The sequence below is a fragment of the Cajanus cajan genome, chromosome 10 (assembly GCF_000230855.2).
Source record: "Cajanus cajan strain Asha chromosome 10, NIPB_CcT2T_4, whole genome shotgun sequence".
Taxonomy (NCBI): Eukaryota; Viridiplantae; Streptophyta; class Magnoliopsida; order Fabales; family Fabaceae; genus Cajanus; species Cajanus cajan.
This window is the reverse complement of record NC_138526.1, coordinates 34,742,415-34,871,520: the sequence shown is the minus strand read 5'-3', so window position 1 is coordinate 34,871,520 and position 129,106 is coordinate 34,742,415. Positions and strand designations below refer to the sequence as shown.

Below are 129,106 nucleotides of genomic sequence, written 5' to 3'. Positions count from 1 at the left end.
GTAAATTAGTACTAAAAAGTCACAAAAGTTACCAAAAAAGACTCGCTTAAAGTGAATAACAACTGACACTTAAGCAAGCCAAAATGAAAAAGTTATAAAAAGGATTTCGACACACTGAAGAGCCATACTTCGCATATTATATATTTTTATAGATATTTGAGAGAATAAGGTAAGAAGCATTAGTCCTCATGGAGTTCTTGAAAGTCTCTCTTTGTTTCTTGGTGCAATATTCTCATTAACAATGAGTGGCTAATTTACCTGTTGTTAGGGTTTGATGCAGTTAACTCTACTCCATATAATTCTTTCTATTTTTATGCAATTAATTATTGTCCTTCTTCTTTTAATGCGTGTTTTGACTTGATCACCCTTTAGATTAAACTTAATCGAGGTTGAGAAACCTTTTTAAAACAATGATCTAGATAATAACATTAATAACACTTATTTTACTAAAAATAGAATGAGAATTATTAGTCGATATTTTTTAAACCTTTGATCTTATAGTTGTTTACTTGATTAAATTCACCAATGAATTGAGATTTTACACCACAAGAAAATCGCATATTAGTAAGAGAAGGTTCCCTCTCTAATCTCTCACTAACCACACTACAAGAAAAAAGATTATTATCTACGGAATTTTTTCCGTAGATAATGCTTAGTTATCTACGGAAAATTATCTACGGAATTTTTTCCGTAGATAATTTTTAGTTATCTACGGAATATTACCTACGGAATTATTTCCGTAGGTAATATTTAGTTATCTACGGAAATTTCCATAGATAACTTATCTACGGATTTTTCCGTAGATAATTTATCTACAAAAATTTCCGTAGAAAACTTCACCCATAAATAAAATTCGTAGGTAAAACATTTTATTTGAAATCAATTAACATATTTTATTATCGTTTCATTTTAATTTATTGTAAAATAATTAAAATATTTAATTTAGCATCATTAAAAAATAATCATTATAAGATTTATTTTTTTAAAAAATTTAATTATTTATTATAATACTTTTAGTCACCGTATCGACCAAAAAATATATTTTTGATTAAAATATATTTTAAAATTTAGTTAATTCATTATAGTATTTTAAATAAATATTTTTAAAATTGTTATTAGATAAGTTATCTACGGAAAAATCCGTAGATAAGTTATCTACGGATTTTTCCGTAGATAAGTTATCTACGGATTTTTCCGTAGATAAGTTATCTACGGAAAAATCCGTAGATAACTTATCTACGGATTTTTCCGTAGCTAACTTATCTACGGATTTTTCCGTAGATAATTTAGTAAATAAATTTCGTAGATATAATATTTTATTTGAAATATCAATTAACATATTTTATTATCGTTTCATTTTAATTTATTGTAAAATAATTAAAATATTTACTTTAGCATCATTAAAAAAATAATCATTATAAGATTTAATTTTTTTTTAAATTTAATTATTTATTATAATACTTTTAGTCACCGTATTGACCAAAAAATATATTTTTGATTAAAATATATTTTAAAATTTAGTTAATTCATTATAGTATTTTAAAATAAATATTTTTAAATTGTTATTAGATAAGTTATCTACGGAAAAATCCGTAGGTAACTTATCTACGGAAATTTCCGTAGATAAGTTATCTACGGAAATTTCCGTAGATAACTTATCTATGGAAAAATCCGTAGATAACTTATCTACGAATTTTTCCGTAGATAACTTATCTACGGATTTTTCCGTAGATAATTTAGTAAATAAATTTCGTAGATATAATATTTTATTTGAAATATCAATTAACATATTTTATTATCGTTTCATTTTAATTTATTGTAAAATAATTAAAATATTTACTTTAGCATCATTAAAAAAATAATCATTATAAGATTTAATATTTTTTTCAATTTAATTATTTATTATAATACTTTTAGTCACCGTATCGACCAAAAAATATATTTTTCATTAAAATATATTTTAAAATTTAGTTAATTCATTATAGTATTTTAAAATAAATATTTTTAATATTGTTATTAGATAAGTTATCTACGGAAAAATCCGTAGGTAACTTATCTACGGAAATTTCCATAGATAAGTAGATTGTTAATTATACAAGTATGTATATTTATAAGTAAATATTAATTAAATATAATATAATTATTATTATTATTGGTAATATAATTATTATATATATTTTTATATTTTTATAGCGGTCAGAACATACCAAAATGAGAGGGATCCAAAAATAGTATAAGTATGAGATTGTACTTAAATGAATTAATTTGTACTACTTATACTGATAACATGCATTAGCTCTTCTGTAGCCTATCTCATAAGAACTCCACAGTTAAGCGTGCTTGACCTGGAGTAGTATAGGGATGGGTGACCTTCTGGGAAGTTTCCCAGAAAATGTGCAATAAGAACAAAACATGTTGAAAAGTGAAGTGTAATGAAATAGCATCCTTGAGAGGCCAAATATGAGAGTTATTACATTAATAAATTTATTAAAATTAAATAAAAATTTCCTGAAATGAGTTATCTACGGAAAATTCCGTAGATAACATTATCTACGGAAAAATCCGTAGATAACATTATCTACGGAAAATTCCGTAGATAATGTTCCGTAGATAACGTTATCTACGGAAAATTCCGTAGATAACGTTATCTACGACCATTTTATCTACGGATTTTTTTCCGTAGATAATCCGTAGATAATTGACATTTATCTACGGAATTTTATGTTTATCTACGGATTTTTCCGTAGATAATCTTGATTTTTCTTGTAGTGCCAGAATTGTGAAGGAATAACAATAGAATCTTCCCTCGCTAAATATAGGTAGCTAATTAGCAAGGAACTTTACCCCTCACTAGTCTATAGCAAACCTTGTCACCAATTCCTCACTAAGTTCCTTGCTAATTATATTAAAGATGCATAATGTGTACATCACTAATTAGTGACCATGCTTTCTTGTTATTCTTCACTAGTGGCTCGCAAAATACCCCTTGCTAGTCCATAACTATCCCTTTCCAAATCCCACTCTACATTTCTCTAGTTATTCTCTAGTGATTCTCTCACTTAAGATCCTTCACAAACTTGTTGCTATGCATTCACTATTAGCTGAGCATGTCCATTACTATTCGTCTGCTACGTCCTAGCAAAATTTATCGCTAATTCTTTGAAAGTACGTCACTAATTTTTGGACACATGCTTTCGCTATTTGATCGTTATTCCCTCGCTATGAATTCCTAATGAACTACTCATATCCTTGCAAATCCTTCGCTACTTTCTTGCAACTTGTCCATCATTAATCCATAGCAAATATTTTCCAAAATATCCCTTTATATTTCCTAGCAAATTCCTCGTTGTGATGTTTTTCTTATCATCCCTAATCCCTCGCTATTTTGTCACAATTTTACTTTTTTTATATTCAATTATTCTACAATACTTGTATTTTGCACAATAAAACTTGTTAACTATTTAATTGTGATATTACAATTGTAGTACTTGGATTTTTCATATCAAATATATAGTTTGTGTCATTATCTTACAAAAAATAAGATAAAAAAATATAAGGTCAAATCCTACTAAAAATTGATTAAAGCAATTCAAAATTTTGAACATAATTAAATACTTAAATGTAACAACAAAACTAAAATACTCAATGTCATCTAACATAATAAAAAAATTCTTTCAATGAGTTAATAATGTTAATCTAATTAACAAAAACAAGGTTTAATGGAACTAGAAAGCAATATTTTCATTATTGATTCTTTCCATGTTTTTTGACTAATGATGGTGATGGTATCTTTAAGGTAGGCAATATCTCTTTTGTAACACTCCAGTTTTCATACCATTTATTGAGGGTAATTGAGTAATTTTCATAAACTTACAGGGGTGGTTTAGTAGCCCAGAACGGGCCGTTCCCAAATTGGAATGGGTTTTTCCAGTCTACTAAAACAAGGGTAATTTATTAGTCTAGAATGGGCCGTTCCAAACTACTAAAAAGGCTTGTAATCCTAATTCAGAACAGGGCGTTCCAAATATTGCCCTTATGGGTTAAATGCAACCCCAAAACGGGTCTTTCTGGTTTGAGAACAAGTCATTCTGGATGTGAATTTTACACATAACGTAAGAGTCCAGAATGGGCTGTTCTGGCGACGCCTGATGCCTATAAATAGATAGCTTTGGCACTCCCAAAAAGCACACTTTTCAGTTCTGACTTCTTTCAGTTCTGACTACTTTTCTTCTTTACTCTCTTCTCTTCTTCTGCACTCTTTGAAGACCGAGGAGAACCTAGCGGAGGAGACCAACCAGATCCTGGTTAGTTTCAGCTACTATTTATCAAGGTATGGGGGAAAGGAAAATTATTTGTATGCAGAGTTACATGAGGGAATTAGGTAGAGGAAGAATCCCTTAGGATTATAGCTAATTTTATAATTATTTCTGTTTGAGGAATTGATGATCCCATTAGATTTTACATGTATTGAGGATTAGAAATATATATTTAATTTATGAAAATGATGATTTGGGAGAGAGAACAAAATTGTAGAAAAGTGCTTGTGAGTTAGGTTTTGGAAGGTAATTTTATAATTATTTCTGTTTGAGGAATTGATGATCCCATTAGATTTTACATGTATTGAGGATTAGAAATACATATTTAATTTGTGAAAATGATGATTTGGGAGAGAGAACGAAATTGTAGAAAAGTGTTAGTGAGTTAGGTTTTGGAAAAATTGGGAGCTTTACTATTTGATTTAATATTGTATTAAATTGGTGAATTAATTGAGTTTTATATTAATTTATAAATATTATTGTTATAGATGTGTATTCATGGTGAATTGCGTGAAGGGTATGTGAATCATTGTATTGTGTAGACTTATCTGTATGTGATATGGAATTTGAGTTATGAGATGGGATGTTGTATTGAATGTGAATATGATGTGATTGTGGTTCCTCACACTAATGACCAGGGATGGCACGACCCTTGAGTAAGTGATGCTACAAGGACAGCGTGACCTTGGCATAGTGTGGGATGAGTGAGGTAATTAACACGTATCACTTCTGTCAGTTGTGGCGTAGCCTTGGCATAGGGTTAATTGTAAGATTTGTGTGGATTGTGAATGTGATTGTGGTTCCTCACACATATGACCAGGGATGAGACGACCCTTGGGTAAGTGATGCTACAAGGACGGCGTGCCCTTAGCATAGTGTGGGATGAGTGAGGCAATTAACCCGTATCACTTATGTCAGATGTGGCGTGACCTTGGCATAGTGTTAATTCTAAGATTTGTGTGGATTATGAATGTGAAAATGATAGTGTTAATAGTGTTAATGTGAAAATGATGATTTGGGAGAAAGAACGAAATTGTAGAAAAGTACCTGTGAGTTAGGTTTTGGAAGGTAATTTTATTATTATTTCTGTTTGAGCAATTGATAATCCCATTAGATTTTACATGTATTGAGGATTAGAAATATATATTTAATTTGTGAAAATGATGATTTGGGAGAGAGAACGAAATTGTAGAAAAGTTTCTGTGAGTTTGGTTTTGAAAAAATTGGGAGCTTTACTATTTGATTTAATATTGTATTAAATTGGTGAATAAATTGAGTTTTATATTAATTTATAAATATTATTGTTATAAATGTGTATTCATGGTGAATTGCTTGAAGGGTATGTGAATCATTGTATTGTGTAGACTTATCTGTATGTGATATGGAATTTAAGTTATGAGATGGGATGTTGTATTGAATGTGAATATGATGTGATTGTGGTTCCTCACACTAATGACCAGGGATGGCACAACCCTTGAGTAAGTGATGCTACAAGGACGACATGACCTTGGCATAGTGTGGGATGAGTGAGGAAATTAACACGTATCACTTATGTCAGTTGTGGCGTGGCCTTAGCATAGGGTTAATTGTAAGATTTGTGTGGATTGTGAATGTGATTGTGGTTCCTCACACATATGACCATGGATGAGACGACCCTTGGGTAAGTGATGCTACAAGGACGGCGTGCCCTTGGCATAGTGTGGGATGAGTGAGGCAATTAACCCGTATCAGTTATGTCAGATGTGGCGTGGCCTTGGCATAGTGTTAATTCTAAGATTTGTGTGGATTATGAATGTGAAAATGATAGTGTTAATTGCAAGATTTGTGATGGATTGGTGTGATTGTGAAATTGTGATGTGAAGTTGATGCATGATTGATAGAATTATGATATGTAGAAATGATTGTAAATATTTTATTATGTAATGAGTTATGAAGAGATTACATTGTGGTGTGTTTGTATGTGCTTTACATATAGTTGTTTTCTTTTCTCATCATATAATTTGTGGATGTTTTAGGTGAGGAAGATCCGGCTTTGAGTGGCATCTAGAATGCTAACAATTGAATTGTGGGTGTGTTCTGGTATTGTGACATCGGGGCAGAGAATTCTAGGATATAAATTTTTATATGTATTTGGAGTTGTGCCTTTTCTTTTGAAAACAATTTGTAAACTCTTAAGTTTAACTTTCCAAGTTTATTTTCAATTATTTTGGATATTGAAGAACAATTATGAAGGTTTTATGTGAACCCTTTTACCAACGTTTAAAAATTTATTCTTTAATTTATTTACATTGTTGCAATATATATGTGTTGGGATAGTAAGGGTGTCACATCTTTCCTAAAAATTTCATTTTAGCCTTGGTCCTGTATTTGTTGCTACAAAAGGTCCTACATTTTTGTTTGTGCCTTAATTTGTGTTTGCATATGTGTTTGCACTAATTAAGGAACTTAGAATTTCTCGCCAAAGGAATTAAGGTTAAAATACTTGTGTTGGTTGTAGAATTAACATAATAATAATTGAAACTAAATAATAATTAGGAAAGTTACAAGTGTGAGAAAGGTTAGTAAAATCAATTTTTGACATCTTTTATTATTAATTTACAACCTTCTTTTTAATCTATTTTATGATATTAAAATCCTAAAAATACGCCCTTTTCTTTTATGTGTTATTTTAAACATAAATTTCATATACTTTCCAAATTAGCTTTTAATTAGATTAATTAATTGTAGTAAGTTTCAATGGATGCAACCTTGGACTTTTGTCTATTTTACTACTTGCAATAATTGATATATTTTTCAAAAGTTTATCAATATAATTATATGGTTATATGATGATATATGTTGTTTGATGTTGTTTGTTGTGTTTTTAGTTGTCTAGTGGAGCTCTAAGAGTTAAGGAATCCTTAAGAATTGAGTTGTAGAGTATATTTTAAGTTGAGGTCAAGTTTTACCAAAAAGAAGGAGAGGTATATAAGGATTTTTCGAAACTAGAGCTTCATAAGTTTCATTTCCAAAGTTTCTAAAGAGAAGTTAGAGAGAAGAACTTTGAGCAGATAGACCTTTTCTTCATAGGATCCTCCCAAAAGCATGAAGACCCTTTCCTGAAGCTAAGATCAAGTCTTAGGAGCCAATCCAACATCTATGAAACAAGGATTTGAGGAGAGAAGTCGACCCTTGAGAGTTTTGTTGTTCTTCCTTTATTCCCTTGATTCTAGCTTTTGAAAAGTTATTTGAGGTAATAGAAGTTTGTTGTTTGATTAATTAATAATGATTGATGTTGTGTGTTGCATAGAAACACCAATTTGATAGCTAAGTTGTGAGGATTGATGATTTCAAAATGTTGGGATTTTGGGTATTTTGGACCTAACCTTTTTGTGGGTGATTTCTTGAATTTTGTTGGTTGTATGTAGGATCTAAGTTTGAATTTTCTTTCTTGAGGTAGTTTTGAGTGTTTTGGATGGATTGCATGTGGAAATCATCATTTACTTCAATGCATGTGTCATTTATTTTTTTGTTTAATACATCGTTTGTTCCATGAACTTTTTCAAAAATTTTAATTAGGTCCTTAAGTTAAAAAAAATTGTAATATGATCCTTCATCTTTTTATATTTTTGAATTTAGTCCCCATAGTTAGAAATTAATTTCCAATATGTAAAATTTCACAAAATATTTTTAATATCCGCATACTTGGACAATCATATTAGATTTATATTGTGTCATCATTTATATATATGTCTCTAGAATACTTTGTGAAAGTTCATGGATTGTAAATGAATTTCTAATTCCCCATGGTGGGACTATATTACAAAATTATTATATAAAAAAATAAAGGTACTTACGATTTAGTTTAAAGACCTAATTGAAAATTACCAAAAAGTTCAAGGATCAAATAATATATTAACCATTTATTTTTTTCATTAAAATCATTTGTGTTGTGATGACGTGACAAATACCACTTTGAAGTGTGACATTTTTTACATGGATTTTTTTATTTGGTGAATATACCTTATATTGGCTTTCATCATATAATTAGGATAAAGTTGTGTTTAGTTTTAAAAGTCAAAATCATGGTGATCATTGTTGAGCTTTGGTTGTTCATTCCGTACAATGAAGGGCAAGTTCGAAGTCAAAGGTGCTAACAACTTGAGTTTGTAGAAGGTTTAGATTATGAATAACATAAACATGAGTCATTTTTCTTAAAGGGAGGAGGAAGGAAGTTTAATAAGCAATAGTAGAATGTTGTCTTCAAGGATCACTGATTTTGCATGTAAATGGAAGGTGGGACCGTAATGTAATTTTGAGTTTTGGTTGATTTTAGTTTTTGTTGCAAGTATTTTTCAATTTTTTTTATTTGGATTCTTGATGCAAGAAGTATGAAGTTGTGGGTACTTCAAATGGGTGTATGGGTGATATTTGAACATACCTTTTGTATGTCATATGAACAATTATGATGACAAACATTAACCACAACTATTTAGATGACATACAAGAGGTATATTTAGAACGAGAGATGTTTTTCATCGATCAACAAACCACATCTAAATAGTAACCACAATTTTTCATGACATGTTGAAAATATGTTCAGATATCATCCCATCTACCTATTAGAAGTATCCATAACTTCAAACCTCGTACATCAAGAACTCAAATGAAAAGCAGTAACCAACAATTGAAAAACAACTATAATAGAACATGAAATTAACTAGAAATCAAAACTACAATACCCTTTATAATAAGGATATGTTAGTAGTTTTTGCCCAAAATTTCTAAGTCCTTGATGTATCCAGTTTTACCTCTTTCTACATGCACCATAAGTAACCCTTAAAGAAGATTTTTTAATGTTGATCATTGAACTTTCTTCCTCCTCTCTTGAAGAAAAATGACTTATGCTTATGTTAACCACAACCCAAATCTTCTATAAACTCAAACTCTTCGACACTGACAATGCCTCTCATTGCGGGAAAAAAATAATCAAAAAGTTCAGCAATGGTCGTCATAGTCTCGAGTTTAAAACCAAACACAAAATCATTATAATTGGACAATAAAACCAGAGGTGGAGCTTAATAGTGACATGACCCCCTCCCCAAACTTTTTGAAAATTATAAATATAAATATATACATAAATAATATATATTGTATAATAAATTATTATAACTAATAAAAATTATAATTATATTTTTTATTCTCTTATCATCAAAAGTGACAATTTCAAAAAACAACTTTCATATTTTTGCAATATATCTTAAAAAACATAAGTGATTTCATTTTCTTTATATATATATATATATATATATATATATATATATATATATATATATATATATATAAACACATATACACACTAGTATATAAAGAAGATACTCCTTATGATAACTATTTTTTATTTCCATTTTTATCATTTGTTCCCTTATTTTTTTTCTATAACTTCCAAAAACTACCTTTTCCAACAACTAACTTCTCATTTTATTTTATTTTATTTTGAAAGTACAATAATTAGTCATAAAAATAACTATTTATCTTTTTTAACACAACTAGGCACAAAATGTCTTTTTCTTGCTAATTAATATATACATACAAGGGACCCATTAACTCAAAGAGCGAGTCTTGATACAAGGGACCCATTAACTCAATAATCTATGTTCTATATCAAACTTCAATAATTCAACCATTAAATTCAAAATTATTAATGCATAGATCAAATTTACAAATTTTTTTAAAATTTAAAAATTACTTGATACTTCATTTTGTTAATTCAAGTTGACAAATAATCATGAAAATATTTTATACATTGATTTTAATCTATATAACTAAGTATCATATGGTTTTCAACTCTTTTTTTTTTAAATTTGTAAAATTGATATATACATTAAGAATTTTTAGTTCAAAGGTTGGATCATTAAAATTTGATGTAGAAAATGAGTTATAGTCTACTAAAACTTACTTTGGAGTAAGTGATAATTTCTCCTCATATATATGTTGGTTCCGGGTAGAACACAAATTTAGAAGGAGGGTTGAATAGATTTTTCGCTTAGATAACTTCTAATGGTCTTTCTTGCTCTCTTGCTAATTGCTTTCTTTCTTATACAACTTTTTACTAGTCACATTCAGATTACAAGCTAAACAAAATACAAAGTATATAAGATTTATTACATAGTTGAATAGAAGTTGTAATCAAAATTGATTTTAGTAATTATCTTCTTTCACTTTATTACCAGATTGCATATATCATATTAGATTTTACAAATCAACAATATATAATATTCAAGAAAACATTTCTTTTGCTTTCTTGAAATTCTTTTTATCAATTCAATATGAATTATAACAAGATATGAATGTAAAAAGAGAGAAATTGCAAAGTGATCTACTAATTCAACCATACAAAAGCCTACATCTAGTTTCAGACTTAGCTCCCTACTAAATCTAGACTTTCTACTATAATATTCTTTACAAACACCATGTACAAGCAATATTATAATCAAAAAACACAATCACCTAATCTTGATCCCACAAGATTATACAATCATTAGAATTCTTGCACCTCAAGAATTCACTTGAGAAAACCTATCTCAAGATTTCTCTTTCACTCTTTCTTGAGATACCTTTATCTCAAAGAGTCACATACCATAGCATATCCGGCTATACAAAACAAAAGGTTAAAGATCAGAATTGATACACCTGATGTGTAGATTGATCTTCCACAAAGAATTGTCCAACAATCTTGACTTTCTTGAACTTCTTTTAAAATAACATCTTTTTTAAATTTTCTTTGCTCTTTGATTGTTCTGAAAAATATTTGATCTTTGTTGGATCGAGCGCTTACCACTAGGCCAAAAGCTATAGCTGATAGTCAGGGCGCAACTCTTTTTACTTAAGAGCGTAGGAGCCCAAGCGCCATGATTTGACAGTGACTTGGCCCACCTAGCCTCCGCCACGAGACAATTGATGCAACCCGCAACAATCTCCCCCTCAGCAATTGCCCCGATGGGTATCGAACTCATGACCTTGGCTCTGATACCAACTGTTGGATCGAGCGCTTACCACTAGGCCAAAAGCTATAGCTGATAGTCAGGATGCAACTCTTTTTACTTAAGAGCGTAGGAGCCCAAGCGCCATGATTCGACAGTGACTTGGCCCACCTAGCCTCCGCCACGAGACAATTGATGCAACCCGCAACAATTGAAATGTAATCCATTACCAGAACAGGAAATTTCAAAGTTCAAATTCTGAATACAAAATGTGTTCTGGTAATCGATTACCAGACCCTTGTAATCGATTACCAGAAGATAAAACTTCAAAATTTGAATTTAAATTATACAACGTTTCAATCTTTTTGAACTTTAACCATTGTAATCGATTACCAAGTCTTGTAATCGATTACCAGAGCCTATTTTTTGAAAAATTATAGAAAGTTACAACTCTTCATGAAAAGACATAACTTAAGAAACAATTGTCTATAAATACATATAATTTTTCAGAGAAAGGTGACGAAATTTATTGTGAAAATAATCTTTACAAATCACTTGGCCAAAATCATTTGCAAAATCTCTAAAGAGTTCATCAAAGATCATGAAAGTGTAATATCCTGTAACGACCCACCATGGTCTCTACACTTAGTGGAATCGCACTACTACTAGTGAACTAAGGAAAATATTAAATTGGATAACTCATACATACAAGTATAGATAAGAATAAAAATAACCAAATTCTTTAAATACAAAATAAAATGCCATATATGTACAGTCATCCCAAAAATAATATTCTCTAGTGTCGGTCAAACAGACAAAAATCGCTACCCAAAATGGTAACCCTAACACGAGGATCAAACTCCCCGTCTCGCAGCGGTCACCTCGACTCCAAGCTAGCCCTGACCTGCTCCCATACCAAGTATGATCATCGCAGTTCCACCACATGGAAACATAAGGATAAGCTAGAATTCACAAATGAATCATAATAATCTATACTACACAATCGTATTCATAGAGTCACACCATACACTCTATCCAATACTACTCATGCATAAAATACAATCCACCAATCATGAAGTCAAACACCACACTTCATCATATTAATAATCATGCAATAAATGCATCTCATGACAGATATCAATGCATATCAATCATCTAATGCGTCGTCACGCATACACCTAGGAGATCTCCACAACAATAGAGCTGTATAAGTGACATTCCATCCTACCGAAACCACCCCAACCGTTTTCACGCCCAATGCGCCCGCTCGGTCACAGCTAAACAGGATATATAATCCTCCCTCGGGTTTACTCGGATGATGTCACTTACACAATTGGAAGTCCAGATCCATCGAGGTATAGCACAGCTGGGTACGGGCTTACCACGACCTTGGCATGCATTAACCAAGTCAATTGTGGAGTTCGCCCACCGACTATCCGCAAGGATCCACGCACCTTCCCGAGTACTTGGTTAAGGGAATAACCCTCGACCTCATACCCCGCTCCAACACTAGCTAAGGACTTAGAGGAGACTCACCCAACCCAGTGGCCTCCCAGAGCACCACTCTCATATATCAGTGGCCTATCCAAGCACCACTCTCAAGAGACTCTATGTGAGCTCTTCCAGTCCGAAAACATTTTTCCTCTCCTCAAGTCCTAGGCTAGACTCATGCCATAAGGCATCACATGCAATAATGCATCATACATCATAATGGTCTGCCCACCATCATGATCAACAATCATACACATGTCATAAGACGTCACATGCAATAATGCATCATACATCATATATGGTCTACCCACCATTATGATCAACAGTCATACTCATATTCAAACATTCATACGTATCATCACAAAGCATACATATGAATCACACCGCACCATACATCATATATCACACATATATGATCTAACATTTTAACTTTTAACATATTTACGCTCGGCGAAGCCTGAGCTCGCCCAGCCTAATCCCAACCTGAGAGCCCTAAGCTCTTCCATGCCTGGCGCACTCAACCTGCGCCTAGCCTAATCCCAGTCAGAGAGTTCAGAAACTCTCATCCAAACCAACAAATCCAGTCACATGCAAACACAAAACACAATACATAGGCTCCATACAACTTAAATAAACCTAGAATCAACATGCACCCATCTGATGCATCAAATTCACCAGAAACCCCATTTTTTCCAAGACTTTGAACAATTAGCGAATTCTCCGATCCAGCCATGGATCCTCAACTTTCATGCATCAATTGAGTTTCTAAACTCACATGCAACTTAAATAACAAACATTCTAGCTTCCCTTACCTGAAGATTGGCTCAGATAGCCAAAGACTGAACAAAAGTAGAATTTCCCCTCGAGGCTCAACTCGGAACTTCAGTCCTCCCAAAACAAGCTTTCTAATCTGAATTTCAAGAAAAGACAGAAGGAGTTATTGATCTAGAGGAGAAAAGGAGTCAAACAGAGAAATTTGGGAGAGAAAGGAGCTCACTGACCCAGAGACCTTCTCTCTAAAACTTCTCTCTAAAAACTCCAAAACTCCTGAAGGCCCCCAACCCCCTATTTATAGACTTTCGGATTAGCCCAGAACGGCCCGTACCGAGTTCGGAACGGCCCGTTCCGAACTCCCAAATCACGCACAAAATTCACGCCCAGAACGGCCGGTTCTGAAATCAGAACGGCCCGTTCCGGGACTCATCCGGAACGACCCGTTCTCCCTCCAGAACGACCCGTTCTCCCTCCAGAACGGTCCGTTCTCCTTCCCAGAACGGCCCGTTCTCAACTACAATATGTAGTTCAATTCAGTAGCTTGGAACGGCCCGTTCCAGTTTGGGAACGGCCCGTTCTGGGCTACTGAATCAGCCTGTTTTTTTTTTTTTTTTTAACAATGTTACATATCCACTCTTCAAGAGAGTCATTCTGTAATACTTAATAGATAATTGGATCTGTAAAGGAGAAAGGGTTTTTCTCCTTGTTGGTGTTTGAATCTCAACACAAGGAAAGGGAGTTCCGAGGTGTTGGAGGATTCATTTTCTTGTAAGGTTTACAAGAGTAGTGGAAATCTCAAGTGGGAGACTTGAGGACTGGATGTAGGCAGGATTGGCCGAACCAATATAAAATCAAGTTTGCAATTCTTCTTTCCCTACACTTTTAATTTCTTGTTATTAATTATAATTGTGTAGTTTGCATCATCATTCATTCTTTACATACAAATTTGTCTAAGGAATTATATTTGATAAAGAAGTAATTGGAAAAGTTTTTATAAGAGGAAATTTAAGAAAACTTAATTCACCCCCCCCCCCCTCTTAAGTTAATTGAGGCTAAGGGACTAACAATCTTCACTAGAAAAATGATTTTTAGATTCTTGAAAATGTTTTTCTTTTCCACTTTTTGATCTTTCTAATCAAATATGTTATCCTTCTTTTAAGTTTTTTGAAAAGAATTATATTTATAGAGCAAATAAGATTTCATCATTAAAAAAATCTATTACCAATATTAGGTAATCTATTACCAATTTTTAATGAAACTAAAATCTATTGGAACAAGAACAGAGGTAATCGATTACTAATCCTGGTAATCGATTATCTCATGTTCCATGAATCATAAAACTCATTTTTCAGTAGAGGTAATCGATTACTGAAGTTGATAATCGATTATCTCGATGCTTTTCCAACTTATTTCACTTGTTTTCACTCAAAAGTCACCATGGTAATCAACTACATCAATAGGTAATCAATTATCACATAGAGGATTTTGAATTCCTCCTCAAAACTAAGTTTCAGTAATCTATTACCTCAAATGGTAATCTATTACCTGACTTAATCATGAATTCTTTTGAATGAACCAAGTTCCATTTTATGTCAAAACACATTTTAATCTCTTAATTATGTTTTCATATGAAATGAGAAACATTAAGTTGAAATATGAGTTTTATGCTTTCTAAAACAAAATGTAATTTTGAAATTAATTCATCATAATAAGCAAACACATCCAAGCCTAAGTCTAATAACGAGCAATACAATATCATTTTCAACATAGGCCATGAAATACAAAAATGAATGAAGCAAACTAAATAAATCTATACAAATCTAATGCTAACATCATTAAAACTAAAGCTTCTTCGGTCTTCATAAAGATCTTCATGAGGGGCTTCAATAATTGTCTTAGTAATTGACTCAGCAATTACCATAACTTCAACAATCTCAATAATAAATTCAACAATATATAATATAATATAATATAATATAAGTGTCGCAACCGAAATCATGATGAGAATGATTCAAAAATATTTTTTATGAAGTTGCCACTAATATTTTATTTTGAGGAAAAAAATTGGAAAACCCTTTTAAAAAAAATGGTCTTTGAGAATAGAGTTGGACTCAAAAGTCAATTATGTGTAGGGAAAATATTAACACTCTACAACGTCTGTTAAAAATAGTACCTTTAATTAATTGTGTAAAATTTTATAAGTTTACAAATATTTATTTTAACCTTCAAAAATATTTTTTATCCTTTAATTTTTATTATTTTTAATGAAAAGACTTCTTTTTATATTTTTATTTAAAAAAAGCTTGCATGATGATTTAAGTTAGCAAATGACTATTCATTAAAGTTTCACAATAACGTTAAAGATGGAAGTGTTACCCAATTAATGTTATTGGTTGCAATATATATTTATTTTTAATATATCAAAAGATGATAACTTTTAAATTTTATTTAAATTTTTTGCATAAGAGTTTAAGCTAGCAAATAACTAGTATTTAAACCCTTACAATAATATGAAAGATAGAATAACTATTCAGTTAATGTTATTAATTAATGTATATTTTCTTTATTTATTAGTGTTTTATCTTAAAATATATATATCTTTACACAAGAATCTAAGCTAGCAAATGACTAGTCATTAAACTCTCAATCAAATAATGTCAAAGATAAAAATGTTATTCAATTAACATTATTAATTGTTGCATCTTGGAAGAATTTTTAATGAAAATTATTTGAATTTATGAGTTATAAGTGCTATGATTTCACTAAGTTTACGGTCCAATGTGAAGCGCTTATATCAATTTTCGATGGCTTGAGGTCTTACTTTGAACTCAAAAAGCATCTCAATTGGTAGAAGATTAATTTTAGTCTTTAAATCATGTTTTTAGGTAACTTACAAGCATTTGGTTGCTATTTTGTAGCTTAGGAGAGAATTGGGAAACATGGAAGGGACAAAGGACAAATTGGTGAAGTTTCAAAATAGAAGGATTTTTTGGCTAAGTCTTCACACTAAGTCTCAAATCCACGCTCAGCCTCAGCTTGACAAAGAGTCAATGAAACAAACTCTAACCTTCAGGCTAAGTGTGGAAACTGGGGCTAAGCATCACAGTTCCAGAAACTAATCCCTTTCCAACTCCAAATCTCACGCTCAGCACGACATCTCATGCTTACTGTGAAAAGTGATAACATGTCATTATTCAAATAGGACAAAAGTTTTTATGACCTAGGGGAGGAAGCATCGAAGACAATCATTAAGGAACCTTTCTTAAGTCTATGTGGCGGCTGGAGAGCTCTAGAACCTTCAAGATCAAGCTTATTCTTTTCTTCATCATTTTGTAGTGTGTCCTACATGTCTATGTGTAGCTAAACTCTCCCTTGTTAGGGTTTGATCAATCTTAGTTGTTTTTCAGTTTTATTACTCTGTCTTCTTTGCTTAATGTTTGTTATGATTTGATCTCCCTAACTTGAACTTGAGGTTTTTAAGAGATTGGAAGATATTTATGAACCTTTGAACGGAAATAGAGCAACTAATGGTGCTTATATTTAGGAATAGAGTAAATGTCATCAGTCTTTCTTAAGCTCTTATTTTTGAAAGTTGGTTTCGTGGTTAAACTATTCAAGAATTGATATATTAATCTAGAAAACTTATATTCCAACTTGTAAGGAATTTAGGGGTGGTTATATTTGTGAGTGATTGATAAATTCTGAATTATAACTAGGTTGAGCTTGTTTATAAACATGAGAGGAAGGTTTGGTGAAGTTAAACCCCAACATTTATCAATATTGGTTTGAAAATCAAGTTTTGCACTCTAAGTGTTTGTAAAAATTCCAAAAAGATTTCTCATAACATCCACATTGTTTGCATACATTCTTTATTGCAACAAATCAAAATCTTCCTTTTTAGTAACTCAATTTAGGATAACAAGTGATTGTGTCAAGTGTTGCATAAGTCACTTAAGAGATGATACTCATACTTATCATTGAACTACTTGTACAATTTGGTACACTTGTCAAGGGGATAACAATGAGCGAGGTTCACGATATCAAAAGATCATTCTACAAACTTCTATCATTTAAGTACATATTAGAGGTAGAATGGCCACTCAATTAATATTATAAATTATTACATGAGTTATAAAATTCTTTTTTATTTAAAATCCTAAAAACCCAAAATGATCTTATTACACTACTAGAATTTTTTCTATTACCTAAGGATTTTCCTAGGAATTTTTCATTAAAATTTGTAGGAAATAAGTTTTCTACGAATTTTTCTACAAATTTATTTTCGCAGCTAATACCTTCGTAGATAATTGTTTCTTGCCAATTTTAAAATTCATAAAAAAAATTCTTATGATTTTTGCTATAAAAAAATCTATAGAAAACTTTCTTGCAAAAAAAAATGGCAGCAAACTTTCTTGTAGAAAAAAAATTCTTAGAAAATTTGCAAAAATTATTCTACAAATTTTAAAATCCACAAAATTTTTGCAAGAAATTTTCCACGAAATTTAAAATTTTCAAGTAAATTTCTTGCAAAATTAAAATTTCCCAAGTAAATTTTCTGCAAAATTTCAAATTCGCAAGTAAATTTCCTAGGAAAAATCGCAGGTAATTTTTTATAATTTTTTTTAATATTATGATGCCCTGCAAATTCACAATTCTTATAACTTTCACGTATGATACTGTAAAGGAGAAGTCGGCCTATGTAACAATGAACGTTCCATATCTTGATTTTCACAATTTTGACTTGGATAGAACTGAAAATTCCTTTGCAGAGGACCAGGTCTGGGCTACTTACGATGATGATGATGGAATGCCCCGCTATTATGCTAGAATTCACAAGGTGGTTTCAACAAAGCCATTTAGAATGCGGATCAGTTGGCTTAACTCTCGAAGCATATCTGGCATGCATAACAGATCACTTTAGAAGGAAAATATATGAATCCATTTATAACAAAAATAGAATGCAAAAAATATTACATTCATTTCCATTCATGCACAGGAAAACAATGAACAAGACATCAAAGGCATTCAAGATATGAGAATAATGATCAAGATTCAAGATGAATATATCAATTACTGAATTACCATTTGTGCAATTCTCTTGTAACACCAGTGTCCATGGACTACCAGAAGCCGCTCCAAAAATCGGAATTGGGCAATAGCAAAGTCACTAGCCATTACTGCCTAAAAAGAACTTGCAAGCTTGAGTTCCACAAATGTTACAGGCTTCCAAACAGAAAAAAAAAACACACGTTTTTTTTTCCTGATCTTAACAATTATAGTAACGACTGTTCTAGGCCAATTGTAGATTTTAACTAAATTATTCTTCACAATTGATAATGTAAACATGAACTGGAATCAACAAGTTTGTCATTTTACATTTCACATGAATGGGAAGCATACAAATTTGTTGATCAAAATATTGATCAGCTGACATTTTCTATATAGCCCATTAGCCCATATTCATAGTAGAAAACCATAAATTCATTCCAAACTCCAAAGAAGCTAGCAGACATTTTATTTGACCAATAATAATCACCGTAAAAAAATTAATAACATTAACTAGCATGAATTCTTAACGCTCAGGGAATGAACAGCAGATAGTTTGGAAAACAGTGGTGGACACAGAAATTTTAGCTTTTCAATATCATCAAAAATAAGTAAATTCAGACTGTGTTCCTCATCTGGTCCTGTCTATTATCAATAAAAGAATTTAAGAAAATACAAGGAAGCTAGATAAGTTCCATGCAAAGCAAGAAGCTTCGCCCTTGGTCAGCTCTGACAACTATGAAGTTACCAAAAAGGCTTGACAAGAAATCTGCTCCAGAGTTCAACTTGAAAGAACAATGTCTAAACACAAACAAACATGACAGGTTCCCCCTTATCCCTAGCCCCAGTCATTTCTTAAAGGTATACAAAAATTTTATTTGTATTTTAAAAATAAAGCATATAGTGTTGCAACTAGCAAAAATATATTTTATAGAATACATCATATGCAGATATAATTATGTATTACATCATTATGCAGAAAAGAGCTATACACTGACCTGCATACCTTCAACCCCACTGATTCCAACACCAATGTCAGCTTCTTGAATCATGCCAACATCATTTGCACCATCACCTATGGCTAAAGTGGTCTTCCCAGTTCCTTCCTTCACTAACCTTGTTACCCGATTCCAATAAAGCAACAAAGCAGTACACATTTTATATATGCTCATACACTTGACAATTGATATAGAGACAGAGACTAAATTAGGAAATTCTACCGATAGAAGCCTTTAAATAATTACAATGCACAACAGAACTCTTGGATCCATACTTAATCTTTCCCATATAACATCAACATAAAGCTATGAGTGTAATTGTCTACGTTTTTCACTCCAATAATTGTGAGTAGCATCATTTATAGTGAATTAGTGATCAGTTATTGAAATGCAGTATAGAGGGAAAAATGTCCTACCAATGCTTTTTGCTTTGGAGACACACGACAGCAAATAACAGATGCACAATCAAAACAGCCAATCCCAAAAATTGGTGCTTGACATCATCTTCTAAGGCATATGTTAGAGTTTTCCCATCAATAATTAGTGCAAACGCTGCATGTGGATCTTTTTCCAGCTTTATCATTTGTGTGGCATTGGTGATTTGATTCAAGATGCTGCCTTTAATGACCTGAGGGGTTACAAGAGCTAGGCCTAATATCAGATGAAAGTCATGTCTATTAGTAAATTAATCTACTCTATCTCAATGAAAAAAATACCTCTTTCCCATCATTAATTGCTGGATCATTAACCAATGATCTTTAATTGAGTTGAGTAAACATCTGCTTTTACATTTTTCAGATTACAAGCATTGTCTTCTATCTCATTGAGTTGGTACTTCAAATCTACATTCAAAAGCACACAAAAAATAAAGTGTTGTGCGGTGAGAAAAATTAGGAAAAGAAGAGAAAACAAAAACCCTAACAGATGTTATGTGGAACGAGAAAAGAAAATGTTCTGCAAGTGGGACTCCAATAAGCTTCCAATGTAATAGAACTGGTTAAGATCGTATTTCCTCAGAACGCGAATCAGGTTCTCCGTCACGAAAACGGTTTCGTCGTCGCCCATCACGAACCACCGCATGTCCTTCAGCCCCAGCAGCAGCGTCTCCGACACGATCCGCGAGATCCTGATCGCCGACCGGTGCCCCTGCCGGTTCGTGTACTTGAACCTGGCGGTGTCGCCAGAGATTCTCACCGGCGGAGAGAGTCCTCGTCGGGCTCCGGCGTCATGTTCTGGTCGAGCCAGACGACGCCGCGCATCTCCCTAGGTCTGTACCAGAGTTTGATGTAGTTCTTGCGCTGGTTCCAGAGCTTGGCGGAGGCGGCGATGCCGAAGACGACGTGGCGGAGGGCGGTGCGGTCGTCGGGGTTGGTTTGGCGGGACTGGCGGCAGAGGAGGGCGGAGGCGGAGGCGGAGGCATTGACGGAGAAGGTGTGAGTGGCGAAGGGAAGGTGGTTGCAGGCGCGTGAGGTGGAGACGAGCTTGAGCGTGTAGACTACGTAGGTGACGGAAACGAAGAGGATGAGAAAAATAGTGTTGCGGTGGTGAATGCAGTCAGTACAGTGAAGGAAGACGGAAATGTGTTTACGTTTACGAGGAGTCAAAAATATTTTCAATTTTTAAATTAATAAAAATAATCATAAATAAGAAAATTGGCAGCTACTCACCAAAAAAAACAAATTACTTGCAAATTTATATTTAAAACAAAATTTGTAGGAAAATAAAAAAATTCTTGCAATTTTATTTAGAAATTTTTATTTGCAACAAAAAATTATATAATTAATATTTTTGTAGTAAAATTTGCAAGAATTTTCTGCGATTTTAAAATTATAAAAACATTTGCAATAATTTATTGCAAATTTATATTTGTAAGAATTTTTATAATAATTTCCTATAAATATTTTTTCGCATGAAAATTCATGGGTAAATGACATATTTCTAGTAGTGTTAATTAAGAAAAAAATTGGTACACAAACGTAAATCTCATACTATTGTTTTTAACATATATTTTTAATATAAAACTAAATGAAACAAAATTAAATAATTGAAAACGATTGAATTCAAACTATCCAATTACTAATCTAATTAACATATGAAAATAAAATAAGAAAAAGATTTGGTCACTTTCGGAACAATTTTTTAATATTTTCTAGAACCTAGAAGACTCGAATGTTATACCCCTTAACACCAATCCAAGGTAAAAAAAATAAATAAATACACCACAAATTTACTATATATAAACAAGGCATACGGTATATATAAAATGAAAGGCGAAAAACATAATATAAAAAAAAAAAAGAGTTAAATAAAGAATTAAATACCACAACATGAAACTAAAAATTTATTTAACTTGTGATTTAAACTGATGTTCAACAAATGATGATGTGTGCTTTGGGCTTCTAACCAATAGTATCATAATTTTTAAATGCAGTGTAAAACCATTTTTTCTTTTCTTTCTAATCTCTAACTCTCTTGTCAGTGTTTTCTTTTTTCTGTCAATATCTTTTCCTCTTTCTTTTCTGATGTTGGTCGAGATATTTCATTATTTTTTATTTTTATATCATCATTTAATCAATTTTTCTCTTTAATTACAATTGAATATTTGATAATATCAATCCCTTATTCTCTTATCCTCTCACATATTTTATTTCTATTTTTTTCATTTTTAATTTTAAATTCAAAATACTCTCAGATAAAAATTTATTATTCACAATAAGGAGTGTATTATTGTCTTACTCTTCTCTTTTGATATAGATCTGAATGTTTTTAGTTAAATTAGATTTGCAGTTTCTCTAATTATTTTTAGAATTTAATTTAATTTTTATTATTAAATGATTTAATTTAATCTTTTAATTTTTTTAAAATATTCAATACCGTCATTCTTTTTAAATTAACACTTAATATTAATGAAATTAGACAAAAAAGATAGAATGGAACATTTTTTGAAAATTAAATGATTAAATTGCATTATTTAAAAATAATGGAAACAAATTGAATACTTAAAAATAAATATAAAGACCAAATTGAATAATGATGAAAAAGATTACCTATATGTAATATTAAAATAAATATTTTAATTATCTTAAAATTGTTTTAGACTAAACTAAGACCGTAAGTAAATAAAAATATATATTCTTTTAAAATTTCCTAGTTTCTTTTATCATTTTTATATTAGTTTGACAAATCTTACACTGATACGAGGCAATTTTATTTTAATTTGATTGGTTCTCTATTAGACGAATTGAATCAGATGGTTGAATCAAAAATTTTAAAACAATAATCGAATAGGATTCATGAAAAAAAAAATTAATTTGTTTAACAAGATTACACAGAACAACAAATTGAGTATTTTGAACAAAAAATTGATTGACAAAACGGTTATCTAATAAAAGAAAATTTAAATTTATTTAAATAATAAAATAATATTTTTATTAAATAAGTTATTATTTAATTTAATCCTTCAATTTTCTAATATTTAATTTATTCTCATTAATTTTAATTGTTCCAATTTGATTTTTTAATTTTTAAAAAATATTCAATATTATTCATCTGTTTGATTTTATTAATGTTGTTAATCTCAATTTAAAAGGAAGAAAAATATTTTTTTTAATTAGAGGATTAAACTAAACCATTAAAAACTAGTAAGACCAACTTTAATTTTAAAAACATAATTTAATCATTTTTAATACATTATTTTTTGTTCTCGTTTTCCAGCTTTGACCATATCGTTGGGCAACCTACGCTTGTCCGTACCTGGTATTTTCCGAATTTGGATTAATCTTTTCTCTCTAGCCTATTTCTAGCAATAATAATAATCATTAAATATATTTAATGGCTTAAATTTAACCTTAAAAATCATTTAAGAAATTACATTAATTATATTACAAAAATTTGAACCATTAAATATATCTAATAATTATTAATGTTGTTGGAGAGAGGCTGGAGAGAGAAGATTGTAGGAAAGGATCCAAATTCGTATTTTCTACCTTATGCTCAAAATTTTAAGCAATATAATTTTAAAAATATTAAACTCTCAAATGTAATTACTTAAAAATTGATGGAGTTATTTATGGTATTTGTCTGAGGGGATATTTTATTAATGTTATTTTTATAAGATTATTACACAAGCATACTCCACAATGATGAGATATTGTTCACTTTGGAACTAAGCCCAAATTCCACGATTTTGTTTTTAGTCATCATCTAAAAGGCATCTCAATTATTGAAGTATGTTTATGTTATATAAATTGTTATTTCTTGTTTTATTTTATCGATTTGGGGAACTTGTTTTTATTCCAACAAAAATATATATACTTATATATATAAAAAAATATTAATTGTAATTATGTTTATGCTCTAAAATTTCTTGAGGTGAGACTATTTAGATACATCATGCATTGGATATAAAAACCACGGTTTACATGCATTCTCAAGTAGATGATTATAGATTTTCTCTTTTTATTTGTGATAATTATGTTGATTTTTTTTGTGTATTTAATATTTTTTCCTAATTTTTATCAACTTTAAATTTATGTCGCAATGTCGAAAAAAAAAAGATATATCACGTCGAAATGTCGTTTAGAAGTGGTCTGTCATGTTCACAATACAAATTACGTTAATGAAAAATAAATGACGTGAATTAAAAGGAAGTTAATGAAAAATAAAATAAAAAATAAAAAACGTGGACTAAAAGGAAAAAAAATTAAGTAAATAAAATACAAACGGGAAAGGCATTTAAAAAAATGTCTTGTCAAAGTAATCTTCACAACATTATCACATAAGTAAATCACATTAGTGAAAAATAGATGACAATGACTAAAAGAGAAAGAAAAAAGTATATATAAAAAGTAAAAATAAAGAGACATTATTTTTAATAAAGATATAAAATAATATTTTAAATTGCAACTTCTTATACAAATGAGAATCAAAGTTTAATTCATGATTAAAGAATACAAGTGATGAGTCGTTTGAGCTAACGATTTTTTGATTAAAAAAAAAAGTAAAGGGACATTTTAAATTATAAGGACCATAAGAAAAAGTAAACGACACAATGGAAGCCAAAAAAAAAAATATATTTAAATTTCAAGAATTTTTATGTATAGATATTCTCTTTTATTTTGGTAACAATCATATTGGTACAAAGTATCTATCAATTTTATCGATGACTAATTTTAAAGAATTTGACTTGTCACTTTTAGTGGCACATTTTTTTTCATACTCGAACATGAGATCTTATTTAAGGAAATCAAATCGAACACAACTTAGATCTACGAGTTGTGTATATATTAGAATAGCTTATTTATAGATATTTAAATATATACACAAATTTTAAACATCAATTTTTTTTTAAATAATCATTTTATTACATAAAAAATATTTCTTCTACAAATAATTAAATATATATAGATACAAAATATTAGAGCTGTCAAAGTGGGCCGGGACCCGTGGGCCAACCCGGGCCACCTTGAAAACGGGCCGGGCCGGGCCAAAAAAATTGAAGTTTTATAGTAGGTGGGTATATCTCAACTCGGCCCACTTTGACCCGGCCCACCCGGGCTAAACCCGTGGTGGGCCGGGTAGCCCACCAACCCACCATTTTTTTTTTGCAATAAAAATTTAAGTATGATTTGTATTTAATTTTGTATGATGGTATATTGAAAATTTTTATTTTAGACTTTTATCATGATTTGTATTTAATTTTGTATGATGAATTATGACTTATGACTATTAATGATGTTAATTTTATGACTATTATGTTAATTTATAATTAATTTAAAATTTTGAATTTTGTTATTTTTTTTTTTAATTTTTGGTGGCTGCTGGCCCGTATAACCCACCAACCCGTAGTGGGCCGGGCCGGGCCAAATTTTTTTTGAGAAAATCACAAGTGGGCCGGGTTGGGTTGACTCGTTTTTAAAGTGGGTCAAGGTGGGCCAGTTGGCCCGTTTTGACAGCTCTACAAAATATGCTTAAATATGTTTTTAGTCCCTCAAATTTAAGATAAATTTGTTTTTAGTCCCTCAAATTTAAAACGGTTGTTTTTAGTCTTTGTAATTTTCAAAATTTTTGTTTTAATCCTTACATTCAAATTTTGTTAAGAAATTTATCAAATATTATTACATAAAATATACCTATTAATGTCCTTGTTAGTGAAAACATCACATTAAATCTAGTTGATATTGCATAAGTGTATTAATTTATCAGTTTTAGATATGTTATTGATGATCTGAGGGACTAAAATAAATCTTTTTAAAATTACAGGAACTAAAATAAGATTATTTAAAATTACAGGAACTAAAAATAATAATTTTAAATTTAAGAGATTAAAAACAAATTTATTCTAAATTTAAGAGACTAAAAACATATTTAAACCTACAATTCGTGCATACCAGAAATTGGAGGTGAGAACAATAACATCTTTTTGGGATGAATTTGATTCCAATATTGAAACCGTCCAAATGGAAGCTTACGCCTTGCCGCCTTTAAGGGAAAGATCCATAGATCCAAACATAGTATTCCATTGTGAAACAATGTAGACATCTCTATGCTTTAGATAAAGAATAAACAATTTAAAACTATGCACATAGAAGCTTGAGCTATCACTTAAAAAATAGGAATTTGAGCAGTAAAGCTGTGTTTCAATTATGGCTATATCCTATAGATTTAGAGGATAGTTTTATCAACACCAAGCAAATGCTCATACACCTAGTGATTCATCATCCACCACACAGATTTGAATGGCTAATAGAGAAATTGAAGCCTCCCCACTCTACCATCCAGGTTACTTTTTTATTATATCATCTTCAATTTTTCTTTCAATTCACAATCTTTGCAAATTCTCAGAAAGCAAGAGCTGATAAGGTTTTACTTGTTTAAACATGTGTTTTCTTTAACAAATATAAAGAGTGACTATCAGATTAATTGTGTGTGACAACTCAGAAACAATGTTCAATAATTGGATATTACAGGACATAACCTTGTAGCAGATAATGCTCTCAAAGAAGAATCAATTGCAGTAACTGTTTCAACCACAACTAATGAAGATGATGAACAACCACTCTTCAAGCATGGACGTTGGAAGTGGTGGATTTTAGTAGTGATCAACGTAGCCTTACTCTTGATTGGCCAATCTGGTGCAGTTTTGTTGGGGAGATACTACTTTGACCAAGGTGGAAAAAGTATATGGATGGTAACACTAGTACAAACTGTGGCATTCCCTATCCTTTTCTTACCAATTTTCCTCTTTCCTCACCCCAAAAACCTTTCTGACACCCCCATGCACTCTTCTTCCATTCACACTCTCATCATGGTTTACTTCCTATTGGGAATCCTATTAGCTGGGGATAACTTGATGTACACAATAGGGCTTCTATATCTTCCTGTGTCCACTTACTCTCTCATTTGTGCATCCCAGCTTGCTTATAATGCCATCTTTTCCTTCTTCATCAACTCTCAGAAACTCACCTTGTTAATACTCAACTCAGTGATTCTCCTCACAGTGTCAGCTGCACTTATAGCAGTTCATTCTGACTCATCAGAGGACAAAGCCAGGAATGTTACAAGGAACAAACACATGGTGGGCATTTGGTGCACTCTTGGTGCATCAGCAGGGTATGCCCTTTTGCTGTGTCTGATGCAGCTATCATTTCAAAGGGTGTTGAAGAGGGAAACATTTTCTGTTGTCCTAGAAATGCAACTTTGGACATCTTTTGTTGCTTCTTGTGTTTGCATAGTGGGGCTTTTTGCCAGTGGAGAAGGGCAAGGCTTGAAGGATGAGATTAGGAGGTTCAAGGCAGGGAGAGAGGTTTATATGTTGACATTGATTGGAACAGCTTTGGCTTGGCAAATTTGTTCTGTTGGGGTTATAGGGCTAATCTATTTGGTGTCTTCACTATTCTCTAATGTTATGAGCATGATGAGCTTGCCACTTGTTCCTGTTGCTGGAATCATTTTTTACCATGAACAAATGGGTGCACTAAAGATTGTGGCCATGTTGTTGGCCATCTTGGGTTTCAGTTCTTATATCTACCAAAATTATTTGGATGAAAACAAGTCCAAAGCAACAGCAATTTGTCCTAAAGCCACCCCAGAAACCTCTATACCCGGATAAATATAGAGCATGAAAATTGGATAAACTTCTGTATAAATATTTAAGAAAAATAAATAAGTTTCTTAGTTTAGACATAAATTAAAAATAATTTTTTTGACAAAATATATGTGAGAACTTTTATAAATTAACTTGAAGATTTATTTTTTTTAAAAAAATATTTGTAGAGAAAGTTATCTACACAGGTTTTATATCTAGTTTTTCTCTACAGATTGGGGCAAGATATGAAATTTTGTCATGCACCTTGGATGTAAGGACAACATAAGTGAAAATTGTTAAATATTTTTGTTATTACTTTTTTTATATATATATAAATTAGAGATTTATCTTAGTAATTATCGGTCATGTTTAATGGGTACGTTATTAAAAAAAAAAAAAAAAAAAAAAAAAAAAAAAAAAAACTCAAACTTTGATTGATCCACTGTGTGTCAGTCTAACAATGATTTGTTTTGTCCTTGAGCTAAGTATTTGCACGTATGTTTTGTCCATCATGTAAATGAAATGGTGTGTTATTGCTAGGGACAGATCTATTCACAAGGGAGTGAGTCGTTGTCTCCACTAATTTTTTTAATATTTGTAAATATAATACATACTTAGAATTACAATTGTTTTCATGATTTAAAATGTAGTAAAAGAATTAATTTATATTATGAATATTCTACCCACTAATTTATTTTAATTTATTATTTTCATTATACAATTAGATTCGTTTTTAATCATGATATTATTACGAAATATTTATTCACTGTCAAAAGCAGTAATTAATTTAAGTTAGAAACTATAAGTACACATAAATCACATAAATCGAGTATTCTTCTCTTAACATACTTTATTTCATATTCAATATCAAAATTCAAATCTTAAATAACTTAGTTAAGGATGTTGCGAACAAAAAAAAACTCTTCTTTTACGTGCAATAATGATAAAACACATTAAAAATAACATCATAAATTGATAGAAAATCACACAATTTATTTAATGTGGTTTGACTCTTCATGACAATGTCTATTAAAATGTTCATTATCTCAAAATGTATTATATGTATATTCCTAAAAAGCTTCCCTTCAAGTTTTGTAGGTAAAACTTAAAAACTCCTCCTCACAAGTTTCATGGGAAACTTGAAACCCTTCCCTACAAGTTTGATGAAGAAACTTGAAAATCCTCGTTTATATGACCTCCTCTCTGATTAAGGTGGTGATCCCCTCGCGAGATTGAGTGATTCTTTTCATATCAAAAGTCTTTGTTTATTAACCTAACATTCTAATCTTAAGAAAGAAAATAAATATTTAAAATAAACACAATATATTTCAATTCTAAATAATATCCTAATAAAAAAAATATATCTTAGATATTTGAATATTGAAATTTGAATTATTTTTCTAACAATTTTTTCCTCAATTTATTTACTAATTTATTCTATATTATAAATATTACTCACACTAATTTATTTTAGTTTATTATTTTCGTTCTCTTAATTATTATTTTTTAATTATGATATTAGGTGAAATATTTACCATCAGAATCCGTTTTGAACATAAATCTTCACAATTTTATTTTTTAATTATTATTTAAAATACTTCTCAATTTTTAAAATATGTATATATTTTATAATTTTTTTTATCGATATAAGATGTTGTTTATACTCCGATAGTTGTTTAACTCATCGGCAATTTACGTACAAGTTTACAACAATGTGTTGTAAAATGTAAGTTCATCGTGACTGTAAAGGCTGAAGAGGCAAAACCCTTCTTAAATGGCTTATTTTGATCATTCATTTGATGACTTCTTGCCAATGTTAATAGTCCATTTTTAGAATTATGATGTTATGTACCACGTGTAAATAGAATAATCACTTTCAGTCAAAAACTGTCTCTAGTCTACGTACTACATTAAGGCAATGATTACTCCCTAAGGTTTATCTTTCCTAGCTGATTTGGCTTAAAAAAATTCTTCTATATATATTAACAATTCATGATGTAAAAAAAAAAAAAAAAAAAAAAAACAATTTACGATAAATCTGTTATTATTATTACTTAATATTTGTTTACATTTAATTGATTGCCAATGAAATAGTTTTATTTTATTATTGAATAAACTTTCACTATAGTCCTTAATCTAAGGAATATCATGGCAGAAAAAGATACATGGTTAAATAATAATATCATTACTTGTTTTTCACTCGTGTGAATTCAGAAAGGGTGTTCTATGAAATTTTTGTTCAGACTACCGACAGGAATCTTGTGTGACCTTAGCTACAAAATATAGTTTTTATTATACAATTGAAACACGCAAGAAAACTGCCTAACCAAAGTAACAATATAAGCATATCATTTTCACAAGTGCTTGTTTCTTCCTTTTCCGATGATGTTTATCTCGTCGGTATAAAGAATTCCCACCCTCCAAAATTAATGGAACAAGAACAGGTGGTGAAGAAAATAGGGTGACAGCATACACATTCACATGATCATTGAATGTTACAAAACTTTTACCTGTTCTTTAGTACACCCACCATGCCTACTTTTCATTTTCTGTCCTTTTCAGCATACTCTAATAGCTGGGAACATTCCCAATTTCCAATATTATAATGGAAGTAGGATGGTAAGGATGTGACAAAATCCATTCACATTGGTGAATGGTGTGGAAAAAATTTCACTGCCAGCTTGAAAAAATGTGTGGACTTTGATTGATGATGCTACAAAAGTTTTGAATATTTTACCCACGAACACATGAATCATCTGATAAGAAGTTGTTTTAGTTTAACTAATGATCTTAATTCAAGTTTTAGTCTTGAGTATGAAATTTTATTAAATATCACTTAAAAAAAAGTTCAATCGATGACTTGAACAAGATTGTTTTTATTAGAGGATATTAAAAAAAAAAAAAAAAAAAGGGTCCCAAGTGTTTTCACACATAAAGTCATATCAACATTTTTGACAAGTTTTATCCACTTGAGAACCCATGCTTTCAATTAAAAACATGCTAAATGGGTAGCATGTCACAACCTTCAAATCCACAATAGTTTGTTTGGACACAGAGGAGCAGATAATGATGGACAGACAAAAAACGTGGGCCTTCTTCATGTCAAACTTTATTATCAGAAATACCTTGTTTTCAAAAAGCTGCTTGTACAGCTGCTATTTTTCCTTCTATCACCATCATCTTTGCTCTTAAATTTAAGCAGCATCATCTAGGATGAAATATGCCTAGTGCATAGAAAATATATCTGAACCTTCCATGCTGGTTTGTATCCATTGACACTAGTTACAGATTTTATAATTAGATTATTTACCTAAAATGAGTTCACGAGACAAATGTTGAAAGTTAAGTTCGGAACTGTTACAGTGAACAAGTGTGCAAAACTTTTTCCAATCCACTGTGTGAAGATGGAAGCTATTTTCATCTTCAGAAGCATTCATGGATACAAGAAATCGAAGATTTTGAAGTGATTTGTCTAAGATATCAGAATACTACAAAATACTGCACAGAAATGCCGTGAGATTTCCAACTTTCTTCATTTGAGTTTTGTTTTATTTAAGATAAAAAAAAAAAAATATATATATATATATATATGCTAGTTCTGTATATTTCATGCAGTAATTTTTCAACATGTCCTCGTATTCCAGATTCTGCATGTTTAGACAATGTGATTTCCGGAGCTAATCCATGACTTTTCATTGGTTATTTTAATTTACTGTGTCTTCAGGTTCTTAAAATTTCAGCTTTAGTTTATAACACCAAATGAAGAATTCCTTGGTTATAGCCTTTTCCATAACCATATGCTTCATCGCTTTTGTGATATCCAAGATTGTTATCTCAGTCCTCCTCTACAAAAGATGGAGAAGAAAACATATGATCCATGAAGAAGGTATGGAGGCAAAAAGGGGTGTCTTCTACTTTTATTCTTGCAGAGAAAAAAAAAATTAATATACATTGATTGGTTAATACAGGAGGGAAGATGGTAATATTTAGATCCTTATTGTCTAAATCTCTCACATCTGATGTGATCTTAAAGAAGACACAGAAACTGAACAACAAGGACATCATTGGATCAGGTGGTTATGGTGTGGTTTATGAACTAAAACTAGATGACTCCACAGCCTTGGCAGTAAAAAGACTAAACCGTGGAACTTCAGAGAGAGATAGAGGTTTTGAGAGAGAGTTGGAAGCAATGGCAGACATAAAGCACCGCAACATTGTGACTCTTCATGGATATTACACTGCACCACACTACAATCTTCTCCTATATGAGCTAATGGCTAATGGAAGTTTGGATTCCTTTTTGTATGGTATGCATGTTAGTTTCTGACATTACATTTTGAGACTTTTTGGTAGTAGTCAAAACTCAAAAGGAGAGGAAATGGAAGGAATCCATGAACATTTTGATGCATTATAGATTTTAGTATCGACTCTCTTATCACATTTTTACTTTAACCAAGTATACCTGGTGAAAAATTTATGACTAGGATGAAATGGTGAAATTCTTTTGTTATTCAGCAGCACATCACCATTCTTGCAACATGTGATCCATTGATGGAAATGCAAGTTTCTTCTGTTATATTTTATGCTTTTGGAATTTGATCAAATGATAATTGAACTGAGCTTTCTAATCGCAAAGTTGAAAGTGATGCAGGGAGATCAAAGGACAAGAAGGTTTTGGATTGGCCAACCAGATATAGAATAGCTGTAGGTGCAGCTAGAGGAATATCATATCTTCACCATGATTGCATCCCTCACATCATCCACAGAGACATCAAGTCAAGTAATATATTGTTGGATCAAAATATGGATGCCCGAGTTTCTGATTTTGGATTAGCCACGTTGATGCAACCAAATAAAACTCATGTCTCAACAATTGTGGCTGGAACTTTTGGATACTTGGCACCTGGTATAGACACAGCCCATATAAACATAGTTATGTTTACATTTCACACTACTTGTATTTCAAATTGATGACTGTTTGCATGCAGAATATTTTGATACAGGAAGAGCAACACTCAAAGGGGATGTTTACAGCTTTGGAGTTGTTTTGCTAGAGCTTTTAACAGGGAAAAAACCCAGTGATGAAGCATTTATGGAAGAGGGAACCATGCTGGTCACATGGGTAAGACATGAATTATTGGAGATTGCCTTCTATTATTAAACTCATCAAACAATATTGAAATCAATAACGGAATAACCTATATATATATAACAAATTTTACTCAAGTACCATAGTACTTTGAGCTATATCATTGCTAGTAAAATAAATTTAAAATGAAAAAATTAAAGCATTGACCTCAAATATGAATTGTATTCATCTGTTGTACATGTAGAAAGCATAAATCTATAGAGCTGAAAGCATTATCTATTGTGCAGTTAGAAACACAATATGACTATCATATAATCCACTTTAATTGTTTTTACTCGTACCTTCATTCCCATGGAATTATGAAACACATCCCATTGAATATCAAAATGGAATGTGTTTTTGATGCTAGCTACTGGGGAGAACAACATTTTCAAGCTCCTATTCAAATTACTTAAATTCTGGACCCAACCTTGGGATGAGTACTACTTAATTTCTAGAAAATCATTTTGTTATTATTCCTCAGGTGAAGGCTGTTGTTCGAGACAAGAAGGAGGAGTTAGTTCTTGATAACAGCTTAGGGTCTTGTTCAATGCAAGAGGTCAACAAGGTGTTCAACATGGCAATGATGTGTCTTGAACCAGATCCCTTGAAGAGGCCAACCATGGCTGAAGTTGTCAGTTTGCTTGAGCAAACAGAACCAGACAAACTTGTTATTAATATTTCATCCTGATGTTCCTATCAAAACCATCACTCTGAAGTTTCTGGAAAACCATCCTACCAGCAGCGGTGGAGCTAGACTCCAAGTCATGTAGTTTGGAAATTCCATGCTCAAGAGGGGTTAAAATTATGAAGATGTGAAGAACTACAAAATGTATGGTAAAATATTGAAATTTGGAGGGGGCTTGAGATATTAAGAGACTCAGCCACTACCTAGTGCTTATCAGCTTCAACAAAATTTGTGTAATTATACAGGAACTGAGAGATTTTAATATACACCATGACATGATTAAATTCCAATCCACCAAGTTGAATGTATCAGGACTAGGACCAACAAGAAGTAGCTTTGGTCAGAGAAGCACAGGTATGAAGTGATTCTAATAATGTTTTTCCTTCTAGGAGAAATAGTATATCAGAAATGGTCAAAGTATAGTGACCAAATCAAATATTTTATATCACTAGAAATAAACACTGGAACTAAATAACAGCTTCCAATTGTAGCATGCTTACATAGACATCAAGAGAATATAGGCCACAGCAAAACATTTAAAGACTGAACCATTACATCAACAGACACTAAACCTTTTTATTTGAGTACTTTTGACAAACCTTCAGCCACTGAACCTTTCAAGGAAGGAGAAACAGGACTATCACCAAGGAATACATTGAAAAGAGCAGAAGCCACATTTGCAGATTCAATTGTAGCATCCACAGTAGATGGAAGCCCTTGTGAGGAGACAGAAACCTGAAATGTCAATGAATTTAGTTAGAACATTTTAGATAGCAAAGGTTAAAAGGAGGCAAAATAGATATCAAATATGTCAATTGTCTGAAGAAAAAATCACAAAAAAAATATGAAAGTAGACTTACAAGCAATCTTGCAGGGTTCAACCAAGTCAAGATTATTAAAGTTCCTTTCTTAAGAGGGCGATCTTGAAAGACACTACGGAAAGTGCTCAAAGCAGTTTCATCTGCAGTTGTAGGTTCTGGAATTCTTGGTGATATGGCTTCACTTAAGGCATCCCAAAAGGTTTTACCATCAACATCTCTGACAAGGATAATTTGTAATGATTTCTCAAAGGAAGCTGCAATCATATAAAAAAAGCATGTGTTTATCAATTTATTAACTGTTAGTATGACTCTTTGAGAGCATTGTAAAAGAAATAAATGAATATAAAGTTGTTACATTGGAAAATGGTCTTGAACAAGGAAGAATTCCCTTGAATAGCTTCTTTTGATTGCCCTTTCCAAGTATTCAACTCACTGGTGATAGATTGATCTAGATACAAACCTGCAGCGTAGACCTTGACACCAATAATCGCAAAAACTTTCTCTCTGTATCCTGCAATAAGTTTATTATTATTATTATTATTCATCAAAGCTTATAACATTGAAAAAGAAATCATGACTACTTCATTATAACTTTCTAAATTCTATTGGTCTTCAGGATGGCAATAATCACTGTCCGGAAAAAGAATTGCAATACAATACAAACGGAAAATGATTGCAATCAAAAGTTTTCAAGTTTATAGTTGTACTAAGTTTGGTTGCCCAACGCAACTATTTGCAAAATTGATAATATATTTATTTTCTCTTATCAAAGAATTAGTGCCTCGTAGTTAACCTCAATTGTTCACTATATATTTTCTCATATGCATGTGAAATTGCTATAATATATTCAATATCAACAGATCATATATATTTAATATCTTCTCACATCCTCAGAGCATTTTTATTTTTCTATATTCCAAAAGTCATGTGATACTATAACATGACTTTTGCTATAATATAGCTTTTCACATTGACAGATCTAGTTATGGCTGTAATCATATTTTCACGCGTTCAGAGAAATTTCATGTACCCTCTTCCAAAAGTCATGGGGTATTATAACAACTAACCAGTTCCAAACAAAGTTAATGAATTTGAGCAACCCGGAACACTCAAACATGTCTGGAATTTCACATTTGTTGCTGGTTCCTCCACGTATTCAGCACTTGCAGCTACAGTGATCAATTACAACCAAATTAGACATCAATTTTAATCATCAGATAGCAAGACAAAAAACTTTATACTTTCCATCCTCATCTTACTGAAAAAAGCTGTCAATAGTATGGCAGGCAACACCTTAATTAATTGTGACTGATCTTGATAATTTGAATCAACTCTTATGTAACAGTAATTGCAAACAGACTTCAAACTCCTAATGGAAATTTAAACACTTGACAAGCACCCTGAAAGTGAAGCATAGTATTGTTGTTAACCCCTCTTTGTCTAAGTTTAAGAGGAAACCTTCATGCCAAATGACTTAAAAATAATCCGTTTAATTTGTTTCCAGCATCAGTATCATCAAAGACATATACAAACCTTAATTATCAATTATAACTTTTGGTATGTTGCTCATATTTAATTTTATTTGAGTTCTCTCTGTTTCCATGTCTCTGGCTCTCTGTGTCCTACATTTTCGACATTAAAATTCTTAAAGTTTTATTATTTTTATCAGCAGGAAAAATTACAATGACAGCAATGAGGATTGAATCTAAGCTCTTATGTATCTATCTCAATCTCCCGCCCGTCAGAGCTTGTGTTCAATAGCAAGATAATCCTACTACCTAACTTTTTCTACATGTTTTTTGATCAACAAACTAGTGATGCAATATAAAATGATAAATATAAATGCTTAATTTAGGGACTCTGAAAAAGCTTCTAGATTCAACAAAAAGAAAAAACTAGCAATGCAGCATCCATTGAAGAAATTTCTTATTTTATAACATGGCTTTTTAACTTGCTCGATCTGTTCAACAATTGGCCATTGCTTGTTATTGCCTCACACAACTTTCCACTATAAGTAATAGGTATTATTTTGAATCTAGAGTTCAGAAAAGCAAATGCAACAGCCTTGTCCATGTTCACATTTATTCCTAGTTTAGTTTTGCAAAAGCAACTAAAGGGTACAATTCACCCGACTTTAAGAACTGTTACAACTATTGAAGATACAGTTCTGTGAAAGTCAGCAACTAGCCCCAAAAAAAGTATAAAAATAACAATAAAAACAATAACACCGGAATCTCCCCCACTATTTCCTTTCTCTTTTTTCTCCGTGGCCTTCCTAAAGGAGAATATTTGTTGTACAGGTACAAAGAAGCAAGTTAAAAAGATTGTAGCGCATCTCAAAAATAAGTTCCACTATTACTATCTCACCCTCCAATAAAATATACAAAACGCATTATTCTCTATGAAACAAGTTACTCGACAGAATTCAAAATTTACCAAGAAACAAAACCAAAACGTGAGAAACATAGGTAAAAAAAATTCTCTAGGAATATTATATTTTAATTAGTAAACCAAACTTAGAAAACTAACTAAAACTAACTTTTCCAATTTCAGATTCCTAAAAGAGAAAGTAATTGTACCAAAAGCCTCGTTGGTTTAACACTAAAAACAAAAGAAGAAAGATATATTATTATTAATTCTATAGCAACATGAATCTAACATTGAGTGGTATATAATAATAATAATAATAATAATGTTCACAAATGCAGCACTGCCCTTAAAGTTTATTCCCGAGCCTGCATTGTTCATTTTCCAAGAAGAAGTAGAAGAAATAAACCAACTAACAAAGCATAAAAATGGGAACAAAAAAGTGAGGGTTGAAGAGAAAGCAAAAAATAAAGCTGAAAATAGATTATGGTGACCACAGAATCTAACCAGAAGATGAAGCAGCTTGTGGAAGAAAATGGGGTTGTCTTCTAGTGATCTTGTGAGAAGAGAAATGCAGATGGGTAGGTGATGGGAGTGAGAAAGAGTGGCCATGGCTCAATGGCAGTGTTGAATTTGAGATTCTTTTGAGAAGAACAATTTTTGTGGATTGTGAAAAGCATAGTGTTGTGGAAGCTGCTACAGCTCCAAGCATTTTAAGGTAGGATTGTGTATGCTCAGCAATGATCCTTGGTAATAAAATATTGAAGTAGATTAATATATGAATATCATAAGATTTGAACAATCTGAATTCTGAACTGAACTACTCTTACTTCGGTCTTTCCGCCCGTGTTATTAGCATAATTTAACCGTCATATCTTGTTGAAGTGAGTTTCTTTTACGGTTGGATTTTTTTTAGGTGTTAAAATGTTTTTTTTTTAGTTTAATTTTTATAATTTAAAATAGATATTTTTAATTTTTATATTTATATTTTTTAAATTATTTTTAGTCTTTATTTTTAATTTTTTATAGCATAATTTCCATGTGAGTGACATAACTTATTAAATTTACATGTTGGTGATATATTTAATTTTTGGATGGTCATATTTTAGAGTTTTTAAAAATTAGTTGAGTTGAATTCAACTTAGATTGAAAATAAAAATTACACTCAAAAACTTTTTCTTTTTTATTGGAATGCATATTTTTTTTTGTTGAACGTGATTTTAGATTAATATCAAAATTTATATCTATCGGTTTTTTTTTTTTTATTCGTCCCTGGAGTATCCACTCCCGACAGCAATGACTAATCTCCTCGCTACATACATAAGGCAGGATTCGAACCCCTGACCTTGCTTAAGCGTGGATCAACCCCTACCAGTTTACTGCACACTCATCTGAATCACATTTAATCATAATAAATATTAAAGGTTCACAAAATCATCTTGAATCTTCACTTTTTTTTCTTCCAAACCATTAAATAACACATAATCATCTACAAAACCAAATAAATTATCATCACCTAAATTTAATAAGTTTCACTCTTATGAAAACAACATTACAAAATTTAAGATTGGCCCAAGAGTGAGACTAACCAAACCCTCACTTTAGGCCCTCTTCAAAAGAATATTCTGTTAAATACTTTTTATAATTTTTTTTTCAAAGTTCCATAATCTAAAAATCATTTTTAATATTTTTAAAAATTCACTTTAAAAGGTCTATTTTTAAAAGATATACTAATATAATTATTTTTTCAAGACTCATCTCTAAAATATTTTTATTTTTTATTAAAAGATATTATTAATTTTAAAAAATTTCACTTTAAAACCTGTTTTATAATAATATATTAGTCAACTCTGACAAAAATTAATGACAGGAACTAAAAAAATTAAATATATATATATATATATAAATAAATAATTTTAAAAAATTATTTTAAATTATTAAGAATAAAAGGTAAATTCAGCTAAATCATAGAATCTAAAAATGTATTTTAACCTTTTTCTTTTTAACTTGAAAGTTACTCTTATTAGTTTATATATAGCCATAAAAAAATAAAAATAAAAAGTTACTTGTATTCAATCTCTTTTTCTGAAAAGTTACTTTTATCTAGTTATACGAATCCTGGTCCCATGTTGTCTAGTATAAAGAGAATATGTTTGCTGGTCCTCACATTTTTTGCTTTTGTTTTGTTGGGGAGATCTGTGTTAAAGTAATCTGAAATTATATTTCGTTTACACACACAACAGTAATTCGAATCTAATACCTCAAATAAATTACCAAAATTTCTCATCCCTAACCCCGATCTTGTGGCTGAGGAAGTTTTTTTTTTTTTTTTTTTTAAATATTTTTAGATTTGATAAAAATTGATAGAATTGAATGAAATTAATTAACATAAAGGAATATATTATTTTATTTATGCTATTTACATAAGTACCCTTATATATTCAATAACTCAATCCAACTTAATCTTTGATTTACTGTAAAATGATTTGAGTTAAATTGGACTCAATTGTTTGTTGAGTTAAAAATCTCAATTCAATTTAATTTGTGATAAATTACATATTAGGTTAGATTGATTTGTTACTATTTTAAAAAAATATATAATATTTTTATTTTATTTATCTAAGTTTTCTTTAAAAAAATTTAAATAAATATATCATATAAAAATAATAATGAATCAAATGTTCAATGGAGCATGTATTTAATAAGCTTATCAACAACATTAAAATAAATTTGCAATATAACACAAATAAGTTCATTAACAACGATAAAATAAATACATAATTAAATTAAAAATAAATCTCAATAAACAAATGAGTTATAAATAAAAAATATCATAAGTTAATATCAATAAATAAAAAATCAAAGAAAAATATGCTAATTCAATGAACCAATCCAACCTAACCTATCATTTGACCTATTGAATTTGTGAGTTGTACGAATTGAATTATGTGTGTTAATGGATTGAAAAGTGTAACCAAATTCAATTTATTAGATAAGTTATGCAGATGATTTGTTAAGTTAAATCCATTTTAACCATCTTAAATAAAATAGTGAAATTTAAAACAACTTTCCTCAAAATTATTGAAACTCAAATATAATAGAAAAATATGTTTTAAGTCATCAAAACTTGGCCAACTTGAAATGAATGTTTTCAACGCTCAGAAAAATTCTCTCTTGTATAAATTAAATTATTGATGAGGTTAATAATTATATTTTTGACATATAATTGAAGAGTTAATAAAATTGTATAAAAACTTAAACGACGTTGATTAAAAAAAACAATTCATAACATTACGTGTATTATCAACAATTAATTATATGTTGCGTTATAAAAATGACACCATTTAAAGAATTGAAAATAACTATTATTAAGAAAATGAAAAATATATAATATGTTAAATGTCCGATGTTACTCTAAACTAACTTCAACCAAAATAAATTACAGTTCATATTTATGATTTTAATACTATATATAAAAATATTATTTATAATAAAATATAAATTAACAAACAAATTAATGCTTTAACTATTTTATATTTTAAATAATATTATATTTTCTGGGAGAAGAATTAAATTACACTTGTATAATTTTTATCAACTATTATATTCTCAATAACTTTCAATTAAATGATTAATTTTCAAAATTTATTGTTAGATTAAAAATTTACATTTCCTAGATCATATATAAAAAATGTTATATTAATCCATAATTATTTGATATTATATTTATATAAATCAAAATTAATATAATATATTTTTTAAAATATAAACAATTTGATTGTCTTTCTATTCTTGTTTAATTTTAATAAAATTTAACTTAAAGTAATATAATATGAGTTAATCATCTATACACTGCCGGTGTAAAAATTCTTTACACTAACAATTAATTAGATCTTTTAATTGTGTCATGTCATGTTAAAAGTAAATGTGCTTATAGTGACATGACACAATTAAAAGATTTAATTAGTTACCAGTGTAAAAAAACTTTACACTGACAATGTATATGTGATTAACTTATATAATATACTAATTTAATAGTTGGATCAACAAAATTCACTTTTTATATAAAATTATCAAACAATATATATAAATATAAAAGTTATACTGATATAATTTGATTTTTTCTTTATTTTTTGATATAATATTTATATTTACACAAACTTCTGCAAAAATGAACAGATATTATAGTACTCCAATACAAATCAAACTCATCAATGAGTTCACAACAATTTGTAACTGAACTAAACTCTTTGTTCATAATTTCTGATAATAAAAAAAATGCAAACTAACATTTAGTCATTAAAAATGATGATTTACTCACATAATATGTGACAGTCTAGTTATATATTTTTAAGAATTGAAATCTTGATTTACTCCTTAAAAAATATTTATTACACATAATATAATAAATACAAAGAAAAATGATTTGACTAAAAAAATTAAAAGTGAATTTTTTTAAGTGGACTTTTTTTTATTGAGAAGGTGTATTTATTACACTATTCATTAAATTCTTTTTTAAAACTTTGAAGACACTTGTAAGCATTTTTTTCAAAAAACAATATGCTATGTTTGTTTACTCAATTATAAGTTATTTCCTTTAGTATTTATTATTATTTCCTTTAGTAGTTATACAAATTAATATAGGTATTTTAAATTATAAAGTACAAATTTTATTATTCTTATTTATCATTAGATTTTCATGTGTGAGAAGTAAATACTACTTCATGTTAAAGTTTATGCATCAATATCTATAAAATTGATAAATATGATAATTAAATGATAAAGTAAAAGAAATAAGAAAGAGAATATTTATTCAACAACAATAAATATATATTCTCACAATCTTTAATATGAGAAAAAGATGAAAAATAAAATTAATATTTTTTAAAGACTACGAGATGTCTTATAAAAAAATGATCATTGATTTCTTTTTAAATTATGGCATATAATAAGAACGGGAAAGAGAGAGTATTGATTAAATGAAGTATATTTTGAAAAAATAATATTAAATAAGATAAAATTATTTTTTTGGCACATAAGTAAGATAAAATTAATTAAAATAAATAAATACATTATTTTTTTTAATCTTATCTTATATTCTCTCAATCACATAATAAATATTATCCTAAGTTGTTATTTTACAGTTTACACAAACGAAGAAAAGCATAAATAGATGAGAGAGAATAATAATTTTACAAAATTAACCTTTTCAATAATTTTTTTTTTGTTAAAAATGATATAATACAATAACTACTTTCAAAAAAAATATTATGATAAAATTAAATAAAAATCATTAATGTTATATTGAAAAATTAACATTACACTTATTTTGACCTTATAAGATAAAAAGATTATTTAAAGGTTAAAATAATTTTAAAATAGATTTTTTAGTCTTCATATTTATCTTTTTCAACTTTAGTTCTTAAACTTGTATTTTTTTTAATCCTTTTAATACATGATGTTATTGTTTTTAACGTTGTCTCTTTTATGTTGACCGTTGACATAACATAGGTATTAATTCAATTATGTATTTATCGAATTTATTCTACTGAATATACTCAAAATTAGGTTTCTCGACATTTCATATCTTTTTTATACTCTAACCTGTGACTCTCATTATTAAGACACACATTTTTCTACTCTCACTAAATTGAAGACATCTTCCATGTCAATAGAAAGCAAATAATGTTAAAAAAGAAATTAAGGTTAAAATATTTTTTTTCTCATATAATTTCATTTATTTTACCTTTTAATCCTTATAGTTCAAAATAATTTTTTAGTTTGTATATTTATTTTTTCAATTTTTTTTGTCCATATAGTTTAAGTTAAAGGAACTAAAAAATTTAACGATAGAAACTAGAATGATTACAAAACTGTAAGTATAAGGAGTAAAAAAAACATACCTTAAACTATAAAAATTAAAAAAGACTAAAAAAGTTAAATATATGAACTAAAAAAATTTATTTTAAATTATAAGGATTAAAAAATAATATAAAAAAATTATAGAGACAAAAAATATTTTAGTCAAAAATTAATGATAGGAACTAAAAGGTTAAAAATTATATGCATAAAATTTTTTAAAAAATTATATCACAGTCTAAGAACTAAAATAATGAGAAAAAAAACCTATTTTAAAATATAAAAATTAAAATGTAAGGCAAATAAAACTACAAAAAGCAGATTACATAATGGTAAGAGATTGGCAGCTCCGATCTGCAAAAACAAATAAATGAGACCCCACTCTCCATAAATGGATAAAAATAGTGGGCTCATTAACGGCTCTTTCTTCAATAATGTACCAATGAAATGAGAAAGTTAGAAGGCAAAAGACACTGTCATTAGAATCCCTCACAAACTCACACCACGTGCATCTTCACCCTTTTCCAATGTGAGTCCCCACCCCACCAATCCCCAACGTCTTTCTAATTTCCATTTCTTGTTAAATGTAGCCGTTATACCTTGTTTTCACACACCATCTTTTCCTTTTAATAAACAACACTTCCTCATCCTATGTTCCTTCCTACCCCTTAACTCTCTCTCTTTCTCTCACTTCATCATTGTGCTCTAATCACACTAGCACTAGCTCAGACAGTACTTGTACTCACAACAACCATGGCTAATGCTCCTCTTCTCCTTTTCCTCCTCTTCTTGTCTCTCTCATCAGGTGTGTGAGTGTGTGTGTCAGATGTTTATTTACTTTTGCTCCAATGTTAGTTAATTATAATGAGGAGAACTCACTCATTATCATTGGTTTGGTCTCTTTATTATTGGTTGTTTTAGTTTGGTTTGTCACAAAAAAACATGGGTTAATTTGAAGGCTTTTCCCACTTTACCTTTCAGATCTGTAATGGGTTTTGTTAATTCTGATGTTTTCAGTTGTCAAAATTGAAATTTTTCTAGTTTATATCATTACATGTCATGTGCAGCATTAGCCAAATGCTTTGAGTTGCTCACTTGATCACAGATCTCAAAGAATCATCACTTAAGAATAGGTTATTAAGTCGCAATTGTGGTTCCAGTGTAATCCTATGTTGTATGCAGCTGCAACTGCAGTCACATGAATTGAAAAACTTTTACGGACCCCAATTTAAAACCATGGTTTCAGCACATTGATGTAATGTGATGTATGCAATTTGGTGATATTATCAAGTCTCTACCTAGATTTTCCCCAAGAGAAAATGAGCTATCATTATTCAAGTGTAGACATTATTACAAACTAACAAACAACACTCTTATTTTCTTTTCTTTTTCCTTCTTTTGGCCAATGCAGGAGGGAATCTGATCATGGCTAATGGACAGGTAACTTACTACAACCATTTTCCTCAAATGTCTTCATAAGAGATTATGATTAAGTAATCTTGTTACTGAACTTAATTTATGGAATCACAGAAAACTTGGTGTGTGGCAAAGCCTTCAACAGACCAGGCTACCCTTTTGGCGAACCTCAATTATGCCTGCTCTCAAGTTGATTGCAGGATTCTGCAGAGAGGCTGCCCCTGCTCCTCCCCTGACAGCCTCATGAACCATGCCTCCATAGCCATGAACCTCTATTACCAATCTAGGGGAAGAAACCACTGGAATTGTGATTTCAGGGCCTCTGGCCTTATTGTTGTCACTGATCCAAGTATGTCACATTCTCATTATCTGGTTTAAAGTTCTAAATTGCTCTCATGAATGAAATTTTGGCTTGATTACTATGAAGTATAAGCCAAGAGTTTAATTTTTAAGAAGGATCCACTAGTCATAAATCGAATTCATGGTAACTACTTTTTAAGATGCCATAAAAGTCAATAAAGTTAGAGAAATGAGTTTTGTCCCCTCTATTTAAAATAGATTTATATTGTCATTTAATCACAAATAAACATATATACTTATGCATGATAAACTTGTTAATTCTTATCATAACTATCTTAAAAGTTATATCAGAGGTGATTTTTGATTGTTTGTCGGTGTAAAAGTTTGAACACTAATAATATATGATCATTAAACATATAAACTTGTCTTACCAGCCATGTCAATTTGTGAGTGATTCATGTCCACTTATTTACTTGTAAACTAATGTACATGTTGCTATGCTTTTTGCGGTGCTAACCCTTTTTTGTGTCATTATAAATTGCAGGTTATGGTAACTGCATTTACGCACAGTAGACTAGTGGAGTATATAAATTGAAGTATATGTGCTCCCATGTAGGCAAATTTTGGTGGTGAATTTTATGTGTTGCTGTAATCTTGTGTTTAGTAAGGTTGCCATTGACAACCAGTAAATATATATGTATGCCGCATTACAAGAAATCAAAATTTGCCCTTTCTTCTTATCTTAGAAATTTCACTAAGCTAATTTCTCAAGGGAATGCTATATGTGATTAAAAAGAACAGTTTGTTAGGGGTGTTCAAAAAATTAAAAAAAAACTGAACTGAATTTAAAATTAGACTGAACCATTTTAAAAAAACTAGAACCAATTATAATAAAACTGAACTAGATTTAATTTTTTAAAATAAAACGAAAAAACTGAACCTATTTTTTTAAAGGTTTGATTTACTAATATATTTGGATTATAGCAATATGGCTCGCTCGCTCGGACTTGGAGACGGAACTCTCACACTCACTCTATCTCTCGCTGCTCAGAGGATGTCCTAGGAGGAGTTTCTTACATTTTGTTGCTTTGGGAATGTTCTTTTGTTCATTAAGATCTTCTGGCAGACCCATATATTTCTTTGGTCCCATATATTTTTTTAAAACATATTAACAATTTATTTAAAACTGGTTTATTTCTTAAAATTGGTTCAAAAACTGGTTTGATTATGAAACTGGTTTTAAATCGATTATAAACCTGTATATTAAAGTAATTCAGTTTTAAATTGATTTGTTAAAGTGGTTCACATAATTTATAAATCAGTTTATTTTATTAAAATAGTGTGGTGCAATTTGGTGCGGTTTTTTTAAAAAACCAAACTATGCACACCCCTACAGTTTATTACTTCATTGGAGATTTAGGGTTTGTAGTGCTCAGAAACATAAAAATAAATCGGTGATGCAATAGCTACCTTGATCATCCCGTAATATACTGTAATACCTTGTTATTTAGATAGCAACATGCATGGATAATTTACTTGTTAGTACGAAACGAATGAATACAATTATGCATGAAACACAGTTTCTATTTATAATCTAAATCTCATTATTCCGGTTTGTAACCATTTGATTTAGGTCATATTTTCTTTCTCACTTGTCTTGCAATGGTTATAATTAAGTAGATTTAGACATATCATAAAATAATGTTTAATTTTTAATTTAATTTAATCTAAAAATAATTAAAGTAAGGTTTGAATGACTTATTTTTTTTTTCTCTTTTCACTTTTACGAGTTTTGCAATTCATTAAACATAATTTCTACATTTGATTGACTTACAATGATCACTCATTTTGCTAAACTTCATTCAATAATTTAAGGTTCACAATTTCTTCCTTGAAATCTTTCACAATGATCACTCATTTTGTTAACCTTAAATTCAATAATTTAGGAATTATAATCTTAAATTTATAGGTAGAACAGACTAAGAAATGAAGGTTTTCTGAGAAAGAAAAATTCAATTGCAAACACCCTACAAAACCCAACAACCTTCTATTTTAATTAGAGCATCCATGACCACAATATTTAAACATGACAAAGTCTTTTATTATGATCCATATTAAGTGATTAGGAAAGAGAAAAACCAATTGAGAGAGATGATAAGTGTCAACTTGATATTCAACGGTTGACTGTTTGAGAAACTAATAGAGTTAGTAACTTAATATAATGAAAGGGCTAACTTGTATAACAAAATTAATTTTTAGGGACCTAGGTGCAACAAAAAAAAATTCAAGATCTATCAGCCATCCCCACCGTCTTTTGAAACCAAATTGTGTGTTTACTCAATTCAAATATATTTCAAATTTTCAAACATAGCTATAATATTTTCATGGACAAAATAAATATTACAAACAATAATAATTAATAATAATAAGTTTTAATATACAAACTCAAATAATCTATCAATATCCAATAAAATAGTAATCACAAAATCACTAATTTAAAAAAATAAATAAATAACATCCAACCGTTTCAATTTTTAAGTACCTCAATAGTCACTATATTTAGTTTACCACACTACAAAATACCATTTCAAATTATAAAATTTCTACATTGGCTAATCAAATGATTTTTTGTCCCAGGAGAGAAATGGAGATTAGCTTTAATGTTTGTATAAGTGATAAAATTTTAACTGGTTAAAAGAATAAAAGTAGTAAACATCATTTTAATTATAGGTGATAATTTAATTTTAATATTAGGTTAGTAGATGTATATATTTGATTATAAGAAAGTGTTTGATATGATTTTGATTGGATAGGATTGGATTGGATTTTTCATTGGAATTGAAAACTAATCCAATTATATTAAAAAAAATTAATTTTTTCAATTTCTGAATTTTTTATTTTTGATTTGCGATTTCTATTGAACTGGATCAATTATGAACAATCCCATTTGGAATAAACAAAAATTTTAAGAGGATTTATCTCCACTAATGAACATTGGGAGTTAGATATTTTGTCGAGGTGTTGCTGGTGGAGAGAAATGAGAGTTGAGATTCTAAGTCTTCTTTACTATTAGAAGTGTTATTTGGGAAGCTTGGATTAGTGGTGGTGTTGAGTTTGTTTAGGTGCAAAGCTTTGAAGCTCAGATTCTCCTTCTTCATCTCCTTCCTCTTCTGTAGTTTTAAGAGTTCAGACTTGAGGTAAGAGAAGTTAGGACAAATTGATTGGTTAATTTGATGAATTGTGTTATTGTTTTCATCAAATGTGGGTATGAATATGAATAAAATCATATTGAATGGTGAAGGGTTTTGGTGCTTTTGGGTGTCAAGGTGAATTTTGGTGATTTTAGTTTATATGGTGTTGCATGTTGAACTTGATCTTGGTTTTGAGTTGTATATGGTTGGTATATGGATTTGGATGCATTGCATGTTTGAGCTAGTTGTGTTTCAAGTGACATTTAGGGTAAATTCTTATCTTAAAAAAAATCACTTTGAAATTTTTGTAAAAAGAGGTGAAAGGTTTCAAGAGTTTTCAAGTCGGAATTCAAACCAAAGAAACTCACTTAACTTGCTCACAAGGACGACAATAATAATGATGAAGGAATAAACTAAAAGTGGATTTGACATGAGTAAATTTTCAAAGACTCCAAAAGGTTTGCATAGCAACCCAACTATTCGGGTGAAGTTGAGTGGAGGCAACATTAAGAACCCTAAGGACACTAGTAAAAAAAGGATTAAAAGGGATAGTGATGTTAAGGTCTCAAAAAAGAGAATTATATATATTAAGGAAATGTTTAGGCTCCTGAAGAGGCATTTGAGCAAAAATATAGCTAGGATTAAGAAATACATCAATTTTACATTTAAATGGGGAAGGGTTTTTCCTCAACAAAAAAGGTAGAAATTTCCAAGATTTACAAAGTTTTCAAGGGTTTTTGAATCATTAAATCAGGAATTTTAGGTAACTACTTCCTCGTTAACCCATTCAAACCTAGATGTTATTTTAGATTTACTATTATACTCCAAAATTGAGTCTTCGACATAAGCCAAGGCCTTGGCTGAGACCTCAACTAGGTCTCGATCACAGTACAAGAAGGTGTATTATGGGATGAAGATGAAGAAAAAGAACTACAAGATGAAGAAAAGGATGAATTTTCAAAATTAGAAGAAGAGTTGCTCATGTTTATCTTGTTAGATAAAAATACTAGATATAGAAGAAGAGTTCTCAACTTCAAAGTAAGAACAAAGAAGTATTCAATCTTAGAATAAGAAATATGGTAAAAATTACTCCTATTTATAGTGAGGTAAAAAAAGGTGAAATGAAAGATCATAGTCATTGGATAAAAAATGAATCAACAAGTGTTATCAAAAGACTCTTTATATGTTCAAAAATTGAAACTCTTCATTTTACGAAGGGATATGAAGTTGTGCTAATTCATAAAAAGGTGTTATTGAAACCATGTTGTCAAAAAAAAAATTTAGTTGCAACATCAAATACTAGGTGAAATGACAAATCTTTTAAGTTTTCTTTGATTTTTAATTAAAAATCTTGAAAGCTTGGGAGACATGTATACTGGAGGGGTTTGACTAAGGGATAAAGTCAAATGCTCCTTGGATCTTATCAAGAACTATATAAGTCTACGAATAACTTAAAAATATTATTAAAGGTAATTAAGTAGATAATGAGTATATCATCAAGGCTCAAACTCAATAAGATTAGTATAAATAGTAACATATTAAAAGAGATAAGGTACCTTTTGCATTTATTACAACATTAATAGCGTTGACTTATTTGAGATCAAGAACTGGCTTAAACATTGAAGTATCTTTTGCAAGTACATATGCTTGAGGATTACTCATCTTAATATTAAAGGTGAAAATAAAGTTTGTATGAGACCCTTCAAATAAATAAAACCAAAGATTATAAAGATATGAAGGATGAAGACTATGAAGCTAAAGACTTATTGGATGAAGACTTGAAGTGATAAAATTACATGTTTACTCATGTGTAGGTACATTTATTATTTTATGATTTGATTTAGAAACAAATAACGGTTATTGTAATTTAGAATAATATTATAAACAAATCATGAAAAATAAAAATTAAGAAAATGAAACCAACACTAAAATTATACTAAATTTAATTAAAGTATTATTTAAATATTTTTTATAATTTTTTTAACCATAGTATTTATATGATGTATTTATTATCAAAATTAGTGACTAATCTCTGTTAGAAATTGTGAAAATATTGTTGGTAATTTTTTTTATATATTATATCATGATGATATGAATTTTTTTACTCAAATAATACATTTTAAAAAAAAATTACCCAAATAGCAACTTTGCAAATTTATTTCCCCAACTAGCACCATTTACTGTTCATTTTTTATTTATTTATTTTTTTCGCGCTTTGGAACGGCCCGTTCTACTTGAACATGCGTTAATTTTGCATCTGAAACGACCCGTTCCAAAGTTAGAACGGGCCGTTCTGACACCTAGAATGGACAATTCTAAAACCAGAACGGGCCGTTCTAAACTAGGATTTTAGGCCTTTTTAGAAGTTTGGAACGGGCCGTTCTGGTTTTGGAACGACCCGTTCTAGGTGTCAGAACTTTCCATTATAAATACCTTCACTTTCACCACAAGTTTCACCTTCACTTTCACCAACCAAATTTATCAAAGTTATCAAAACACTAACCCACTCTTCTTATGATATTTCTTCCAACCATGACGTTGAGTCATACACACAGCTTTTAACTGGTCCATTCATGAACCTTAATCAAATACCTTCTCAACCATTTGACCAAGCTACAGCTTTTGCCTCTCAACCCAATATTCAAACAAATATTGAAGATCATCTTTTTGTTGGTCTTCCAACAGAAAATGTCTTTGATCCTTTTAGCGAGGACGAAGACGAAATCCTCTTTGAACATCAAGATGATGATGATGAAGAAATCCTTCTAGTTCCAAATAATCCACCACTAGAACCAGTAGCCATATACAACCCACCTCTACACTTTTTAGACTTTCTCAATGAAATCCAACAACAAGACACTGAGTATAGCCATCTTTTGGAACGTGAAATAATTGTGTATCCGCCTGGAACACTCTTTGTTGGCCAACACTTTTAAACAAAAGAACAAGTGCAAGATGCCATTAACAGATTTCACATTGTCAACCATTGCACTTACAAGTTTAAGCACTCAAACACTACTAGGCTTCTCATGGAATGCATTCACCACGATTATTCCTGGAGATGTCGTGCTATATTGCACACTAGACAACAACATTGGGAAATCATGATCCTTGAAGTCCCTCACACATGTATTTCTTCACTCATCTCCCAAGATCATAATAAATTGGGATCACAAATGATTTCTCAAACAATTCGTGAAATTATTGAGGCTAATCCATCTACACCCATTTCAACCATCATAGCCCACATCAAGTTGACCATGGGTTATACAATTAGTTACAAAAAGGGATGGTTGGCCAAGCAACATGCCATTGAAAACATCTTTGGAAATTGGGAAGAGTCGTACAACAAGTTACCAGGTATGTTGCAAGTAATGCAAATGTATGTTCCAGGCTTTATTTGGAAATTTAATACGCAACCGACTTACCAAGGTGGCTTATTGGAAGAGGGGGATGTTATATTCAAAAGGTTATTTTGGACCTTTAAACCATGCATTGATGGTTTTGCCTTCTGCAAACCAATTGTTCAAGTTGATGGAACCTTTTTATACGGAAAATACAAAGGTACGTTATTGGTCGCAGTTGCGCAAGATGGTCGCAACAACATAATTCCTATTGCATTTGCTATTGTTGAAGGTGAAACTAGCGATGCATGGTTTTTTTTCTTAAGAACTTAAGGCGGTATGTAACACCGCAAGACAGATTGTGCCTAATTTCTGATCGTCATGAGGCTGCATACTCAAGAAATGGAAGTGGTTGGACAGAAAATAATTTTGTCCATGTCTATTGTATTCGACACATTGCACAAAACTTCATGCGACGATTCAAAAATGCAACACTGAAGAAGGTTTTCGTCAACATGGATAATTCTATCATTACTTTTTTTAAAACATTTAATAATTAGTTTTTATTATTTAATTTTTTTTTTTAGCCTATGCGATGACTGAACCTAGATTCTTTTACTATTACAACATAGTAAGAGATACTAATGTTGAAGCAGCCCAATGGTTAGACAACATTTCTAGGGAAAAATGGACACTAGCATGAGACAATGGATGACGTTGGGAACACATGAAAACAAACCTAGCTGAGTCTATTAATTCTGTATTGAAGAAAACACGAAATCTGCCAATTTGTTCCATGGTAATGGCCACATACACTCGTTGCAACAAGTTTTTCATTCAAAGAGGCAGGGAAGTGGGTGCAATGATTAATGCTAGACATGTCTACTAAGAAATTGCAAGTAAAACTATTCAAGATGCACAGCCCAAGGCAAATACTCATAGAGTTATCACCTTTGACAGATCAAGCACTAAATTTCTAGTGGAAGAAATGCAACATTCGAGAGAAGTTCGACCCGCTGGGAGATTTACAATAAGGCTAGATGAAATGTGGTGTGATTGTGACAAGTTCCAGAAAGTTTATATCCCTTGCTCACATGTACTCGCTTCATGCTTACATGCACATCACAACTATCAAATCTACATATCTCCCATATATACCTTACAACAAGTTGCAAAGGTATACAAAGGACAGTTTGGAGAGCTCCGACATGAAGATTATTGGCGTACTTATATTGGTTCAACTATGTGGCTAAATCTAGAACTCAAGAGGACTTCCAAGGGTCGGCCAAAGTCCAACAAGATTAGAACAGAGATGAATATTAGAGAACAACATAATCGTGTAAAAAATTATTCCTATTATCACACCTCTAGTCACACTAGGAAGACATGTCCAAATATTGGTCATGGATTTAGTTCACGTCACCATTGATTATATTGTTGTAATGAGTTTCAATAAATTTATTTAGTTATATTTATAATGTTAATATTTAATAAATTTAATTACTTGATGTTACTCTTTGAGACTACATTGTGTTTGTGTTGAAAGGGTAAATTGTGTTCGCTGCAATGCTAAGTTTGAAGCTAGATTTAAAGGAAACACCTTTGAAGTACGAAACTATAGTGTCTTAAACTTAAAAACACAAGATGATAATAATGGGACCTTGTCTTAATAGATTCGAAACTTGTACGAGTCAAACTGTGGCTAATAATGAAAAATCTGGATAACCTGCACATCACACTAAGAAAACATGTCCAAATAATGTATAATTATAATAGTTTATAAGCTAAACATTAAAATTCATATTACATTGATAAAAAAAAGGCATAGTGCATAGAATTGGCCAGAACGGTCCGTTCCAAAAGCAGAACGGCCCGTTCCAAATTACTAAAAAGGGCTAAAATCTCTAGTTTAGAACGGGTCGTTCCAACATTGAGGTTATGTGAAAAACTCAACTCTAGAACGGTCCATTCTGATTTAAGAACAGGTCATTCCAGATGCAAAAAAAAAAAAAAACACGCCAAGAATGCATGCATAACGGGTCATTCTGGTTGTAAAACGGGCCGTTTTAGATGCAAAATTCCCAGATAACCTGGACCTAAAACGAAAAAAATAAAATAAAAAATATATAAACAGTAAATGGTGCTAGTTGGAGAAATAAATTTGCACAGTTATTATTTGGGTAATTTTTTTTTAAAAATATATTATTTGAGTAAAAAACTATGATGATATGGCCATAATTAATTAATAATAAACTCTTATATATTGAATACAAATTTCAATCTAATACAATAGTATTTTTAAGAGTTTTTTTTAAGAGTTTTTTTTTTTTGCAACAAGCAGGTTTGTAGGAATTATTTAAATTTGTTATCTAATTTGATTTTTATTTATTATAATTATTCATGAATTAAATATTAATGTTTTTAAATAAATTCTTGATAAATAAAATAATTTATATAAATTATTTAGCATAATTATAAAATATAATTTATATATTTAAAAATATATAAATATAAAATTTTAAATATAATTTATATATTCAAGTATAGTATTTATTTATATATAATTTATTATAAATTTTAATTATATTTAATAAACATATATGTATATTGTATAATTAAAATACTAGTTTCATTTAATATATGTGGGATAAAATATTTAAGTGTAAAAGAAATATTTTCCTAAAATTAAGGTGTGATTTTTTATAATTATTTTAATAAATTATTTAAAAATAGAAGAGAGAAAAGAATATGTAAAACAATGTAAGAAAAATGTGATTAATATGAAATTTAAAGTAGAAAACTAAAATAACTTTAAAATATCTCGTTTTTATTAAAAACTTAATATATATTAGAATAATTTTATAAAAAAAAATACTTTTATCTAACAATTTTTATTTTTAAAACAAAAAAAAAACACAAAATAACAAACAAACAAACCCTGATCGATTCTCTCTTGTCTATTTTTGTCCATATTCTGCTCTGGATTTTGACAAGCCATGAACTTTTTCATGTAACAAGTGAGATTAGTTTGACACATAAAGACAAAAGTCTCTCTATATTGCCATAAGACCCTTCTGTCATTGGCAATGACACCTATTGCCACACAATGCCATTTCTATTTTTATTTTTTTTGAAAGCCACACAATGGCATTTTGAACATAGCATATTCTTGAATTATATCATGTTCAACTGAAACGCAACGTGGCTGAATCCTCAAACTCAAATTCTGTGGTTTTCATGGCTACTTTAATTCTTATGTTGATGTTTTCCTCTGGCTCTTGTTTGAGCACATCAAACAAGACAACGTACATCAATGTTAGAGATGCGTATTCTAAATAACTTTCTCCAAAGAGATACTTTTATCGAACACATCCAAAGATACCTGTACCATATATTAAGTCATGCTTAAGATGATTTTCAATTAATTGAAAGTTCAAAAAAAATATATCAATTTAGTGTATGTCTATTAAACTTAATTTTTAAATATTAAAAATTGTTAGTTCAAATGATTTAATATTTGTATTTTTTAAATAAAGGTTAGAGTTCACTCCCCATCTTGAGTATAAATTCCTAATTAGAATATCAATTTACTTTTATAAGAATAGACTTAGTAAAAAAGTTATACCTTCTTATTAAAAAAACAAAACTCATCACTTTCAAAATATACACTTTCTATTTCAAATTGATTGACATTTTAGCGTATAAAAAAATTATAATGATGTTTTTAATGAAATACTAAAACTTTCGCCCTATTATTGCTCCTAATTATTATCTTAAAACACTTAATAATATATTTATAGGAATTAGGAAATGGAGTAAATATAATTTGTAAAATTAGTCTCTAATAAATATTGTTATTTTGGAATAATTGTTTTTCTTAATATATATATATATATATAGGAAACATATCAAGTGAGAAAAAATTTATTATAAGAGATGAGAGGGTTAAAATATAACCCTTAGATTAATTTCCTCTCACTTGATTGAATCCCAAATTTTCTCTCACTTGATTAATCTAAGGGTTATATTTTAACCCTCTCATCTCTCATAATAAATTCTCTCACATTTTATATGCTCCTTATATATATATATATATATATATATATATATATATATATAAAGTTAAATCAATTTAAAATGGAGAGAGTATATTTTAAAAAAATTAAGTATGATGTCACAAATTTTTGAAGATTACTTTTATTTTTTTATTTGTACCATTAAGGACATTAGGATGAAAAAATTCTTCATCAAATTTTTTAGACAATTGCATGTGTGTATTTGGTTTCTGGTTAGAAATCCACAAAATTATGTTCAGCAAAAAAGATAGAGAAAACATTATGAATTTAAAAGACAATTAATGCATATTGAAAATATGATGAGTATACTTTACATCGTTCAGAAGCACTTTGGAATAGATCTAATAGAGTTGGAATAGTATTCATAAGTAGCCTTGATAATTCTATAGTGCTTGGACTTGGAGATTAATTTGAATGGTTCAATGTCTTTAATCTTCTGATCGGTTGGAGTAGCTGTCTTTGGAGGCTGAAAGAATGGTCCTAGATATTAATTTTTATTAATTATACTTGTATTTATTTGCTCTTTCATTTTATTTATAATACACGGAAGAAACACGAGAGATGACGTTTATTTGCGTTTTAAATGAAATTTTACAAATACTTTTTAAAAATATTGTGTGTTGTGTTCTGTCACACAATTCTAACAAGTTTTTGTAGCGATTCATCTAGTTACTGTATTTAATATAGCATATAATGGAATTAAAACTACACATTTATACTAAGATTATCACGCGATAGTCAATCGAACATTCATGCAACATATATAAGTAAAGGGTACAAAATTTGAAAATAAAAAAGTGTCCCTTAAAGGAGTTATATACAATATCGTGCACATATAAATCATTCACATGAACTACATCATTGTATATAAAATAATCCTAATTGTCGATCAAACGTTTATACAAAATAATTGCTAACACTAAAACAAGCCCACCACTAGTGTGATCCTTCACTAGCTAACCAAGTCATCCTATTAATCTTGTCTTGTGTTCATACCAAGTATGATCATAATAATTCTAACCACAAGAAAAAACATAAGGTAAACTTGTAAATGAAATCAATAGGCTAGTCGACAATAATAAGTAGCATCTTAGGAACAACATTCATCAACCATGCAACTTCACTTATCATCAATTACTATACGTAAACAACTTATTCACATAATACAACTTATCAACTTCCACTCAACAACATATTCAACATAAGCAACAATAAACAACAAATGCATTGCCACACATATCAACTATGAAGATCTCCTACAATAGAAGTGAGCAATTTAAGTGGCTAAACCTATCGAACCACAATATTTGATCTATTACAACTAGGTCAAGTATAGACAATTTCAAGCCTCTTAAAAAACTTATTTAACAACTTATTTTAATTTTGCAGGTTTCACCACTTAAACTAAGAAGTCTAGTATTATTATTAGAGTAGAACAATTTGGATATGAGTTTATCACAACATTAGCTTGCAACACTAAGCCTCATATAGAATTAATCTATCGACTACCCTCCAAATACTATACTCTTCTAATATTCGATTAAGGACTAAGTCTCTTCAGCCTTGTACTTTACTCGATTGATCATCTTATACATGTACATCTCGACCTTGCTCATATACGGATACTACATAAAATCTAGAGGAGACAACTTAAAAATAACTATCCATTCAAAATTCAACTTACTTACTAATAGGTTTCAACTTGGGCTCTCAAAGCATTAGAACTTATATCTACATAATGGAATATTTTAATTTTTAAAACAAATTTTACTCTTCTCTAGTTTTTATGTATCTCAACAAAGACATATATTTACACCACATGCCTAACAACTTATCAACTTAAACAACTATGTCATAAAACAATTGTACAACATCATCATTATCTATCAACTTATAACTTAACAACATAAGCATCATCACATAGCACATTAACTTAAAACATAATGAACTATCATCATATCATCTTCATCATACAACTTAATCATCATATATCAATTACAAAACAACTTAAACATCACATTAGAATCATCATGCAACTTGTTCTTGAGATCGTCCCCTGGGCGCCCAATGCCATTAAAGCAAGGGCTTCCTGTCTTGCCATGCTTAGTGCCAAACTACTAGCACTCGATGTGATTGAGGTAGAGAGTCTACCACTTTATTGCACCTGAAGTGTCAAAATCCACGCCTAACCTTAATCGGGTAAAGGGCCTCAACTTGATCCACGCTTGATGCCACTCCTTTAACACCCAACGTGATTTCAACTTGAGATGATTCTCTCTCCTCACGTTCGACACCATTCAAATTATGCCTCATGTGGCCAAGTTAGAGACGATTCTCTCTATTCACATATAATGCCACCAATCCTGCACCCAACATCAAGAGAATGAGAACCCTTGACATCAAACCATGCCCAACTCCATGAAGGTGTGCCCAATTGTTAAGTCTCAATTTTACTTCTTTTTGGATGAGACTTATTGAACAATTCCACTCATCCTCTGAACCATTGCAATATAATTGTTCTCCTTTTGGTTCATTTTGTGTACAGATATAACTAACCCGAATTCATCTAACAATACCTTAATCCACCTCATTTTTTGTGCAGGTATTGAGTGAAGAGTGGAAAGTTGAAGATCCCTTGGATTGGAAATCTAAGAAGCTAAGGAGCAGAGAAGAGTGAATGCGCCGGGCGCCACATGACCTGCGCCGGGCGTGATCAAAACAGAGTCTCACCTCTGCAAAGCCACATCTACGCCGGGCGTAAAATGAATTATGTCGGGCGTATCCTAAGGCAGAGAGTATTTGGAAGACCCTGCACCGGGCGCGAAGACTTACGCGTCGGGCACGAAACCCTAATCTGATCTCCCCAAGCTCGTATTTGAAGCCATTTTCGAGGGTTTCTCCCTCATTCACGTAGGGGCGCCTCCTTGGAGCTGTAGAAGGAATTCTCATAGCTTGGGAACGTTCGTGTGTGGATCTTTCCTTCGGTTCTTCACTTCTCCTTTCATCTCTATTTTTTATTTACCCTCATTGTTGAGTGGTTCCACCCATTTTTGTGGGGTTAGATGTAACCAACGTACTCTATTGTAATCCTTACGTTTTTAATGATATATATATATGTATTGTTTCATTCTTTGTTGTGTACGTTTCTACGCTTAATGTTTGCTTTGGATTGATCATCCTTTGCATGATTTAAGGTTGCATTGAGTATTGGAAAATACCATTGAAACTAGTTCTGGAACATATGCCTAGTGGAGATTGTATCTAGGGATAGAGCATGACCCATTAGTAGTCTTAAACCCTAGCCCGTAATGCGGGTGTAGATATTGGGTACTCAAGGGATTGATATTCAATGTCTGCACCTAGGCTCGTTCTTTAAGGGATTAGGTTTGAGTAAACTTATGGGTTGACTAAGCAATGTATGTAACAAGAGATTAAGGATTCATTAGTCTGACGTTTGGTGAAATCTAACCCCCACAACCTCACAAAACCATTATACCATTTCTATCCTTTTCCACTCACAAACCAATATTTATTTATAGCTTTCATTCCAATAGTCACAACTTTGAATTCACATGACAAACTATGAAATTGGAATTATTCTTTAGTCACGAAAAGTCAATAAATGCTTATCTTACCTTCTAATCCATGTGGATATGATATTTTTACTACTTGAACGGCCGGTATACTTGCCGTGTTTGAGACCGTTGATAGAATTAAACTGATTTACAATTATAACAAAAGTACTTCAACGGAAATCTCAACAAGTTTTTGGCGCTGTTGCCGGGGATTAGCAAGGCAATTTAGTATTTATAGCTATTTGTGATTTAATCCTTTATTGCTTTTGTTATTTTTATGTTAGCAATGAATTGTTGGAGCTAACCTGTGTACTCTAGTCTTCAGCTTTCTCTTGTATGCAAGGTACTCTTCAAATTAGACTGACCAATCCTTCTGAGCCGTTGTTGAGCAATCATGAGGTTGCACACGGGGCAAAGGGTAACAAGAGCAACAAGAGGAGAAGGAGAATCAGAGCACTTCAAGTTGGTCACTGTCAGGCTCGGGACAGTAAACAAGCACTTCCTGGGAGGCAACCCAGAGATCTGAACTCTAGTGCATATGTTTTTCAGTTGCTTTAGTGTTTTAACTTTTATTGTGATTGTGTTATAATTGTATGCTATACTTGTTTTTGGGACTTGTTTTGTGATTGTTTATGTTTTGTGATATGTATGTTGTATTGTATTATATTTGTTTTGTGTTAGGTATTAATTATGTGAATCTTGCTTGAGTGGGTTAATATAGATTAGAATATGCTAGGAGTGTGAGGAGTGGAAAAATCTAGGTGGAAGCTTCACAGAGTTAACCACGCCGGGCGCGACTTAGCCATGCCCAGCGCACCTAGAGTAAATGGGCCTCTGTCAAGACCCACGCCGAGCGCAATTTCTAATTGCGCCCGGCCCAGCCTTCATTAAAGCCCCTGGAACGACCAAGCCCGGCGCATTTATTAGGGCGCCATGCGCATTAACTACTGGAAGGTCTGAGCCTTAAATACGTCGGGCGCTCTGCCAAGCCCGGCGCCACATCAGATGAGGGTAACTTTTGAAATTCTACTGATATGGCGCCCGGCATGGAGAATTGCACGCCCGACGTGACCCTTCAGATGCCCCTTAACCTCCCATTCTCCCACTTCACACGTTTTCACTCTTCACTTTCAAACCTCTCAACTTCCCTCTCACAACTCTCTTCCACTCCCTGCAACCCTCTCATCTCCCTCCTTCTCCCTCACTCTCATCTCTCTCAAATCACTCACCATCTCAACTCCCTCTATTCCCTCTCTTGTTGCCATCCTCTGCTCACGTTTTCTATCTCAAGGGCGCGCCTGCGTTTGTTTTTTCTTTAACCTCCAAGCACTCCATCTCAAGTAGGTTCTTTTATTTTGTTTTTCTCTTTTTCCCCGTTTTGTTTTGTTCATAGCCATTTCGGGTTTCCATGGGTTCTTGTCACCCACATTGGGGTGCAGTCACGCCAGGCGTGAAGCTTCGGAACGACCCGTTTCAACTCCAGAACGGCCCATTTCGGAGCTTGGAACGGCTGTTCCAATTCCAGAACGGCCCGTTTCGAATTTAAGAACGGCCCGTTCTGATCTTGGAACAGCCCGTTCTGGACCATTTTTTAAATAAAAAAAATGTTTACTTGCGCCCGGCGCAATTCATTTTTACGCCCGGCGCAGTTGGTTCCAGAGAGTCCTCTCTACTCTCTGCGCCCGGCGCAATTATGTTTTGCGCCCGGCGCATTTACTTCCAGAGAGAGCTATATGCTCTTTGCGCCCGGCGTACAAGTTTCAAGCCCGGCGCAAACACCTCTGAACCCTTGTTTTTGTTGTTTTTAGTTTCTTTTTAGGTTTCAGTTTCAGAGTAAGGTTAGCTTTCATTGTGCTTTACCTAAACTGGTCATCCTGGTCTATCTTATTGTGCTCATCTATCTGCTTGGTACTTCTTGTATTAATTTTTTTTGCAGATGGCCTCCTGAAGCAAGCGCCCCCGTGCTGGCAAATCGGGTCAACCTCCCCAAAAGCCAAGTCAGCCCTATTCCAACCTCTTCCTCACCGAGCGGAATGAGACTCATTTTGAGTCTATCAGTACCAGGAAGTTTATTTTAGAGCGGAGAGTTGATTTAGAAGAAAATGAGGCCCCGGAGTTTCAGAATGAATTACACAGGCACCGGTGGGACAAGCTTGGATCCTACCCACTCCCAGCCAACATAGCAGTGGTTAAGGAGTTCTATGCCAATGCTCTGAGACTGGAGGAGGGCATTGCGCCATTTACTAGCTATGTTAGGGGTGTGCGAGTCCCCTATGACGCCAGGACGATTAATCAGTTTCTGGGGACTGCGCTGCGGGCTGATGAGGAGAATGAGTATGGCAACTACTCCACTGCCACGATGGACCCTGCAAACGTAGAGGCTGCCATCTGCATGCCGGGACTGGGGTTCCACAGGAACCGATCTCAGCAGCCTCTACATTTGAAACGCCGAGATCTTCTGCCAGTGGTCAGGATTTGGTCAGCATTGGTGCATGCCAACATCCTCCCGTGCTCACACGTCTCCGACCTGCACTGGACCCGGTCCATACTCATGTACTGCATTATGACACAGAGGACCGTGGACCTGGGCGGCATCATCTGTATGGAGATCTCTGGCTGCGCCAACTCTGCACCTGGCTCCGCCCTTGGACATCCCTCGCTCATCACGCAGTTATGCCAGCTTGCAGGCGTGGATGTCCACTCGCCGCCTTTTGAGGGTCCTGGCAGGGCCATTGACAGCAGATACATCTCTGCTTATTGCCAGGACCACGCACCACCGGCAGCACCAGAGCCTATTCATGCCGCTGCGCCTCAAGAGGACATACCCATGGAGGATGCTGCTGCTCTAGGCCCTCCACTCACTCTCCATCAGCGTTTTGACGCACTGGAGGGCTGCCTGGAGACTTTTATGCAGAGGCAGGAGGACCGGATGGAGTCCCTGCACGCCGCTCCTGCCTACCGTGGTTAACTCTGTGAAGCTTCCACCTAGATTTTTCCACTCCTCACACTCCTAACATATTCTAATCTATATTAACCCACTCAAGCAAGATTCACATAATTAATACCTAACACAAAACAAATATAATACAATACAACATACATATCACAAAACATAAACAATCACAACACAAGTCCCAAAAACAAGTATAGCATACAATTATAACACAATCACAATAAAAGTTAAAACACTAAAGCAACTGAAAAACATATGCACTAGAGTTCAGATCTCTGGGTTGCCTCCCAGGAAGCGCTTGTTTACTGTCCCGAGCCTGACAGTGACCAACTTGAAGTGCTCTGATTCTCCTTCTCCTCCTGTTGCTCTTGTTCCCCTTTGCCCCGTGTGCAACCTCATGATTGCTCAACAACAGATCAGAAGGATTGGTCAGTCTAATTTGAAGAGTACCTTGCATACAAGAGAAAGCTGAAGACTAGAGTACACAGGTTAGCTCCAACAATTCATTGCTAACATAAAAATAACAAAAGCAATAAAGGATTAAATCACAAATAGCTATAAATACTAAATTGCCTTGCTAATCCCCGGCAACGGCGCCAAAAACTTGTTGAAATTTCCGTTGAAGTACTTTTGTTATAATTGTAAATCAGTTTAATTCTATCAACGGTCTCAAACACGGCAAGTATACCGGCCGTTCAAGTAGTAAAAATATCATATCCACATGGATTAGAAGGTAAAATAAGCATTTATTGACTTTTCGTGACTAAAGAATAATTCCAATTTCATAGTTTGTCATGTGAATTCAAAGTTGTGACTATTGGAATGAAAGCTATAAATAAATATTGGTTTGTGAGTGGAAAATGATAGAAATGGTATAATGGTTTTGTGAGGTTGTGGGGGTTAGATTTCACCAAACGTCAGACTAATGAATCATTAATCTCTTGTTACATACATTGCTTAGTCAACCCATAAGTTTACTCAAACCTAATCCCTTAGAGAAAGAGCCTAGGTGCAGACATTGAATATCAATCCCTTGAGTACCCAATATCTACACCCGCATTACGGGCTAGGATTTAAGACTACTAATGGGTCAAGCTCTATCCCTAGATACAATCTCCACTAGGCATATGTTCCAGAACTAGTTTCAATGGTATTTTCCAATACTCAATGCAACCTTAAATCATGCAAAGGGTGATCAATCCAAAGCAAGCATTAAGCGTAGAAACGTACACAACAAAGAATGAAACAATACATATATATATCATTAAAAACGTAAGGATTACAATAGAGTACGTTGGTTACATCTAACCCCACAAAAATGGGTGGAACCACTCAACAATGAGGGTAAATAAAAAATAGAGATGAAAGGAGAAGTGAAGAACCGAAGGAAAGATCCACACACGAACGTTCCCAAGCTCTGAGAATTCCTTCTACAGCTCCAAGGAGGCGCCCCTGCGTGAATGAGGGAGAAACCCTCGAAAATGGCTTCAAATACGAGCTTCGGGAGATCAGATTAAGGTTTCGCGCCCGGCGCGTAAGTCTTCGCGCCCGGCACAGGGTCTTCCAAATACTCTCTGCCTTAGGATACGCCCGGCGCAATTCATTTTACGCCCGGCGTAGATGTGGCTTTGCAGAGGTGAGACTCTGTTTTGATCACGCCCGGCGCAGGTCATGTGGCGCCCGGCGCATTCACTCTTTTCTGCTCCTTAGCTTCTTAGATTTCCAATCCAAGGGATCTTCAACTTTCCACTCTTCACTCAATACCTGGACAAAAAATGAGGTGGATTAAGGTATTGTTAGATGAATTCGGGTTAGTTATATCTGCACTCAAAATGAACCAAAAGGAGAACAATTATATTGCAATGGTTCAGAGGATGAGTGGAATTGTTCAATAAGTCTCATCCAAAAAGAAGTAAAATTGAGACTTAACACCAATGCAATATTAGTTTTTGCACTTATGCAGAAAATGATTTCATCCAATCCACCTAAAATGTAGCAAGAACCCAACATGCAATCCAATATATATAATGCATACTACATATACAACACCAAAACAGCCTAAAACCACACTTGCAACCATCCTAACATCTAGATTCAACCAAGCAACCTAAGAACACAATTCAAGGTTACTCCTTCACAACATATTCAACTCATCAATTTCACCATACAACGATGAATTCAAGCTAACTAACGACTAGAAAATCATCAATAACAACAAAATTCACCAAGCTCCCTTTACCTCCAGCTGCTCTAAGAATAAAAGAATAGGATGAAAAGAAACTCTTTGAACAATTTCGACTCAAGATCTTTAGCTCCTCAAGCTTGGATCTATTAGCTCAATTTAGTATATTCAACAATAGGAAGGTAGAAAAGGGAGGATTTTTCAATTTTAGAACAAGGGGAAGATAGTTTGGGTGTAGAGAACTTCTTGCTAGCTTCTCTCTAGAATTTCTTAAGATATATGAACTTATGATGTTCACGTCTTAAGAAAAATCTTATATACCTTTTTTGAGCTGAACCAACTTAACTATGTTTGAGACTATCTGAAAGGAAACTTAACCCGTAGAGTCCCTTGACTCTAGAGTTCTAAAAAAAACAACATAAAAAACACAACAACATTTAGTCACGTAATTAAATTAAAACATCCAAAACTCATAGTGTTACAATTTTTAACTAATTAAATATTTATGTTAAAGACAATAAAACTTTTATCTAAAACATTTTAATAAAGATAAATATTTAAAATAGATGGATTCTATGGTGGACCACAAATATTAACTCTAGGATCAATTTACGATCATATAATTAGGATGGACTCTCCTTACCTTAGCATTACCTATTTAACAACTTTGTGTCAAGTGCCAACACTGTATGTTGTTATCGACCATTGTCAGTTGTCATTGCACCACCATCAACCATTGTGTGCCATTGTTAACCATCGTGTCATATACCCAACTACTTCATCAACCTCATTATATCTCTCTTATCTCTTTCCGCGTCCTTCTTTTCCACCCCAACACCGACCTCATCCTCTTCAACTATGGACCTTATTACAGGGTGGAGCCATAACTTATCTTGAGGGGGGGGAAATTTTTTTATCACTTATATGTAAATATTCTAACATCATAACTAATTTATTATCATTCATTTATACTTCTTTTATCTCTCTTTCTATTAGCTTATATATCAATCCTACATATATTTCTCTATTTTTCTTTTTATAAGTATAAATTAACATGATAATTTTCATCTATCAACCTATAATATGCATATATATATATATATATATAATAAATTTTAGGCAGCCAAATCTTTTAAAAATAATTTTGATACATTTTTAAAAATTGGGGTGTGTGTGGGGGGGGGGGATTCATGACCCCTCTAGGTCCTCCACCCCTGGACCTTATTTCCTATTTGTCTCCTCCCATTGTTGGAAGTATATTTTAAAATTTAGAAAGCATACTTTTATTATAGTAATAATAAAAAAAATATTATTTCTAATTAATTATTCATTGTATAATCAACAAGTCATTCCTCTGGAAATAATGTCTTCATAAAATTTACAACCTTGTATCTAATGTATGCAATACTAAAGATAGATTAAAAATTTGGTGTTTAAAAATTGTTAAATTAAGAATATAAAAAAAAATAGGATTTAAAAAAATAATAAAGATAAGAGTCGTTGATTGTCTTGAAAAAAAATTGAAAAGTAGGGAGGGGGGTTCGGGGTAAGGTGTCTAATAGAAATGAGAACTAGGAAGCATATGTAAAATTTGCCTTAATAAGATAGGTTAAGAGGATTTGAACCACTCCCTCTTTATCTCTCTAATCTTATTTCTCTCCCCTTACGCGACCTATATATCACCTTATAATTTTTTTATTTATTAAGGGGACTATTAACAATACAAGTTGAACTCATTGGTTGAAAAACATATTTCTTAAATTCCAACTAATTTTATTAAGAGAGTGTATTGGATTGAGATTTCATAAGACTTTTTTAAACAAAAGAGTCTTAAAATTTTTAAAAGATTTTGTAGAAATTTAATAACTTTTAAGATTTTTTTTAAAAGACTTTGTAGGAATATAATGATTTTTAAGATTTTTTTAATCAAAATTTTGCAATAGAGATTTTAATGAATTTGTATCTTAAGAATTCATAATATTTGAAAGGATTTTGTTATATTTCAAAGGATAATAAAAATTTTAAAAAACAATAAAATTAATAAATAAAAAAAATAACATAAATGATAAAGTTTAAATAAAGAAAATAAAATCAATAAATTTTTTAATATTTTAATAAATAATTGATTCTAATTTTATGTCCTCTTAAGTAGTATTTATCTGCATACAAATCTCTATAATTTATATTTTTTCATTCATACTATTGAATTTGAACAATATGTTCAAATTTAGATATTCATTAATCGATAGAATTTTCAAAATATATTTTAATATATATTTAAAATTTTGATATTTCAATATCAATTTTATTGAGAATATTTTTTAAAAATTTTAATAATTAAAAAATTTAACAATATATAATATTTAATAATTTTAAAAATAACTTTAAATATTTAATAATTTTAAAAATAACTTTAAATATTTAATAATTTAAAAACAAATATTGATAAATTATACATCAATATTGGTAAATAAAAATGTAACAAAAGACATTAATAGATAAAAAAAAAGATAAGAGAAAAAGAAAAAGTAAATGAATAAGGATAATAATGAGACAGGTCGGGGCAGGTTTTACTCTCCTCGTCCCTGTTTCATAAAAGGCGGGGTAAGTTAGGGTTTTAAAAAGACGAGTTTATATTTTTAAAACACATTCTCTTCCCCATCAGATTTTGTTAGATTCAAATAAACCCATGAAGACGCATCACATTTTTTTTAATTTTAATTTACTTATATATTTTAAATAAATTAAATTATAAATTAATAATTATATTATAAAATAAATGATATATAAAAATAATAAATAGAAAAGAACTTATAAATAGAAAATTTAATAATTAAATTACATTTTTAATTAAACATATAATTTTAAGTTTGTTGCTTAGTGCTATAATTTAAATTATTTAGTTATTAAAATAATTAATTTATATTTCAATATATATATATATGTATTTTATATATATATATATATATATATATGTATATATGTATTATATATATAATGTGCGTGTATTTTTTTTTTCTAAAAAAAATGTAACGAGCGAGTATGGGGACAGAGGTAGGATGAGGAGTTATATACCCGAAGTTGCACACAAATCTGATTTCTCAAGCGGGGGGAAACTTGTATCGATCAAAGCGATTCTTCTAGTTAAAATTGAGTTAGAGTCAAATAGATACTCACGAGTGGGAGTTTAGTTATCATGCTTATAAATGAGAGAAGCGAACAAAAGGAAAAAAAGAATGAGATATAGAGAACACATGAAGAGAGGGGGGAAGAAAGAGAGAGAAACAAAAGAAGAAGATGAGATTGGGAAGAGAGAGGAGAAAACGAGCTAGAGAGAAAAAATAAAAAGAAGTAAAAAAGGCAAAAGAGAAAAAAATCATGCTAAATCTCAATAATTTCACTTAAATTGTTTGATGAGTTATATGTAAATTTCACTAAAAAGTCTCATAAAATCTATCATTCAAAATAATTCATTGAAATCTCTATGTTTTTGAATATTAACAAACTTTTTTTAGTAATTTTTTTTATTAATTACCATCAGATTTTGATGTATTCTTTTAAAAAAATCTTCATTGTTTTAATTGAATACCACATGAATTTTTATATTAAAAAAATATTGATTGAATATTACTATTTTTTTTATAAAAAAATGTTCTTTAAAATCTTTTGAAATTTAAATAAAATACACTCCCAATGTATAATTGTCACTCACTACATAACACGTAAATCAATTGATGTGAGGTTATTTCAACTTAATTAATAATCTTATGCTTAAGTATTGAGTATGCGATTATGTTAAATATTTAATGTGAGAACTTTGTCATTCATATTTAATGTGAGAATTTTGTTATTCATAATAGTCTTACTTAATGTGAATGATAATTAATAAATATATTTATTAGATAATTATTATTTTAAATCATAATTATTCGTTAAAGATATTTTTAAGATAAAGTTTCAAATTATGATATTATTAATTATAGTTAACTAATTTAGCTATTTTTATTGAATTAGGTACCTATTTATTATATACAAGAAAAAAAATAATATCAATTAGCATTTTAAATACTTGTGTTAATATTTATAAATTAGGTATTTGTTATTTTTTTATACATCTAGGAGGGGACAAAATTTACCAGAAATTGGGTTTGAGAGTATGACATAAGAAAATTTGACCTACCGAAAGATTAGAGTTCACACGAGTTATTATTATCCTCTTAATTAATCAGATGTTCGAAGGAAGAATCATGAGTCACAGATTTCATTCTCATCGCTTTCTCTCTCCAACTGATAAGAAACGTAGTCCCATGTGGGCTTTTAGGATCCACTCACTCGCCTCTAACTCTTGTGTGTTCCTTCTTTCCACTTCAAACTTGTGAGCTAGAAACACCCTTCTTTTTTCATTCTTTCCATTCTTCTTCTTCTCTGTTCTTCCTTCAATGGCCTTACATCGCTCCTGGGTCTCTGCCTAACGTGAAATTGGCCTCATTTTCCATCTGGGTATTGTGAATTGGGATTGAGACTGCGTTTTTTCGCTTCTGGGCCTGGCTCAGAAGTCAGAATGATGTGTGTGACAGGCAAAAGCATTGATTTTGCTGGCAAAAACTTGGTCTCTTGTGGCTGTTCTTCCAATGCTTCGTTTGACAGGTACACTGTGAGGAGCTGCGTGAAGGTGAATTCCAAAGGGTGTGGTGGCAGTGGCAGAGGCCATGGGGCTCGTAAATTGGTTTGTTGTAGGAGGAGGAACACTCAATGTCGTGTTTCTTCTATGAAGACTGCGGAGCCTACGCTGAATGGTATAAGATTGTGTTATTTGACGTGTTGTAAGGTTTTAATTTTATCAATAGGAATGTGTGTGTGTGTGTGTGTGGTAGAGGTGGTTCATGTTAGTTACTTGTTTGAATGAGGAAAAATATGATTGGTGTTGGTTATATTTGTGGAACTAGGCATTGAAAGTTTTGGTTTTTGAATAGGGGGGACTAAAGCAATTGAAGGCCTTACCACAGGATTGGACTTGAAGGGTTATTCTGAATCCCCCATTTCGCCGGCTAGGTTGTTTGAAGTGGTTGCTGATGATTTGCTAACTCTCAATAAAAATCTTCAGTCGGTAAGTTATGCTTTTGGGGTTGATGCTTTGCGATGTTTTGTTTAGTGTGAATGGTTTATAACTGTTACTGTCCCATCTTGGGAAGTCTTTTGTTGTTGTTCTATCTGTCGTGGGTGAAATTTGCCTTCACCAGACCAGAAAAGCATACAATTTTGCATGGAAGGCAACATGGGGCGTTGGCACTGGATGATCCTTTCTTTTCTCGTCGTCGTTGTTGTTAACCTTTCTTGAAATCCTTTTTTGGGTTTTGTTGGATAGCAACATGTTTCTTTGTATCTTGATGCCAGTTTATAAAGTACAATGTTTCAGGATTAATTTTATGAAATTTTATTTAATTTTTAATGAGATTGGATGATTTTTATGGTCATTCTCGGTTGATTTTGTTGTACAAGTCACTACTCCCTTGTTAGACCTTTCTTTTTGTAAGAATGTTTATCAAGTCAACTGGTGCCATGTCCTTTTAGTTACGATCGGATCTTTTTTGCCTAACTTTAAATGTTTCTGATAAAGATGCTCTGATAGATTGTAGGTGCAGAAAATCCAGTTTTAATGTCTGCAGCTGAGCAGATTTTTAGTGCTGGTGGGAAGAGGATGAGACCAGCTCTGGTGTTCTTGGTGTCAAGGGCAACTGCTGAGCTACTTGGCTTGAAGTAAGCACAGGATTCTGTTTCTCTCTCTCTCTCTCACACACACATGTGCGCATGCACATGTATGATATATGCACAGGCACAGACGCAAGTTCTTTGGCTGACCTAATTCTATGACAATAAAATGTTGAAAACTGTGTTGAAATGGATGACTCCAGGGAACTTACTGTAAAGCATCGACGTTTAGCAGAGATAATTGAAATGATTCATACTGCAAGTTTGATACATGATGATGTACTAGATGAGAGTGACCTTCGACGAGGTAGGCCTGTGATTTCTCTTTGTATACCAATTTAGTTTTCCTGACATCACTTTAGATTTCTGGTTGTGTGTCTTATTTAGCAAGATGCATGCTATAGAGAAGTTTTTTCTCATACAAGATAGTTGTTTTGATTTTAAGCTGGGATAAAATGTTATAATTTATTTGATCAAGAATTTCCTTGCATGTTCTGTTTGTATAATAGCCTTGTCACTTGGTCTTGCATCATGCTTAGAATTTGTTTCATCGAAGTCTTTGATCTGGTCCAGAACTTGTTACTTAGTGATGATTTTCTGCATGACAAGACTATGCACCCACTTTGTCTAAGAAAACATCACTTTAGGGGACTAAGAGTGACAAAATAAAATAGAGAACTGAACCAGATTTTGGTACTGAATTCTGAAAGACAAAAAAGTTCACATTAGAAGCTATTGTACATGTGAATAAAGAATAAAAAATTCTGTATATGTCACTTTATTTTTCTATCATCTGTTGAGCTAATACCTGCTAGAGTCCCTCCACCCACCTAGAAAATGAAATAAAATAAAGCGGATAAAAGAATAAGAAAAAACACTGGTAAGGTGTGTATCATCAGTGCTTGATTATTATTGGTTGCATGGAGTGCATCTCTTTAAGCAATTATGGAAAACCTAAATAGCATAGTCCCAAGCAAGCTTTGGTAAAATGTATCCTTTTGACAGGCTGGCAGTACCAGTTTATATAATAGAACTGAGAACTAAGAGAGAATATATTTCTCAATACATGCTCATGGGATTTCTAGTAGTGGAAACTGGAAAAATGATATGTTCTCCAAATATAAATTCTGGATAGATCTTAAAAGTTTAAACACCTTGCTTGGATTGAACTTGAATTTTTCAGTTCCTGTTTTAATGCATTCATTTTGTTAGATATGTTTTATATAAACTTCTTGTTGTCTTGATAAAATATCTTAAGATTGCATAATGGAGAATTGAACATGATTAATCTGTAAGAATCTTGCATGTCATTAGACCAAAGCTACGTATCACCTTAAGAAGTGTCAATATTTTTTCTTCTCTAACTCCTCTGCTGGTTTCATTCTCCTCTATTTGAACTAAAATGTGATTGCTATGTACCAATAGGGAAGAAAACTGTTCATCAAATGTTTGGAACAAGAGTTGCAGTGCTGGCTGGAGACTTCATGTTCGCACAGTCATCATGGTATCTAGCCAACCTTGAAAATATTGAAGTCATTAAACTTATCAGCCAGGTTAGTTCCATCACCATACACCTGAAGCCAGTGATTTTAGCAGAGGGTGTGAAGTGATTCACAATCCCATTTTCTGAAGTTCTTTTGCATTACTATTTGGTGGTGACAGGTTATCAAAGATTTTGCAAGTGGGGAAATAAGGCAGGCATCTAGCCTGTTTGATTGCGATTTACATCTTGATGAGTATCTAATTAAGAGCTATTATAAGACAGCGTCCTTGATTGCTGCCAGCACAAAAGGAGCTGCGATCTTCAGCGGTGCTGACAGCAGCATCACTGAGAAAATGTATGAATATGGAAAGAATCTTGGTCTATCCTTCCAAGTTGTGGATGACATATTGGATTTCACTCAATCCGCCGAGCAACTGGGAAAGCCAGCTGGCTCCGACCTTGCCAAGGGCAACCTGACTGCACCGGTAATCTTTGCATTGGAGAAAGAACCAAAGTTGAGGGATATCATTGAGTCTGAATTCAGTGAGGTTGGTGCCCTTGATGAGGCCATCAATTTGGTCAAGGGTTGTGGGGGCATTGAAAGAGCACAGGAGTTGGCAAAAGAGAAAGCTGATCTTGCAATTCAGTGTCTCCAATGCCTTCCCCAGAGTGTGTTTCGTTTAGCTCTTGAGGATATGGTGGCATATAATCTTCAACGGATTGCATAAGCTTATGCATGCTGAGGACCCCTTTAAAGAATCACAAAAGCATTCTTTTGGTATATAGGGATGAGAGCCCTGAACTTTTTGTCATGTCAAGAATTTCCAACAAATCTACTCCTGTGCTACTTTTGGGGCATTAGTATAGACATTGAAGGACAAAGCAAGTGCGCATTCTCATCATTTAATATATTTTGATGAGAACATAATATATTTCATTATTGTATCAATACACATCTCCAGTATATTCTTTTTCCAATCTTCCTTTCTGGAATCTTGAAAACAGTAATAGAATAAAAAATGATGATTGATATTTTTTTTTCTGATTCCTTTTCTCATGTATTTTCTGATGATAGCATACAATTGGACTTGTAAAGTCCATCTTGTCTTGGTCTTGCTCATTCATCATCATGCTTTCTTCTATTCTATCACTATAAAAGATTTTCAAATTTAAGTATTTGCAATCATAACATTTCGTTATGCAAATTGAATCCTCTGATTAATTTATTTATTATGGAAAAATAGAACTTATATTAAATAATACAATTATGGTTTAAATATGTTTTTAGTCCCTCAAATTTAAAATTTTTACTTTTAGTCTATGTTATTTTTAAAAATTTTGTTTTAGTTTCTCAAGTTATCAATAATATATCTGAAAGTAACAGATTGTGAAAATAACAGACTGAAACAGTTATGTTATTTTTAAAAATTTTGTTTTAGTTTCTCAAGTTATCAATAATATATCTGAAAGTAACGGATTGTGAAAATAACAGATTGAGATAGTTATGTTATTTTTAAAAATTTTGTTTTAGTTTCTCAAGTTATCAATAATATATTTAAAAGTAACAACAGATTGTGAAAGTAACATATTGAAATAGTTATGTATTAGTTAGGTTTAATGTGATGTTTTTACTAATAGAAACATTAAAAGTTATAATTTTATGTGATAATATTTAACAGGTTCTTTAACAAAATTTGAATATAAGAATTAAAATATTTTTTTATTTGTAAGACTAAAAAGATTAGTTTTAAATTTAAAAAATTAAAAATAAATTTATTTTAAATTTGAGAGACTAAAAACATATTTAAATTTATAATTAAAATAGTTTATCATTGTTGAATGTTGGATTTTGTTTTTGTTTTTAACAAGACAAATGTTAGATTTAGTGTTAACTTTTGTCGAAATCCCACATGTAACCAAATTTTATCAGTTTGGAATTGAGATTCGCTTTGAATGCAACCTCTTAGGTTTTATTTAATAATTCCCTAAGCTTGTGACAATGTGACATGATATCAACTCTAACAATGTGAATTTGGGTGTAGTGTTCATATTGACTCGTGTCTTTGTTAGAGTTCAATTGGTCATAAGCTCATTATTAACTACTTGGGATAGTTTGAACATCATAGAGAGCATGAGATTTGACCTTGAGATAACATTCGACTTTTGGCGCATATGTTGAGAGAACTTCTGAGTAAGCTACACTTAAACATTTTCTGATTCTTGTTCCATACAAAATTAAGAATTTTATTTTATTTTATTTATAAGATTATTTCCTTTCATTATATTTTGTGAGTGTACATTAATGTACATACATATGCATGAATTGATAATCTTTTGAGTTAATTATTTTTATTTTTATTTTAATTTATAAATTTTAATAATAATTGAATAAACTACTTTTTATCATACATATTAAAAAAATCTGTACATGTATTTAAAAATATAATTATTGATTAAATAAACTTTTAAATAGATTAATAGGTCAGACTATACTTTTAAAAAGTTAAAGTCAATCCTATAATAAAATTTATGATAAATAATAAGTTAGATTTAATATTTAATTTTATGGAATAGGTCATGTATATTCAAAGTCTAGCATGACTTGACATATTTTCATCCCTATATGTAAGTCATGAAAATTTTAACCTAACTCAACTCATCATGGATTAGTGAATTAGAAGAGTTAACTCATTAGACTTTTTAAAAATAAAATAATTTAAAAACAAAACTTTGTTTTTGTTTTTCCATATTTTGAAAATACTTCCACCATCCTTTTCCATCTATGCACTATTAAGTCATTCACACCTCTTTCTCTTCATGCAATTACACCCATTTTACTTTTCTTTAAACACCTCCCCTCCCTCTTGTACAACCCTATTTCTTTTGTCTTCTTTCACTGTCATTTTTTTTACTTCTTTATCCGTCAATTTCAATGAATAACAACTTATTAAATAAAAATAAAAGTGATTTTCAAAACATCAATATAGAAATCATGAATTTTGAAATCTAAATTTTTACAAATTAAAAGATTCACATTATCTTTACATCAATAACATAATTTGTACTTAAAACATAAATTAAATAATTGACACTTCAAAAGCCATAAATTTCAAAAGAAAATGAAAGTGAATGAAATAGTTTAATGCACAACAATATTCTTTGTCGATATGTCACAGTGGTGAAAGCTCACGACTCATAACATAAATGTAAACAACACAAGATAATGCTTAAACTGCATGTCTAATATTAAGTTCAATTTTTGGATGAACTTTGTGTTTGAACATTTAGTCAAAACAAAGCACAAAACAACAAAAGCATGGAAGAACGAAAATATATTCTCTCATCATGCTTAAAGTATAACATTAACAATAAATAGAACACACACACATTATGATACACTCCTTCAACTTCATATAATATATAGGATCTACTTAACAAATACTAATAATCATGTTTAATGTAATGCAATGTTATCCTAATTCCATTTCATGTCATGTGGTACTGACTTTAACTTATGAAATAATTTATTAATACACTGTCTACCTATAAAAATACCATCAATATTTGATGCCTTCAATATATACCACACTACACTAGAATGCTATCTGATATCCACTAGTAGCTTGTCGAGGTTATTCAGATTTTTCCAGTATGCCTTGGTCTTATGGGATCAATATAGGTCATCGGGGTTTTCTCTCTAGGTCTCTAAAATCCTCAAGGCCCAAGATAAACTTGTCATGAACTCCACCATTCACTTCATGTCTATTTAACTCTAACTCAAAGATTCAATGTAATGATGATTGTCTCATATCAATGCAAATACGAGTGAGCTCGTACTCACCCCTCATGGCTAGGTCATTCACCGTTGAAATACTACTTGAGTCCATTCCCGTCATCTCATAAGATAGGCCACTTGTCTTAATGACATTCATCCTCAACACACGTTATGCAATAAAGGTCATGTAATATAACTTCACAATGTACAAGCACACTAAGTTTTCAATTCTCAAAATTTTCCCAACTAACATCAATTATAATTAAATGAGAATCAATTAAGACAAGTTGATATTAATTTTTGATAGGCAAAAGAATAAATTGAATCCTATTAAAACATAAACGACTAAATTGAACCTAATTAAAAACATAAAAGACCAAATTGGACTTGAATACAACAACTCCACTAAATCAAATCTACCCGCTACACTAAATCAAACATAATCAATTGCAACTCAGGGGAGAGTCAAACCAACAAGACAATGAAACTCCCAATCTAGATATTTGTAGACTAATTTTGTTTATCTACTAGGATATAAAGTCTTTATTGAACCTTTTCATAAAGTGATTTTAACTACCTCTTAATATGCACAATTTTGTTTTTAGACTAATTTGAGATAATTATTTTTGTAACGACTATAACAATCAAAACTTTACATTTGTAACAAAATTTGCTAACACGTAAAACTTTAACTTCATGATATTATTACATGAATGCGCATGTTTTCTTACTCATAATTAGTTCAGAATTAATTGGTTGTGTTTGAATACATTCTATATTATTTATAAGTATTTCAATTTTTTTTATCTGTTAAGAAATTATGCTAATACCCTTTATTTTTGCAAATACCATTTATATTTATTCATATAAATAAAATTATAATATTAACACCAACAAGTTGTTGGTTTTAAAAATATTATTGTTGCTCTAAATTCATGTTTGCACAAGGTTTTTTTATATTTTTTATTGGGGCGTCAATGAAAATGGTGTAGTTATTACAGGCTTGGAAAAGAAAGCCCAGAGTTAACGAGAAAGATGCGGTTCGTCGGTTACATAGCGCAATGGAGAAGCGCGGCGAAGGAAGCTTTGGATCGCACCTCCATCGCTGTCAAATTCCTCTGCTGGCTTCACCTCACCAGCAACTACCTCTGTTCCCCATGTCACGTATTATCATCCTTCGCTTCAAACACTACTTTTTTTCTTCTTCTCTCTATTCTATTCGCTCAATTGCGTAATCCCCTGCTTGCAGGCGTACGGGGTCAGCATGCTCCCCACGCTCAACGTCGCCGGCGACGTCCTTCTCGCCGACCACCTCTCGCCGCGGATCGGGAACATCGGCCACGGCGACTTGCTTGTGGTGCGGTCCCCTCTGAACCCTAAAATTAGGTTGACGAAGCGCGTCGTCGCCATGGAAGGGGACACCGTCACTTACTTCGACCCTAAGCACTCCGAGGAAGCTCAAGTTGCAGTGGTGTGTGTGCTTAATGGTTTGTTCTTCATTTGCTCTTATAGCATGATTAATCTGTGTTTTTTGTAGTACATACATACATACATACATACATACATGATTGTGTGAAAATGTATCTAGTTCATGGTTTTGAGTGTGTTTGGATAAGCATCTGAAGCACCTGTAGGGAAAAAAAGTATAAGAAGAAAAATTGAAATATGCTTTAACGTATAGTTAAGGTTAAAATTAAGATTAAGATTCTGGAGAAGCTGATTGGATAGAGTTTTTATAAATAAGTTTATGCATACATGATTGTGAAAATGTATGTAGTTGATGTTTTGAATGTGTTTGGATAAACATCTGAAGCACTTATCGCACTTTGTCCTTAATAAACTTTAAGAAACAAGAAATAAAGTGAAAGCAGAAAATGTTTTTTCAAGCTAAACGATCCTTAGTTTGGAGACCTAATTAAAAGTTTCAAAGTATTTCAGGGGTCTACCGATTAATTTATTTTTCCTTTTCTATTTTCACTTTGTCCTACATAAACTTCAAGAAACAAAGTGAAAGCAGAAAATGTTTTTTCAAGCTAAACTACCCTTAGTTCTTTTATGAATTTAGATGAATATTTGCATATGTAATTGGGATGCAGTGATGACATAATTGTATAATCATTTAGGATTTTAGTGAGTAGGGGTAGGTGTGAAATTGCTTTGGTCATGAGATTGAAAGCCATTAGTTAATGTGTTTAATATATGCTTATTGGAAGATTGTTTATATGTTATGTAGTGTTTAGACGAGTGTTTCTGGCTGATCATTCAACTGATTTAGATATCTAGGTGACATTTTCATCAATGAATATGCTGAGCAGAGAGAATGGTTAGAGTGATTTCCTACTTCTTTTTTATATATAAAATAGAAAAGTACAGTTTCATACCCGGTGATAGTTCATTTGGTGCCACGTTGCAGCCCTATCCTGTGAATAACATTAGCGGCTGGGCCTTAAACTTGATGGAATGAATTTATCTGTTTTGCTCACCATGTCATCATCATCATCATTTTCTGGTAATAGATGTGGTAAAAGATGAGTTATTTGCTTATAATGACTGGTTATTATGTCACTTGAAATTTCACTATGCTTTAGACAGACAATTTTTTGAAAAAAGATTATAATAATGTATATTGTTTGTAAAAATAGTGCTTTATTTTAAACCCTACACCCTAATTATTAGTGTCCATGCCATTTTGATCAGGGTGTCCTTCCAAACCAATTAGATTTGTTTGTTGAACTTGAGATGCTATAATTAATTATTAAGTTTCTTTTTGTTAAGAAGTTAATAACTTATTACACAATAAGCTTATTTGTTTCACAAACTCTCTTTCCTTCTGCTTGGAATTTATGTTTAGCTTGTTGCTTCGCTCTGTATGTTCATTTATTTTATTTTTATAATTGCTGTTATAAGTTGTTTTATCAATCTTTTCTCCACAGGTGCCTAAGGGGCATGTTTGGATTCAAGGGGATAACATTTATGCTTCCCGTGATTCACGGCATTTTGGTCCTGTTCCATATGGTCTTATACAAGGAAAAGTGTTTTTCCGGGTAACTTTTGTGTCTCGTACATACTATATTCTAGTATATTTTAAGGATTGGTTCTTGAGGTTTCACTCCTTTGTCTTGGGCTTTAGAACTTCATAATGCAATTTTCTCAGTTTCATGTGTGGTCCAATATTTTTTTCCTCTGAAAATTTAAGAGTGAGATACGGTTGTAATAATGATGTTAATACAATGCTGCCAAGTTTTTTTTTCTTTCTCACAAGGGTACTTGAAAACATCCACTGATTTTATAGTTGCAAGTGTAATGTATAAGCTTATATTTTTTGCTGATATAGATATGATAACCTATAATAATTTGATTAATCATTGTAGTGAAAAGTGAAAACATTATTTGCTGTGTGGAACTAGGTCATTCTGATTAATTAGTTGAACCTTTTTATGCTTTGTTAAAAATATTTTACTTGATAGGAGAAAAATTCATGTTAACTAAACACTTGTTGGCAAGTACAAAATTGTTCTATTTGATTATTTTGAATCTTCTATTAAAGATATTTTTAATACTGTTTGTTATTAGGTGTGGCCACCCGATAGCTTTGGACTACTTGGTCAATGAAGAAATTTAAAGAAGGTACTGTACTTTCAGTTACGTTAGAGATGTCTGCTTTTGTCTTTTGTTCAAGGCATTTATTCCAGTCTTGAAATGAACATTATGACCTTTAATGTAGAGAAAGTAAAATATTTCATACGAATTTCTGCTCATTATCAGAGTTAAAATTACCATATTTTATGCTTATAAATGCAGATGTTGGAATGCTTAAATTCTACCTTTCTCCTCATGATATTGAAAAGCAGTTATAGCATGTAAATAAGATGTGTATTGGTGTGGGTTATGAGGGCTAACAATACTTAACCTTCTCTTGGGAAGAGAAGGTTTAGTTTACAAGCTAGATCCAACTGTGTACTTGCTGAGTAATTGGAATATGGAAATATCTTTTATTTAGGGAGGAAAAAGATTAATAAGTTGTGGTGGAGTTGCAAGGATTAATAGGACAGAGAATGATTGCTCGTCCTCAAAGAAATTGCAGTCAGATAAAAAAAAAAAATATTCTTAATTTGTGCTAGTTTTTATAGTGAGAAATCATCGAGTAAAGAAATAGTGATTGGCAGGGATCAAGACGAGGAATATGGATTGTGAACTTTCACTTGTGTGTGAGCCCACTGGTAATTGGACCTCACCTTGATGAGGTTGAGTGGGTTTGATGAATAATCAAGTATGTTAATGATTGTTTAATAATAAGTATGTATATTACTAAACATGAAATCTGATTATCAAATCACAGTTGATTGCAATTCAGTGGAATAGGGTTGTCAAATGTCAATAGATTTTGTACTTTTTAGGATACTTCAATTTGCTAAACCTGTTGTAAAGGTGTGATAATCATGCCACTTTTTAGATAACTTTTTTCTTATCTGCGTCCCATGCATAAAGAATTTGAATATCCTTCAATGGTAACGTGATCTTGGCACTAATATCATGTCCAAGTTCTAATTATTGTTTTCTTTAGTGGAAGTGTGGAACCTACACTGCATAATGCAATGATTCCCTTACATAAATGGGAATTGCTATAGTTTCCTGTGTTCTTATCTACTTATGTGTTAGAACTTGGAAATTGACATCTTTCATTTGCAAATTTATTGAACAGTGGGTGTGGTCAGTCATCATGTGAAATGAACCTAATTATACTTGCTTGGAGCTTCAATGATTTACATGAATGTGGCTGTTTGCAAGAGAAAAAACTGAGGAGCTTGCTCCCTTTTGGCAAGATCAGGCACATGTTTTGGAGTCTGTTTGAGTACTGTGTAGTGTGTGTATTGCCGGTGAAAGTATTAGAATGCAAACTAAAATGCAGAACAATTGGTTAGGAATCGTGCATTTTACTCACCATTTTCTTTTTAAATTATATGCTGGGTAGGCTTTCTTTATTTTTCCTTTACCCAATGCCAATTTTTATACCCTGAACATAATAGACTTGAGATTCAAAGTATTCAACTGTTTTGCCTTTCATTATGATTATTTCATTTGTTATGTTTTGATTGAACATTTATTTTTATGCCTTGAAATTATTTTGTAGTTTCCCAAAATAAACTCGGGTTATGAGGTTTCTCAAGAAACACACTCTATGCTCCTCATTAAGGGGGTGACGAGGTGGTCTTGGATGTAGAGGAGGAGAATCTAACTCTCAATTCTTTGTCATACAAGTTGTTATAGATTATGGATACTACAATAGACTTGGATTAGTTGATCATCTAAACTGACTTGTTCATTTTTTTTTTGTTGTTTTGTATAATATCAGACACAGAATTACATTTGTTTTTTCATTTGGAAATTCTTATTTCAAATATGGTTTTTTGTTTCTACACACAATGAACATCACTTTCTTAGACAATTGTAATTTTTTGGCCATGGGCCATTGCAGTAGAGGCCAATCTTTTTTGGGTTTTCAGTGAAATCATGGTAGGGCCATACAGTGTTGGGAAATATATGATTAGAATACATGCTACTCACTACTTCTCATCAAAAGCAAACGAGAGATTATTTCAAATACAGAAAACATTTATTTATTTGACTGCCAAATACAGGAAACATAATAAAATATAAAGGAACCAATTTAAAAAAATCAGTTTAGCCTTAGAGTATTATTTTATTTATGATAGTATTAAATTAAAATACTATAAAATACAATTGTCTTGATTTTTTAATTATATATATATTTTAAATAGTATTTGATAGTCAGTATATTATTTTGTTGGTAATATATTTAAATATCTCATTTTTAATGCTAATTAAATCATCCCTTCTTATATTAAAAATCATTATATTTTGATGTCAATGTCATAGGATTGCGTTTTTTTAATTATTAATTCAATTTAAATTTAAATTTTGATATATTATACTAATTTAAAATATTTTTTAGATTAATCAAATTTAAAATTATTCTTTTTACTTAATCATAATTTAAAATATAAATTTATTTTTTTACACAAATTAATATGTTTTGAAATGCACAATTTAAATGCACAATTTAAAAACCACTAAAGTTAATAAAGTAGTAAAAAAGTTAGATAATATATACAAAGTCTTAAATTCAAATGTTGTTATTATTATTATTATTATTGTACTTTTACTACCTATAAGTTTAAAATTAATGATCTATTTAGTTTGTTTTTTTTATTTATAAAAACTAAATAAAATGAACCAAAAAGATAAAATAGGCTAATTTAACTTAGTCTGCCATGCCACTCAACCAAGCTGGGTCAGGAAATTGGCAGCCCGTAAAGAATTTAGCCCAACTCAGCCAACTTATATGTGTTGGGCTCCGGGTTCGGCCCGACCCATTTCACATGCGTAGTTCTTGCCAACTATATTAAACAAACAATTGAGAGACTTTCGTAACCTAGAAAGGAGAAAGAAACCCTGCATTTGAGTTGAGGGTAAAATGGACATTTCGAAACGACTCATTTTGTGTCTATAAATAGTGCGGAACTCGCAGCTAGGTATTCAAGTGCCTTTGAGAGAACAGGGCGCAGCATAATTGCAATGGCGTCCTCGTTCCGTTGCAGGCATATAGAAAACCCTAGATTCGTCTCTCTTTCGCCTCTGCATTTTAATTTATGATTCTGCGGAAGCATGAGAACGATTCGCACATAGCTTTTGAACTTTCATTCATAGGCACACAGTTTTCTTTTCTATTTCTTTTTTTGAAAAAGTGTTTTGGGCCGATCCAATGGGATCTCAGCGAATGGTGTTTTAGATCTCAATTTCACCCGGCCAACATCTGATTTCTTTAGGGGCAGCCTCAAGGATTTTGCATGTTTACCTCTCGTGTTTTAATTCAGGGATACTGCCCTAAATTTCATTTCTCTATATTTTTTATTTTGTTTTTAAAATTTTTTTCATTATGATGAATTCTGGGTGAAATGCTACATGTAACATAGGTCAAATTAATTTTTTTTAATAATTGTGAACTAGGTTGTGATTTTGTCATATTTTTTCGTATTGCAGATAATTTCTATAGATGTTGTAGCATATCTGGTTGCCAAGTGCAAGGGTTTACTCACTGTGACTGCATTTCCCTACAATGTCACCAAAACAGTGAGTGGTTGTAATTTAAATCCTTTTGTTGCACTTTAACTATAGTTCAAATGCTTTGACCACTCTTTCAAATTAAGGACTATTTTTCTAGGGGTCTACTAATTTCATTATGTATTGTGAACATGGTATCATTCAAAATAGTGTTAGAAACTATAGTGATGTTAAGCCTTTCCTGGTTGTGAATTATAGTTGTGTGAATTTTCTGATAGTTTGTTGTTCTATGTGCTTTGTAGAAATGACCTTTTCACGAAGCTGGTGCAGAAATATTGTAATAGCTTGATTAATTCGTGATAAGTTGACAAAGTTTGTGGTATCGATCAGTGAAGGAGCTATAGCACTAGGTAATCTGATTTTGTGGTTTTGTGGGGAACAAAGTTTTGTTTAGAGGAGATTAATAATTTGGTTTGTAATGTTTCTCTGGGTGTTCTTGATGCTGAAAAGCCACAGCAGAGTAAGCCGAGTCGTAGCATCTTGTTAGAACTCAGGCATGTGGCGTTTTTCAGGAGTCTTTAATCAATTCCCAATTTTTACAAATTGAAAACAAAGTGATGATTTTGTAATTTAAAAGTGAAATAGAAAATAAAAATAAAAAATGTGATAATTTCTGTTTCTTGTTTTTGTTACATATGTAGAGTGCTTCTGCATTGCTTTTGGGTTGAAAATCCAGTGGAACAAAGCAAGAGTTGGCCAAGCAAAACTTAAGCATTATAATAAGAAAGTAATTGGATCAAATATTTGTTCGATGTATGCCTTTTGTAGTCTTGTGCAAGACAAGGACTGGAAAGAAATATAGAAAACGTATTACAATATACAAATAACCCTCGATTGAAGCTAATGCCATAGTTTTTGTGGCTTGTTCACGGTAGATATGCGGATGATTCTCTCCTTTTCTGTTCTCTCTCTAATGATTTATTTTCACTCAAAATAATGTTTCTTTTATCCTGACCTGACCCTCTACTTAGATAAGTAAAGATTAGATGAGTTTACATGTCCAAGTGAAAAGGGGTTAGATTAGAGTACGATACTTAAGATTTTGAGTGAGAACATCCATTAGAAAAAGAAGTAGAGTAGAAGAGCCATACTGCTTATTCATGGCACTTTTTGAGTTACATTCTGCTTATCCATTTAATTATTTATTCTCATTTTGGTGCCTGAATATTATATATATTTATCATTTTAGTTAATTATTTTTTGAGTAATGTGATGGTGAACTTGTATTTGTAGATATGTATTTTACAATTTTTTAATTTTAAGACTAATATGATAACATTTTTCAATTTTAGGATCAATTTGAGTGTTTACTCAAATTTCAATGTGGTCAAAATATTTCTATTACATGTTACGTTCTATATCACCTTATCGTTTAAATGATATCTTGTGGAAATATTTCTAATGACTTATGTCTGGAAATATATATATATAACATGTTACTTAAGGTTGTGTTTCTCTTTCTTGAATACCAACTTTACCATTCACATCAGACACCGGGGCCCACCTTGGTAGCTGACCATCCAACGACATGAGCCAAATAGGCAAGCTCACAACCTTATTGGACCATAACCGACTCCGCTCTAGGAAAAAAACCTTAATTTATACGAGACTCACACATTTACCAAGAATTATCTTAAGTATTGGAATTTTTTTTGCAGGTACCATTTTCATCTCGGAGTGATCAACTTGAGAAGCAAAAGAGGCTCACCCATCTCATCAGAGAGATTCTCATCAAACCAATCTCAGGTGAGAACACCAGCAAATTTTTTTTAGATATTTGTCCGCAATCAAATGTGGGTCAATTTATTAGTGAAAAAGCAAAAGTATTTATCTATACGCAGTAAATAAATTGGATTTATAATAAATGTTGATTACAATTGCTATAAAATTTGTATTTTTATTTTTGTTACCTTTTCTTAACAATGAAAAATAATTTGGAAAGGGTGAATCAACCACACTAGAAATACTACTATGAGAAAAATATTGAAAATTAATATATCAAAATTCAATTTGAATTAGATGCCAATTAAACATATATTCATGTTTTGTTGAAAATTATAACCATTCAATTTGAGTTTATTGTATGAAAAAAATGCTATGTAATAAAGCTATCAAAATGAACAAATTTCTAATTTATACAAATAAATAGTTATTTTAGTAAGGAATTTTAGAAGGTAGTGTATAATAGTTCCTAAAAATAAAAAAGAAAATGTCAAATAAGTTTAAAAGTATAAAATTAAAAAAATATAAGTAAAATGATAATATTGGTATATTTAAAGGCTAAAATGATAATTAGTACTTTTATTTTTAAACTTATTTAATATTTTATAGTTTCAAAAACTATTATGAGTGTTCTCGCCTCTTTCTCGAAGAAAAATTACTATTTACTTTATTTTATATTGTACTTCCCCAAAATAAATTGCAAATATCACAAGATATTCAAATTCACGTTTTATTGACAACCATATGATATGAGAACTAAGAGATATAATATAAGAGAAATATTTCGCTTTTGTTTATTGATGTTTAGGTAATTTGCTCATGTATAATGTTTATATATTTATGTCGATTTATCACAAGATAAACTAGTTGTACAATTAATATTGAGAAAAAATAATTATCTATAGAGAATAATTAGTAATATACAATACTGATGATTTTGCTATGTTTGCTAAATTCTGTTTCTTCCCTTTCATTGCAAAGGTTTCATAACAATATTATGTAAAGATAGATTTATTTATTTTTATAATTAGTGAGAATTTAAATTAGTATCAATATTCAGAGATTTAAAATAAAAACTGATTCTTAAAATTTACATATAGCTTGATTGTTATTCTACATTTAGAAGTTGTTCCGTAGATAACTTGACTAAAGATTTAAAAATCTAGCATATTTTAAGTATCACGAGACTTAACAAATCCATTTTTAGCTTAATAAATTGTTATGAAATAATAAATCAAAATAAAAATAAGGATAAAAGAAAGAAATAGAACACCAAAGATTTTACGTGGAAAACCTTCTCTATATGAGTAAGGAAAAAACCACGGGACCTAGTCCAGTAAAAGATATTCACTATAAAAATATAATTACAATATTTTGTTCCCCTTTTCTCAAGTAAAATTCTAAAGAATTTCAACGCTCCCAAATTTGGATGAAGAACAAATTATAATACATTATATAAAAATATAATCTACCAAAAGTCGTTAGCTTGAGTGATTCTACACTTGTAATAATCATCGATGTTCGAATCCCACCTTTGATATGGAGTTGCGATTACAAACACACTTACCTTTATAAGGGTTGATCTAGTGAAAATGAATTGTAATTCCTTATAAGAAAAAAAAATACACTCTACCTATAATTAAATATCATTTCTAAAACTAATTATAAAAGACACAATCTTGTAAATATAAATATAAATATAAATTAATAAGGCTTAAATATATTTTTAATTTTTATAAAATTGATGATTTTGATTTTGATCTTTTTAAAAAAATTTCTTTATTTTTTTGTCCTTCTAAAACTTATAAATATTATTTTTGTTTCTTGTAAAATGATTAAATTTTGATTTTGATCCCTATAAAATATATATATTTTTTTATTTTCATCTCTCTAAAATGCAAATCAACTAGTCCCTAATAATCATTTTAAAGTAAATAAATAACATTTATTTTAAGGACTTATAAATTTTTTTAGAAGTGTTAAATATCGATATGATATCAATAATGATTACTTAACTTTTTAATAAATAAAAAATAGTTAAAAAATGTTCACATAAAAATAGGGACTAAAAATAATAATTTTAATTTTATAAGGATAAAAAATAAAGAAATTTTTTTATGGGAATTAAAATCAAAACTCCTTAATTTTACAAGGACTAAAAGTATATTTAAGCTAATTAATAAATATAAACTAATCAACTAATACATTATAAATATATATTTTACACAGTTAAATTTTAAATTATAAAAACTTTACAATAAATAAAGAAACAGAAACAAAAATTTAATTAAATTATAAATTATTCTCAAGAACATAATTCTAAATAAATGACCAATTCAGCAAGAAACATAAATTTTATAAAATAAATTATAAATTATTCTCAAGAAGAGAATTCTAAATAAATTACAAATTCTGCAAGACACAGAAATTTAATTGAGTAAATTATAAATTATTTTCACAGAAGAGAATTCTAAATATATTATAAAAATCCTGCAAGAAGTAGAAATTTAATTAAATAAATTATATATCATTCTTAGGAGGAGAATTCTAAATAAATTATAAATTATGCAAGAAGAAGAAATTTAAGTAAATAAATTATAAATTATTCTTAAGAATAGTATTCTAAATAAATTATAAATCTTAAAAAAGTATAAATTTCGTTAAATAAATTAAAATTGTTCTCTAAAAGAGAATTCTAAATAAATTATATAAATTCTGCGAGAAACAGAAATTTAATGAAATAAATTATAAATTATTCTCAATAAGAGATTTGTAAATAAAGTAATTATAAATTATGCAAGAAGTAGATATTTAATTAAATAATATATATAAATTAATTAAATAGATTATAAATTATTCTCTAAAAGAGAATTCTAAATAAATAATATAAAATTTGCAAGGAAAATAAATTTAATTAAATAAATTATAAATTCTGCAAGAAACAGATATTTAATTAAATAAATTATAAATTCTGCAAGAAACAGAAATTTAATTAAATAAGTTATAAATTATGCTTAAGAAGAGAATTCTAAATAAATTATATAAATTCTGCAAGAAACAGAAATTTAATTAAATAAATTATAAATTATGGTTAAGAAGAGAATTCTTAATAAATTATATAAATTCTGCAAGAAACAGAAATTTAAATAAATTATTTAAAAATTATTCTCAGAAAGAGAATTCTAAATAAATTATAAATCATGACTTGTGAGTTTGATTCAGAAATCGTCATGTAGAATTGTAGAACCAAAATCCAAACCTCAAAAAGATAATTAGAAAAGTTAAAGTCAAATTATCATTGAAAAATATTTAAAGAAAAAACAAAATTGAGATTTCGAAAAGATCATACGTACCTCTCATCATGTGCTTTTACCTTTGAATATTTAAAAGAACTCTCTAAATTAAGAGAAGTGGAGAACAAAATGAAAGGTATATTTTACCAAGAACTGAAAAAAAAAGGAGAGAAAGGAAACAAAATATAAAATCAAGAACCACAAAAGAAGAGAAAAAATCAGAGAAATTTATCAGAAATTCAAGAACCATATTGATGCAGTTTTTTCACAACAAAATGGAAGCAAAAGAAAAGAAAAAAAAAAGAATTAATTTAAAAAAAAAAAAGAGAAAAAAGAACCTGAGAGAATGGAAGTGGGTGTATGAAATTAGAGAGATACATATTTATAAGGAAGAACAGTTAGGTAGAGATCACAAACGGTTCAAAATTTCGTAATTCGAATTACTAATTACTAGATAAAGTTAAAAACTATCTTGTATGCAATTTTTAAAATAATTTAAATTATATAATACTTTATGATTGAAGGACATTGGCCGGTCATCAGTTTTAAACCTAACAACGGAATTTTAAAAATATTTAATAAAAAATATTAATAAATAATTATAAATTAGAATAACTTATTTTTAATACTTATTTTATAATTATAATATAATACTTAATGTTAATTTGAAGTCTTTAATATCTTTATTCTATATATAATTTAAATTATATTAATTTGATACTTTTTATTCTAAATGAAAATTTGTTATTATTAATGAATAATAAAATTTAAACTTAAATATTATATTATATTCAGTTTAAAAATTTATGTATAAATTAAATATTAAAAATTTATAAATAATATTTTATTATAATTTTTAGTGTTATAAAATCATGATATTATATTTATTTAATATTATTTTTTTATTGATAATAATAATAATAATAATAATAATAATAATTATTATTATTATTATTATATTAGTACCAATTTGATCATGGTCCAACCGCAGTTGAGTTAGGGATCTCAATATAGTGGGATGGGTATGTCTAGTAGTCTTCTGCTATCCTTCTCGTCAGATATATCTCTCGTATCTGTTTTAATATCTATGCCTGTATTTGTTAAGTATCCACATATTTTTGTACTCGTTTTAATATCTGTGTAGGTATCTGCTAAACAAGTATTCACATATTTTTTCAATATCTATAAATATCTAGGATTACTAAGAAAATATATCATAAGAATATTTAACAAAATATTTTAACCATACATTATAGTTATTTGTAATAGTTATAATATTCATTTTCTATCTGTTGAAGATTTTGTTCGCAGATATTTACAAGTATGAGTTTTTTTTTGACATCTTTAAATTAAACTATTGAACCTTTAATCAATGTTTAGACTAGTTGAATGTCGGTCTAATTTTTTTAAACATTGATTTTATATTGTTGGTGCTTTATAGATTTTGATTTTATTTTCACTTCTTATTATTTTGTTATTGAGTTGTTATTACGCAAATTTTCTTTGTCACTCCAAGCCCCCTTAACATTATATACGATTAAAGGAGAGAATATATTCTATTTTTAAGAAATTAAAACATATAATAAGAGAGAGAAGTTCTTAAAAGCTAAACATAACTATCAACATTATCATCAATCATCACTATCACCACTACTGTCATTTTTATTATTGTCATTGTCACCACTGTTGTCATTAGCACTATCATTATATTGTCATGTAGTAATGACGACAAAAACAATGGTAACAGTAGTAGGAACTTAGTTGTCACCACTACAATCATTATCACTATATTTGTTGTTGTTGTTACTATCATTGTTGTTATAATTAATTATAGATAAAAAATAATTAATGATTAAAATTAAAACTCAATCATAAAAATTTTGTAGACTTGATTTATAACATGTTTTCAGTTGAATTGATGAAATGGAGTATCAAATAGTTTTCAAATTTTTAAAAAATTTGTAGATTTGATTTATACATTAAGAATTTTTAATTTAATAGTTAAATTATTAAAATTTGATGTAGAACTTGAATTATTGAGTAGAAGGTAGACTTATTCTTAGAATAATTGGATCACTCCTCATATATATATATATATATATATATATACACACACAAATATACAAACACAAATAAAACTAATTTTAGCAAAATACAACATAATTTTAGAATAGTGATTAATTTTGTAAATCAACCAATAGATAAATTATTAAAGTGTAACATATTTTGTCTAGGAAAGTGTTCATATTAATACAAGAAGGGAGGATGGTGTGAAAGAATATTACTATAAGGAATATTTTGATAATAACTTTTTTTTTTTTAAATAAAAGAAGTTAACAAAACTTTAGTGAAAAATAAGAATAACTTGGGTAATTAATAACTTTTTCCAATTTAAAAAATGAGAAAAATATCGTATATTATAATCTGTCAAGAAAAAGACTGTAATTTTTAATATAAAAATGTAATATTAATATCTTTTAGAATAAAAAAAATGTAATTTACACTTAAAAAAAAATATAAACTAATAACAGACAGAGATTCCAAGAAGTTTGTGCCTCCACCAATTCTTTAAAGTTTAAATATTATTACATTGTAAACTTTTCAAAGAAGAGTATAATACAAACCATCCACCAATTCTTTAAATATTATTACATCGTAAACTTTTCAAAGAAGAGTATAACACAAACCATACAATAAGAGCCGATTATTCTTTATATTTCCACTTTACGTAGAATGACATGAGCACCATATTGAGGCTCAAGAGTAATCACAGAATTTGGAGCATGAGTATAGGTAGGAGAAAGTTCAAACGAGAAACGTTGTAAAATCATTGACAAAGCAATCTTTGCTTCCAACAAGGCAAAATTTTGTCCAATGCATATTCTAGGACCTCCTCCAAAGGGAAAAAATGAAGCTCTTCCATTTGTGGCCTTAAGAATCCCTTCAGAAAATCTCTCAGGTTTGAACTCCTTAACATCATCACCCCACAGTTCACAATCATGGTGGAGCAAAATTGTTGGTAAGGAAATCTGCACTCCAGCAGGTAAAAATATGTTTCCGAGTTTCACATCTTTGTGAGTTATTCTAGTAAGATCAACTACCGGTGAATATAACCTAAGAACCTCGTACAAAATCATGGTAACCTGTTGCAAAAATTTTCATGCAAATAGTAAATACAAAGGGCATGCATACTATTCAATATCAAAATGATAATACAAACTTACAATCTTAAGGTTACTTAGGCCATCGAAATCTGGTTTTGTGTTGCCAAAAACTTGCAAGACTTCTTCCCTTGCACGTGTTTGCCAATCAGGGTACCTACTCAATAGTATCATTGTCCAAACAATCAAAACTGAAGTGGTTTCTTGTCCTGCAAGGTAGAATAGCTTGCATTCCTCGATAACTTCCTCAAGTTTCAGTCCAACATTCTTATTGTTTCCATTTTCTTGAATTTCCCTGTGATTTGACTCCAAAAGTATATCTAACAAGTTATTTTTAGTAGCTTCACCCGCATTCAGTGCCTTTTCTCTCTTGTTAATCATATCCCAAAGTGAAGCTCTTATATCCCTGTTAATTTCATTCATTCTTCTATTGATAGCAGTGGGCACAAACCTACAAGTGAACATAATCAGTACTATTATTATCATGGTATGAAGGGAATGCTTTTTTTTTTTTTTTTTTCCGTATCAACTAGCCTTTTGACTTTCATAATATTTGATAAAATGATCGTTACAATAAACAATTTTTTTAGTATTATTTTCTACTCACAATCTCCTTTATGAAATTGTGGTAAGGTTAGTTGAGTTTGATAAACCTTGATTTCTTAAGTCTATGAAGTAGTAAGATATGAATATCCATACCTCCATCCTGGGATGTAAACTTTCAGTAGAACTTTTATTGTAAGTTCACCTTGCTCTTTTAGAAGTTGAAATATTCTTCTTCCTTCTCCATAACTACTTCCAAATGCTGTTCGAGAAATAGCATCACTAGCCAAGTCATGAATAAAAGGCCACACGTCTATTTCACATGATCCATCTGAAGACATCATAGTCTCCCATTTACTAATCACATCATCGCAACATTTGGTGAATAATGGTAACATATTCTGTGATGAAAAGAAGAAATATCAAGGTGTTAAAATTTCCCATGTCTTAAGCATCTAACTTTATTAGACTTCAAATCATGCTACTTATAAATCAAGTGATGTTGCTTGCAAAAGTATTTGTTGCAGGCTAAACTAACTCAAGCTTTGTCATACCAAATATTTTTCTTTCTTGCAAGAGAATGTATTTTTTGAGACAATTTTACATGCAAAAGAAAAGAAAATCCACAAATACACACACATATACATATATACATACATACATACCTCTCTCTCTCTCTCTCTCTATATATATATATATATATATATATATATATTCCAATATTTTTCTGACATGTTTTCTAAAGGCACACAAGTCAATATATGAAATACATATATAGTAATAAAAAACTAACCTTCAGCTTTTCTAAATTGAATGCAGGGTTGATTATCTTTCTATGCATGCTCCACTTTTCTCCCTCGTGGCTTACAAGACCAGGAGCTAGTAACCTCACTTGCGGATTCAAATTAGGCTTTCTGAAGTCATAAATCTTGTTGAGTACCTCTCTGATTAGCTCAGGATCTGTGAGGGTCACCCTTGGTGTTGGTCCAAACCAGATAAAAGAGTTTTTTCCTACCATCAACGACAATAAGAATAAGGCCAAGTTAAATATATGAAAAAGAATGAAAATTTTCAATGATTGAAGAAAGGGTAACTTTGAGTGTGTGCCTTTCGAATTTAAGATGAATTACAAACCACGGTGATCTTTTGGGTACACTACACATCACTGTTTTTATTTTTCAGAGATCATTGCAAATTTTAAAAATACCCAAGTGAATCATCGCATCAAAATGTTTTTGGCTAAGAATATGAACAAAAACCCACTTACTTTAATACAACCTAAACTTATTTTACTTAATAATTTATATTATACATCAAATTTTAACAATTTAACTATTAAATTAAAAAAATTTAATGTATAAATTAAGTCTGTAAATTTTTAAAAAAATTAAAAATTATTTAATATTTTGTTTCATTAATTCAAATTAACAGATATTTAAAAATATTTTATAGGTGGATTTGAACTTATATAACAAAGTATCAAATAATTTTCATTTTTTTTAAATTTGTAAACTTGATTTATGCATTAAGAACTTTTAATTCAATGGTTAAATTATTAAAATTCGATATAAAATATGAGTTATTGAGTGAAGTAATTAGATCCTAGATGAATTCACTTACTCTACTCAATAACTAATATCTTACATTAAATTTTAACGATCTAATCATTAAGTTAAAAATTCTTAATACATATAACAAGTTTGCAAATTTTTTTATAAATTTGAAAATTATTTGATACTCTATTTTATTAATTTAAATTGAAGGAAAATCATAAAATAATTTTATCCGACAATTTGAATTCATATAACGAAGTATTAAATAATTTTTAAATTTTTTAAAAATTTTTAAATTTGATTTATGTATTAAGAACACACACATATACATAGAGAAGGAAGAAATCCACTTATTTGAAGAGTAATTTTACTTAAATTTACTATACTCAATAATTCATGGTTTATGTCAAATTTCAATGATTTTACTGAGTTGATCCCTCATCTCGGAATAAGTGAATTACTCTATCTCTCTCTCTCTCTCTCTCTCTCTCTCTCTATATATATATATATATATATATATATATATATACATTTAATGCATAAATCAAGTTTGTAAATTTTTAAAAAAATTTGAATTTTTTTATATATTTCATTTCATTAATTCAAATCCACGTATAAAATGCTTTTGTGATTATTCATCAAATTAAATTAATGAGATAGAGAATCAAATAATTTTTCAAATATTTTAAAAATTTGCAGACTTGATTTATATATTAAAGACTTTTAATTTAACGGTTGAATCGTTAAAATTTGATGTAGAACATGAATTATTAAGTGGACTAAGTCTAAGTAGACTTACTCCACTCAATAATTCATGTTCTACATCAAATTTAAATTATCTATCTGTTATTTAATGTATATATAAAGTCTACAAATTTTTTAAAAATTTAAAAATTATATGATACTTTATTTATTGATTCAAATCATCACGTAAAATGCTTCTTAATTATCTGTCAATTTGAATCATATGAATCTAAATCAAATAAATCTAACCTTTATTGATTCACATAATGGATTTGTGATTTGCAAAACCATTAATTCGAAAATCGACCCAAACATCTAATAAAATATATTTTAATATCTCATATGTTTTATTTTATTACTATTTTGTAAATAATGTTTACAATTGTCATGTGAGTACATATTAATCTTTAATTATTAGTTTTTAAACATTACATTGCATTAAGCATGTTCATAGACAAAAAGAAATAATGTTTACAATTTATAAGAGTGTAAAATAAAAGTTAATTATTTATGTTAACCATTTACCTTATCTTCAACAATTTGGTTGAAGTTGAATAATTTATTTTTGTTATACACTTATAGTCTTGGATTAATATTAATTTTTGAGTTTATCATGGTATTGTTATGAAGTATTTACAGTAAAAAATAGTGATTAGTCTCTGTCAAAGATCATAAACATAGATAAAGTATGCATTTTTTTCCCAAAATAGTTATTCAATATTCAAAGTCCAGATTCACATATGAATAATTGGTGGTTAAGAAATTCAAACTACTAGTAATTATGTCAACTAGTGTTGGTAGACTAATATTAATTTATTTAGAATATGAATTTTATTTATAAGTTAATTTATGTTGTTTATAAATATTTGTTTCAAATTCATACATTACTCTTTTATATACATTTGAACATGTTATTCGCATATTTTAACATGTTTATATTTAAATTTGAAATAAAATTATGTATTTTTTATGTTTTAAAAAAATTAAAATAATTTTTAAGAAAACTCAATTAATTCGAATTGAACCAACTCATTAATCAGACTAGTTTAACTTGAATTGCTTTTTTTTTTATTTATATATAAATATTATCAAACCAAAACAAAATTGATTTATTTAAATTTTATTTTACTCTAAATTTGGACGAAACCAGTCCATAAACACTCTGAGAAAAACCTACTTTGAGAATTTTTTTTTAAAATTAAATAAGCTTTAAAATTTTAACAACTTACTCCTTTTACTTTATTTTTCTCAACATGTAAATATGCACAATGTTCAATGTTCAAATTTTGTTACCATCATTTTAACCCACCAATTAAAAAAAAAAAAAAAGTAACCATGGATCACAAGTATAGTGCGACTAGATATCGTAAAAAATAGCTAAACTTGAAATGTAACCATAGATGACAACTTTAGTAACAATCGGTTTTGAGATCAAAGGTGAGAGATTGAAATTGTATATAAATGAGCTGTTTGATCTTTAATGTCACTAGCTAGCCATTGTTAAAAAAGAAAACCCTCAATCAAAGTCAAAGGCAAGTAGATGACAACTAATTATATATAGATGAAAACTAACCTTTAGGGTCAGCCATGTGTTAAATAATTAGGATAATACGCATAAGATTTCAAATTAAAATTAAATTTTGGTGTCCTTTTTTATAATTTTGATAAAATTTTGTTTGAAAGAATGATAACATACCATGTCTGTGGACACTATGTTGGATATAGGTAAACACACGAGGCACTATGTCATGAGAGAGATTCATGGGTTTGGATAAGGCTTCATTTCGCATCTTGAGAAGCTCCTTCATGTCTCCAACCAGAAGCTTGTAAGGGTTGCCATGAAGGCCTTGCTCTCTCAGAAGCCTTTCGAGTCTCTTTGGCTTCAGCCATAACCAGTTGAGCACCCTCCATGTGCATATCAGAATCAGTATCAGTATCAGAATTGAGGCCCAAGCTAGGTCCATTTTTCTCTCCGTATTTGGTGGGGCAAAGAAAAAACGGAAAAGGTGAAGTGACGAAGTCTCGAGAGACACAGAAGTTTGATATATAATGCTGGTGGCAATCACTATGTGGCTTGCCTTGTACCACCAAATATGGATTATTAAAATAGCTTGGATAAGTAATATATGTTAAGAAAAGTAAAATTATTGATGAACCCCCCAATTTAAATATTTGTACCTTATCTCTCTCATGATTGATAATAATGGTTAAAATTTTTATTTAGTCCCTTATAATATTTTTTTTATTTCAATTTAATTCTACTTTAATTTTTTTGTTTCAATTTAATTTCTAATAATTTAAATTATTGTAATTTGGGACTTCCGTCTAAATGATTTAAACGGAGTTAACTGTTGGCCACGTGGATATCAGGTGAATGCCACGTAGATGCATAGATGGACGCCAAATTTGATGAATACACCTGGAACCAGAACAGCCCGTTCTGAAACCAGAACGGCCCGTTCTGCTTGCACATGTTATGTGTTAATTTTGCAACTGGAATGGACCGTTCCAAATGCAAATTTAACACACCATGATTACATCAGAACGGGCCGTTCTGGTGTTAGAACGGACCGTTCTGGATTCAGAATGGCCCGTTCCAGAATGCCAACTTCATGCATGCGTTGCCCAGAATGCCGCAATGTGATTCAAAAATTAAAAATAAACATTCATAACATATCATAAATTCAAAGACAGAAATATATGGTTCAGAAATTGAAAACAAAAATTCAGAATATAACATATACTAAAAAAGTTCAAAGAAATTACTAAGAATGGAAATCATCTGGGTAACGCTGAAGGGAAACCCTAAACCACAAAAATTCAGGTTGTACCTCCTCAAGAACATGTTGTTATTGTTGAGGTACATCGTCAATGACTTCAAGGGGAAACATCGTTTCATTTCATCCTTGACTGTATAGAGTCAATTTGGTAGTAAGTGGTTCACTCCAGTTTGACTAACAATGAAATAAAATCTGTTACCATTGTCCTTAGTGATACACTGCATCGTCCTTAATGATACACTATATAGCTCAAATGTTTAGCAATTGAAGTTATTAATCCCCATTGACAATATTACCAAATCTAGTGTTTGAAATGCTTTGTACCTTGGGTCTTTTTTCTTGCACGATTCACAACCGTGAACTATAGTTATTGACTATTCTGGAACCAAAACGGCTCGTTGGTGTGTTAATTTTGCATCTGAAACGGCCCGTTCCAGGTACAAAATTAACACACCAAGAGTGCAACCAGAACGGGCCGTTCTAGTTTCAGAATGGGTCGTTCTGGTTCCAGATGTATTCATGAAATTTGGCTAGAGACTTCATTTAATGCTGCCTGCAATCGTCACACCGATTTCTAGTTTCTTTCAGCCTTATCCTTTCATTTTTTTTAATTAGTTTGTCTTGTATCACTACAAGAAATTCATTAAATAGAGACTGATTTAGAGACCAAATTTACATAGTCACTTTAGCAACTTATTTAAATACTATTTTAGAGATTGATTATTGTTGGTCTCTAATTCAGTCTCTATTGTCATTAATATTTTTAATGTAATTAGAGACCAAACTTTTAGTAGCTAATAGTTTAAAAATATTATTTATTTAATTAGATACAACTTTTTTAGTCTCTAATTAAAATATAATCTGAGACAAAATTTTTAGTCACTATTAAAACACTTTAGAAACCAATATTTTAGTCTTAAGATGCACTAAAATTAGAGACTAAATTTTCTAGTTTCTAATTTAAATATTACTAGAGACTAATTTTTTTGGTCACATTTGACTCAATTTAAATACCATTTTTTTAGTATCTAATTGTTCTATATTAGAAACCAATATATTAGTCTTTAATAAAAATATAACAAGAAACTAATATTCCAACTTACGGTTAAACTCGTCTCAATATGTTTTCGGGGGTTTGAAATCGCCACAATCTTTCATGGCCAACTTAATTAAAATATTTTTTTTATTTTTAAAAGAATAAAAAGGGTTTTTGTTCAGTTCAGGATGAAAGTGCAGGTTAGCTTGTCATCTTCTCTCATAGAATGGTTATAGAATGGTTATAGTTGTTAAACCAAATAGCATTTATCATAGTTGAAAATGGTATGATGTTATTAACTTAGTTGAAAAGTATCTACCTAGGTAATTGTGATTTTATTAGGAAGAATTTCACGCTTTCTTGTCAAATTATAATCATTCATTTAAATTAATATATAATTATTAAAGTTGGTGAATGAAGATAGTACATATTATATATGTTTTGTATAGTATTCCAATTTTATATAGCATTTTTTTTTTGGATCAACTATATATTTATTTATTTTGTACTTTTTTGTGTAGATGACTATTTTAGAAGAAACAAAAGAATGTGATGTACAAGAAGAGTTCCAGGCATAAGATAAAAGAGATGTTACTTTCATGATATATGTTAAGTTTTTGAATCACTCATTTTTTTCACAGGTGTTTTTTTTTTTCTTGAGACATTTTTATGAACTTCACGCACTTTGTTATTGAAAGTGTTCTAAATTTTCGTGTTTTTCTTAAGTTGTTCTTATCTTTGGGAGAAAGAAAGACACTTGATTGATTGATGTTCACTGGAAGTGTTAAAGACAATTTGTTGCTATATTAAAACTAAGTATTTTCAAATGAAATTTTATAGAAAGTGATTGTTTGAGTATTATAAATACAAACAATGAGGATTGTATGTTTGGAGGATATTATGTGTAATTTTAAAAAATTAAAAAAAATTAATTACTTAATTTTCATGTTATTATATAGCGTATGTTGACCTTTTGCATAATAGTTTAATATAGAAGAGATATGTGAAGTAAATAAATAATTAATATTATACTTAAATAATTATCATGTTTTAGTAGAAAAATAATTGAAGTTAGGTATGTGGTGTATTTGAATAAAGAAGATAATAAATATGAAAGAAAATGACATAAATAAGAAAGATGAATAAGGAAAAATTTTAGCGACTACTTTTTTTTATATTATATCAGTCACTTTGAGTCATTGAAAAATGAGCCAGTAAATCAGTTATTTTAAAATTTGGTCACTAAAATGGTTACTTTAGAATCAGTTATTATAATAGTCACTAAGTTGATTATTATAAAATAAGTTGCTAAGTTAGTCATTATAAAATAGGTTACTAAATTAGTTTTTATCAAAATTGGTATCTAAATTGGTTACTGTAATATTGGTAATTAAAACAGTCACTATAAAATTGGTCAATGAGATGGTCATTAAAAATTGGTCAATAAATTAGTCATTGTAAAATAAGTTACTAAGTTGGTCATTATAAAATTAGTCGCAAAATCGGTCATAAAAAAATTGGTCATTAAATTAGTTTTTAAATCAGACTTTAGATTGGTAGCTAAAATTAGCAACTAGCAGTTTAGCTACTTTCTATAATTGATATCTAATTCAGTCACTTATTAATTTAGTAACTGATTTTGTTAATTTAGAGTCTGAAAATTTAGTCTCTAAAGACAAGTTTTCTTGTAGTGTATTTATATATATATAAAAAAAATACTTTAGCTTATTTGAGTAAATATTTGGTTATTGGAGAAATACAAATAACAAATATGAAATAACTAATTATATTCAAATTATTGAAATTAAAAAGTATATATAATTTTAATTTATTAATTTTTAATTTTAACGATTAATATTTACAACTTAATATAAATTAGAATAGCTGTTAGATCATTGTGAGAGTAGTTTATAAATAACAAATTTTTTTATTCAATCATTGTCGTATGAATTTTTTTTGTCACCGACAATTATAATATAGCATGAGTTAAGAGAATATAAAAATTTATGATTATATTTTTTTAAATAATTATTTTCTTGTTTTGCATATATACATGTGGAAAAGAGACAATTTGAGATAATGTAATATTTTAAACGATTAAGATAATATATAGTTAATAAAAAGTAAAATAATTTTAAATAAAAAATAGAGATTAAAGATGATTACAAAGTAATATTATTATAGAGTGGAGAATTAATTTTTTTAACTTTGGTCTTGTATTTGATCATATATATGTATTTTTAATGTAGAAGTATAATGGTGCCTCCATTTGTTTGTGACAAGAGCAAAAGTTAAGGTTTGTTAAAGCATTTGCAATAGAGATTGCTTATAAGCAATCCTTGTGCCACATCATTGTCATATTAGTTCTGATTTATTTTATGAGTTGTTTAAATTTTAGCAAAATTGCTTGTAGAAATAATCTGCTAAAATTTAAGCAATCTATAAAGTGGGTCAGAACTGATTTGGCAGTAATGTAACATAGGAGTTACTTATAAACAATCTCATTGATGATGATGCTTTTATAATGATGCAGCAATCACTAAGTGCCTTTATTATGCCACAGGCAAGTGGCAACAACATCATTGGCTTATTCTGCCGGCAATTACAATTACTCCCTACCTTGATTCTGCCGTTTAGGATAACATTATTTTGCATGATGAAAATTAGGAATGTCCAAACTAATAGGACCATGTAATAAATCCAAGTCAAATCAACAGAAAAAATTCGGATTACCAATTCATAGTATAGAAAATTACAAATTCAATCACTTTGATCCCAATATCAAATTTTGATGTTTAATTAGAAATCATAACAAACCGATTCATTCTACTTAATACATATTCTATTAATTACTCTTATTTTTGTTGTTAGTTTTGATTTAGGCTTTGAAGTTTGAGTTTTCAGTGAAAGGTAATCCCATATATTAAAATATATTTTAAGTTGAGTAATTGTAATATTGAATCAGTTGTGCTATGTGTTTTGCAAGTTGTCTATTTCTTGTTTTTTATTTTTCATTATTTCAGTAAAAATCCAATGATTTGAGCAAAACCAACCTAAACATGATTATATTAGATTGGTTCAGATTGAAAACTAAATAACGAAAAATTTGATTCATTTCAATCGGTTAAAGTTGATCGGATTAGATAAAAATATATTTCAAATCCAATTTAATTCACGCTCACCCCTTATAATGAAAAGTTCTCTTATTTTAACAAATGTACTTACAATTAAGCGAATTAATTAATGTTGCATTATTTTGTATACAACAAGCAACATAAAAATCCTCTAAAAAAAAAACAACATAAAACAAAATAATAATTAAGAAGCAGACATGTATTATAAAATTATAGGAAATATGAAACTTAAATATTCAAATGTGGAATACATAAAAATATTAAATGACATATCTAATAAAGTAATATATAATTAATTTTTAAGAAATTATTTATTTATACTTATTAAAAATAAATTTTATGAATGTTATATTTATTAAACATAACTTTTTAAATAAATCTATTTTTATATTAATAAATTTTTTTGGAGAAATTATTATAACAAAATTATTACCTAGTTTGATACCAAAAATGTATATAATACAAAATACAAAATGTATTCTAAAGTCTTGTGCTATATTAATATTTTAATCTAAAATTTCTTTCATTTTTTTAATTTTAATGCAAAAATTATAATTAATTAAGTTTTATTTATTACAAATAATTAAATTTATGTATTGTTAATGGATTTGCATTCATTAACAAAGTGTCCTCACTTCTAACAAACATAAAACAAAATAGATTGATATTATATCTCCAAGATTGTAAACTTCATTTTCAAAAGGTAAGTTTAGCAAACTAGATCAATGATTATCAAGTAATTTTAATGTGGGTGAATTTGGTCGGGAGATGTGAAAATAATGCTTTAAGATTCGTTACATGTTCAAAGTCTGTTGTTGTTGTTGTTTTTTTTGTCATTTATTATGTTAGCACAAATTCTTTTAATTCTAAATAAATATAATTTGAGAAGGTTTAATTGTCCAAAATGAATTGTGATTATAATCGTGTAGATGCATTGGATAGAGATAAAGTAACTAATATTATAGTTAATCATTTATACATTATCAGTGTAAAGTTTTTTTTACACTGGTAACTAATTATATATCTTTTAGTTGTGTCATGTCATTGTTAAGAATAAATGTGTTTACAGTGACATATCATAATTAAAAGATATAATTAGTTGTCAATATAGAAAAATTTTATACTGACAGTGTATAAATAATTAACTCTTAATATTATACCTCAAAATCTAGAACTTCTTATTTTAGAAAATGAATCTATCAAACTAGATCAATCATTAAGTAACCCTAAACTTCCTACTTGAGAAGATGCGAAAATAATACTTCAAGAGTACTATTACATGTCCAAAGTTTATTGTTCTTCTTTATCATTCATTATTTTAACACAAATCTTTTTAGTTATGAAAAAAAATATAATTTGAGAAGATTCAATTATCCAAAATGAATTTTTAAGTCACGTATTTAGCAACATATTAAACTCATAAAAATAACTATTTTTTTATTGATAATTTCTATCCTTGATATGGTTGGAAATTATGGACACATACAACAGATGCAGATGCAGCTACGTTTTAAGTGTTGATCCTAAGGATCCTTAACGGTGCAGGGATAATTGCGATAATTTCTATCTTTGATATTGTGTTCTCTTCTCTGCCTAAGCAATTTGATGACAACCTTTAACAACTGTTACTGCTACAATTATTAATTATGTTATTACAATTTGTGTATATTGTAATACTCATCGTCTTTTTTTTTTTTTTTTTTTACGAGACCTGACTATAAGTGTTAAAAAAATTAATTAATTTAATTGATGCAATAAATTTCCTAAATTTATAACTTTTTTCAAACTATTCCTTAATATTAATGAAACCTTTATTCTATTAACTGCTTATCGAGCCAAGAGAAATGCATTAATCAAAAATAGTTTTTGTCTATAAAATATTAGTGCAAAAAACACTTGAAATTGATTCTTATAAAAAAAATAATCAACCAACACTATATATTTGTGTCTTTTAAAAGATAGGAGAGAGTTTTATAGTCCATTTGGATTTTGGAATGATAGAAAGAAAAGGTAAAGGAAAAAAGAATATTTGAAATTTAAATGGTAGGAAAAGTGGAAGGAAAGAAAAAAAATTTAAATTTAATCTTTAAAAACTCAATTTTTTTTATTTTCTTTTTTATTTTATTTTCTCTTCAAAAAAATAAATTAAAATATGGTTATCCGTGTTTTCTTTCCTTTGTGCTTTGTTTCCCATCAACTAAACATAGAGTTAATTATGGTATCTCACCAATATAGCTAATTCGTTTGGTTTGAAATGTCCGATGTTTATTATTTGTTGCATGTTTCCATAACAATTAGAAGTTCTACGATAAATTAAAGTCTAAGTGTTTTTTAATTTTATGTATTATTGTCTTCTTTTTGTTTATCTTGTTCTTTCTAGGCTCATAAATCAATGACATAGTTACATTTTTTTATTTATTGGTTAAACTCTAGAGGCAATCTATTTATTTTTTTCATTTGTCTCTCTCCCCCACCCCCTCTCTCTTTCAATATATAGACTTGTGCTTGAGTAGTTTAACCAACGAGTCTCTTCTCCATTGTCAAATGTTTATATTTGACCCTACTTATTTATTTATTTATTTTGTGTTTTGATCTTTTCTTTTTATAAAGAGAGTTAGAACGAACACGTATTTTTAATTGAGTATTAATCTATATTATTAATAAAAGTGAATGTCCTTTTTGTACACATTTTATTAATTATTTTATTTTTATAATTTTTAAAATAATTTTTTATTAAATTTTTATTATACTTTCTAATTAACTATTCAAAATCATTTTTACTCATTGTTAACAGTTATCTTATATTTAATTTAAATATTTTATTTTTTAAAACAAAATACATGGTTTTAAAAAGTAGTTTTTATAAAGAAAATGAAAAACAAGTAGTCTTTAAAAAGTTAGATAAATAACTTTTTTTAAAAAGTTGACTTTATTTCTCTTCTTCTATGCCCTTTTCTCTCTGTTTTCACCTAAGAAGGTAGGAACCTGTGAAGAAACAAAAAGAAGAAGCAACATGGAATCCTTAAAGCATGATAAGGCATGTGCGACAACGTTGTGGCGACCAAGGCAATAAATAATATCAAAATGAAACCCCAAGAGTTTGGTGATCCATTTTTGTTGTGCTGGTGTATGAATGGTTTAAGACAACAAATTTTGTAAACTCTTCTGATTGATAATAATTTGAAAATGTTGGCACACCAAATAGTTTCCTTTTTTAATTTGTTATTGCAAACATTTCACGAACATAAACAAATTCTGACTTCATTTTGATTAGAGTTTCTTGTTAAAGAAGGTTAATGGATGATCGGATTGCAACGGCAGTTGTGCGGAGGCATCTATTTCAAGGACAAATGGTGAAGAAAAATCAGGCAAAGCCAAAACCAATGTTGATATTATATATGTAGCCTTTAAGTTTTGTAAAGGCCAACTAAGCCTCAAAATGCCTTGAAATTAGTTGATGACTTTAGGAGATCAATGAGTGGAGCAACGATGGTAGTGTAGTGGCGTACAAAGCAGGGGTAAAAAAACCTATAAAACTAAGAATCTCTCGCTATGTTGTGAGTGAACATGGGTGGGTTATGTAAGTTGTAGCCTTCATATATCATTCATGATTCAAGAAAATTAGTGCATACTATAAGAATTTTAGAATTTATGATTCTCACATACATTTATAATAGTAAAAGACTTACTTTGATTCATTAGAGGCCTAATAAAACTGTCTCTTTCTTTTTTCTTTCTGTTCTCACGTTCTTTCTTGATGGTTAATAGTGAGAGATTTTTTTAAAGGTGAGACAGAACCTTTATTTCCTTTCTTTTTCCAACTTCCATCAAGTTGGTTACCATTGGTTTTTTAAAGTTTAAAAACAATAACTCCCCATACCAACCAATAGGTCCCTTTATTTAATTAAATCACATTTAGGCCCATAATTATATTTCACATGAGTTACATTATTTAATTTACTTATTTATTTTTCTAACAGGCTAATGCTGAATAACTTTAATTTTCTCTGTGACACCCTTACTAACCCCAACACATATATCGTAATAATGTAATTAAATTAAGAAAAATAATCTTTCAAAGTTGGTAAAAGGGTTCACATAAAACTTTATAACTGTTCTTTCTTCAATATCCAAAATAATTGGAAATAAAACTTGGAAGGTAAAATTTAAGAGTTTACAAATTGTTTTCAAAAGACAAGGTATAACTCAAAATACATATAAAAATCTATATCCTAGAATTTTCTGCCCTGATGTCACAATATCAGAGCACACCCACAATTCAACTATTGGCATCCTAGATGCCACTCAAAGCTGGATCTTCCTCACCTAAAACATCCACAAATTGTACGGTGAGAAAAGAAAGCATCTATATATAAAACAATAAGGAAAACACAACATATCGTCTCATTATGACTCTATACTTAATAAAATATTCATAAACATTTCAACATATCATAACTCGATCAATCATACATCATCATCACGTCATAATTCGCAATCCCACCAATCATCACAAATCTTGCACTTCACACTATGTCAAGGTCACGTTACCCATTTAACAATCCAAGGCCGTTCTCACCCCTGATATAACATTGTGCTAAGGTTACGTTACCCCTAACCTAGGGCCGTGCTCACCCCTGACATGTTAACCAAGGTCATGATACCCATGTAACAATCCTAGGCCGTGCTCACCCCTGATATAACACTGTGCCAAGGTCATGTTACCCCTAACCCAGGACCGTGCTCACCCCTGACATGTTAAACAAGGTCACGATACCCATGTAACAATCCCGGGCCGTGCTCACCCCTGGTCATAGGTGTGAAGAACCACAATCACAGCACAATCCACACAATTCTTACAATTAACACTATGCCAAGGCCATGCCACAACTGACATAAGTGATACATGTTAATTGTCTCACTCATCCCACACCATGTCAGGGTCACACCCTCCCTGTAGCATCACTTACCCAAGGGCCGTGCCATCCCTGGTCATTGATGTGAAGAACCACAATCACAATCATAATCACATCCATACAACATCTCATCTCATAGCTCAATTCCATATTACATACACAATTCCATATACACAACAAATAAGTCCAACAAAATAAGGGTTTACACACCCCTCAAGCAATTCACATCTAGATCATCAATTCTTAACAAGTAATATAACAATAACATTCATAAATTAATATAATAATCAATGGAATTACCAATTTAATATAATCTTAACATAAACGATAAAACCCCTAATTATTCCAAAACCTAGCTCACAAGCATTTTTCTACAATTTCGTTCTCTCTCCCAGATCATCATTCTTACAAATTATTAGCATATTTCTAATCCTCAATACATATACAGTCTAATGGGATCATCAATTTATCAAACAGTAATAATTATAAAATGATCCCTAATCCTACGGGATTCCTCCTCTACCCAATTTCCTCATGTAACTCTACACATAAATAATTCCCCTTTCCCCAGTACCTTGATAAGTAGTAGCTGAACCTACGCAAGATCTGGTTGGTCGCCCTTGTTGGGTTCCCCTCGGTCTGAAGCAGAGAGTAGAGGAAAAGAAGAGAGAGCATAAGAGGTGTGCCTTTTTGGGAGTGGCAGAGAGCTCAATTTATAGGCATCAGGCTTCGCAAACGGTCTATTCTGGTATGCATTTATTACTCACAACAGCCATATTTTGGAAACAGCCCGTTCCAAGCCCGTTCCCATTTAGGGTTATAGGCAGTTTTAATAGTCCGGAACGACCCGTTCCAACTTGAGAACGACCCATTCTGGGCTACTAACTCACATTCATTTTGGTAGTTTGGAACGGCCCGTTCCAATTCCGGAACAGCCCGTTCCAACTAAATCACCCCTATAAAAATTACGAAAATACCCTCAATAAAATAAAATAAAAATGAAATAAAAACTGGGGTGTTACAATTCTCCCCTCCTTTTAGAAATTTTGTCCCCAAAATTCACCTGAAAACAGAAATAAGTAGGCTCCTTGCATCTTGTTTTCTAATTCCCATACAACCTCACTACCTTACTCATGTACAACTCTAACAATCTCACCAAGGAATATCTATTATCAACGAGGATAAGGCAAGTACACTTGGTGAGTCTAACCACTATAACCCAAAAAGAATCAAATTTCGTAATCATCTTAGGCAAGCTTACAACCAAGATTTATCTACACACCATCTCACTTCCAAAATGGGATGTCTAAAGGCTGCAAAAGTCCTAAAGACTTTTAGCATACTAAACACGAGTACACAAATTCCTCTACTCCTCTCTTCACCTTAGGCCACTACGATTCTATTGCGAGTAGCTCCTAAATGAATGTTAAGAGTACTCTTATATCTTTCCTCTAAGATCATCTTCCTTAATTTGGGGTTACTAGGCACATAGGTCCTATCATTGAACCCCAAAACACCATCAACTTCCACTCGTAAAGGGTTACCCATACCCCTACCAATCCTCTCCACTTGGTTGACTAAGAAAGGATCTAACTCCAAGGCTTCTCTAATCTCATCTACTAGTCACTTTCGACATACTCAATTCAATGCTTCTAAGGGTAAGATCATACATCACGCTTAAGTTTCTAACTCTTTAATCAAATCCAAACCTTAAATCATCAAAGATGGTAAGTGAATGGTCATCCTACTCAAGGCATCTACCACAATATTAGATTTTCTTCTATGAACCTCTTTAAAGATCAAACACCTAAACATAAGTTCACTAGGTACACATACTCGATCTCAAAGTCATACCACTTCATCTATACCCAAGGAAAACTCTTATCTATTATCTTGTCCTATAACCTCATATCTTATCACCAAAATGAATCAACTAATTATGTTCCTCCAATTCTCTTTTAACAATCTACTAGTTACTCGAGTCATACTTAGTCTCACACTACTAAGGGTAACCTCATAAGTCAAGCTTGAATCCCTAATTTGAGCTAAAAGATCCATCTCTCTAATCATAAGGAAAGGAAAATATAAAGGTCTCATACTCAAAGCATCGGTCACCAAATTGGCTTTACCTGGATAACAACTAAAATTAAAATCCTAGTCCTTAAGAAATTTCAACTATCTCCCTTGATCAAAAGATATTCAAGGCTCTAACAATCACTAAATACTTCAAGCTTAGAATCATGTAGGTAGTGTCTTCAAATTTTACTGAAAAATATCATAACCGCTAACTCAAGGTCATGGGTAAGGTAATTCCTCTCATGAATTTTCAATTTCAAGAAACATAAGCTACTACCTTTCCTTCTTGTATCAACACTCCACCTAATCCCATCTTAAAAGCATCACTATATACCACAAAAGTCTTACTACAATCCGGTAGTATTAACACTAGTCAATCTTTCCTTAAAAGTTTGGAACCTACTCTCACATTTGCCATCCCTCACAAGGCAACTCCTTCCTAGTCAATCTAGTCAAAGGTAATGCTATCTTAGAAATTTACTCATAAATCTCCTATAATAATAAGCTAATCCAAGAAAAATCATAATCTCACTAACTGACTTTGGTATCTCCCACTTAAGCACGACTGCTACCTTAAGTAGATCTACGTTATACCTCTACTAGAAATTATAGGGCCTAGAAAACTCACCTCATACAATCAAAAATCACACTTAGATAAATTAGCGTAAAACTGTCTTGGATACATCTTCATCCTCATCTCCAATATGATGATATCACACCCTAAGATCAATCTTACTAAACACATAAACACTCGCTAATTGATCCATAAGGTCATCTATCCTCATATCAACATACATGCATATCAAATCATATTAGAACACCTACTTTAAACCTTCATATATACCATCCTTGAGCATGTATGAATGAATCACCATTTATACCATATAGCATGTACATGAACCAACCTTCACTACAAGAAAAATGTAAATTTTCAACGGAAAATTTTTGACGGATAAGGATCTGTCAGAAATTTCCGACAGAATTTTCTGATAAATATTTCTGTCGGAAATTTCTGACGGATTTATATTTCCGTCAGAAATTTTTGACGGAAATATAAATCCTTCAAAAATTTTCGACGGAAACTTTCTAACGGAATATTCCGTCAGAAATTTCTTATTTTTAATTATTATTTTTAATTTCTTATTTTTAATTTATTATTTTAATTTCTTATACATATTTGTAGTATTAAAAATTTTATATATCTTTTAAAGGTGTAAATATATATTATAATTATTTATTACAAGTTTTTTATATCTACGATTAGTATTAAAGATGAAAATAAATTAGGTCACACTATATTTTATTATAATTTAGTTGGTTTGAACCTAACTTTGTTTAAAAATATATATCTTAAGTATGACTTATTTATCTATCATAGACATTTTTTAAATGTTTGGGTAGAATTACAATCATAAAGACTTATTTTATAATAATTTAACATTATTAAAAATATAAAAATTAATATGTTAAGTTTTATAAAAATAAAGTTTAATTTATTTATGATATAAATATGTTTTTAATATCTAATATATATTTTTAGATGATAATTTATTTTAAAATATATCTTATAATAACAATTCTAAATGGAACATAAATCTTCTGATTTTTCTTACTTTGATTTTTTTTAATCAATGTATACAATTTTATTATTTTGATTTTTTCAATCAACGCATACAATAAATAAAAAATACAAATATATGTGTATACATGTATATATATAATATAGGGGGTTATAATTATACCGGTGTAACTTTTACTAAGTATTATGCCGATCAATAACTTTATATTAAATGTGAATTTTGTAAATCCAACCGTTAAATTGAAAGTTCATATCACTTTATACGTGTATATCAAATTTTGTTAAAATTGAACAACAACTGGAACGTATTCAAGGTGTTCATATTTTAGTGTATTTTGAAATGAATATATTATATCAATTTTGTTTTATAAAAATGAAGTATCAAATCATCTTGAATTAATATAAAGTTTTGTATATATAATCTATAAGAGATATGAACTTTCAATCTAATAGTTGGATTTACCAAATTCACATTTAATATAAAGTTATTCAGCGGTGTAATACTTAGTAAAAGTCACATTTAATATATATACACACACACACACACACACACATATATACAGACACACACACACACACACACACACACACATATATATATATATATATGAGGGGGGTTATAATTACAATGGTGTAAATTTTACTAAGTGTTACACCGCTCAAGTTACTAAATTTGTATAACTAATATCTGGTTTTAAATTTGATATGAGAATATTATATATAATTAGATAAGATTTTAAGTTAGTATTTTATTAAAAGTTAATAATTAGAAAAAAAAAAACAAGGATAAATACATTTTTTGAATTTTATATGTTTGATTTAAGGTAAATAAATATATTAAATTAATTAATAGTTTATTTAAAATATTAAAATTTAATTTATAAGTATGTAATAAATAAATATTTATAATTTTATAAATTATATTATCATTATAAATTATAAAATTAAATAATTTAAATTATAATTTTAAATAGAAATAAGTAGATGTTAATTATAAAAGTAAGTACATATAAATAAAAAATAATTAAATATAATAATAATATTATTATTATTATTCGTAATATAAAATTATTATATATTATTATTATAGTACAAATATGAGATTGTATATTTGAGGATGACTTAAATGAATTAATTTGTACAAGTTATACTAATAACATACATATACATTTCAGTAGCTTACTCATCAGAACTTCATAGTTAAGCGTGCTTAACCTGGAGTAGTACAAGGATGGGTGACCTTCGGGAAGTCGCTAAACAGTGAAATATTGTGAAATAGAACATGAGGGTTGTTACATTAATAAATTTATTAAAATTAAAAAAAAATTATAATTTCTGACGGAAAATTTTGTCGAAAAATTATCAGAAATTTTTGAAGGATTTTTCCGTCGGAAATTTTCGACGAAATTTTCCGAAGGATATTTCTGTCAAAAATTTCTGACAGAATTTTTTTGACGGAAAAATCCGTCGAAAAAAATTATTTCTGACGGATTTTTTTTCCGACGCCACTTTTTTCGACAGATTTTCGTCAGAAAAAGAAAAATCCATCAGAAATTTACCTGTTTCCGTCAGAAATTTTCGTCAGAAATCAGCATTTTTCTTGTAGTGCTTATCACATAGCATCATACCATCTTAAACAACCTCTCATTGACAACACCTCAGAACATCATATCCAAATCAGTTTCTATCCTTGCTATGCCTAACAACTCAAAACATCATGACAACATATACCTCCCTTCAACAATGTCAAAGCAAATAACACACAAAGAGTTATACTCATCCAAAATGATCTCAAACCTATCTCAAAAGAAAGCTAAGAGAATAAGCTATAACTCTTATGAAGACATAAGATTCTAAAACGATCATCTTCTTAGCTAAAAATTCAAAAACCACAACAAATATATTCAGCGCTTATAACTAGACTTCTGATCACCAAAGTAGTTATAACTGAAGTTCTAGACCTTCATTTTATCTTATTCCAGTTCCATTGGAAAGATAACATCCAAAGCCACAACTTTCATGAAGACAACAAAATCTAATTCTGTCAATACGATACTCATACTGGCACAACAAAACTGCAACGAAAATATCCCCTATACCATACAACAATAGTGTACTAACATCCCACAAAATACCTCAACCATTCCAAACTCACTCCTTTCCATCTTAAACTCATATCCAAGCTTTCCACTACAATCCTAAACCAAAACAGCTCACATATTCAGTATAAAGGACTTAGAGAATAAAATTCACATGCTACCTAACCCATAAAAGGTTAACATGCAAACACCAACACTCAAGGAAATTACCAACGTTCCAATCTCTCATAAAAAATATCAAAACTTCAATTCTCAACATACAACCTCCTTGGATTCAACCGCTACAACTATAGATGTGAGAAACTCCACCAATCGTAAACTCTTAATACACTCGACAAATCAATGTCTCACCCACATCCAAGGTTCTAATAGTTCTAGTTGGCTAGCACAAGGCTTCGTCCACTACTACTGGCACATATGCTCGCAACACGAGCGATACCACTCAACCACTACTTCTTACGTAAGCAAGAAGTATCAAAACAAATAAGCAATCATGAATAGCATCAATTAAGCTATATCATGTCTTTCAGCCAAACTATGAGAAAATAGTATAAGTGTAAGCATACAACACTAACAACACAAGGGAAACATCATCATCATTATCATTATCATAAACCAAAACATTGTTAGAGTGCACACAATTAAATAAACAACAAACATAGTTGTTCATCATTAGCACATCAATAAGTTCCACAATTCATTTCATCATTCATATACCAAACAAGCATAGTAGAATCATAACTCACGGCCGATTGGATCGACCTGCTCTGTACCCCTAAATGTGACACCCTTACTACCCCCAACACATATATCATAATAATGTAATTAAATTAAGAAAAATAAACTTTCAAAGTTGGTAAAAGGGTTAACATAAAACTTCATAACTGTTCTTTCTTCAATATCCAAAATAACTAGAAATAAAACTTGGAAGGTAAAATTTAAGAGTTTACAAATTGTTTTCAAAAGACAAGGTATAACTCAAAATACATATAAAAATCTATATCCTAGAATTTTCTGCCCCGATGTCACAATATCAGAGTACACCCATAATTCAACTGTTGGCATCCTAGATGCCACTCAAAGCTGGATCTTCCTCACCTAAAACATCCACAAATTGTACGGTGAGAAAAGAAAGCATCTATAAATAAAGCACATAAGGAAAACGCAACATATCGTCTCATTATGACTCTATACTTAATAAAATATTCATAAACATTTCAACATATCATAACTCGATCAATCATACATCATCATCACGTCATAATTCGCAATCCCACCAATCATCACAAATCTTGCACTTCACACTATGTCAAGGTCACGTTACCCATTTAACAATCCAAGGCCGTGCTCACCCCTGATATAACATTGTGCCAAGGTCACGTTACCCCTAACCTAGGGTCGTGCTCACTCCTGACATGTTAACCAAGGTCACGATACCCATGTAACAATCACGGGCCGTGCTCACCCTTGATATAACACTGTGCCAAGGTCACGTTACCCCTAACCCAGGACCGTGCTCACCCCTGACATGTTAAACAAGGTCACGATACTCATGTAACAATCCCGGGCCGTGCTCACCCCTGGTCATAGGTGTGAAGAACCACAATCACAGCACAATCCACACAATTCTTACAATTAACACTATGCCAAGGCCACGCCACAACTGACATAAGTGATACGTGTTAATTGTCTCACTCATCCCACACCATGTCAGGGTCACACCCTCCCTGTAGCATCACTTACTTAGGGGCTGTGCCATCCCTGGTCATTGATGTGAAGAACCACAACCACAATCATAATAACATTCATACAACATCTCATCTCATAGCTCAATTCCATATCACATACACAATTCCATATACACAACTGATAAGTCCAACAAAATAAGGGTTTACACACCCCTCAAGCAATTCACATCTAGATCATCAATTCTTAACAAGTAATATAACAATAACATTCATAAATTAATATAATAATCAATGGAATTACCAATTTAATATAATCTTAACATAAACGATAAAACCCCTAATTAATCCAAAACCTAGCTCACAGGCACTTTTCTACAATTTCGTTCTCTCTCCCACATCATCATTCTTACAAATTATTAGCATATTTCTAATCCTCAATACATATACAGTCTAATGGGATCATCAATTTATCAAACAGTAATAATTATAAAATTTCCCCTAATCCTACGGGATTCCTCCTCTACCCAATTTTCTCATGTAACTCTACACATAAATAATTCCCCTTTCCCTAGTACCTTGATAAGTAGTAGCTGAACCTACGTAAGATCTGGTTGGTCGCCCTCGCTGGGTTCCCCTCGGTCTGAAGCAGAGAGTAGAGGAAAAGAAGAGAGAGAGAAGAGGTGTGCCTTTTTGGGAGTGACAGAGAGCTCAATTTATAAGCATCAGGCTTCGCCGGAACGGCCCGTTCCAAATCTGGAACGGCCCGTTCTGGACCCTTAAATCATGGGTAAAAATCACATCTAGAACGGCCCGTTCTCAAACCAGAACGGCCCGTTCTGGTATGCATTTATTACTTACAACGACCATATTTTGGAAATGGCCCGTTCCAAGCTCGTTCCCATTTAGGGTTATAGGCAGTTTTAATAGTCCGGAACGACCCGTTACAACTTGAGAACGGTCCGTTCTGGGCTACTAACTCACATTCATTTTGGTAGTTTGGAACGGCCCGTTCCAATCCCAAAACAGCCCGTTCCAAGCTACCAAATCGCCCCAATAAAAATTACGAAAATACCTTCAATAAAATAAAATAAAAATGAAATAAAAACTGGGGTGTTACATTCTCACAGTCCGAGGCCACGCCTTGACCTGTGATGATGTGACCCAAATAAGAGATTGATGAAAGTATAAAACTAGGTAGACATAAAAAGTTGCAAAATAAAACCTAAATGAGTCAAGTGAGTTGTAAATGTTTTACTAAAGACGAAAATGTCATAAAAAAATTAATATAATTTTCTTAAAAATGATATGAGTAAATCATTCATGGCTAACCAATATGTAGATGGAGCATTTGATAGACCAAAACGCATGATCAAGAATTTATAATGACTATGAAATGTCCTAAAAGTTGTTTTTATTACTATCTGTAGGAACAACATGAATTTGATGGTAACCCAAGTATATAATCAATCTTAGAAAACATTTGGACAACTCCAAGCTCATAAAGCAAGTCGTCTATGGTAGGGATAAGAATGTGATCTCGTTATGGTAACTACATTTAGGACACTATAATTGTGACACCCTCTACCCCTCATGCATAAATTTAATATCATAAAATAATAGTATGAAAAATACTTCATTTAATAATTGAAAACTAAGGGTAAAATATATCACATTCTACTACTCTTCCAAAATAACAGGACTAAAACTAAAACAATTACAAGGAATAACAATTGTTGCGGAAATGTTTTCCAAGAAATGAAACTAAAATCCCTAATGTAATAAAAAAACCATTATATTAAAGTCTTGAGGTCACATCCTATTTGAGCAATCATATCACCAATTCAATTTCCTCCAAATTTAAAGTCACTTGTATAAACATACCAAAAACAAGACACAAAGGAAAAAAGAGAGTGAGAACATATCTCACCTTGATTATCGATGTAATACTAGGAGTTAGATATACTTGTTATGGTGTTACTAGTGGGGAGAATTAAAGTTGAGATTTCTGAGTCTTCCTCTTCTTCTTCTTTGCTTAGGTTCAAAACATACATAGTAAGGGTTCTTACTGTTGGAAGCTCTTGGAAGTGTTACTAAGACTTGGGAAGCTTGAATTAGTGGTGTGGTGTTGGGCTTGTTCGGGTGCAAAGGTTTGAAGCTTAGATTCTCCTTCTTCGCCTTCTTCCTCTTCTCCAATTTTGAGAGTTCGAAATTGGGGTAAGGGGAGCTAGAAACATGTTTATATGGCTTGGTTGAATTGTATGAGGTTGATTTTTTTTTTTTATTTATTTATCACAAATTGATTGTTATGGAGATTGACAGAGGCAAACTAAACGTTGATTTTTGGGGTTTATTTGCCATGTGTTTTGTTTTGATAAAATGAGTGACTTGCTTGACTTGTTGTATGTGTTACTTTTTATTGTGAATATGTTGTATATACATGGTTTGTTGCAATGCATGTTGGTGACTTTTTAAGTTTTAGGTGAATGAGGCTATTTTTGTGATTTGTATTGTGTAGAAATCACAATCATGTCGGGCAAGCCTTTTTGGTGTCGAGCGTAATTCTAACCAGAAGCCTTGTCTCGGTTATGCTAGGCATTGGATTGGCGGTGTTGGACATGAAGAGAGAGATTTGTTTCAGGTTGGGATTATATCGAATGTGGTTTGAATGGCCTCGGGCATGAGAGTATGAGAAGTCTCTGACTTGGTAACGTTGGGCGTTGCTGAGGTGCTACCAAGCATGAATCAAGTAGAGGCTCTCTACTTGATATGAATTCGGACATGGTTTTTGCCATGCCAAGCGTGAAGCCCTTGGGGATCTCCACCTTGGTCACGCCGGACATGGTTTGAATTATATTAGGCATGAGCGAGGTAAAGAGCTCCTTGCCTTAATAGCATCATGCATGAGGTATGTTGTGTCGAGTGTGGGATGTGTTAATAAGGGTTGTGTTTTGGAATGTTGTATGATGAATATGAATAAATGTATTCTATTGTATGTTGTATGAAGTATGAAGACCATACTTCTATGTATGTTGATTGGATATGACATATATAAATGTTTTTTATGGTGTTGGATGATGATAAACATATGTATGCTATATATTTGAGCATATGTATGATGTTGTTGATCTTTATGCGTATTGATTGAATGTGATGTATATAGATGATGTATGTGTGAGATGAGAATTCTAAAAATGTAGTATGACATTAAAACATGTTGACTAACCTAAGTCTTGAGAAAAAGAAATTTTTTTGAAAATTGAAGATCCCACTTAAGGAATCTTGGAGTAGTATTTGAGTAGGCCACTATTGGAAAACACTCCTTAAGTTTGTGTGTCTCTTGGAGTAGGTTTTGAGGTATGTTGATGTCTCCTATAGGCCTTTAGTGATTGAGTAAGATAGGAGGTCGAGGGCTACAACCTTTAACCAAGTACTTGGAAAAGCTGTATGGTTCCTTGAGGATGGTCGACGGGATAACTTCACATGTGACTTGGTAATGCATTTTAAGGTCATAGTACGCTTATACCCAACTATACCACTCCTAATGGTGAAACCAGACTTTTCCAGTGTAAGTGACAACATCTATAAGAAATAATGTTATTGGGATTGGTAATCCAAATCGATTGATGGGTCCATCTATTCTAGAGATGATTGTGTTTATGGGTCTATCTAGTCTAGAGATGAATGGGTTGTTTCGTCTATCTAATCTAGAGATGATTAGGTTGATTTAGTAGGGTCGAGTTACTTAAACTACTCAATCGTTAGGAGATTTCTATAGGTGAATATGTGATGACATATTGGTTGAGATGTTTGCTTATGATTTATATTATGACATGATTATGTGTTTTGCTAGATGTCTTGTTTGACATGGTTTGGATAAGATACATGTTGTCTTAGAATGTTTGGCTTCCATGTATAGTCGTTGTATGATATAGAACTATCTCTATATGCTTTCATGTTTTCTAACTCTAGCTTACCCTTCTATTTCCATGTAGTTTGGACAACAATAATCATATGTTGTATGAGAACAAATCATGACTAGGCTGGAGGGTTGATGTTAATGGACCTTTTTTGCTAGGTGCTGGTGCTACCTTAGTGCAACTTGTATAGTGTAATCGATCGACACTAAGATATACAATTTATTTTGGGATTATCGTACACAAATTTATATGTCTGGTTTACATTAGTTTAGGTGTTTAACTTTTATAGCCACATTATATATTATTTATTTCTTCAATAAACTTGGTATCTTCCTAGTTATCTAATTTTCGTTGCCAGTAGTGTTGATTCCAAAAAGTGTATGAATCATGACAAGTCATTACAATCGATGTAGGAAATGACTAGGTAGCCACACACAAGCATAACAATAATATACCATATTGCATACGTGTCATTTATTAACAATTATTCCATTTATAACATTTATAACAATAAAGACAATAATCATTCACACTCACATTTTGATACATTACATTTCATCATACATTAAGTCACAGTTCAAACACAAGGGTATGTTATGTTCATCCAAGGACAAAACTCTCCTATCTACATGCATGTGGCGTTAGTAAAACACATTTATCCTTGCCCGGAGGCTGAGTAGTCTAGGAGTACATGTCGAGTCAAGTCATCACAACACTCTACACTAGAAGAAAATACACTAGTGGTGTGTCAAGACAACAATGTGGCCAAGTTTCACACCATGCACACAAAGTGGTGGAACTAAGACTCTCAAACCTAATTTTCCCCAAGGTCATGGAACCCCTAAGTTTTTACACAAGGGAGACCTTCCCTAACAGTGTATTTCACGTCGTATCCATCACAAAAATAGATTATGCAAGTGATAAATGGCATACTGCAAAGTCTCATGCATGGTCACAAACATCATGTTCACATAGTCTCTCAATTTATAATTCACTTCATTATTAAGTTATACATAGGCTTGTGCACTTGATCACTTACATATATCACATATCATATGACTCACATGTTTCACAATATTATAGGCTTTCAACACTTCTTATACATTCTCAATTCTCATCCTTAGGCACATCACATACTATTCATTTACTTCACATTTCACAGATAACTCACTATCTCATTCAACTAATTCATGTAATTTATCAATAAAGGCTAATTTAATCATAAACACAATTCTACATATACTAGTCATAGATACAAGATAACACCTAGCATGGGTTGTCCTATGCCTAACGTGATTGAGGTTGTGAGCCTTTGGAAGGCATGCTTGGCATGACTCTTCCCACACTTAATGAAATCACAGTAGGGAGCCTCGTGAAGCTCTCGTGCCTAGCATGATCAATCCCATGTTTGGCATCAATGATGTTGCAAGCATTTTTGAGCTTCCATGCATGGTGAGCCCAAGATGGTGCTCAGTGCGGTATTAGTAATTTTACTTTTGCAAAATTTGCGATTTACACAATTGATGAGTTTTATAATCTACATGAATTCATATTAAAAGTTTTCATCTACAGTTTAATTAATTCATTTTCACCAAGGGGCTTTAGATTGAAATTACTTCTCTAATAATTATTGCTCAATTCAAAATCTTTAGGTTCTCACAAAACTCACAAATTTATAAACAAAGACAGATACACATATCTATATCACATTCATAGCATAATAGCATGTTTAGACACTCAAAGGGGTATCATATACATATCACAATCAAGAACAAGATTTGGGGTTTCACCCCTCATGCATACATACATACACAACCTACGAGATTGGAGGTCAATCCCACTACCCAACAAATAACCTACACCCTAGAACAATATGTTCTCAATCCCGCCTTTACCTTAATGGATGCTAAAACTTAGGTTTGGGTCTTTAAGCTCTTCTTTAATAGCCTCTCATTCTCCTTCATTTTTAGATCATAAGACGCACAAGTTAATTGTAAATTGAGATAACCCTAACGTTACTGACGCATTTAAATAAAATGCTAACCCCAACCCTTGTGTAGTTCATTAGTTAAAAATCTAATTAATTATTTCTCACTATTTTGAAAATAACTAATAAATTATTATTATTATTATTTTGAAAATATCACTCAAAATATAATATAATCCCAATTAATCAATTTAAAATCTTATATTAATTTTTATGAAAAAAATGAGATGTTATAGTAATCCATGCAAAAACACCATGACCTATTTTTTAACAAGCAAAGAATAAGTGAATGGAGAAGTAGGAAAAGACACTAGGATGGAAGCCATATGATCAAATGATGATGGAATTGGTGATGTAGTGGTGATTTGAGATGTGTAAATGGAACCTAGTTGAATAATAGGTTGCATTGTTTAGGGAAAGGATGTGGTGTGATGAGATTATTTTATGATATTTGTTCGCGAGTTATTTTTATAATATTATTTCATACACAACTCCACAATGATGAGATATTGTCCGTTTTGGGCTTAAGCTTTCACGATTTTACTTTTGGTCATCACCCAAAAGGCCTCTCAATCATTGGAATATGGGTGTGTTTTATAAGTTGTTATTTTTTTCTCTTATTTTATCGATGTAGGACTTGTTTGTATCCTAACAATCCTCCACTCAAATAAGGAACCTAACCTTTTATGCAGTAGAATCTGTCTTTATATATCACATTATATGTTATGAGTTATAAGGGGTTATGAGGGTTGTCACTGAATCCAACCTTGCGGCTCTGATACCACTGATGGAGTTATTTTATGATATTTGTTCGAGGGGATATTTTATGAAGGTTATTTTTATAAGATTATTTCACACACAACTCTATAATGATGAGATATTGTCCACTTTAGGCCTAAGCCCTCATGATTTTGCTTTTGGTCATCACCCAAAAGGCTTCTCACTCATTGGATTATGAGTGTGTTTTATAAGTTGTTATGTTTTTCTCTTATTTTATCGATATAAGACTTATTTGTATCCCAACATGATGGTAGACGATGGTATAGACAATGGCAAAGGCATGGTTAGTGGGGTCAAAATAGTAGTGGGTTTGTGTAATTGATCCATTAGGTTGGCAAGGTTAGCGATAATGATGTCATGTTAGGAATTATGGAGTAACAATTGTTGGCTAAATCGAGATTGTAAGGACGTGAGTTTCTTCGTGAGAGCTAAAACAATATCATTCGCATTCTTGCTTGTTTTTGGGTCAACATCTTTAGTAGCTTTGGGAGGCATAAAAATGAAATGAAAGCACCAATAATAGATGAAAGGAGACTAGAGCAAAGCTACTTGAGGGGAGGCTAAGAAACATTAACACTTAATTACCATCTTCCTACCATTCATTCAAAATGAAATAGAGGGTTATGTATATGATGATTTTAGCAACCCCAACATAAAAACCAAATTATTGAAAACATGAAATACAAACAAGGAGCCCAATAACTACTATCCCATTATGAATCATAAAACCACCTGGGGTTTATTCTTGCTTTTGGGCTTGGCTCCCATTTGTAGCCCAATTGTATTGCTATCACGTGTGAATGCCATCATGTCACGATATAAGAGATTCAATATTTACGAAGACTTAAATGTACAAAAATCAAAGAATTATTCTAAGTTACTTGATTTTCATCTAACTAATTTATTAATTAAATTATTTAATAATATTTTCATTTTATCATTATGTATATCAAATTTTACATTAATTTTTATTTTTGAGAAATCTTCGGCCAATTGCATCACCATTGTACCTGACTTTTTGATAACTATTTAAACATGATGTAGAAGACTCACTCATGAATCCAACATATAATGCTTAAGCTGACCTATATTCTGTAAATAAGAATTTTTGAAATTTTTTCATTAAATTCTTTTTTAATTTTAGTAAAAAAGCTCTAAAAAATTATCGTAAACTATTATCTAAATAGAGTTTTGATCATGGCTAAACCGACTTAACTACTACACAAAAAGCTACATAACACATGGTCCAACCATTCGATACAAAATTGACCAATATATGTCCTTTAATTGTTATAAGTCATGACAGGGATAAGGTACAAATATTTAAATTGGGGGGTTCATAAGTAATTTTACTTTTCTTAACATATAGTACTTATCCAAGCCATTTTAATAATCCATATTTGGTAGTACAAGGCAAGCCACATAGTGATTGCCACCAGCATTATATATCAAACCTCTGTGTCTCTCGAGACTTCGTCACTTCACCTTTTCCCTTTTTTCTTTGCCCCACCAAATACGGAGAGAAAAATGGACCTAGCGTGGGCCTCAATTCTGATACTGATACTGATTCTGATATGCACATGGAGGGTGCTGAACTGGTTATGGCTGAAGCCAAAGAGAATCGAAAGGCTTCTGAGAGAGCAAGGCCTTCATGGCAACCCATACAAGCTTCTGGTTGGAGACATGAAGGAGTTTGTCAAGATGCGAAACGAAGCCTTATCCAAACCCATGAATCTCTCTCATGACACAGTGCCTCGACTATTTTCCTATATCCAATATAGTCTCAACAAACATGGTACTTCTATGATTCTTTCTCATGATCTTCTCCTTTTTGCAATTGTCACTTGGGAATTTTATATATTAGCAACGATCATAAAAATATGCATACAATATTATATGGTATACGCAAAGTGGTCAATTCTTTTAGTATATAATCATGACAAAATTTAAAACTAAGATCTTGTTTAAGTTGAGAAATACTCAAACTACCGACATATGTTGTTGTTTTAGCCTGATTCTTATTGTTGGTGATGGTATATGTAGGCAAAAATTGTTTTACATGGTTTGGTACAGTCCCAAGGGTGATACTCACAGATCCTGAGCTGATCAAAGATGTACTCAACAATAATTATGACTTCCGAAAGTCTGTTTCGAATCCGCAAGTGAGATTACTAGCTCCTGGTCTTGTAAGCTACGAGGGAGAAAAGTGGAACAAGCATAGAAAGATAATCAATCCCGCGTTCAATTTAGAAAAGTTAAAGGTTACTTTTCTCTCTCTATATATTGTTATATTGACTTGTGTTTCTTCCGAGAACATTTCAACAAAACATTGATTTTGTGTACGGACAAAAAGAAAATAGTATTAATTCATGATAGAGTTGGTATTACTTTTAAAATTAAGTTTTGATAGATTTATTTTATTAAATAATTTATTTTTTATATTATTTTTTAATAATTTAATTATTAAATTAATTTTTTAATATGTTTATTATTTAAGCTTATAATTTTTTTTAAAATTTAAAAATTATTTTATTTCATAATTTAAATTGACAGATAATCATAAAAATATTTTATATGTTGATTTGAATTTATATAGTAAAGTATCATAAAAATTTTCAAATTTTTTAAAATTTTGCAAACTTGATATATATATTAAAAAAATTTAATCTAGTGGTTAGTACATAAAATGTTTTTATTTTTTTATGAAACTTAAATCGAGAATTTTAGTTTCTCATGTTTGGTAACTAGTTATTTAATATTTATTTTTCAAGAATACAATTTTTTGAGAATCATTTTTATCTTACTTTTTCACAAAAATATTATTATGGGAGTTAAGAATCCAACCTTTCCAAATTAAGAGAAAAGTTATATATATATATATATATATATATATATATATATATATATATATATATAAGTATCTTTCTCTTTCTCTTTTCTATTTCTCTTTTTCCCTTCCTCTCTCTCTCTATGCACTCTCACTCCCATTTTCTTCCTCTCTCCCTTTCTCTCCCTCAAACATGTCCATTTTCTTTTTCTTTTTCTTTTTTGTATTTTATTAATTTTTGACCTTGTCAATTTTAATAATAATATTAAAATTTATTTTATTTCTACAGTTTAATTGTATATGTTAACATTTATTTATTTATTTGAATGAAATAAAATAATATATTTTTCCTTCTTAATTATAAGGTGGCATTTTTTTTTGTTTATTTTTGCTTATTGAATTTTGTATTTAAAATTTTTTAACTATAAATCCTTAACTTTTTAAAATAGTTTAATATCATATTTGTAATAAGATTTGTGTAAATAAATATATTTAATGAATTTATTTTCGTATAAGATTTTTTTTTACAAAAAATATTTATATACATGAATATACTATTATAATCGAACATGAAAATCTTGTATGAATATTCACAAAAGCCTTTATAAGTAACAAAATAGATTTTAACTATTATCATGATTCAATATTTGTAATTTTCAAAAATTATAATTTCTAGATATGAAAAAACTTTTCACTAACCAAACACCTCTTTAGAATAAGTAAATCTTTCCTCTAATTGAGTTCAAAGCTTGATTTTGTTTAGCCTGCAACACAATTTTAAATGCAACATCAGTTAGTCTATGTTTCAAATCGAAGTATGAAAGAGAGCATTTGTGTGCTTAAATTCACAAGGGGGATGTTAACCGCTTTCCATTTTCCACTATATCACAGAATATGTTACCATTATTCACCAAATGTTGCGATGATTTGATTAGCAAATGGGAAGGAATGTTGTCTACACACAGATCATGTGAAATGGATGTATGGCCCTTCCTTCGAGAATTGGCTAGTGATGTTATTTCTCGCACATCATTTGGAAGTAGTTATGAAGAAGGAAGAAGAATATTTCAACTTCTAAACGAGCAAACTAAACTTACTCTAGATGTTCTGTTAAAAGTTTACATCCCTGGATGGAGGTAAGACTAACATGTATATTTAACTACGTGATAGACTTAAGTGATCTAGCTTATTGGATGAGCTTGACATATATTTTCATATAGGAAATTGTGATTGAAAATAATACCTATCGTTCATAATTTAAAAAAAAATGGTTTTACAGTAATATTTTCCCATATATTGTGACATCTCTCAATTGCATCTTGGAAAATTAAACTATGTTTACTATTGACAGATCCACCATTATAAGGGTAGTTGATCTAGAAAAGAAGATTCTCTTTATATCATGATTATTACAAGACTGATTTCGTTGACTTGTAGGTTTGTACCTACTCCTATCCATAGAAGGATGAGGGAAATTGACAGAGATATAAAAGCTTCGCTTAAGGGTATTATTAACAAGAGAGAGAAAGCACTGAAGGAGGGTGAAGCCACTAAAAATGACTTGTTAGATATACTTTTGGAGTCAAATCACAAGGAAATTCAAGAACAAGGAAACAAAAAGAACGTTGGAATGAATCTTGAGGAGGTAATGGAAGAATGCAAACTATTCTACTTTGCTGGACAGGAAACAACTGCAGTTTTGCTTGTTTGGACAATGATATTATTAAGTAGGTACCCTGATTGGCAAGCACGTGCAAGGGAGGAAGTTTTACAAGTTTTTGGTGACCGAAAACCAGATTATGATGGCCTAACCCACCTCAAGATTGTAAGTTTGTATTATCATCTTGATACTCTCTAAATTCATAGATAAGCACGATGGTACATAAAACTTTTGTAATTAAATATAAGTAAATTCTAATTAATTTATTATATTTAATGCTATCATTTCAAAAGATACTCTTAAATTAATTATGATTACTATTTTTAATTAACATTATTAAGGATAGTTTAAGAAGTAAAGTTTAATTTTTACATTAAATGAATAAAATTAAATCAATTTAACTAATTTTCTTTAATATATGTAAATTTAAGTATTTTATTTATATATGAGTCAAGAGAATATGTCCTTCATAATTATTGTTATGATGATTATTTTTTGCAACAGGTTACCATGATTTTACACGAGGTTCTTAGGTTATACCCACCGTTTATTGCTCTTTTTCGAAAAGTTGACAAAGATATGAAACTTGGAAACCTATTATTACCGGCTGGAGTGCATATTACCTTACCAATATTAATGGTTCAACATGATTGTGAACTGTGGGGTGATGATGCTAATGAGTTCAAACCTGAGAGATTTTCTGAAGGTGTTCTAAAGGCCACAAATGGAAGAGCTTCATTTTTTCCCTTTGGAGGGGGTCCAAGAATATGCATCGGACAAAACTTTTCCTTGTTGGAAGCAAAGATTGTTGTGTCAATGCTTTTACAACATTTCTCATTTGAACTTTCTCCAAGCTATACTCATGCCCCAACAACTGTGATTAGTCTTCAACCCCAATACGGTGCTCATGTCATTCTACGCAAGGTGGAAATATAAAAATAAAAAATAAAAATTATTAGATCTTATTTCTAGTTTATATTATACTCTTCTTGATGAGTTTATAATGTGTGAAATATGATGTAATAGGATAGTTTTCAACTAACTCTCGTGATTACTAGTAGTAATCATTAGAGTTATTAGTTTGTTATACTTTCTGTTAGACTTGTTATTAATAGAGGCTCTGTTGGACTTATATGTATAAATAAGAGACTTGCTTTCTCATTGTTACATGAAAAAAAAATCATAAATATACAAAAGTATTTTTCATATTCTTTCTATTTTCTCTATATTCTTTTTTCACCTTATACCTAAACACTCCACACATGGTATCAAGAGATTGATAGATCCTTAAATGGCATCAATAGGTTGAGCCTATTATCAAGGCACATTGTCTTCAACATTTTGTTTTTTTATCCTAAGATTCCACTTTGATTCTTGAATGAATCAAATCGCAATGAGGGAAAACTAAACTTGAAGTACATTGTTTAGGAGCAACAGGATCAAATGCTTATGTCGTGGCTTCTATTGTCTCTCTTCACTTTAATCCTTTCATGAGTTCTTGGAAGCGTTCATTTGTATCAGGTCTAGGACAAGATACATGACTTCTTCCATAAACAAATTCAAGCACACACATTAAAATTCAAACAAAGCTTCAATCGACGATACTTGAAGATAAGACTATGGAGGAATATCTTCTATACATTAAAGTGTTAATTAACGCTCTTGCTTCCCTTGGAGAATTAATGTCAACTCAAGAACATGTTGATGTAATATTATAAGGACTTTAGCAAGACTACAATTTTTTGATCTTGGTCATTAAAAGCAAGCTTAAGTCTCTTCCTATTTAGGAAGCTGAAATGTTGTTGATCACACATTAGATGTGACAACAAAAATATCATAAGAAAGTTTTCGTGGAGTCAGCCTCTATTAATTTGACTCAAGCACCAACAATGAATCCTAATTTTAAACAAAGTAATGATGTGACTTAAACCAATCAATTTTCTTAAAATATTGATGTAGATACAAATGATGGAGGAAATTTTAACTTTAATCGTGGTCGTAGTGGTCAAAAAAGTTGTCGTGGTGGTGGTGGTGGTGGTCATTACTCAAATATTCAGTGTCAAGTGTATTATAAGTATGGTTACATTGTTGCAGATTGCTATCATAGGTTTGATCAGAATTATCAACCTACAACAACATACATTTTTCAGGTATTTGATTTGTAAAATTATGGAAATTTTTATAATGCAAACATGTTGCCACAACAAAACTATTATCAATCACACCAACCAGTCATATTTGATTCTCGGAATACACGAAGTCAAATTCCTAGGCTACCAACTCATTTTCAACAACTTGATGTTATGATTACTAACATCGCCACAACTCCTGCTCCTACAAAATGTATCTAGACTCAAGAGCTTCTTATCATGTTACTGGAGTTCAATATTCAACTAAATAATTCATTTGAATGTCTTGACCAAATCTTCTTTGGTAATGGATAAGGTTTGCCCATACACTCTTTTGGTTCATCCTTTTCGTCTCTCCTCACAACTCTAAAGTGTCAATAGCTCTTCATAATCTCTTACGTGTTCCTTCCATTACAAAAGATCTAATAAGGAAAATTTACTAGAGATAATTCAGTTTATTTTGAATATCATGTCATTCATTGCTTTGTTAAAACTCAAGTCACCAATGAAGTGTTGGTGCAACACAATGTGGGTCTTGATGGTCTCTACTTCTTCTCGAATTTACAAATTCATACAACACTAGGATCTTTAGCAACATGTTTAATTTATAATTCTATAAATTCTAATGTTTTCAATAATACTAGATCTTTATCCCACTCATTGGGACATGTTAGATTAGGTCATCCAAATAACCATGTACTCAAAATTACATTATAATAATGTATTTTTTTTTCCAAATAAAAGTAATGGTTTTTGTTCCTGCTTAGAAACACTCCTCTTATCGCTACTTCTTCTCGGTCTTCTAAGTCTTTGGTGCCGATCGAATGCTATCTCCAAAGGGTGGGGAGGGTACTTGCAAAGGCACTCCAACGATCAAGTAAGTGTTTGGTATAGAGCAATAAAGGCTTTTATACAAGATAAATCATACATGTTTCTGTCTCATCACCTATGTATTTATAATGACAGGTTTGGGCCTGTTTGGGCCTGATGGGTCTTCTGTCTTGGAAGCAAAGATTGTTGTGTCAATGATTTTACAACGTTTCTCATTTGAACTTTCTCCAAGCTATACTCATGCTCCAACACCCGTGATTAGTCTTCAACCCCAATATGGTGCTCATGTCATTTTACGGAAGGTGGAAGTATAAAAAAAATAATTATTAGATCTTATTTCTAGTTTATATTATACTCTTCTTATGAGTTTATAATGTGTGAAATATGAGGTAAGGGTAGTTTTCAACTAAGTCTCGTGATTATTAGTAGTAATCATTAGAGTTATTAGTTTGTTATACTTTCTGTTAGACTTGTTACTAATAGAGTCTCTCTTGGACTTATATGTATAAATAAGAGACCTGCTCTCTCATTGTAACATGTAAAACAAAAATCATAAATAGAAAAGTATTGTTCAAATTCTTTCTATTTTCTCTCGATTCTTTTTTCACCTTATGCCTAAACACTCGAACATGGTATCAAAAGATTGACAGATCTTCAAGTGGCGTTAATTGGTTGAGCCTGTTATCAAGGCACATCATCTTCTACATTTTTTCCCCCTAAGATTCCACTCTGATTCTTGAATGAATCAAATTGCGGTGAAGGAAAACTAAATATGAAGTAAAATATTGTTTGGGAGCAACAGGATCAAATACTTATGTCGTGGCTTCAATTGTCTCTCTTCACTTTAATCCTTTCATGAGTTTTTGGAAGCGTTCATTTGTATCAGGTCTAGGACAAGATACATGACTTCTTCCATAAACACTTCCATAAACAAACTCAAGCACGCACATGACAACTTCAAACAAAGCTTAATCGACGACACTTGAAGATAAGACTATTGAGGAATATCTTCTATACATTAATTAAAGTGTTAATTAACGCTCTTGCTTCCATTGGAGGATTAGTGTCAACTCAAGAACATGTTGATGTAATATTATAAGGACTTTTACAAGACTGCATTTTTTTGATATTGGTCATTAAAAGAAAGTTTGAGTCTCTTCCTATTGAGGAGGTTGAAATGTTGTTGATCACACATTAGATGTGACAACAAAAATATCGCAAGAAAGTTCCCATGGAGTCAGCCTCTATTAATTTGACTCAAGCACCAATAATGAATCCTAATTTTAAACAAAGTAATGATGTGACTTAAACCAATCAATTTTCTTAAAATATTGATGTAGATACAAACGATGGAAGAAATTTCAACTTTAATCGTGGTCGTAGTGGTCAAAAAAGTTGTTGGTGGTGGTGGCCGTTACTCAAATATTCGGTGTCAAGTGTATTATACGTATGGCTACATTGCTACAAATTGCTATCATGGGTTTGATCATAATTATCAACCTACAACAACATACGTTTTTCAGGTATCCTATTTGTAAAATTATGGAAATTCTTATAAGGCAAACATGTTGCCACAACAAAATTGTTATCACTCACAACAACCAGTCACATTTGATTATCGGAATACATGAAGTCAAATTCCTAGGCTACCAACTCATTTTCAACAACCTGTGTTATGATTACCAACACCGTCACAACTTCTGCTCCTACAAACTGGTATCTAGACTCAAGAGCTTCATATCAAGTTACTAGAGATCAACAAAATATTCAACAAAACAATCCATTTGAATGTCTTGTCCAAATCTTCTTTGGTAATGGATAAGTTTTTCCCATACACTCTTTTGGTTCATCCTTTTTGTCTCTCCTTATGTGACACCCTTACTACCCCAACTTATATTGTAATAAATATTTCAATTATGGTAACAGGGTTCACATCACAATAATATAAATATAAAACATAAAACATAAGAGTTTTACAAATTGTTTTCAAAATAATATTACAATACCAAATGCATATAAATATTTCGTCCTAAAAATCCTCTGCCCCGATGTCACAATATCAGAGCATTTCCCTAAATAAAATGCTAGCATCTTATATGCCACTTGCAGCTGGATCCTCTCCACCTAAAATATCCACAATTTATACGGTGAGAAAAGAAAATATCTATATGCAAAGTACATACAAACACATCACAGTATAATATCTACAAGCATATATATACTTTAAATATCAATTATTCAACATTTTCATAATCCATCAAACACGTCAATATCACAGTTAACATTATGCCCAGATCTCGCCATATCTGACACAAGTGATACGGGTTAATTGCCTCACTCAACTCACACCATACCAGGGGTACGCTCGTCCCTGAAGCATCACCTACCCAAGGTTCGTATCATCCCTGATCTTACGAGGAATACGCTCGTCCCTAAAGTATCCACCACCCAGGGTTCGTATCATCCTTAATCCTTTAGTGTGAGTATCCACAATCACATTACAATCAATACAATCTCTTGCAATTAACCCTATGTCAGGGCAGCCATAAATGACATAAGTGGTGGTGTTAACTGTCTTACTCATCACACACCATGCTAGGTCACGCCTTCCCTGTAGCACCACTTATACAGGACCGTGCCATCCTAGTCATTGATGTGAAACATCACAATCACATCTATATCACAACCATACAACATTTCAACTCATAATTCAATTTCTATCACATATGCAATTTCATATGCATAACAATTAAGACAACAAAATAGAGTTTACATACCCCTCAATCATTTTTAATAATTCCAACAAAATATAGCAAGATTATTAATGATACATGTCATATATTTATTGATTCAACACTCGACTTATTACATACTTAATACATCACATTATATTCCCTTAATTATAATCTAAATTGTCCATTAATGCAGTTCATTAGTCCAATAATCCAAAAGTTCAATATTCCAAGGG

The 129,106-nt window shown here is 30.6% G+C and overlaps 8 protein-coding genes and 1 pseudogene across 17 annotated transcripts; 6 read left to right on the top strand and 3 right to left on the bottom strand.

The window, feature by feature from the left end:
- Positions 1 to 18,125: 18,125 nt before the first annotated feature.
- LOC109796256 (uncharacterized) lies at positions 18,126 to 21,197 on the bottom strand (annotated as a pseudogene). The gene is made up of 5 exons (XR_014429962.1): positions 20,304 to 21,197; positions 20,004 to 20,215; positions 19,588 to 19,705; positions 18,626 to 18,724; positions 18,126 to 18,438 (listed from the first exon to the last, which is right to left on the bottom strand). The product of XR_014429962.1 is annotated as an uncharacterized LOC109796256 (transcript).
- Positions 21,198 to 26,138: 4,941 nt separating this feature from the next.
- On the top strand, positions 26,139 to 28,973 carry LOC109790226 (putative purine permease 11). Its single transcript, XM_083065155.1, has 2 exons — positions 26,139 to 26,367; positions 26,556 to 28,973. Exons 1-2 carry the CDS (start codon positions 26,325 to 26,327, stop codon positions 27,695 to 27,697), a joined length of 1,185 nt encoding a protein of 394 aa, XP_082921281.1. The 5' UTR covers positions 26,139 to 26,324; the 3' UTR covers positions 27,698 to 28,973.
- Positions 28,974 to 30,707: 1,734 nt separating this feature from the next.
- Positions 30,708 to 33,773, top strand: LOC109790216 (Protein kinase superfamily protein). Of its 3 annotated transcripts, none has more exons than XR_002238907.3 (7): positions 30,708 to 31,186; positions 31,398 to 31,559; positions 31,642 to 31,980; positions 32,325 to 32,579; positions 32,662 to 32,795; positions 33,286 to 33,633; positions 33,735 to 33,773. XR_002238907.3 is itself a non-coding variant. In XM_020349330.3 (7 exons), exons 3-7 carry the CDS (start codon positions 31,433 to 31,435, stop codon positions 33,490 to 33,492), a joined length of 1,062 nt encoding a protein of 353 aa, XP_020204919.1. In that variant the 5' UTR covers positions 30,708 to 30,934; positions 31,037 to 31,186; positions 31,398 to 31,432; the 3' UTR covers positions 33,493 to 33,773. The 3 variants fall into 3 exon arrangements, 2 of the variants coding, with proteins under 2 accessions (XP_020204919.1, XP_029125450.1); XM_020349330.3 differs by having other exon boundaries at positions 30,708 to 30,934; positions 31,037 to 31,186; positions 33,286 to 33,773; XM_029269617.2 differs by having other exon boundaries at positions 33,286 to 33,773.
- Positions 33,774 to 33,891: 118 nt separating this feature from the next.
- Positions 33,892 to 37,508, bottom strand: FAP3 (Chalcone-flavanone isomerase family protein). Its single transcript, XM_020349331.3, has 5 exons — positions 37,185 to 37,508; positions 35,378 to 35,479; positions 34,666 to 34,821; positions 34,350 to 34,564; positions 33,892 to 34,224 (listed from the first exon to the last, which is right to left on the bottom strand). Exons 1-5 carry the CDS (start codon positions 37,387 to 37,389, stop codon positions 34,066 to 34,068), a joined length of 837 nt encoding a protein of 278 aa, XP_020204920.1. The 5' UTR covers positions 37,390 to 37,508; the 3' UTR covers positions 33,892 to 34,065.
- Positions 37,509 to 43,153: 5,645 nt separating this feature from the next.
- Positions 43,154 to 44,992, top strand: LOC109790224 (Carbohydrate-binding X8 domain superfamily protein). The gene is made up of 4 exons (XM_020349340.3): positions 43,154 to 43,341; positions 43,948 to 43,976; positions 44,067 to 44,301; positions 44,797 to 44,992. The coding sequence occupies exons 1-4, from the start codon at positions 43,290 to 43,292 to the stop codon at positions 44,823 to 44,825; spliced, it is 345 nt and encodes a 114-aa protein (XP_020204929.1). The 5' UTR covers positions 43,154 to 43,289; the 3' UTR covers positions 44,826 to 44,992.
- Positions 44,993 to 67,819: 22,827 nt separating this feature from the next.
- Positions 67,820 to 71,810, top strand: SPS1 (solanesyl diphosphate synthase 1). Its single transcript, XM_020349341.3, has 6 exons — positions 67,820 to 68,369; positions 68,547 to 68,680; positions 69,203 to 69,330; positions 69,486 to 69,589; positions 70,708 to 70,835; positions 70,945 to 71,810. Exons 1-6 carry the CDS (start codon positions 68,135 to 68,137, stop codon positions 71,491 to 71,493), a joined length of 1,278 nt encoding a protein of 425 aa, XP_020204930.1. The 5' UTR covers positions 67,820 to 68,134; the 3' UTR covers positions 71,494 to 71,810.
- Positions 71,811 to 75,510: 3,700 nt separating this feature from the next.
- On the top strand, positions 75,511 to 92,487 carry LOC109790219 (Peptidase S24/S26A/S26B/S26C family protein). 7 transcript variants are annotated; one of them, XR_014430236.1, is made up of 9 exons: positions 75,511 to 75,704; positions 75,790 to 76,011; positions 77,474 to 77,584; positions 78,114 to 78,167; positions 81,603 to 81,692; positions 81,926 to 82,033; positions 83,174 to 83,224; positions 83,342 to 83,429; positions 91,222 to 92,487. XR_014430236.1 is itself a non-coding variant. In XM_020349335.3 (5 exons), exons 1-4 carry the CDS (start codon positions 75,576 to 75,578, stop codon positions 78,150 to 78,152), a joined length of 501 nt encoding a protein of 166 aa, XP_020204924.1. In that variant the 5' UTR covers positions 75,511 to 75,575; the 3' UTR covers positions 78,153 to 78,167; positions 78,342 to 79,236. The 7 variants fall into 7 exon arrangements, 4 of the variants coding, with proteins under 4 accessions (XP_020204924.1, XP_020204922.1, XP_020204923.1 ...); XR_014430237.1 differs by having other exon boundaries at positions 81,603 to 81,699; XR_003803167.2 differs by lacking the exons at positions 81,926 to 82,033; positions 83,174 to 83,224.
- On the bottom strand, positions 89,237 to 94,780 carry LOC109790218 (cytochrome P450 72A68). Its single transcript, XM_083065686.1, has 5 exons — positions 94,396 to 94,780; positions 91,196 to 91,413; positions 90,559 to 90,803; positions 89,923 to 90,310; positions 89,237 to 89,841 (listed from the first exon to the last, which is right to left on the bottom strand). Exons 1-5 carry the CDS (start codon positions 94,661 to 94,663, stop codon positions 89,410 to 89,412), a joined length of 1,551 nt encoding a protein of 516 aa, XP_082921812.1. The 5' UTR covers positions 94,664 to 94,780; the 3' UTR covers positions 89,237 to 89,409.
- Positions 94,781 to 120,110: 25,330 nt separating this feature from the next.
- LOC145952613 (cytochrome P450 72A68-like) lies at positions 120,111 to 124,384 on the top strand. The gene is made up of 5 exons (XM_083065383.1): positions 120,111 to 120,486; positions 120,735 to 120,952; positions 122,410 to 122,654; positions 122,956 to 123,343; positions 123,683 to 124,384. The coding sequence occupies exons 1-5, from the start codon at positions 120,219 to 120,221 to the stop codon at positions 124,112 to 124,114; spliced, it is 1,551 nt and encodes a 516-aa protein (XP_082921509.1). The 5' UTR covers positions 120,111 to 120,218; the 3' UTR covers positions 124,115 to 124,384.
- Positions 124,385 to 129,106: the final 4,722 nt, after the last annotated feature.

Bases quoted from the DNA above. Each gene is read 5' to 3' on its own strand.
- LOC109790224 (XM_020349340.3), top strand. From the start codon at position 43,290: ATGGCTAATGCTCCTCTTCTCCTTTTCCTCCTCTTCTTGTCTCTCTCA. The intron at 43,342-43,947 runs GTGTGTGAGTGT...TGGCCAATGCAG, and splicing joins CTTCTTGTCTCTCTCATCAG to GAGGGAATCTGATCATGGCT. The intron at 43,977-44,066 runs GTAACTTACTAC...ATGGAATCACAG, and splicing joins TGATCATGGCTAATGGACAG to AAAACTTGGTGTGTGGCAAA.
- FAP3 (XM_020349331.3), bottom strand. From the start codon at position 37,389: ATGCTTGGAGCTGTAGCAGCTTCCACAACACTATGCTTTTCACAATCC. The intron at 34,565-34,665 runs GTAACAACTTTA...ATATGATTGCAG, and splicing joins GTTCAAGACCATTTTCCAAT to CTTCCTTTGAGAAATCATTA. The intron at 34,225-34,349 runs GTAAGTCTACTT...TTGACATTTCAG, and splicing joins TGAACCCTGCAAGATTGCTT to GTTTCTGTCTCCTCACAAGG.
- LOC145952613 (XM_083065383.1), top strand. From the start codon at position 120,219: ATGGACCTAGCGTGGGCCTCAATTCTGATACTGATACTGATTCTGATA. The intron at 120,487-120,734 runs GTACTTCTATGA...TGGTATATGTAG, and splicing joins ATATAGTCTCAACAAACATG to GCAAAAATTGTTTTACATGG. The intron at 123,344-123,682 runs GTAAGTTTGTAT...TTTTTGCAACAG, and splicing joins GCCTAACCCACCTCAAGATT to GTTACCATGATTTTACACGA.
- SPS1 (XM_020349341.3), top strand. From the start codon at position 68,135: ATGATGTGTGTGACAGGCAAAAGCATTGATTTTGCTGGCAAAAACTTG. The intron at 68,681-69,202 runs GTAAGTTATGCT...ATGCTCTGATAG, and splicing joins TCAATAAAAATCTTCAGTCG to ATTGTAGGTGCAGAAAATCC. The intron at 69,331-69,485 runs GTAAGCACAGGA...GGATGACTCCAG, and splicing joins GCTGAGCTACTTGGCTTGAA to GGAACTTACTGTAAAGCATC.
- LOC109790216 (XM_020349330.3), top strand. From the start codon at position 31,433: ATGAAGAATTCCTTGGTTATAGCCTTTTCCATAACCATATGCTTCATC. The intron at 31,560-31,641 runs GTATGGAGGCAA...TGGTTAATACAG, and splicing joins ACATATGATCCATGAAGAAG to GAGGGAAGATGGTAATATTT. The intron at 31,981-32,324 runs GTATGCATGTTA...AAAGTGATGCAG, and splicing joins TTTGGATTCCTTTTTGTATG to GGAGATCAAAGGACAAGAAG.
- LOC109790226 (XM_083065155.1), top strand. From the start codon at position 26,325: ATGGCTAATAGAGAAATTGAAGCCTCCCCACTCTACCATCCAG. The intron at 26,368-26,555 runs GTTACTTTTTTA...TGGATATTACAG, and splicing joins CTCCCCACTCTACCATCCAG to GACATAACCTTGTAGCAGAT.
- LOC109790218 (XM_083065686.1), bottom strand. From the start codon at position 94,663: ATGGACCTAGCTTGGGCCTCAATTCTGATACTGATACTGATTCTGATA. The intron at 90,804-91,195 runs GTTAGTTTTTTA...TTTTCATCACAG, and splicing joins TCAATTTAGAAAAGCTGAAG to AATATGTTACCATTATTCAC. The intron at 90,311-90,558 runs GTATGGATATTC...GTTCACTTGTAG, and splicing joins GTTTACATCCCAGGATGGAG to GTTTGTGCCCACTGCTATCA.
- LOC109790219 (XM_020349333.3), top strand. From the start codon at position 75,576: ATGCGGTTCGTCGGTTACATAGCGCAATGGAGAAGCGCGGCGAAGGAA. The intron at 76,012-77,473 runs GTGTGTGTGCTT...TTTTCTCCACAG, and splicing joins AGGAAGCTCAAGTTGCAGTG to GTGCCTAAGGGGCATGTTTG. The intron at 77,585-78,113 runs GTAACTTTTGTG...GTTTGTTATTAG, and splicing joins AAGGAAAAGTGTTTTTCCGG to GTGTGGCCACCCGATAGCTT.